The sequence below is a fragment of the Symphalangus syndactylus genome, chromosome 14, assembly GCF_028878055.3.
Source record: "Symphalangus syndactylus isolate Jambi chromosome 14, NHGRI_mSymSyn1-v2.1_pri, whole genome shotgun sequence".
Taxonomy (NCBI): Eukaryota; Metazoa; Chordata; class Mammalia; order Primates; family Hylobatidae; genus Symphalangus; species Symphalangus syndactylus.
This window is the reverse complement of record NC_072436.2, coordinates 102,832,517-102,976,695: the sequence shown is the minus strand read 5'-3', so window position 1 is coordinate 102,976,695 and position 144,179 is coordinate 102,832,517. Positions and strand designations below refer to the sequence as shown.

General features: G+C 41.3%; 1 long non-coding RNA gene, 1 other non-coding gene and 1 pseudogene across 2 annotated transcripts; 2 read left to right on the top strand and 1 right to left on the bottom strand.

The window, feature by feature from the left end:
* Positions 1-33,809: 33,809 nt before the first annotated feature.
* LOC129462088 (uncharacterized) lies at positions 33,810-103,261 on the bottom strand. The gene is made up of 3 exons (XR_010115771.1): positions 102,805-103,261; positions 50,235-50,482; positions 33,810-34,576 (listed from the first exon to the last, which is right to left on the bottom strand). It is a non-coding gene; the product is annotated as an uncharacterized lncRNA (long non-coding RNA).
* On the top strand, positions 34,485-142,567 carry LOC129463040 (large ribosomal subunit protein uL30-like; annotated as a pseudogene).
* Positions 57,437-57,543, top strand: LOC129463260 (U6 spliceosomal RNA). The gene has a single exon (XR_008651067.1). It is a non-coding gene; the product is annotated as a U6 spliceosomal RNA (small nuclear RNA).
* Positions 142,568-144,179: the final 1,612 nt, after the last annotated feature.

Here is a 144,179-nt window from a genome sequence, read left to right as displayed (position 1 = left end):
GTGCCTCTGCTGCTTAATATTTGTGGGGTGAAGCTCCCACCAACTTGGCACAGTGATGATTCCATACGAAGGGAAGGCATGCCAGAGTCTGTGGTTGCTTTTGCACGTTTGTTCTCTGAGCTTCTACTACCACCTATTCTAGTTCCTGAAATAGACTTTTCTCTCCTCTTTTTCCTTCTCCTCCTCCTTCTTTTTTTTTTTTTTTTTTTTTTTTCAGAATCTTGCTCTGTTGCCCAGGCTGGAGTGCAGTGGCACCATCTCGACTCACTGTAGCCTCCACCTCCCATGTTCAAGCAATTCTCCTGCCTCAGCCTCCTGAGTAGCTGGGACTATGGGGGTGCACCACCATGCCTGGCTAATTTTTGTATTTTTAGTAAAGACAGGGTTTCACCATGTTGGCCAGGCTGGTCTCAAACTCCTGACATCAGGTGATCAGCCTGCCTCGGCCTCCCAAAGTGCTGGGATTACAGCCATGAGCCACCGCGCCTAGGCTGAAATCAACTTTTCTAACAGTGAAACAGGGAGCTTACTGTCCACAACTTTGGTCAATAGGGAAACACTTTACTTCCCTAATTCTTTGACTAACCATAGAAAACCTTTAGGCAGATGAAGGATACTAGTTTTGCTTTTTCTTTTCATTTTCTAAAAATAAATATCTACCAGGTTTCCAAGAAAATACATAAAGCAACAAGTAAAACACCCCACCACCAAAAGAGTGTACATTTGGGCTCAGCTAAGATCACAACATCTAACCATGGACACGTTGACTCGTACAGCCTCCAGGTTTTTGGATGGTTAGCATCCAGATTCTAGTCTTTCTTTCTCTTTCTCTCTCTCTCTCTCTCTGTCTCTCTCTCCATTCACCTCTTAGTTTTTAGCATTAGATCTTCATTCCCTCACAGGTGTTTTTCTCTTTCCACAAATGGACCAAAATTCCAGTTGAAAACTCTGGGTGTATCCAGGGTTTGAGAAAATAATTGATAGTTAAATAACTTAAGTGGTTAGTCCTCCCCTGCGTGATCCCAACGGAGAACACAAAGGCTGGATAATTATACGTCAGCTTTTTTGACCATTGACTCCCAACAGGATTTTTCCCTTCTACTATTGAAGTGATCATTTCTCAACTGTTGTCTGTTCTATTGTTGGACTGCTTTGGTTAGAAAGCTCTAGATGCTAGGAGGTTCTTCCCAATATTAAGAAAAATTCTGGAGTGAACTTTCTTGCCTTCTGGTAAATCTAGAGCTATTCTTTGGAGTGACATAAAGCAAGACTCATTCTCCTTTCCTGTCACATATTTGAAGATGGAATTGTGCTGCTTCTGAGCCATCCTTCCACCAATTAAAAATGCCCCAGTTCCTTATCTCTGCCTTCTGGACAATGTACTTTTTCAGTTTGTACATCTCAGTATGGGCCTGAAACTGAACATAGTATCCCAAATATGACATTCTGTCTAGCCCAGAGAGGGGGTGGTTACTTCCCATTAGACATAGTGTTACTTTCAATGCAAACAAAGTTTTTGCCCTGTTTTAATATATCTGCATCCCACTGTTAAAACATGTGTATTCTACTAAGATTGTGATAAACAAAAATCTTCATCCTTTAATATAGGACTTGGTAGCTGGCTGAGTCTTCAGTTGCACTTGTATTATTGATTTTTCAAAAAAATACTACATGTGAGATTTTACATTTATTTCTATTAAACGCATCTTGTGGCTTTAGGGTGGTGGTCTGGCCTACAGAGGCCATGTTGATACTCCCAGGAGCAGAGACTAGAACAGGACAGGAAGACTATCCAGGGAAAGCATGGCCCAGTCTGGACTACTTCTAGGCAAAAATCTTTGGACTGTGGTTTATGTTATATAGTCACATCATTATACATCCAGAATACTTTGCATATTAAATTCTCTATTTTGGCCAGATATTTGTTCTTAAAACACACACGTGTAGTAACATAAATAGATTCTTGTTGCAAGAGAGTCAATCAGTATATAAAAATATGCAGAAAAATGAGAAAAAAATGAGAAAACTCATACTCCCACCCGTTCCCAGAGTAACCATGGGTACCATGTGCCTTCTATTTATGTACATGCATACAGTTGTACAGATAGATAGATAGATCCACTTTATGATTTTAAACTGCTGCATAGTATGACCGTGACACTATTATTATCATTACTATTATTATTGAGACAGGGTCTTGCTCTGTCGCCCAGGCTGGAATGCAATGGTGTGATCTTGGCTCACTACAAACTCCACCTCCCAGGCTCAAGCAATCCTTCTGCCTCAGCCTTCCAAGTAGCTGAGACCACAGGCTCATGGCAGCATGCCTGGCTAATTTTTGAGTATTTTTTAGAGATGAGGTTTTGCCATGTTGTGCAGGCTGGTCTTGAACTCCTGGACTCAAGCCGTCTTCCCACCTCAGCCTCCCAAGTGCTGGGATTATAGGCGTGAGCCACTGTGCCTGGCCAGCATTATTTATTCCACCATCAACAGTGACTTAGATGGTCATTTGTGTTGTTCTCAACTCTATTAGAGACTCCACTGCAGTGATTTCACTTTTCTATGCAATTCTGAATCCATTTGCAAATGTTCCCCCAGTATTGATTCTTAATAGAAATGCTTGAGCCATAGGGATATATGCATATATGCTATATCCTCACTGTCTTCTAAAAAGGTTTGACAATTCCCATCCCTATGAACCTTGGCTTTGTACCAAGTAGAATGTACCTAAATACTTTTCCTTCTATAAAGGATGCTTACTTTGACTTAGCTTTGCCAACATGGAACAAAACAAACAAAACGAAAATTTTACTTGTCGTTCAGACCTATTTTTTCTCTTAAAGAATACATATACCTGTGTTCAGATTATCTCCTCTTCCTGACAAATGAGGGAAATCCCCAGATGAAAGCTAGTAAAATGCTAGAAGGGGGAAATTCCAGATCTCCACATCCCTATGGAACACATCACAGAAGCCAGGATTGGAGAGCCAACTCCACACACCTCCATATCCCCTCTTAGATGAATGGCAATTCTTTACAGGCCCTGGGCACAGGCCCAAATGCCTTCTGGGCTTGTCTAATCCTCCAGAGGAGATTAAAGGCAACACGGCCAGCATACCCCATCATTAGGAGTTTGGCTTCTGGGGCCAGGCACTCTTGGGTGTGAGCACCAGCTCTCTTATTTATAAGCTGTAACCTTGGCCATGTTATTTAACCCTTCTGAGCCTGACTTTCCTCACTCGTACAAGACAGGTAATATACCAACCACAGAGGGTGGTTTTGAGGATTAAATGAGATATTGACTGTAAGGAAACAAATAGCGTAGTTGATGGCAGAGTGAGCACCCAGTAACAGTTAGCCATTATCATTATTACTACTACTTACTAAGTCCTTATTTCTGTCCAGTAAAATCCAAGACATGGCAAGGACTTGAACCTCGCAGGAATAAAAATATGGCCCACTTGGTTCAGCGTGACAGCTCCCAGGGTGGCGTGCCGTTACCCACCTGCAAATTCCTGACAGCCCAAGGTGGCACCAGTCACTTCCTCTTTGCCTTTCTCAGGCAGCACATTAAGTGGCTGCTAGCATCACTCCAGAGCCAGACTGAATCTCAATCTGGCTCTCCTACTTACACCGGAGTGACTTCCATGCTAGAAATTGCTTCTCTGGGTCCAGCTTACACTTAAGTGAATGGAGATGTAAAATGGAGATGATACCAGTACCGATTATGCAGAGTTGTGGTGAGGATTGAATGAACTAATACATGTAAAGGTTTTAGAAGGGTGCCTGGCATGTGGTGGGTGCTCAGGCATCATTAGCTGTTATCATTATTCTGTGGGAGGCCATTTGCCGCTGCCTTAAGAAGGCTGATCTCACAGAACCATCTGCTGTTGGCAGAAGAGCTCAGCACCAATAGCCAATTCGTGTTTCCCTCCAACTCCCAGATGGCAGCTCTGCAGTACTTTCTCCTCATCTAATTTCTCCTCACCCCGACGTACTCCACATCAGGATCCTTAGGTAGTGCAGAGACAGTTCTTTGGGCAGGGTGATGCCATGTTCCCAAAAGAACATGCTAGGCCTCTTCCGCCAAGCTAGGCTTTCGGCCAGTCCCTCTGTGACTTTTATGGATGCTTTATAGCCCTGTGGCAATGAGGCTCCAGGACAACACTCATGCAATTCCCTGCCGAGGAGAGTTCAGAAAACTCCATGCTGTGCAGTGCAGTTGGGAGGAAACTCAAGGGAGTGCTGTCGTGGGACCTCCTGGTGGTGATTTGTACAAATGAAGCAATGCTATCCAGCTTCCCAGAAAACACCGCCTTTTTTTCTTACATTACAGCTCTGAGTCAGAGTGTACTGTGGCCTCAGACCTGGGGCATACAGCCCATTTGACAGCCACAATGAGGGAAACAGCCTACTTCTGGAGCCTGTACCAGAAGGCAGAGCGGGAGACTCCCAGCTCTCCCTTATTAAAGGCCAGGGAGGAAATTGTCTCGAATGCTCTCCAGTCCAAAATGGAAAGTTAGATTCAATGGTCTGTACTCTTGGGCTGACTAACCTCCGTTTTTCCTTTTCCCATTGTGCTGAGTCAGCCACGGGTGGGTTGTGCATTTTAAGGGTTTGAATGCAGAAGGAAGGAAGGCTTCCCAGTTTCTGAGCCTTGAGAAGATGGCACTGTGGTCTCCAACCAGCAGCCATGCCCCCAAGGACCTCGTTCTCCTACACTATTTCAGGGACTTCTTGGTGCAATAAGGATGTGGCTGAGCCCTGAGCCCCTGGGTTACCAGCCACACCCCAGTGGAATCCCTGGAGCTATGGGGTAAAATGGAATCCTCTTCCACAGCAAGGGCACAGAAAGGACTCAGGGCTGGTGGGACCCTCCATTTCTGCCCTCATTTACTCTGGACTCTGAACCTAATACCTGAGGCTTCCTGCAGCAAATCAGAGAGGTGAAGAGCAACTTACACGTATCTTTTTTTTTTTTTTTTTTTTTTTTTTTTTGAGACAGGGTCTCTCTATGTTGCCCAGGCTGGTCTTGAACTCCTGGGTTCAAGGGATCCTCCTGCCTCAGCCTCCTGAGTAACACATATCATTCAACAAGGAATAAACACCCCAACAATTTTGAGTACCACAGTTAGAGCACTGTGCCCTGCTAAATGTGAGGAGCATTCTCCTCTCTGATGTTATAATCCTAAGGCCAAGGCCTGTCGCTTAAGCTCCTCCATTCCCTTAGAGTCTCCCACATCACACAACAAGTTTGGAGACAGAGAAAGTAGCTAATATTTCCCCCTAAGTGCCAGGCACTGTTTTCTATTCTTTGCATTGATAGTTTCATTTATTTCTCCTAATCATCCTAATAATATTGGTATATTTAGCCTGCTTTATATACAAAGTGATTAAGGCTCAGAGACAGTAAACTATTTGCCAAATGTCACAGAGGTTGCAAGTGAGAGGGGTCAGGATTTGAATTCAGGTCTGCAGGCACCAAAGCCCCATCTATACCACACCAGTGCGCATTTGCTGACTTACTGCATATCATCCTAAGTCTTACAGAAGCCCCGCCCTTCTAACTACACTAACTGTAGAGGTCTCTAGTACTGTTATGCCTATTAAGGACCTGGGCTACCCCAGTGCCTTCTCCTGCCCTGTGAGCTGACTCCCTCCAGGAGCCCAAGACCACAACAAGCAAAACCATCTTGTTGCCAGAGCCTGATGCAACTCACACCCTCTTCCTTCCCTCCCCGTGCAGAATATCCTTGGTATCTGCCCAGCAATTTAATCTCCACAATTTACAATCAAATCTTGAGATGGCTTAGAAAATCTTCCTTTAACACAGTGGCTGGAACATGCAGAGAGTTGGCATGCAGCCCCCACATGGGTTTCATGACTAGATCTGCTACACTCAAACCCATTATATTGAAATTACCATAAAATTCACACTATTCCAATCCTCAGAAATGATGATTTTATTTAGAAGTAAGTGAGCAAAAGCAATGATTTCATAGGCCCCAGTGCCAAAATCTTAGCTCAATGTTTCTCAAATGTTTTGTTTTCAGAACCTTTTCAAACTCTTAAAAAATATTGTAGAGTCCAAAGAACTATTGTTTAGCTAAGTATCTATCAATATTTATAATTCTAGAAATTAAAGCTGAAAAAATTATAAAATATTTGTTAGTTCATTAAAAATAATAAACCTAATACATGTTAACATAAATAACATGTTATGGAAAATAACTAGTTTCCAAAATCACAAATATTTTGTCAGAGTGGGCAGTTTCAAAAAATATTGTTACAAATCTCTTTAATTTATGACTTAACAAAAGACAGCAGGTGACTCACATGTTTCTGCAGAAAGACCCCCCAGTAAATTTGTAAGAGAATGAGAGTTAGAAATGCAAATAATGTTTTATTCCCACAGCTGTAACCTTGTGGGTTTCCTGAAAATGGTCTCAGGGGCCATCCCGACGAGGTGCCTTTGAGAACCATTGTCTAAACTTAAGAGTGTGATTTTTGGGCCAGGAGCCATGGCTCACGCCTGTAATCCCAGTACTTTGGGAGGCCGAGGCGGGCGGATCACGAGGTCAGGAGATCGAGACCATCTTGGCTAACACGGTGAAATCCCGTCTCTACTAAAAATACAAAAAATTAGCTGGGCGCTGTGGCGGGCGCCTGTAGTCCCAGCTACTCAGGAGGCTGAGGCAGGAGAGTGACGTGAACCCGGGAGGCGGAGCTTGCAGTGAGCCGAGACAGCGCCACTGCAGTCCGGCCTGGGCAAAAGAGCGAGACTCTGTCTCAGATAAAAAAGTGTGTTTTTTGCTTTTTTTTTTTTTTTGTGAATGTCTCTTCATCCAAGAAAAATCTAAATGGGCCATTGTCGTGGCATAGGAAGTAGGTGAGGGTGCGGTGGATTTCAGAAAAAATAATGTTCCAGTTACCGATTTCAAGAGAATAGCCCTGAGACAAGCGTGGGCACATTGAAACACCACTGCAACCCTCTAAACTATTGCAGAGCTGCCACCACCAGGTGTCTGGCTAGAAAGATGTCATCTTCCCAAGACAGCCACCTGCCCAGATGATGTACCTTAGCCTCAGGAAGGAGGAGGAAGAAGAGGCAGACAGAATGATGCCCAAAGCCCTGCGGCCGGGAGACGAGGTGGTGCCTGAGTCAGGAAGCTGGGAGAGCCCAGCTCAGTGGAAGAGGCATGTGGATCCTGCTCAGGTGTGAAACCAGGAGGGCTTCTGAGCCACAGCCTGAAGTCGAAGCCCAGGATCGAGCCACAGTCTGAAATTTTTGGATGGCAGCTCTGCCAATTAAACTAATGGTAACAATAATAATGTACTGTCATATATGTAAGAACTGCCATATATGGAGCATTTTAAGCCAGGCAATGTGCCAAGCACTTGACAGAAACCATTTCATTAATCCCACACAGCCAACCCTTTGAGATAACCATTACCCTCATCCCCTTTTTATAGACAAATAAAGCAAGGCAGGAAGAGTTGGAGTTATCAATCAAGGTCACACACACTATGTTGGTTGAGCTGAAATTTGAATTCAGTTCCGCCAGGCTGCAAAAACTCTCTGCTGCTTCCCAGCTGCACCAGCTAGGCAAACTCCTGCCAGAGGTAATCTCACAGTTGGAGTGCAGTAGGCATAGATTTCTCCTACTTAACTCGGGGGAGGCTGTAGTCACAGCGAAGGGAATACTATTGTGTCCCATGGGAAGAAACATGAAGACGGAGTGGACACTTCATTCCTACTCCAATCAGCCATCTGGAGGGTTCAGGGCTGAATTGTAATGGGGGCATCACAAAACTTTAGGGAGGTGAGGAGCCTCCCTTAGGGAGGTGACAGCCTCAGTACATGGCCCCCAAGCTTTCAGATCCCTTCCTGCACCCCTCCCCAGCTAGCTCTGCACTTGGCATTGTTGCTACTAGCCAGGAAGTTTGAGATCCGCGCAAACCCCGCCCCTCCCCGCCGCCCCCGTAAGCACTACCTTCCCTTCAAAGTTCAGACGTGGGGTCCTTTGGAGCCCTGCTCCCTAGAGGATCGCCTGGCACATGGCCACCTCCACATCCCGCACCTTCTGAGCTCAGCCTCCCAGAGGTGTGAACTTCTTACAAACACACACTATCACCCAATTCCCTGGAAAAACAAACAGGACAATTGTGTGAAAATTCCATTCTAAGGCATCCTCCCTTCTCTGTAACCAGAGGCTCCAAGGAGTTCAGCCTAGCACGAGCTTTTAATTTGCGTGCAGACAAGCACAAAAGGCACAACCGGATATACCTGTTATTTCCCAATGACCTGAGAGCCCGAAGTTTATGTTAAGCCTTGGGCTATGGCACAGCTTGCACGCAAGGCCCTGCAGCTCCTGCGGGCAATTGAGAGGTGGTGGTGTACAGGACAGAGGAACAACTCTAAAGTGACAGCACATAATTTAATTCCCCCTAAGCTTTCCAAGCATGCAGACTGTTCCTTTTTTGTCAGCGTATAACCTAAGTGATTTGTTCTACTCAGGCAAGAAATGTCTAATTTAAACCACATTGCAGCTAAGCCCTTAGTGAAGAAAGAGAACTCCTTGAGGCTTAGCTGTGCGTGGTTAGGCTGGTGGCAGCTGAGGCAAAGCAGACCCCTTTCAGCCCCTGTATTTCTTACTCAGGTCATGACTGGAGATACGTGGGTTGGGGGACTCTAATCACCACACTCACTCTTCTGTCTCCCGTTTCATCCCTCATGAATGGGTTTAGTTTTAGTAAGAATGTTTACAGGAGAGTGTTGGCTACATGTCCCCAGCGTCCCAGGTTTGAGTCCCATCTGAGCTACCAGGAGTTGGGTGACTTCAGGCAAACCTCTTAAACTCTAACCATTGTTTTTTCTTCTGTGAGAAACAGGACAAGTCGGTGGTGGGGGTGCACAGATTGACACATTTTCGTGGCAAGTGATCTGGCTTAGGAAGCAAGAGATCTGTGCTCCAGCCCAGCTTTGTTCCTAACTAGCAGTGGATTTGCAGCAAGGAACTTTTCTCTGGGCCTCAATTTCCTCATCTGTAAAATAAGTAGGCTGGATGAAATGGTCTTTAAAGTTCCTTCAGCTATAAAATACTATGTATGTCTTAAATCACTTGGAGTTTGACAAAATAATAGTTATAATAATTATAATTATTACTGTGATTTCTTCCTACAATCCCAAAGATTTCACTAGCCATGGAAATCTTTTAAAATTCTTCTTTAAAAGTACTTTTCTTGGCCTTACTGACATGAAACAAAGAAGGATTCTAGGCCCCCAGATGGTAGGATTTGGGGTAGAGATTCTGTGTCTGTCTCATTCCCCATGGAATTATCAAATTTCCCCCACTAGCCACGCCAGACTGCTAAATGGTCTCTAAGTACAGCCTACATTTCAAGGCTGTTTCCTCAGCCAAAAATGCCCCTTCTCCTTGTCTGCTGTGAAACTCTCTTCCTTTTACCCTCCTCTTTCCATTACGGGACTGTTTTCTCTTCTGGGCTCCCTTGAGCACTTCTCACTATTATTCCATTGACTTCATGCTGTTATTTTTGGTTTTGTATTCAATGTATCTTTGCTCAACTAGACCCTCAGGAACTCTGTACCACCCAGCCTCTCCTTCCCAGCCTTCCCCAGCACCTGCTACACATTCATGGAAGAATTAACTTTTGAACCCTGTGGATTTCATCACAATAGGATAAGAATGCTGCATGGGTTTAGGATAGACGTTCACAATCTGAGATGAGCAGCGCTAGCCCCGGTCCCCAAAGGAAACCTAGTTAGGGTGGTGATTAGAGACATTTTGAACAATTACTTCAGGAAAGGACCAAATTCATTGAAAAGCTGCTTATCTTAGTGAACATGTTGTAACTATGGAAAGACATAAAAGACAAAATGTTAATAACTGTATCCTTGGAAGTGCCTTTTTTTAAGAATAGGAATCACCTCACCAAAGTATTTGAAGAAGAATGTGTGTGGTTGTTTGCATGTAGCTGCCTATAGTTAAGAATGTTACATATTTCATTTCTCCCAGGATCACTCAGCCTAAGAGAAGAATTCGAGGTTGCTTTTAGCGGGGAAAGGACATTTACACTGGGAATTCAATCGATGGTAGTTAAGTGTCCTTTTTCTTTAATAATTGGGACAAGTATGACACATACAACTTTACACAGCATGCTCGGGGAGTGAGGAGAGAAGCTAGAGAAGACAGATGAGTGAAATACAGGCTTGATTGAGAAACTAAGCAGAATTTCTACTACCAGTGAGGACTGAGGGAGCAGCGTTCCTGTAATGGAGGGAAATGGGTAAAACCCTGACTCCCAGCTCGACGGGGACCTTTCTTCTCCTAGCCGGCTGGAATGTAAGCTTTTAAAAAAAGGAAGCGTGGGGAGGGCTATTGTTTTTAATAAGACATCTCAGAAATGATCATGAACACGGTAAAGCTGGTTTTCAAAAAAGGAAAGTGAGAAAAGTAGTGACAGCTTGAAGCTGGTAGTTGAGGAAGAAAGAGAACTTCTGAACCCATGAAGAGAGTATACCCGGTGTGGGTGGGCAGGACTCCAAAGCCTTTAGGATCGATGGACCAGAACACAGAAATGAAAATGCAACAAGAACAGCTGTGGAGAAAAGGCAGAAGGGGGGTAGGAAGCGAAGAGGGTGTATACTTTTCCTTTCTGATCTCAGAAAGGGAAATTTTGTGCTGGGAAGAGTTATGCGGGAGGAGGAAGGAAAGGCGCCAGGAATGCCTGGAAGGTATGTGATGTCTGACCTTATGATCTCCTGCAACAATTTCTCCACTGATTGTGTCCCTTCATCTCTGCCCTAAAAATGTCATTAGGTAAATATCTGTTTTATTAACATTGTGAGAAATTAGCCTTGTTTACAGAATTCCACAAAACAACTTGCAGTAATGAGAGGCTGCTAGGATGTAGGTGATACTAGGAGAAGCAATGCCTTATCTGAATTCCCAGGGCTCTGGAGGCACCGCTTTGCGTTTAAAATCTTTCCTTAGTGACCTTGAACATAATGAAATAGGAGAGAACGTTGATCTCAGAGTAGTAATAGCACCAACCACAGCCTTAATGCCCAGCAGGCTTAGTTCGCTGGAATAATTAGCCTAGGAAATGCATGACTTAAGATGTCCACACAGTGGCCCCGACAAAGTCTGAAGGGGAAACAGAGAAAGCCAGAGAGCCTTTCATAGAAGGGAACCAACTGCGTTTACATGCAAAAGATCCATCTCTTGTGGCTACCTAAGAGCAATGACTCTCTGGGGGTGGAATAATTTATACATGTGTAAAAACATTTATTTTTATACATATTTACTTCAAGTGTGTGTTAAAATATCTGCAAACAACTCCAGACCCCCTCCCCATCTTATTTTTATCCTAAAGGCAGTGTTACATGGATATCCAAATGTTCTGAGAGGACAATCTTAAATATACAAAAGATTTCCTAATTTATCACCATTTGCATGCTGGAAACCGACAGTGCTAACTTGGGTAATATCCTTTTAACTCTGATTGAATTATATGTTAATTCCTTGTGGTGGTCTTAGATTTCAGACACTATTAGCAAATTATGGAGGAAAAGCAAGATGGTATGATTCATGAACTATCACAGCAGCAACAGTTTCTAATTTCCACCCATCCTCTGTGTCATGTGATATGTTTCAGAAACTCACTTAAAATTGAGAAAATAAGCCATTCCTAATTGTACTTAAGTAAGGAAATAGCTCATTTATGAATCTAAGAAGATTAAAGAATATGGCTTTAGTGTGTTTGTTTAGAATCTATGCCAAAATTTTTTTCAGAAGTATAAATCTGGTGTTTTTTCTTTTCCTTAAAAAAACTTTAATAAAGCCAAATAAGAAAGAAAAAGAAAGAAAGAAGAAAGAAAGAGGGCTCCACATGCAGTTTCAGCACTAAGGGATCCTGACAAGTAATTCACCTCTGCTTTGAATGTGGGATTTTTACACTCTATGATATATACCTTTGGAGTGGTTTTGTTTTCTTTGTTTTTGTTTTTGGTTTTTTTTGAGACAAAGTGGATTTTTTTTTAATCCATCATTGCATTATTGGAGTTTTATGTGATTTAATGTATAAAAAGTGAGGCTATTCTCCAACTAGTTGTTTGGGTTTCTGTAAAGTTCAATTTCCACAGGTTACCTCAAGAGGTCTTTTAAAAATGAAATTTCGAGCATGTTGCTTGATATTCTTTAACGTGTTCTCAATTAATTTGCAATAAAGTCCAGCCCCCTTCCTATTGCACACTGTTGTACCCTTCCTGCCTTTTTCATGCACTGCTCTCCACCCACCCTGGCTTCCCAGCTTTGCCTCCAACGTCAGAGTGATTTCTGGGCTTGCTTCTTTTTTTTTTTTTTTTTTTTTTTTTTGCCTGGAAAGTTCTTCCCTGAAGAACTCTCAAATGGCTGCCTTCTTCATGTATCTCCTCTCGGAGCATCATTCCCTGACCTTCCTTTCTAGGGCTCTGAATCCACCCCATTGCTGTCTATCCAGTCAGTCTCTCTTTTCTAGCTGGCATCCATCACAAGCAATCTGCTTATCTTGTTTTTGGTGAGTTTATATCTGTTTCTACCACTAGATTATAAATTCTTTCAGGATAGAGATCTAGTTTATCTCATTCACCATTCTCTTCCCTTAGTGCCTCGTATGTAGTAGGTGTTCAATAAATGTGTACTGAAAGAATGGATGAGTGATATGATATTGATCTGTACCTATTTTTTCTTTTTAGTCTATCTTTGTTGAGTTTTGGTATTGATTTTATGTGTCAGTACCTGAGAAGGCGAGAAGTCCTTGAGTTGTTGCGTAAATGTGGCTCAAGTGAGATGCTGAACAGTGCCAGCCATGTGGACTCTGCCACAGTGAAGGAGGAAGGTAGAGAAAATGGGTTCCAGTGTGTGTGGTATGTGGGGGTGGGAGGGGTGTGTTGATTTAGGGGTGTACAGAAAATGGTGGTGTGCTTCATGCCTTTTTTTTTTTTTTTTTTTTTTTAAGAATGAAACCAGGACATCAACTGAGCATATAAGAGGGGAAAGTGGTGCAGTAGGGTTAAGGCATAATGAAAAGATTTAGAATTATCTTAAAAGAGTAGGAAAGCAAACCATGTATTGATGTATAATAGGATTCCAGTGTTGAGTTTCCATTTTATCATCATGAATTTGAAGTGAGACAGGTGGAATTTGGGATTTCCCTAACACTTGAGGTGGGAAGGTAAATTGTTAATCACTTTTATGGAGCCAGTGTCCTTTGACCAAGCAATCCTAGTCTAGGAATTTATCCTAAAGACAATTGGACAAGTTTGAGAAAATATATATACAAAGTCGTTTAACAAAATATTTTATTATAATTGACAACAAATAAATGGAAAGTACCTAAATATTCAGCAATATGGGATTGGATAAATTCTGAAACATACAATGGGATATTTTGCAGCTATTAAAGACTGTCTGTCTATTATTCATTGATGTGATGAATAGGCATGATGAGTTATTGAGTGAAAAAAAAAAATGCAGTTTTCAAACCAGCACATAGTGTAAAACCCTTTTTTAAAAGTCATTTACGCTCATGTATTTTAGCATAAAGAAAGACATGGAAGGATGTTCACCAAAATGTCAAATCTTCTCACCCTCTTCTATGTATCTTTTTGAATTGGGTGAAATATTCTATAATGAGTATTTGAAAACAGAATAAACAGAAAAAAAAAAGATTTAATTAGATCCCATTTGCCAGTTTTTGCTTTTGTTATTGTTGTTTTTGGTGTCTTTGTCATGAAATCTTTGCCAGTTCCTATGTACAGAATGGTATTGCCTCGGTTGTCTTCCAAGGTTTTTATAATTTTGGGTTTTACATTTAAGTCTTTAATTCATCTTGAGTTGATTTTTGTATATGGTGTATATACAATCTTCTACATATGGCTAGCAAGTTATCCCAGCACCATTTATTGAATAAGGAGTCCTTTCCCCATTGCTTGTTTTTGTCAGTTTTGTTGAAGATCAGATGGTTATAGGTGTGCACGCTTATTTCTGGGCTCTCTATTCTGTTTCATTGGTCTGTGTGTCTCTTTTTGTACCAGTACCATGAGGTTGTGGTTACTGTAGCCCTGTAGTATAGTTTGACGTGATGCCTCCGGTTTTGTCCTTTTTGCATACAATTGCCTTGGCTATGTAGGCTCTTTTTTGATTCCATATATATTTTAAAATAGTTTTTCTTTCTAGTTCTGTGAAGAATATCATTGATCATTTGAAAGGAATAGCGCTGACTCTGTAAATTGCTTTGGACAGTATGGTCATTTTAATGATATTGATTCTTCCTATCCATGAGCATGGAATGTTTTTCCATTTGTTTGTGTCATCTCTGATTCCTTTGAGCAGTGTTTTGTAATTCTCATTGTAGAGATCTTTCACCTCCCTGTTTAGCTGTATTCCTAGGTGTTTTATTCTTTTGTGGCAATTGTGAATGAAACTGCATTCCTGATTTGGCTCTCAGCTTGGCTGTTGTTGATGTATAGAAGTGCCAGTGATTTTTGTACATTGATTTTGTATCATGAAACTTTGCTGAAGTTTTTTATCAGCTGGGATCTAATGAAACTTAGGAGCTTTTGCACAGCAAAAGAAACTACCAACAGAGTAAACAACAATGATCTACAGAAAGGGAGAAAATATTTGCAAACTATACATCTGACAAAGGTCTAATATCCAGCATCTATAAGGAACTTAAATTTACAAGAAAAAAGAAACCCCATTAAAAAGTGGGCAAAGGACATGAACAGACACTTTTCAAAAGAAGACATACATGTGGCCAACAAGTGTATAAAAAAAGCTCAATATCGCTGATCATTAGAGAAATGAAAATCAAAACCACAATGAGATACTATCTCACACCAGTCAAAATAGCTACTATTAAAAAGTCAAAAAATAGGCCTGGCGCGGTGGCTTACGCTTGTAATCCCGGCACTTTGGGAGGCCGAGGCAGGCAGATCATGAGGTCAGGAGATCGAGACCACGGTGAAACCCCGTCTCTACTAAAAATACAAAAAATTAGCCGGACGTGTGGCGGGCGCCTGTAGTCCAAGCTACTCGGAGAGGCTGAGGCAGGAGAATGGTGTGAACCCGGGAGGCGGAGCTTGCAGTGAGCTGAGATTGCGCCACTGCACTCCAGCCTGGGCGACAGAGCGAGACTCGGTATCAAAGAAAAAAAAAAAAAGTCAAAAAATAACAGATGCTGGTGTGGTTGTGGAGAAAAGGGAACGCTTATACACTGTTAGTGGGAGTGTAAATTAGTTCAACCATTGTGGAAAGCAGTATGGGCAATTCTTTAAAGAGCTAAAAGCAAAACTACCGTTCGACCCAGCAATCTCATTACTGGGCATATACCCAAAGGAATATAAATTCTTCTACTATAAAGACACATACACACATAGGTTTATTGCAGCACTATTCATAATAGCAAAGACATGGAATCAACCTAAATGCCCATCAGTGGCAGATCAGATAAAGAAAATGTGATACATATATACCATGGAATACTATGCTGCCTTAAAAAAAACCAGATCATGTGCTTTGCAGAAATATGAATGGAGCTGGAGGCCACTATCCTTAGTAAATTCACGCAGGAACAGAAAACCAAATACCTCATGTTCTCACTTATAAGTGGGAGCTAAATGATAACACATGGACACAAAGAGGGGAGCAACAGACATTGGGGCCTATTTGAGGGTAGAGAATGGCAGGAAGGCAAGGATCAGAAGAAATAACTTTTGGGTACTAGGCTTAGTACTTGGGTGATGAAATAATCTGTACAGCAAACCCCCATGACACAAGTTTACCTATGTAACAAACTTACACATATACTCCTGAACCAAAAATAACAGTTAAAAAAAAAGAAAAAAGAAAGACCCATCTGTGTAGTGCTCTCTCTCTCTCTCTCTCTCTCTGTCTCTCTCTCTTTTCCTCTTATTTGGTTTATTCTCTTCCTTATCCGTTGCATGCATTAACCCTTTAGAACTTCCGGTGTTCTGGGGACCCTGAAAGATAAGCCAGCAGGATTATTGCAGGGCTCAGTGCAGTGATGCAGAGGCCTCCTCCAGCAATCCTGAAGTTGAAAGAGAATATCCACCTCCCTTATGCATAAGGGATAGATTTGCGGGTGGCATTGAAGGTCTTTCTCCCATTTTGCTGGCAGCGCTAGCAATGCATTGATTAGCAGGAGAGGTTTTCTCTCTAATGAGCCAGAAACTAACACTTGTGGAGTTCCTGCTATACACCAGCACTGTGCAGGGTGCTTTACATTTAAAAAATGAATCTGTTTAATCTTCACAATAATTCTACAATGAAAAAATTGTTATCTCCATTTTATAGCTGAGAAAAAAATGAGGCACAATGAAATAAAAGCACTTGCATAGCACACAATATAGGAAGGAGTAGAGTGAGAATCTAAAGTCAAGTTTACAGCATGCTGTTTTCAAGGCAAAACTACTTTCTATTTAAAATCAGATTCTTTTCTCTCCCCAATCTCCTCCAGCTAGCTTTTCATCCATGTGGATTTGTCAGTAGACAACGAAAATCACATTTCCAGCAATGCGTATCTAGTGTTTAACAATCACATCATTACACATGAAAAAGTTTTGAAGCTTGTCAGATCACCATTATATGAAATATTTCCCACTTGGGACCATACAGCTCTGTGTTTTTCTGATCAGTTACAATTTTTAGGATCTAGTCTTTATCCCAGAGACCCAGATCTGTGTATTCTGTATTCTTTTGTACCCTGTGTTATTGCTTCATGAAGAGTATACTCCAGGTGATTTTTTTGTGTGTCCTTAATTTTGTCATTTTGTGGTCATTAATAACATCAGTTAACAATAATATTATTAAACTGTCCACTACAATGTGCGTTTGTGAGCACTGGCAACAATTTAGCAGAACAGAATGAGTTAGATTCCCAATTGTGGTAGATCACGTGGAGTAGCGAACAGAGCACAGAAACTCTGGATCCTAATTCTTGATTTCCTGGCGGTGATACCTGCCCATTCCATTACATAAGGTATAAGTGGCAGAAGATCAGGGAGAACCATAGGGCTGTAAGATATTTTATAAGTTGTTAAATAAGGGGACACTGCTTTATTTGGGGCATGTCACTCAATCTCTTCAACATTGTGTTAGGTAGGTATCATGGACTAAATTGTGGCCACCCAAAACTCATACATCGAACCCCGGGTACCTCAGAACATAAATGGAGTCTTTAAAGAGGTAATTAAGTTAAAATGAGGTTGTTAGAGAGGGCTCTAATCTAATGCCTGCTATCCTTATAAGAAGATTGAAGAACACAGACATGCACAGAGCAAAGACCACACGAAGACACAAAGAAAACAGCCATCTGCAACCCAAGAAGAGAGTCCCAGAGGACATTGTGATCTCTGACTTCTGGCCTCCAGAATTGTGAGAAAATGAATTTATATCGTTTAAGCCACCAGTCTGTTGTACTTTGTTATGGCAGCCTGAACGGGCCAATACAGTGAGGTTCCCTGGAAGACTTTCAGATGGGGACTTGCATGCAAGAAGTTTAACAGGGAGAGCTCTCAAGAGCAACCCCCGGAGGGAGCAAGGGAGGAAAGGAGAATTGGGCAGAGAGAGAAGCTGACCTCTGATGCAGTTGCTACAGGGTTCTCAGCTGATCCTACAGGGTGTTCTGGAGCTGGGATGGCCCCATAGAGTTGCCTGGAATCAAGGCAGGGCCCAGGGAGGGAGATAACCTTGGCTAAGGCAGCTTCTGTCAGCTGGGGGGAATTCCCAGTGAGGGACTCAATTGTGGCTGTTTGCAGTGGGTACTGGACAGCTGGGGAGTGAGTTTCTCTGCCCTGACGAGGGGTCTGGGTGACACCTCAGCATCCATCGCAGACCTGGAGCTCCTAGTCTGCAGACCAGGATAAGCATAATGCCTGTGGTGCATTTCCCCGCAGGCGGCTGTGAGGAGCTAATGAGATAATGGATATGAAAATGCTCTGGGCCGGGTGCGGTGGCTCACGCCTGTAATCCTAGCATTTTGGGAGGCCGAGGTTGGTGGATCACGAGGTCAGGAGATCGAAACCATCCTGGCTAACATGGTGAAACTCTGTCTCTACTAAAAAAAAATACAAAAAATAAGCCTGGCGTTGTGGCGGGCGCCTGTAGTCCCAGCTACTCAGGAGGCTGAGGCAGGAGAATGGCGTGAACCCAGGAGGCGGAGCTTGCAGTGAGCCGAGATCTCACCCCTGCACTCCAGCCTGGGTGACACAGCGAGACTCCATCTCAAAAAAAAAAAAAAAAAAAGAAAATGCTCTGCAAGCAACTGTAAAGACTATCAATATGTTGTTATGCATCATTATCTATTATTTGTTGCTATCCTGTCCTTTCACCTTCCCCAGGCCGGAATTATCACATTTTCTCTTTCCCTAGCTTTATTCCTGGGTCACTAGCACGGGAAAAAATAAGAAGAAAAATCAGAGTGGAATTCTAAAAAAACAAAGCTCCTGTGCTTTTCTGCCTAAAATATGTACAATCCTCAGCTGGCACTGTCAGGAATGGGGACCGCCCTCATGGAGAAGTGGCACTTCCTCTCCTAGCCAGCCTCTGTGTGAGCTGGACTCTAAGGTCAGGAGAATGAGGAGGCCGTGAAGGTCTTGGCCGTCTCTTTTTCCCCTCATCTCTACTGAGACATAGATCGAGACAGGGACCCATAAATCACCTTGGAGTTAAATCAGGGGAAAAAAGAAAAGCCCTCTCAGGCAACAGCATTTCACAGCAGCAACAGGAAGTTGTAGGGAAAAGAGAAAAGTCAAAACTCAAGTGAAAATCTGAGTCATGGTTCACAGAGGCCACAAATACCTTTCTTATGGAGAGTCAGAAGAGAGAACACAGAGAAAACTGAGAGGTTTTTTTTTTTTTTTGAACTTTTTAAAGGAGAATTTGTTTTTAATCCTGTGAAGCTAGTAGACATCTCTTTAAAGAATGTGTGTGGTCACACAAGTTGAAGGGCTAGAAAATTACCTCCTCACAGCCCAGATGGTTTTAAGTGGGAACAGATAGGAAGGAGGGTGAGTTCAAGCTCCCACCCACACTACAGGACCTTGCTGTTCCAGTCGCTTTCGTCTCCACTAGCTCAGGAAGAGCGAGGGCTGCCTCTCAGACACAGGGAGTTCCTGCAGGCTGACTTCAGGCACTCCAGAATGAGGTGCCCGTATTTTCCTAAGTGCTGAGGGTCACCTTACCTCCTCCTCTTTATTAAGATTCTCTGAACCACTCAGGAATTGATACATAAGTTAAAAATAAATTACTTAGGCAGATAGTGAGGGTACAGAAGTCCTCGGTAAGGTTTTCCTTTTAATGAAAAGCAGCCCCAAATACTTTTCCTTTCTAACAAAGAGCAGCCTGTGAAATCAAGCTACAGACATAGATGCCAGCAGAGGAATACTACCTGGGACTAGGCATGTTCAAAATGGCGGTTCCATCTTCTCTTCTTTATTTTTTGTTTGTTTTTGTTGTTGTTGCTATTGTTTGAGACGGAGTCTCGCTCTGTCACCCAGGCTGGAGTGCAATGGCGCGATCTAGGCTCATTGCAACCTCCACCTCCCGGGTTCAAGCGATTCTCCTGCCTGAGCCTCCCAAGTAGCTGGGATTGCAGGAATGCACCACCATGCCCAGTTGATTTTGTATTTTTAGTAGAGACGGGACTTCACCATGTTGGTCAGGCTGGTCTCGAACTTCTGGACCTCGTGACCCACCCGCCTCGGCCTCCCAAAGTGCTGAGATTAACAGGCGTGAGCCACCGCGCCCAGCCCTTCTTCCCTTTCTCTGTGCCAGCCACGTGTACACTAAGGAACAGACAACGTGGCGCCAGTGAAGTGGAAAGCTCTTTTGCATAATAAGATGAGGGTGAGGTAGCCAGCCTTCCTCCTGCTATGTAAATATTACACCTGATCGAACCAATCTGTGGGCCCTATGTAAATCAGACACCGCCTCCTCAAACCTGCCTAAAAATTTGGAGAACTCTGCCCCAGCAAGTCTTTCCCTTTCAGAAGCCCCGCTCTCTCGCTAGAGAAAGAGCTGTTCTCCTTTCTCTTTCTTCTGCCTATTAAACCTGCGCTCCTAAACGCCTCGTTTGTGTCCCTGTCCTAAATTTTCTTGGCGCCAGGTAACAAACCCTGGGTATTTACCCCAGACAACGAAGCCGCTTCAGAATGACAAAACAACAGACATGGGGATTTCTGGCAAACCATAAACCACAAATGAACAGAGAGAGATTAGAAAACAAATCTAACCACAGCAGAGGAGGAGAGGAGAAAATGGCCTCTCTTCCCAGAAACACAGGAGAGACAGAACGCAGGCTGCCCTGTTCTGCGCCTGTGCCATTCTCCAGTAAAATACCGTCCTGATGTGGTGAGACTTTTCGCATTACAGGGCCCAACTAGAGATCCAGTCATTTTTACTTATGCTGTGAGCCAAGATTCTGAGTAAATGGGTTTATCTTGATTGTAGTTAAAGTGTCTGGTTGGGCACATCCTAACATGGAATATTATACCAACAATAAAAATCGTGGAAACGTGGGGAAATGTCCACGATATCTTCATAACTTAAAATAGGTTAGCAGTGCATTGTCAACATAAATAAAACCGTATATTGTGATTCCAATATCGAAAAACAAAATAAAGAGCACTAAATCTGCCAAGTTCAAAGACCAGAGTGCCAGATGCAAAAATGTTAAATGTTTCTTTCTGTGATGGGATTATTTTTTTCTTTATATTTTTCTGTATTTCCTGATTTTTTTCTATAATAATCATGTTTCTACTGTAATCTGAGAAACAAAATATGAGAAAATTTGGTCAGATGAGTTGTTCCATGATTGTGATTATTTCTCCACAAACAGATGCTCCTCAATTGATAATGGGATTTTGTTCCTATCAGCCCCATCATAAGTTGAAAATATCGTATGTCAAAAATGCACTTCATACACCTGACCTACTGAACATCATAGCTTAGCCTCGCCTACCTTAAACATGCTCAGAACACTTACATTAGACTACAGTTGAGCAAAATCATCTTATGTAATTTATTGACTACCATACCGAAAGTGAAAATCGAATGGTTGTGTTGTTCCTTGGAGTATGGTTTCTACAAATACATATTGCCTTTGTGCCATCATAAAGTCAAGAAATTGTTAAGTCAAATCGTGAGTGAGGGATCATCTGTACATTCATACACATGGTATGAATACATGGAGGGGGGGTCTGTGCGTGCATGTGTCTATGCATGTAAATGTGTGTTTCAAAGCTCTGGGGTACTTCTTCCTTCCCAGCTAGGAGCCTCTTTTCCTCTGCTGAGCTCTCGAATCTTGCGTAATCGCACACCACATTTCTGGAAAGAATCTCTTGGTACAGCACCCCCAGCCTTCTACCAAGGGATTCCAGCAGATGTTCACTCCCAGCTCAGCTTGGATAGGGCCACCAAGGAGCCTGCCTTTGGTCTCCACAGTCACTTCCTGAGGTAAGATTGAAGAGGGTTAGGAGCACCATGGTTTGTTGACCTCCAGCTCTGCTTGTATCTCCTTTGGCAGAAGGGGTCCCACGAGGTGCCTACATTCTAGATTTTAGAGAGGACACTACCTCCAGAGAGCTGAACCCAAAAAGTGATGAGCTCCAAAGACGTGAAAAAGGACAGACCCTGCCAGACGAGCACCCTTAGACTATTGGCACCGAACTGAGGGAGGAAACTGGGACTACCCGCCTGATGTTGCAGCTTTTTTATTCTCCCCTAGTCACTGTGAGAGGTCTGGACTTCTTCTGACATAAACAGCCTCCTCTCATCAAAGGATCGTGCCATCCTTTCTATTTTCTAAGCATTAAAAGGCAGTTTAAACAGAACAGTGAGTTAGGCAAACGTTTATATTCTCCCTTGCCCTTTTCTTTTTGCGTCCGGTAGAATTTCTCCTGTTCTATTGTTGATCTCTTTGTAAAAGCCTGTACATTCTTAGCTGCCACGGCATGTCTTTGGAAGCATTACCACATACCTGTGAATGATTAATAAGCTGTGTTTGATTAATAAGCAACATTCAGCTCTCATATTAATCACAGATTTTTAAAGTTAGACACAGCTGGTGACAATTTAGTGACACCGGGTCAGCTTAGCTTTTTTTGAGCATTAGCTCTGAGGGGAGGCTGAATGCTGCCAGATGTCACCAACCAAAAAAAAAAAAAAACCTAACTGGGTCCTCAGAGAGGACCTGGGGGATGCAAGCGCACACACACACAAGAGCAAGAGATCCCTGTTCTTTTCAAGGACTCCTTTTCTGGAGGACTGTCACCTCCAGAGACCCCATGCTTCCGCCTCATGGTTATGACTTTCCCCAACTCTTCAAGTGTCTAGAAAAAGCACATTTTCTGAACCAAAAATCAGGGTTCATTGACTGGCCATGAGTCCCAAATTAAGAATGCCCTGGAAAAATTGGAGAAAATATTGAGGCATTAGCGGCATTCTGCATAGGCTATATTTGTTCAGCCACATTGAATAACTTACTCTATGCTTAGTACCTTCAGAGACTGGGGTTACAAAGAAGAATACCCCCTGTCCTAGTGGGCCTTCACTGGTGTGCGAGGCTCCTCTAGGCAGGAACTCCATTCTGACTTGTGCAGGTTGCAGGTGGAGGGTTGGCTGTGCTCAGCTGGGCTGATGGCTTCCCCTATTTGAGCCCTTCCTGGCACAGTGTGTCTCCTCTGAGTTCTCGTTCCCAGAGCCTTTCTTCAAGTAGGAATTGCAATTCTTACTCTCAGTTCCTTCAGCTAGAGAAGGGAGGTCCTTTCACTGGCCCTCTTCAGATCCTGTTCTTGAGCTCAGTCCAACAGGACGCCTGGCTTCTCTGTTCACATAGGACCTTCTTTGGGCCAGGCCAAACTTTCCTCTTCCGTCTCTCAAATTGGCCCTTCCGTCTCTCAAGGACTGGCTACTTCTCACAGCCCTCTTCTTCGTCTCTTCATTACTCCCAGTCTGACAGTGGCTTTGCAAACATCTTTCACATTTCTCCTCACCATGGTCTCTCTATTGTAAATGAAGATCCAGAAATGTCTTAATTTATCTTTAATGGATAATATAGAGGGTGATTCCTGTCTTCAATCAAAGAGAAAGATGTATAAGGACAATACACCCAGGCCATTTCACCTACAAATGCTGACCTTACAAAAGACAAGTGGGTGGGGACAGGTGGGTGAAGGTCCTAACTCATGGCCTCTGTGTGCTGGGAAGTCACAGTTTTTCTTTTCTTTTCTGTCTTTTCTTTTACTTTAAGTTCTGAGATACATGTGCAGAAAGTGCAGGTTTGTTACATAGGTATACATGTGCCATGGTGGTTTGCTGCACCTATCTATCCATCATCTAGGTTTTAAGCCCCGCATGCATTAGGTATTTTTCCTAATGCTCTCCCTTCCCTTGGCCCCCACTTCCCGACTGGCCCCAGTGTGTGATGTTCCCCTCCCTGTGTCCGTGTGTTCTCATTGTTCAACTTATGAGTGAGAACATGAAGTGTTTGGTTTTCTGTTCCTGTGTTAGTTTGCTAAGAATGATGATTTCCAGTTTCATCCATGTCACTTGCAAAGAACATGAATTCATTCTTTTTTATGGCTGCATAGTATTCCATGATGTATATGTGGCACATTTTCTTTATGCAGTCTATCATTGATGGGCATTTGGGTTGGTTCCAAGTCTTTGCTATTGTAAATAGTGCTGCAACAAACATACATGTCCATGTGTCATTATAGTAGAATGATTTATATTCCTTTGGGTATATACCCATTAATGGGATTGCTGGGTCAAATGGTATTTCTGGTTCTAGATCCTTGAGGAATTGCCACACTGTCTTCCACAATGGTTGAACTAATTTACACTCCCACCAACAGAGTAAAAGCGTTCCTATTTCTCCGCAGCCTCACCAGCATCTGTTGTTTCCTGACTTTTTAATAATCGCCGTTCTAACTGATGTGAGATGGTATCTCATTGTGGTTTTGATTTGCATTTCTCTAATGACCAGTGATGATGAGCTATTTTTCGTATGTTTGTTGGCTGCATAAATGTCTTCTTTTGAGAAGTGTCTGTTCATATCCTTTGCCCACTTTTTGATGGGGTTGTTTTTTTCTTGTAAATTTGTTTAAGTTCCTTGTAGATTCTGGATATTAGCTCTTTGTCAGATGGATAGATTGCAAAAATTTTCTCCCATTCTGTAGGTTGCCTGTTCATTCTGATGATAGTTTCTTTTGCTGTGCAGAAGCTCTTTAGTTTGATTAGATCCCATTTGTCAATTTTGGCTTTTGTTGCCATTGCTTTTGGTGTTTTAGTCATGAAGTCTTTGCCCATGCCTATGTCCTGAGTGGTATTGCCTTGGTTTTCCTCTAGGGCTTTTATGGTTTTGGGTTTTACATTTAAGACTTTAATGCATCTTGAGTTAATTTTTATATAAGGCATAAGGAAGGGGTCCAGTTTCTGTTTTCCGCATATGGCTAGCCAGTTTTCCCAGCACCATTTATTAAATAGGGAGTCCTTTCCCCATTGCTTTTGTCAGGTTTGTTGAATATCAGATGGTTGTAGATTTGTAGTGTTATTTCTGAGGTCTCTGTTCTGTTCCATTGGTCTATATCTCTGTTTTGGTATCAGCACCATGCTGTTTTGGTTACTGTAGCCTTGTAGTATAGTTTGAAGTCAGGTAGCATGATGCCTCCATCTTTAACCTTTTTGCTTAGAATTGTCTTGGCTATACAGGCTCCTTTTTGGTTCCATATGAAATTTAAAGTAGTTTTTTCTAATTCTGTGAAGAAAGTCACTGGTAGCTTGATAAGAATAGCGTTGAATCTATAAATTACTTTGGCCATTTTCACAATATTGATTCTTCCTATCCATGAGCATGGAATGTTTTTCCATTTGTTTGTGTCTTCTCTTATTCCCTTGAGCAGTGGTTTGTAGTTCTCCTTGAAGAGGTTCTTCACATCCCTTGTAAGTTATATTCCTAGGTAGTTTATTATCTTTGTAGCAATTGTGAATGAGATTTACTCATGATTTGGCTCTCTGCTTGTCTATTGTTGGTGTAAAGGAATGCTTGGGATTTTTGCACATTGATTTTGTATCCTGAGGAAGTCATAGTTTTTCTATGTGCAGTTCCAAAGCCCCTGAAGAATGATTAAAGAGCAAATTACTTTCTCTTTTGAAGATTAAAAAGAGACTCCTTTTTAGCAAGATCAGAGTTAACGAATTACTGGCCCCATGCCCTTTTCTACTCATGTGGAGTCCTCGCCTTGCATCAAAAAGGGCAGCTAACCTGCAACAAGGGAGCAGCCACTGCCAGGAAACAATGCCTTCGTGCCTTCCCCCTTCTTGCCCTGCTGCCTTCTTCCTAAGTCAGCACTCCTCTCTTCCCTTTCCACATGCTTCCTCTTCCCCCTCTTAGGAAAAAAATATAATATTGGATCGGCTGTGTGTCAGGTATCTGAGGTTCTAACCATAGCTCCATTATTACCAGTCTGCTTACCTTCTTTGAGACCCAGTTTCTTCATTATAAGATAAAGGGCTTGCTAGGTGAGCTCTGTGACTTCTTTCTACTTAAACATTTTGTGATGCTGCGTTCTTAAGACTTTGTAATAATTCTCTCTTTAGGTATTTGTATGTTAAGTTTTACATGTCATTGTGGAATGAACAGATTTATCTCCAGCTACAGTATCCCAAACTTCAGCAGAAGGTGTAGGGAGAGCCAAAGAGGTGAGGGATAAAGAAAGGGGCTCCCCCAAGCCATATCTCTCATCTTGTTCTTGAATTACCAGCCCTCTGGCAGTCAACTTTCTTAACTGGCTTCCTTCTGGAGCCCAGATTTGTTTTCCCTCGCTCTCTTAATCTCTGTTTACTATTTTCTATAGAAATTACTTTAGAGAGAAACCCTCTTCCAATTGTATTTAAATCCACCCCCCAAATATAATTTATTCTCTTATGAAGTTTTGAAATGGAAACTTTTCCCCAGAAGTAGCCAGGCATTGTGCAAAGTTGCATCCATTTTGAATACCAAAGCAGCTGTGACAAATAAGAGATGACAAATGCCATTGTGTAATTTAGTTCTTCATATCAGTTTGTCATTCTGACTCCTTTCTATTTAACTAGATGCTTTGTCAGACTTTGTAATCTAACCATGTGAAGGGCAGTGAATAAAGGATCAACAAAACCCTTTCCAGTTTTGCATGAGCATTTGATTTTTGGCTAACTTCCTAGCTCTGTTCCCATGGAAACCTGATAAAGGAAAGTACAAATGGGCCCTGATTGGTAAATCGTATCTGGATTGGGACAACTATAAATACCAGAGAAGAAGCCATATTTTTGAGTTTTCCTAAGTGCAGTGACCCCTGATAACTGACATGACCTTGAGAAGACCATGAAAGTTATGGCCATGGAGTTCCTCCAAAAGATATTAGCTGCTGTGAAATACAGGGCTTCTGATATAGTGTGGCCTCCATACCCCACTGATGTCTCATTTCTTCACAACTCAGTCCTCGCGGGGGCCAAAGAGAAGAGCTTCTGCCCACTGTGTGGATGGCTTTGTGGTCTGCTGCGAGGTCCTGCAGAAGAGGAAGTCTGGATGTGCCCTACTGACATGCCCTGCCTCCTGGCCTATGAATCTTCTGGGTCAACTGCTGTCCAGAGTGGGCCTTGGCAGTCTTGTGAGTTTGCATGTTTAATAGAGCCTTATGAGACCGCCTGGTGGGTCTTGTGGATGGAGGTTTTCACTTTTACTGGTTTGAATGAATGCATTTGCCTGTGAAGCTGTGAGCATGAGACAATGTCCAGTCATATGGTTTTTATTAATTGCCAGTTTTTCTTTACAAATTAAAAAGTAATTTTGTAATGAAAAATTGGCAGGTCCCAGTTGACAGTGTTATACTAAGTGAAATAAGCCAGTGACAAAAAGACAAATACTTTTTTCCACTTCTCTGAGGCACTCAAATTCATAGAGATGGAAAGTAGAATACTGTTTGCCAGGGGCCGGGAGAGGAGGGAATGGAAAGTTGCTGTTTAATGGATGCAGACTTCCACCTTTGCAAGATGGAAAGAGTTCTGGAGATTGGTTGCACAACAACGTGAATGCACTTAACACTACCGATTGTGCACTTGGTTTAAAAACTGCACATTTGTAAAATGGCTAACGTGGCAAACTTTGTTATATGTATTTTACCATAATTTTAAAAAATTCTTTAATTGACAGGTTCCTCTAAATATCACACTTAAATCATGTTTTCAATACACAGACTAATTCTAAGTGTTTCCAAATTTCCTTCTAAGTAATATAGGAAGATTTTGTGTTACTTTTCCAATTTCATCTTGCAACCATGGTTAAAAACCACTTCTATTCACTTCTTACCATTTGATCGGTTGACAGTTTCAGCCATCAGTCACTGCAGGCTCCCACTTTATTTAGCTACCATGCCCCTCACTAACACAAGATCGCCGTCTAGGGGCCAATCGTAGAACTACAGGCTACACAGAGGAGAAGGGAGCCAGGCCACCTTTCCCATGCATCCCACTCCTTGAATAGAAAGAGCAACTGAAAAGCAACTAAAACTAAGCACCATCTTTTTTTCACCAGTACAGTTTCCATGATCTTGCTTTTATGAAAATAAAGATCTCCTAATATTTATAGTACTTGAGGTTAGAATAGTCTTCTAGGTAGAGTACTAACATCTTGCTGATAAAGCTTTTGATGCTGAATCCTTGGTTATTCTCTTAATATAATATCTTCTGTGAGAATAAGGCTAAAATTCTTGCATACACTCTTGTACTCACTTAGGAATGTAATAGAGCAGTTTGGGAGAGTGACTGAATGCTTCTGCTTTTGGCAAATTTGCCACAAAATCATATTATGCAATCACAGGGTCACAGAACATTAGAACTTAAAGAGCTTTAAAGGCCTGTGGTCTCTAGCAGACCCCTTTGAGAGTCTGATAAAAATTAGAGGTTTGCGTACCATAAAATGCTACTTTGCAGAAAGCTTTGAATACCATTTTAAAATTTCATCATAGATGAAGAATTCCAGCTTGAATCCCACCCCATAATTTGGAAGTGAAGTTTCTGAGAAGCATCCTATGTGAAGAAGCAGCTAAACAGAGGGGACTGGGAGTCAGAGCTGGATGTTGGAAAGAGATGTGATCCCACAGACAACGTGATGCTGGGTTGGAACCAGCCCTGGTCAAACCCATTCCCCCAAGTGCACATGTGTTCCAGGGAGAAGCTTGCTGGGGAACAGAGCAGCAATTTGCCCACCAGCGGCCCAGATCTCCTGGGAGAATCAGCTGCCATGGAACAAGAGTTTTTCTTCATGCTAGAGAGGGAAAAGAACATGAGTAGGTGGCAATCCAGGGACAGCCAGAAGGAACCGGGACAATGGCTCACCGGCTGAGCAGAGACGGAGTTGCAGCGGCGGTGGGGGCGGGGCGGGGGGGAGGCGGTTGACAGCAGCCTGGATTGTGAGCAAAGAGTACGAAGAAATAATAACTGAAGTAACAGAAGGTAGAAAGGGGTGTAGACCAAGAGCACAGGCACCGCAGAGAAGTCTGGATTATTTGTGAGGACTTTCCCTAGGGACTTCTAGAAAGAAATCACTAGTGAGGTCTAAAAGAAGACTGGACTTCCAATGTGGTGATAGGAACATTGCTCTTTGAGTTCTTGCTAGAAATGGGGAACTTTGATTTGCCAGGAAACAAAGGGTTCAAAGAACCAATTGTGATATATTTTGGCTTAAATCCCCCCCACTGAAATATGACAGGAGTCAAACTGGGGTACCAGATAAGTCTTGTGAAGGGGCTGCCTGGGGAGTACCCAGCTGTTCGACACTTTCATACTATCTTTCTGAACCTCAGTTTCCTCATCTACAAAATGGGATTAGGACTTGTTGAGCATCAAGGTTCCTTCCGACTTGAAAAATCTCTTTTTTTTTTTTTTTTGAGACGGAGTCTTGCTCTGTCCCCCAGGCTGGAGTGCAGTGGCGTGATCTCGGCTCACTGCAAGCTCCGCCTCCCAGGTTCACGCCATTCTCCTGCCTCAGCCTCCTGAGTAGCTGGGACTACAGGCGCCCGCCAACACGCTCGGCTAATTTCTTGTATTTTTAGTAGAGATGGGGTTTCACCATGTTAGCCAGGATGGTCTCGATCTCCTGACCTCGTGATCCGCCCGCCTCGGCCTCCCAAAGTGCTGGGATTACAGGCTTGAGCCACCGCGCCCGGCCCCAAATCTCCTGATTCTATGACCAAATTGGAAGGCCTGGGTTGGGCTCTCTTAGTTCTGATTTAAATGAGTCATTTCTGAACTGCTGGCATAAGGCCTATCCTTTTCACTCAAATATTCCCTTGAGACATCATTTTTTTTTTTCAAAATTAGGAAAGAGAAGGATACGAGAAGTTGGAAGGAAAGCCTATGAGAGAAAAAAACATTTACTATAATTAAGAAAGAAAATTAAACAGATGATGCTCAGAACTGGGGTTATAAATTAAAGTTAACTGATTCCAAGAGTGTACGCCATCAGAATTCGGTCTCATAACTGGAAATTTAGAGGCCGGGCAAGCTTCAAGTTTGCCTAATTCAGCAGTTCCAATCCCATTTCCTTAGGATTCTCAGCTCTGCCTCATCTGTGTTGTTTAATTCTCAGGCTGGGGATAACATGGCTATTGCAATAATAGGGCCAAGCTTGACAACATCCAGAGGGAGAAACTCTTTTCCTATGGCTCTGTCTTAAAGGCGAAGAATTTTCCAGAAGCCCCAGCAAACTTCCCCATAAATTTTATTAAACCTAATTGGTCCATATGCCCATTCCTGAACCTCTCACTGGCAGGGGGATGAGATTATACTTAGACAATTCAGGCCTAACCTGGAAGTGCAAAGACTGCAATGGGGAAGGGGTGAATATCTGAAAAAAATCAGGGTTTGTTGGAATGAAGTGAAGAATGGCTGCTGGGCAGATAGTCAGTGGTATCTTGTCAGAATCAGCTGTTGAAATGCAATGGGGCGTATGACCATGCTCCCCATTTAACAGATGGAGTAGTTAGGCCCAAGGTCACATAGTTGGGTTAGAGCTAGGGACAAAGACCTTTCTACTCAAAACCCGAGGCTTCTCTATGTACATTTCAAAAGGCGTAAATTTTGGCTTATCTTTTTACCTAGAAAGTCTACTTCTGGGAATTATTATAAGGAAATAATGAATGGGAATAAAGAATTAGAAACAATAATTTTTACCCCAGTATATTTTTGTGAAAAAAAATGGGAACAACGTGAAAGTCTAATATGCAATTAGTGAAATCAATGATGGTACATACGTACAATGGAATTCTATGCAGCCATTACAATTATACCATAGAAGAAAAGGCAATGGCCTGGAAAAATGTCCATAATATATTGTTGCATAAAAAGTAGGCTATAAAACTGTTGTTAAACAAAAACAGATCTAGAAAGATTAAGAGATGTACATACAGCAACATTTTACCTGTAGTTTTCTCTGCATGATCGAATTGTAGCTGATTTTAATCTCTTAGTTTGTGCTTTTGTCTTTTTTCCAGATTTCTTTGGTTGAGGATATATAAAAAAGAATATCTTTGGTGAGAACATTGCAATCAGAAAAAATGTCTGTGTAACCATTTTTTTAAATTAATTCTATTTTCACTAAGAACACTGATTTTCAGACATAGCTATAGGTATCACGGGGTTCCATATGGAATTTCTAGAAATACAGTGGGGAGTTCATGGCAACAGCCTGTCTTCCATGCCCACGAATTCCTAGGACAAGAAACAACACTTGGGAGGTTTCTAAAGTTCCTGACCTCAACTGCCCTCAAAGAGGGGTCACTGTATCCAGGGCAATGTTAGTGAGCCACAGTATGTGCATTGGGAACCATGTAGAGAACAGGAAACTACAGATTCTTTTTAAGACACTTAGGAGAATAGTTCTTTCTAAAGTTTAAAGTCCCTGGCACGTATTTGGTGCCTAATAAATATTGGCTAAATAAAGGGATGTTGGCTGGGCGCGGTGGCTCATGCCTGTAATCCCAGCACTTTGGGAGGCCAAGGCGTGCGGATCACGAGGTCAGGAGATTGAGACCATCCTGGCTAACACGGTGAAACACCGTCTCTACTAAAAACACAAAAAAATTAGCTGGGCGTGGTGGCAGGCGCCTGTAGTCCCAGCTACTCAGGAGGCTGAGGCAGGAGAATGGCATGAACCCAGGAGGTGGAGCGTGCAGTGAGCCGAGATTGTGCCACTGCACTCCAGCCTGGGGGACAGAGCGAGACTCCATCTCAAAAAAAGAAAAAAAAAAAGAAAAGATAAAATTACCAGAAAATATTAAACAGGTAAGTATTTATTTACCCGTTTAAAAGAAAAAATACTAGAAAATATTAAACAGTGAAATGACCAGTGTGTCCTCAGCACAAGGCCTTCTACAAGTTATATTAGGAGTAGAAAACAAGGCGGTGGCTCACACCTGAAATCCCAACAGTCTGGGAGGCCGAGGTGGGTGGATCACCTGAAGTCAGGAGTTCAAGATCAGCCTGGACAACATGGTGAAACCCCGTCTCTACTGAAACTACAAAAGTTAGCTGGACACGGTGGTGGGCACCTGTAATACCGGCTGCACAGAAGGGTGAGGCAGGAGAATCGCTTGAACCCAGGAGGCGGAGGTTGCAGTGAGCCGAGATCGCACCACTGCACTCCAGCCTGGGCGACAAGAGCAAAACTCTGTTTCAAAAAAAAAAAGAGTAGAAAACAGAATGACTCTCAGGCACTCTGCTTTTTCTGGAATTGTTCCTGGGTCTCCTGACCACCCAAGTCTGACTGAGTTCTCCCACATTTATCCCAGTTGTCACGGATGAGAGGCACTTTCTCTTTTGCTGACCTTCTGGCTCCTGGTGATGCTGTCTCCTGCACAGACGGAAAGTACCCAGGAAACAGCATAACAACAACAACAACAAAAACTCACATTTTTCAGCTTCAAAGCAAACACCAAAAAGCCCAACGCCTGAAGGAATTTAAGGACCAAAGTTGTTTAGGTCAGAAGCTAAAAGGAGGTGGCCTACCCCCTACCCACGGACCCCAGGCTTCAAATAGGTGAAGATCGGAGGCTGCCAGGCCCTGGGCAAGCATCATCAAAGAAGAGCACATCCAAGAGTACCCCAGTGCTCATTCTGCTTTGAAGACAAACAGCCCTCCTAATTAGAAACAGGTTCATTCACATGCCAGATGTCCATGCTTCCCTTCCAATTATTTTCAGAAACATCATAAAGAACCATTAGTGGCAGTGTAAAATATCCTGGGTTGTTTTTTAAAAGAATTTGTCCATTCTTATGAGTTCGGTTTGATATGAAGATTGCAATCCGCTTATTTCCTAAGAGGTTTTTGGAGCGGGAGAGGGACTCAAGATAAGGATGTGTAAGGATTTGATCACCAGAAATACTACCACATATTTGGTTTAAGCATAAAGAACAAGCATCTTACAAAAATGTTAGCCAAATGTCTTTTTACATCACACACACACACACACACACACACACACACACACACACACACACACACACACACCATTAGTACACCCTGAGCATTTATCTAAGGATAACATGAACAATCAAAAGTTTTGGGAAGCAGAGGATCTAGATCATGAGTTATAGTTCTGAACTCTGTGTTGTTCAGACTACTTTGAAATATATTGTCCACTTCAGGAAACCACATCTGGAAAGGGACATTGACCAATTCAAGAAACCCCAGAGAGTGGGAAGAGCACAACCACTGTGGACCATAGACTTCTTTAGGGCAGCGTCTGTGCCATGCCTTTGCTCACCCCCACTGCCTTGGCACAGTGCTTTATACATAGACCATGCCATAAAATATTTGTTGAATAAATGAGTAAAAAATTCGTATGTTATGCATAATTGTTGAAGGTAGTACAGTTGGTTAACTCAGAGAATAAAAGGTATAGAGGACATGACAGCTCATGTCACATACCTAAAGGGGTACCACAGAGAAGAGGGAAAAGATGTCTTCTCTCTTGGTCTTTGGATCAGAATGAGGGCTGTTTAGTGAAAGCTACAGGAAAGCAGATTTGACCCAGGATTATTATTATTTTGTGTATCCACCATAAATAACTGTGTGAGGCTCGGGTAAATTCTCACACTCTAATTTGAACATTAGAGGGATATAGAAAGAAATTTGGGCTTGTGGCCAGATTAATAACTTGTTCAAGAAATCTTGACTGAGATAGTGCCAGAGGATGCTGAGAAGCCGGGTGAATAAGTAACCAAAAAGGCAAGGCTTATTCCTTTTTGAAGCTTCCAGTCTATTCAGGAATGCAGACAAGTCAGCAGGTAACACAGGTGAGATGGACTGTGATAAGGGAAGTTCGGGCGCCTCCTGCAGTGGGTGCTCCAGCATCCCAGGGGACTTAGGTGAAGCGAAAATGGGGGATGTGATAGGGGTGGAGGATGATCCAGCATACCTATGAGCTCTAAAGCAGGACAAAGTGGCACTTTGGAGAACCCTCCACAGTCCTTAAACCAGCCCCACTTCCTACTTCCAGTTCTACCCACTCTTGGCTTAGGAAATTTTCTCCTCTTTTTGCCCTGCAAATTAGCCTTGGTGGCTGAGTTTTGCTTTTCAGGTTCTCATTGCTAATGCTTATTTTGAGGCTTAGTGACCATCTCATTCCTACTGCTGGCCCACAGTAGGGAATCAGACCTTTAGTAGACACGGAGCTCTTCAAATACAGAGTGAACTTGGGGCATCTGATCATGTGGGTCAAGAAGAACAATACACGAGCAATAGCACAGAATATACCTGAACTGAGAGCCACATGTGAGTGAAGCTGTACTCGAGCTGACAATACTGACATTCAAAAAGCAACAGGATGATGAGAATGTTCTGGAATTAGAGGGTAGTGATGGTTACACAACCTTGTGAATATACTACTGCACATGGTGAATTTTATGGCACGTAAATTACATGTCAATAACATTAAAAAAAAAAAAGCAGCAGCAGATGGCTGCTGGAGGAGGCTGAACTTAAATACCCCTGGTTACACTTTCTCCTTTCCTTGTATTTACTGGAAGGAGATGGATTTGTCCTGAGACAAATAGTTTTTTCATCTTCAGAAATTCCTGACAAGCTATTACCCTGTCAAGGCATGAAAAATTTGATTAGTGCTTACTTGGTACACAGTCTATTAATTAGTACCTAAATAATTGCATGTTGCCTCTGTGTCATGATTTATAATTGTATGCATGCTTTGATCTTTCTCATCACAGGCAGCACTGAGGAGTGAAGGAATATTTGGGAGGATCAGAAGCTTGGTCCTGATTTTGCCATCAACCAGGACCTTGATGACTTCAAGGGAGTCCCCAAATCCTGGGTTTCTGTTTTCTCAACTCTAACATGAGGGGCTAGACGCATCTGGTTTAGTTCGTCTCCATGATGAATTAGTTCGTCTCCATGATCCTGTGAATTTCAGATGTTGAAAATCTTCAGAACAGCCCTGAAAGATGAACAGGTAGGAGTTATTGTCTATATTTTACCCGTGAGGAAACTAAGGACCTGGGAATTTAGAGGGCTCATTAGCTTTTGAACCAGTACCAGAAATGAGTTCATCTGAATTCTAGTCCCAAACTCCTAGCATGAGAGAAATGTGGACCTTTCGTTCCAGGAGTTTAGCATGTAGGAGGTATTCAGCTGATGAGGGATTAAGGCAAGATTACAGGTTCTTGAGAAACATAAGCAACAGAGACAAGAACATCAGAAAGGGCCGCTGTGACTCAGGTCATGGCTGCTGATGGAGCTGGTAAGTCAGGAGAGGTTGTTTGCTCAGAAGTTCACATTCCCTAGAGCCCAAGTGGGTGTTGCCAGGAAACCCTGAGTTTTCGAACTTGGCAATCAGTGCACAACTGAGTTTTTGTAGGAAATTGCCCAGCTCTTTGGAAATTTTATGTGGTATAAATATGGTTTTGAAATTCTATATATTAGCTTAGCAAAAAGCGGAAACATTTTGAAACCCATGGATTTGGGAGATCTGCTGGCATTGCTATTATAATTACTTTCAGCAGAATTGTACACTATGACATTATATTGCTCAAAATGATTCAATTTTCTAATCTTTGAGACTTCTTAAAAAGAAATGAACCCCAAGTAGAGTGAAGGTGGACTGCAAAAAACAGCTTATTCTGAATGAAAAAAATTCATTCTTGGCTCTGCATCTAACAAACTGGCTGTGTGTCCTCAGACAATTCACTTAATGTCTCAGATCCTCAACTTCTTCAACTGCAAATAAAGGGGTTAGAGGAGATCATCTTTAAAGCCCAACTCAGCTCTAACATACAGTGATTGGGTACCATATACTTGTCCACATTCTTTTCTCTAGCACTTGGGGATTTCTGCTCTTCCAGCCTTTACAAATGGAACCTTTCATTGTCACACACAATAGAACCTTTCATTGTCACTTTTAGAAACACACGAGTGTGTTTCTAAAAACAGAAAGCCCAGGCATAGTCTGATGCCACTTCTGAGGGCTATAGCAGGTGGCACCTGGTGTCTCTATAATAACTATCTATACTCCTAGGGAAAATTGGCTCACAGAAGCATAGAGAGCCTGACCTTGTCTATAAAGACAGTAAGGTATAATGATTAAAAGAATAGGTTCTAAAGTCATGCAGACCTGGGTAAATCTGCCACCTACTAGAGAGCTTGGGCAAGCAAGTTCACCATGCCTGGTACCTAGTGAGTGCTGTGGGCCTCTATTCTGGAGGGACAGCAGGGCCTTACGAAACCAGCATGAGATCGTAAATGCCTTGCAGGCTGGATTTTCAAGAGGAAATGCTACCCCCTTTTTCTCCAACATCTCTGGCAAAATTGCTAACCCAAAGGTACTAGGCCCAGCTAGTTATGAAGGGGATGGAAGTGATCTCTATCCAAGGGAAGAACATTTGAATTGATGTTTAAAGGAGTTGCTTAGATTCTTATGAAGGAATAGAGGAAGAGTAGAGGCAAAGACAGAGAAGGGGATGGATGAGAATAAAGAACAAGAAAAGAAGCAGTAGAAGACAAATGAGAAGGTTAAAGCTGATAATTTTTACTTTATGATAAAAGGAATTTCTAAGCAAATTCTAACCATTTTATCAAGAAGAAACAAATTCACTAACTTATATTTCTGCTTAAAGAAATGCATGGGCATTTTCTTTGCATGTGGAGTTTGTTTAAAAATTAGGCATTGAATGCTTTTTAAAAAATATCTAGATCTATTCTGGACGTGCACATTCCAATTGATAGATAGATCAAACAGTCTGATTTTCTTACTGGTAACTTGGCACCAGTTGCCAGTGGCTTCATATGAACCTATCAGCTGCTGTGGGATGGCAGAGCAGTGAAGAGTCCAAGACTAACACCATTTTTTCCTTTTACCAGCAAGATTGTTAGTTTCAAATTAGCTGAGTTTGTGTTTGAAAAAAACTAAAAAGAGTCCAAGACTAGTCCACGCAGGCCTGCAGCTCCCACATTCTGATGCATCAAAGCCACAGCAAGTTTCTAAAACATGGGCTCTGGATCCAGATGCTTTTGGTTCAAATTTTCACTTCATTATTTCTTAGATGTGTGACTTATGGCAATTACTTACTTCCCTAAGGCTCAGTTTCCACATCTGTAAAATAGGGCTAATGATAGTATTTGCTTCATAAGATTGAGGATCGAATGAGATAATGCACTTAGCTCAATACTCACCCATAAACTTTTTTTTTTTTTTTTGAGACAGAGTCTTGCTCTGTTGCCCAGGCTGGAGTGCAGTGGTGCGATCTCGGCTTACTGAAATCTCCACCTCCCAGGTTCAAGCAATTCTCCTGCTTCAGCCTCCCATGTAGCTAGGATTACAGGCACACGCCAACACCCCCAGCTAATTTTTTTGAATTTTTAGTAGAGACAGGGTTTTACCATGTTAGTCAGGCTGGTCTCAAACTCCTGGCCTCAAGTAATCCACCCACCTCGGCCTCCCAAAGGGCTGGGATTACAGGCATGAGCCACCACGCCCAGCCAACAATATTCAATTACATACTCAATTACTATGTTCTTTTTCTGGGAACTCTAGAATGTAGGATCTTATGATTGGCCCCAAGTTCAAAGATATGGGCAAGTAAGTATAATATAAGAGTGTAGATACAGATTTTGTAGGATATATGCTATGGCCTCTGTCCCATATCAATTTAATACCTATTTTGCAATGTAATGCCTTGAAATCCCAGAAGAGAAAAAAAGAATTTTTTTCTAACAATTAGAAACATGATAAAAAACTATCAAAGGTATACTCATTCAGCCATGCACATTGTAAAACCATAGCAATCATTCTATTTGTTTGGTCACAGTTTAAAAAAGGAAATTTGCTATAAGAAAAATAAATACAAACAAACAAACACAAAAAGAGTTGAATTCCACCTGCAGAAGAAGCACCAATCCAACTATTTTACCCTGCCCACCTTCACCATGTTTCTCACAGTTGCCTATGAAAAGTGTCACCATTTATTGTACCAGGCAGTGAGCTAAGTGCTTTATGGACCCTGTCTCCTTTAACTGTCCCCAGAGTCCTATGAGTAGGTATGTTAGTGCCATGCCCATATCATGGATAGGGAGATATGCCAGGTCAGAGAGGCGAGTTGGGATTCACACGCAGCAGACTTGCTCCAGGGCCTGTGTTCTCAACACTATGGTGCTGCTTCTGATCTGGATTGTTAAATCTCAGCACTCAGCACTCCTATCTTGGGTAGAAGGGAATGGGCCCAGAGGTGCTGAGAATGGATCTCATGTACACCTAGGGTCGAAGTTGGAACAGAGAGTATGTGGAGAGCCTGCGCTAAGACTGAAGCCGCCATCATGAAAACCAAACTCAAGCAGTCTTGTTTTTTAAAACCAATAGGAGGAGTAAAGTATAAATGTAAATCTCAGTTATCTTATCATGCCACCCCATAGGTGTTTCCAGTAGTAACTTTAGAGCTATCAAAGATATATCTGAAATAACGGTACTCTGTATATGCTTGAGTCCTCTTCCCCAGCTTGACACTCCAAGGAGGCAGGTGTTCTCTGGGCCACATCATTTCCCCACAAACATTGCAATATGCCTGGCCTTCTCATTATATAAAGTCTCCATTATATGGGGGACCTTATATAATTTCATCATATGGATGAAAAATGGCATTATTTTATCATTTGACTCTTCTCTCTAGGATTCAAAGTGCTTTTATTTATAGACTGCCATGATTTAACCAATTCACCTGAGAAGTAGGAAGAGGGCAGCTTTATTATTTTCAAATTGTGGACTGAGAAATTGAGATTTGCAGAAAGAAATAAAACTGCTCTGCAATTTGGAAAACCATCTGTGATGCTATAAAAATGTCTCACTGTACTCTTGACCACATAAATCACTATTTTTATTGCCTTCTCTCTGGATGAGATGTGGCTTAATTTGAGAGAGCTGTTTATCATTTGGCAAGCTAAAAGAACCTAATTTCAAGTCTCCATTCTAGTGGGTGGTAAGAATAAAGGGAATTTTCTTTTTTATTATTATTATTATTGTACTTTAACTTTTAGGGTACATGTGCACAATGTGCAGGTTTGTTACATATGTATACATGTGCCATGTTGGTGTGCTGCACCCATTAACTTGTCATTTAGCATTAGGTGTATCTCCTAATGCTATCCCTCCCCCCTCCCCCCACCCAACAACAGTCCCTGGAGTGTGATGTTCCCCTTCCTGTGTCCATGTGTTCTCATTGTTCAATTCCCACCTATGAGTGAGAACATGCAGTGTTTGGTTTTTTGTCCTTGTGATAGTTTACTGAGAATGATGATTTCCAGTTTCACCATGTCCCTACAAAGGACATGAACTCATCATTTTTTATGGCTGCATGGTATTCCATGGTGTATATGTGCCACATTTTCTTAATCCAGTCTATCGTTGTTGGACATTTGGGTTGGTTCCAAGTCTTTGCTATTGTGAATAGTGCCGCAATAAACATACGTGTGCATGTGTCTTTATAGCAGCATGATTTATAGTCCTTTGGGTATATACCCAGTAATGGGATGGCTGGGTCAAATGGTATTTCCAGTTCTAGATCCCTGAGGAATCGCCACACTGACTTCCACAATGGTTGAACTAGTTTGCAGTCCCGCCAACAGTGTAAAAGTGTTCCTATTTCTCCACATCCTCTCCAGCACCTGTTGTTTCCTGACTTTTTAATGATGGCCATTCTAACTGGTGTGAGATGGTATCTCATTGTGGTTTTGATTTGCATTTCTCTGACAGCCAGTGATGATGAGCATTTTTGCATGTGTTTTTTGGCTGCATAAATGTCTCCTTTTGAGAAGTGTCTGTTCATGTCCTTCACCCACTTTTTGATGGGGTTTTTTTTTTTCTTGTAAATATGTTTGAGTTCATTGTAGATTCTGGATATTAGCCCTTTGTCAGATGAGTAGGTTGTGAAAATTTTCTCCCATTCTGTAGGTTGCCTGTTCACTCTGATGGTAGTTTCTTTTGCTGTGAAGAAGCTCTTTAGTTTAATTAGATCCCATTTGTCAATTTTGGCCTTTGTTGCCATTGCTTTTGGTGTTTTAGACATGAAGTCCTTGCCCATGCCTATGTCCTGAATGGTAATGCCTAGGTTTTCTTCTAGGGTTTTTATGGTTTTAGGTCTAACATGTAAGTCTTTAATCCATCGTGAATTAATTTTTGTATAAGGTGTAAGGAAGGGATCCAGTTTCAGCTTTCTACATATGGCTAGCCAGTTTTCCAAGCACCATTTGTTAATTAGAGAATCCTTTCCCCATTACTTGTTTTTGTCAGGTTTGTCAAAGATCAGATAGTTGTAGATATGCTTCATTATTTCTGAGGGCTCTGTTCTGTTCCATTGATCTATATCTCTGTTTTGGTATCAGTACCATGCTGTTTTGGTTACTGTAGACTCGTAGTATCGTTTGAAGTCAGGTAGCGTGATGCCTCCAGCTTTGTTCTTTTGGCTTAGGATTGACTTGGTGATGCAGGCTCTTTTTTGGTTCCATATGAACTTTAAAGTAGTTTTTTCCAATTCTGTGAAGAAAGTCATTGGTAGCTTGATGGGGATGGCATTGAATCTATAAATTACCTTGGGCAGTATGGCCATTTTCACGATATTGATTCTTCCAACCCATGAGCATGGAATGTCCTTCCATTTGTTTGTATCCTCTTTTATTTCATTGAGCAGTGGTTTGGTTTGTAGTTCTTCTTGAAGAGGTCCTTCACATCCCTTGTAAGTTGGATTCCTAGGTATTTTATTTTCTTTGAAGCAATTGTGAATGGTAGTTCACTCATGATTTGGCTCTCTGTTTGTCTGTTACTGGTGTATAAGAATGCTTGTGATTTTTGTACATTGATTTTGTATCCTGAGACTTTGCTGAAGTTGCTTATCAGCTTAAGGAGACTTTGGGCTGAGACAATGGGTTTTCTAGATATACAATCATGTCATCTGCAAACAGGGACAATTTGACTTCCTCTTTTCCTAATTGAATACCCAATAAAGGGAATTTTCTTTAAGGGAAGAGGAAATGATAAGAATGGGAAGGAAACGGTTAGACCTAAAAAAATCAATTTTGAAACCCTTTGGATCATCATGGATTTAATTTGCCAAGCATAGGTGTGGAGTCACATGGAATGGGTTTGAATTCTAAGCCACCATTGTGACCACTCACTTAATGTTTCTTCCTACCACTCCCATTCTACAGTGAGCCCATGACTAAGATAACAACAGCTTAAATGAGTTAGTGCATGGTATGGTTTGGCTCTGTGTCCCCACCCAAATCTCGTGTTAAATTGTAATCTTGAGTGTTGGACATGGGGCTTGGTGAGAGGTGATTTGATCATGAGGATGATTTCTAATTGTTTAGCGCCATCCCCATAGTGCTGCCTCATGATAGAGTTCTCAGCTGATCTGGTTGTTTGAAAGCATGTAGCACTTCCCCTGCCCTTCTCCTGCTGGCCATGTGAAGGTGTGCCTGTTTCTCCTTTACCTTCTGCCATGATTGTAAGTTTCCTGAGGCCTCTCCAAAAGCAGAAGCCTTTACAGCCCACAGAACTTTGAGCTGATTAAACATCTTTCTTTCTTTATAAATTACCCAGTCTCAGGTAGTTCTTTATAGCAATGCAAGAACAGACTAATGAAGAAAATTAGTATCAGAGAAGTGAGGCATTGCTACAAAGATACCTGAAAATGTGGAAACAGCTTTGGAACTGGATAATGGGCAGAGGGTGGAACAGTTTGCAAAGCTCAGAAGACAGGAAGATGAGGAAATGTTTGGAATTTCCTAGAGACTTGTTTAATGGTTTTGACCAAAATGCTCATAGTGATATGGGTAGAGATGGCCAGGCTGATGAGGTCTCAGATGGAGATGAGGAACTTATTGGGAACTGGAGTAAAGGTAACTCTTGCTGTGCTTTAGCAAAGAGACTGGTGGCATTGTGCTTCTGCTCTAGGGATCTGTTGAACTTTGACCTTGAGAGAAATGATTTTGGGTATCTGGCAGAAGAAATTTCTAAGCATCAAAGTGTCCAAGATGTGGCCTGGCTGCTTCCAAAAGCCTAATTCATCTGCATAAACAAAGAAATGACCTGAAACTGGAACTTATATTGAAAAGGGAGGCAGAGCATAAAAGATAGGAAAATTTGCAGCCTGGCCATGGGGTAGAAAAGAAAAACCCATTTTCTGGGGAGAAATTCAAGCCCAATACAGAAATTTGCATAAGTAAAGAGGAGCCAAATATTAGCAGTCAAGACAATGGGGAAAATGCCTATGAGGCATTTCAGAGACCTTTGGGGCAGCCCCTCCCATCACAGGCCTGGAGGCCTAGGAAGGAAAAATGGTTTCATGGGGCCAGGCCCAGGGCCCTGCTGCTTTGTGCAGCCTTGGGACACGTCACCCTGCATCCCACCTGCTCCAGCTCCAGCTGTGGCTAAAAGGGCCCCAGATACTTCTCAAACTGCTGCTCCAGATGGTGCAAGCCACAAGCCTTGGTGGCTTCCATGTGGTGTGAAACCTGCAAGTACAAAGAGGGTAAGAGTTGAGGCTTGGGAACCTCCACCTAGATTTCAAAGGATGTATGGAAAGGCCTGGATGTCCAGGCAGGAGTCTCCTGCAGGGGCAGAGCCTTCATGGAGAATATCTAACAGGGCAGTGCAAAGGGGAAATGTGGGCTTGGAGCCCCCACACCAAGTCCCCACTGGGGCACTGCCTAGTGGAGCTGTGAAAAGAAGGTCATCATCATCCTCCAGACCCCAGCTTGTACCATGTACCCAGAAAAGCCACAGGCACTCAACATCAGTCCATGAAAGCAGCCACAGGGGATGTACCCTGCAGAGCCACAGAACCAGAGCTGCCCAAGGCCTTGGAAGCCCACCCCCTCCATCAGTGTGGCCTGGATGTGAGACATGGAGTCAAGATTATTTTGGAGCTTTAAGATTTAATGACTGCCCTGCTGGGTTTCAGACTGCATGGGGCCTGTAGCCCCTTTGTTGCGGCTGAGTTCTCCTTTCTGGAAAAGGAGTATTTACCCAATGCCTGTACTCCCATTTTATCTTGGAAGTAGCTAACTTGTTTTTGATTTTACAGGCTCATAGGTGGAAGGGACTTGCCTTGTCTCCGATGAGACTTTGGACTTGGACTTTTAATTCTGGAATGAGTTAAGCCTTTGGGGGACTGTTGAGAGGGGATGGTTATATTTTACAATGTGAGAGGATATGAGATTTGGGAGGGGCCAAGAGTGGAATGGTATGGTTGGGCTTTGTGTCCCTACCCAAATCTCATATTGAACTGTGATCCCGAGTGCTGGAGGGAGGGTTTGGTGGGAGGTGATTGGATCACAGGGGTGGTTTATTTTATTTTATTATTATTATACTTTAAGTTTTAGGGTACATGTGCACAATGTGCAGGTTTGTTACATATGTATCCATGTGCCATGTTGGTGTGCTGCACCCATTAACTCGTCATTTAGCACTAGGTATATCTCCTAATGCTATCCCTCCCCCCACCCAACAACAGTCCCTGGAGTGTGATGTTCCCCTTCCTGTGTCCATGTGTTCTCATTGTTCAATTCCCACCTATGAGTGAGAACATGCAGTGTTTGGTTTTTTGTCCTTGTGATAGTTTACTGAGAATGATGGTTTCCAGTTTCATCCATGTCCCTACAAAGGACATGAACTTATCATTTTTTATGGCTGCATAGTATTCCATGGTGTATATGTGCCACATTTTCTTAATCCAGTCTATCATTTTTGGACACTTGGGTTGGTTCCAAGTCTTTGCTATTGTGAATAGTGCTGCAATAAACATACGTGTGCATGTGTCTTTATAGCAGCATGATTTATAGTCCTTTGGGTATATACCCAGTAATGGGATGGCTGGGTCAAATGGTATTTCTAGTTCTAGATCCCTGAGGAATCGCCACACTGACTTCCACAATGGTTGAACTAGTTTGCAGTCCCACCAACAGTGTAAAAGTGTTCCTATTTCTCCACATCCTCTCCAGCACCTGTTGTTTCCTGACTTTTTAATGATGGCCATTCTAACTGGTGTGAGATGGTATCTCATTGTGGTTTTGATTTGCATTTCTCTGATGGCCAGTGATGATGAGCATTTTTGCATGTGTTTTTTGGCTGCATAAATGTCTTCTTTTGAGAAGTGTCTGTTCATGTCCTCTGCCCACTTTTTGATGGGGTTGTTTGTTTTTTTCTTGTAAATTTGTTTGAGTTCATTGTAGATTCTGGATATTAGCCCTCTGTCAGATGAGTAGGTTGCAAAAATTTTCTCCCATTCTGTAGGTTGCCTGTTCACTCTGATGGTAGTTTCTTTTGCTGTGCAGAAGCTCTTTAGTTTACTTAGGACCCATTTGTCAATTTTGGCTTTTCTTGCCATTGCTTTTGGTGTTTTAGACATGAAGTCCTTGCCCATGCCTATGTCCTGAATGGTATTGCCTAGGTTTTCTTCTAGGGTTTTTATGGTTTTAGGTCTAACATGTAAGTCTTTAATCCATCTTGAATTAATTTTTGTATAAGGTGTAAGGAAGGGATCCAGTTTCAGCTTTCTACATATGGCTAGCCAGTTTTCCCAGCACCATTTATTAATTAGGGAATCCCTTCCCCATTGCTTTTGTCAGATTTGTCAAAGATCAGATGGTTGTAGATATGCAGCATTATTTCTGAGGGCTCCGTCCTGTTCCATTGATCTATATCTCTGTTTTGGTACCAGTACTATGGTTTTGGTACCAGTACTATGCTGTTTTGGTTACTGTAGCCTTGTAGTATCGTTTGAAGTCAGGTAGCGTGATGCCTCCAGCTTTGTTCTTTTGGCTTAGGATTGACTTGGTGATGCAGGCTCTTTTTTGGTTCCATATGAACTTTAAAGTAGTTTTTTCCAATTCTGTGAAGAAAGTCATTGGTAGCTTGATGGGGATGGCATTGAATCTATAAATTACCTTGGGCAGTATGGCCATTTTCACGATATTGATTCTTCCAACCCATGAGCATGGAATGTTCTTCCATTTGTTTGTATCCTCTTTTATTTCATTGAGCAGTGGTTTGTAGTTCTCACAGGGGTGGTTTCTGATGGTTTAGTGCCATTTCCCCAATTTCTCAGGAAATCTGTTTGTTTGAAAGTGTGTAGCATCTCCTTTGTCCCTCTCCTGCTGCTCATGGCCTGTTTCCCCTTCACCTTCTGCCATGATTGTAAGTTTCCTGAGGCCTCCCCAAGAAGCAGAAGCCTGTACAGTCCACAGGAACCATGAGCTGACTAAACATCTTTTCTTTATAAATTACCCAGTCTCAGGTAGTTCTTTATGGCAAGGTAAGAATGGACTAATAGAGCATATCACTAGGGTAGCACAAAGGAGAAGGCCCAGAAGCAGAGGAGAGATAAACAGCTCATTTTTTTGTCTTTCTCAATGTTTCTTGCTCACTCTCTGTTGTTCTCATCCATTTTTCATTTCATCCCATTTCCTCTTTTTTCCCTTTCATTTCCTCATTTTGGGACAGCAAGAGGTCATGTTCTTGCTGCCAACAGTTACGACATTTTCAGTAGTCATGACAGCCACAAAGCCAGGGCCGGACTTGTCCAGAAGTCTGATCTGCAGCAGGAGGGAGTCTGTAGTGTGCAGGGGGTCTCCAGCTGTCACTTAGATCCCAAGCTGCCCCTTCACTTTTAATTTTGCTGACGGTGGCTTTTGTCAAAGGCAATTTAAAATTTAGGGCTAGGTAGTCTAATCTGTCAATCTTTACTTTATGGTTTCCAGGTTTGTGTCTTACTTAGGAGGGCCTTCCCAATGCTAAAATTATATATGTAAACAGATACACCACAATTGCCTAAACAGAAATTTGGGCAAGCTGGCACATTTGAAACAGGGCTGCCTCCTAAAATTTGGAATGTGTGGATAGCGTGCATATGTTTGGACTCTAGGATTTACTTTCTCTGGAAAAATCCTTCTAGCTTCCTAATTCACTGCCTCTGCCTCCGAGCTCCACCCTAGCCATTTCATCTTATGGTGGGAGAGCATTCAGTTGCTAGGGCCAGAAACCCACTCAGAATAACTTAAGTAAATGGGGGTTACTTGCACAGTGATAAGGGAATACTATGAAACCCAGTTTGAAGAATTGCACCTGGATCACTGAAGGGCTGGAGTCTGGAGCTGCTCTTCCTCCTCTCTTTCTCTCAGTTATCTTTGTCTCTGCTCCATTCTCTCCCCTCTGTCAAGCATACTGTGTTAGCACATGACCTTAAATGACTGTCTAACTCAGTCCTTGAGCCCACAGAATCTTGTGAGTCCACAGAATCTTGTGACTCTAGTACTCACAGATAAAAAATGCCCTCAGGCTTTCTGCGTCCCAACTCCAAGTTCTAGATAAAGATGTCTGATTGGTTAAAGTGGGTCATGTCTAAAGTGGGTCTACTCCCAATTCAGTTATTGGTGGCCAGGGCCACGAGCCACATGGTTGCCCCTTGGGGTAGTGGGCAAGATAAAGTTCACAAAGAAGATGTGGTGGGGAGGAAATAACCACTGTAACTCTGGTCCAGTTCCCACACCCATATTGTGATTTTTGCTCCCCTTCAAGTTTGCCCTTGATGTTGTCTCTAACTGAATTCTGTTTTCTCCCATGGTTAGATTTATACCAGATCCAGGACCTTTTAGGGAGGGCTGTGGTCCTGTCCCCTGGGGGAAGCTCTGATCTAAGACTGCTCCCTCATGGAAATTAAGGAGAAGGGGAAAGCCTAGGCTACAGATGGAGAAGGATGAGTCATTCCAGCAGCCATGGCCAAGGGAACTCCTGGAGATGTAGGGACTGTTTATGTGGCCACTCACCATCATGCAGGCCCCCAGTGGGGGCAAGGCAAGGAAGGACATAGAAAGGCTGCTCAAGTGTATTTCTGGTTTTGCTTCCTACTGCAAACGACTCTTGTCATATGACTGGGGGAGTGCGGTGGTGGCAATAAGCAGAAAAAGTTGAGTCTAAGAGTTGCTTTCTCAATTCTCTTATTAGGGTCAATGTAGTCTAAAGAAGTTGACTTTTGAGAAAATAAATATTTTCTGTTTTCTGCAGCCAGACTAAGGATTTAGTGGTGAATGGTAGGTGGGAACATAGTGGGACTCTGACTGGTTATACGGCCTCTGTGAGGCTCAATTCTTTTATCTCTAAAAGAGAGAACTGTCTACCTGGTGAGAGAAGATGTTTTGGGAGCCCACTAAACTCTAACATAATGTTATTATACAGTAAGTTCTCACTTAATGTCATCAATAGATTCTTGGAAACTATAGTTTTGAGCAAAATGACATATAACAAAAGCATTTTTTTCTCATCAATGTTATAACAAAACGTTAAAGGAAGTGACATTATTTATGAACCTGCTGTATGTTGTTCTGCTTAAAGTTACAGATTCCAAGAACCTATCAATGACGTTAAGTGAAGACTTACTGTACTAGTATCATTTATAACTTATAAAGATGACTTAATTAATATACAAAATATGCAGATTTCATGTTACAGACCAGATAAATATGAATATTTTGTTAAAATGTCTCTCTTCTCTACTTTACCAGTCTTCACCAACCTCCTCCCTCCAGAATATTCCTTCAGAATATAAAATGCCTCATCAACATGAGACAACAGCAGGAAGCACCCATTTGTAGTAATCCTCTGTATGGAGGAGGCTGTTACATAACCACAAAGGCACAAAGCTGTGGTTTTGAGAACATCTTCCCACGCCAGTTCTAAGCATTGACCTCAACTCTGGTTGCTAACACAAGAATCGGCACTGGTGACTTTTGAGCCATCAATCATCCTTTCCTAACACATGATTCTTTTGGAAAAGTATGTGAGATTGGAGATTACCTGTGATGGTTGGAGTTAGATTTTGCCTCAAGGTTTAGGCAATGGTAAATAGGCAGGAATTTAATAGGAATTAAGGTTATTTGATAATTCCTGGGCCACTGCAAATAGAAAGGGTTGGCAATTTTGTCAGTTGGGCTGCCTCTGATTGAATGCACAGGCCTGTTTCATGAAGTTCTGAAACATGAACTGGCTGTATCTGCGTCAAAGTCAGTGGTAACCAGGTTAATAGTATTGATAACCATGTTCATTTTACAGGAAACACAAACACGAATCACTTGTTCTTACTTTTCTTTTACAGTGGTCCCAAATAGTCGAGACCCCCTGCTGGGAGAAGCTTCTATCCTGCTCTGTGGAAGAAATGGGCATGCCAGATGCCCGGAAGATCAGAGGCTCACATTCCAGGTAGACCACCCTGGTTCTTCTCATCAGAATCAACTAGAGAGATGGGCTCCCTCTCCACCCCTACCCAGAGGCATTGGTCAAGCTGAAAGCAAAGACAATCCATTGCCCCCGGGAGAACTGGTCTTACTCTAAATCAGGGGCCCGCAAACTATTTCTGTGAAGGTCGGGATAGTACATTTTTTGCCTGCGTGGGCCTTCCAGTCTGTCTCAGTTACTCAACTCTGTGATTTTCAAGCAACCATTAGACAGTATGTAAATGAATGAGCATGGCCCCATCTGGCCCTCCACCCACAGGCCATAGTTTGCTGACTCCTGCAAGAGTAAAACCCTTTATGAACTAGAGAGTTCCAGGCTTGAACATGGGTCCAGAAAATATGGGAAGGCAAACCTCACACATTTGTGGTTGTGTGCCTCCTAAGTGCTTTGTATCACTTTTGGCTTCCATTTCCTAGGAAGGGCCTTGGGCACTAACCATATGTTGACCCAGGGAGAAAAGGGCTTTTGAGAGTGAGAGTCAGAGAATGGGTACCTTGTACCCTTCAGAGCCCTCAGCTTTCAGATTGACACAGCAACAGATCATAGTCTCCTAAATTCTCTAGCTTAAAGCATGGAGCCACACTTATCCTGCCAGGCTGGGGCCCCGGTTCTTGGGTGGGGCTAGCAGCAGCCATGAGGAATGGGCATGTGGCTAGTACAGGAGAAGGAATGCTAGGTGGCACTTGGTCAGCAACTTTCCAATATCATGTTTCTTAATTGTATCACCAAATGTGTATTATCGTCCTGTCTTAAAGAGAGGAAATATGAGTCTCTCCTGCCAGACAGAAAGTTCCAGGCAGCAGAAGCATGACCTTGGCATTATGGCAGACAGAGAGGTGTCCTTTTCTTGTGCCTTTCCTTCAACCTGCCTGACCCATGCTCTCTTGACCACTTGTCTCCAGCAGACCTGTGATTTGTCCACCTTGCTCCATCCTGGGCTGGTGGAACTACCCCCTCTTTGGGGCTTCTCCTCCAGGGGTTCACCCAAGTTTAGAAAAGCAATAAAATAGCCAGCATGCAGACCAGCCTATCCTTTTAACAAATGTCTTTGAAGCTACCATGTTCTAAAACATTTTCAGCGTGTTTTGAAGCTTTTTATTATTACTACAGGGAACACTCTGAAACTAATGCTATGGTTATAAGGAGCTCGGAGCCATCCCCAATATTATTCCATTTCCCAACAAGTTCAAGAAACAGAATCCAGGCACGTAGTAAATGAACAAGCCAAAAGATGCAACCAATACAGCAAAACTTCATGGTGTTAGAGACATGAAGGAGGTTGGAAATTACCCTCTAAGTTTGTTCTTTCAGCTCATTATTTACTTTTAAAGTACTGCTTGTGCAGAACCCAAGGACAGCTGCACATTTATTGCACATTTATATTCACTGCTTCCTGATGACATTAAATGTAAATGCCTGCAGCAGGGTATTGGTAAACTGTCCAGGGGAAGTACAAATTAGAAAAAATATAAAATAGGCTTCCCTGAGCCCATGAATTTACCATATCAGGAATATGTACGATACATTAATTAGTTCATTAGTAGGCTCCAAGACATTGCAGATGGTGGGTAGGTTGGCAGGCACCACTGACTCAAAAGTTATTGTGCGTGGGACACTTTGCCAAACTCTGGGGCCTGTGTGGGTTGAGGCACATATATTGGGGCCTCCATCAGGGCTGGGTGCAGGCCAGGGCAGGACACAGTGGTCTGGAGCTGAGGAGTACAACGCACAACTCCACAGGAGCCTCAGAGTTTAGCATGTGTGCAGGGCAATGTGTGTTTGGGCAATGTGTGTCTGTCTGAGCGTCTTCTACAGTGAGAGCCTGGGGTCCCCAAGGAAGTAGGGTGATGCCAGCAGGGAAGAGCCAAAAATGCTAATCGGCCTTCAAAATTCAGCATACACTGGGGATAGCTCAATTCCAAGCATAGAAGCTAAAAGAAGTGCAGTTCACCAAGGCATGGAGTTCAGGTGCCTTGTCCCAGGCCCTATGTAGCATTGAGACTTCCCTGAGGTCCTTTAAATGATGCAATTATCAAGCCTCTTTTGAAGATCTTTTTTAAATGCTTTTTCTTGTTGCATTGTATTTTTGTTTTCAAGGAAATATAGGTTCTTTGGTGAACTGTTTTATAACTACAGCATTTGCTGTAAGGAGGTGTACATATTCTCTTAGTGTAGTAACATCAAGAAGCTGAAAGAAGTCAGAGATCTCTGGGAGGGAAATGGCTTCAGAATATGCCCCTTAGGCTGCCATAGATCTGACACCCCAGAAACATTGGGAAGACAGACTAGAGTTAGATTCCATAACTCAGGCTATGTGGCCTACCTGCTGGGGCTCCTATGGCCTTCTCTACCTCCACTCCCCAAGTTGTGGCAGAAGAGCCGCTTCCAAATTGTCCTGGGTCTGATTAACCTCAGCATATTACAAGGCAGGGGGTTGTCAAAGGCCAGGATGTTCTTTGCTGTCTCTCCTTGTGCTGCAGTTGTTGAAACCTGGAGTACCAACCGGGATTTCAGACAGCTTGGAGAATGTCCTTTCTGGTTCTCCAACGGGGTCTCTTATTTGATGGGTAGCTGAGAAAGAGAGAGGCAAGGGGGCTTTAGATCTGGAAATCTTGATTATTCAGAGTTGATTGACTCATCTCTTCCCTGGAGTCAGCGACAGGCAAATTCACAATTTCACTCAGTGCTTGCAAATCCCAACAGAGGTGAATAGCTCAAAAATGGCCAGTATTCTGGGCTAGAACCTGATGACAGAGAGAGATACAGAAGGAAAACAGTGTCCTACCACAAAGTAGCAAAGACACATTGCCTTGGTGTCAACACACTTATGCTGAAAGTTTGGTTCTGCCACTTATAATGAAGTGACCTACTGCTAATTTGTTAACTTCTCGGAGTATCAATTTGCTCATCCATAAAAACAATGCCTCAGTGTTGCAGTGAAGGGTTACTATAAAGTGACCAGCAGGCAGCTAGACATAGTAAGTGGTTGGTGCAAAGTAGCTGCTGTTGGGATGCTTTTCATTCTGTTTAAGCACTCATCTAGAACTGATGTGCTATTAGATCTATTTGACTGTCCTGTGAACAAAAGATAAATTGTTTCCTAGGAGTATTTTATTTTTCTAAGCTAAACACTTGGTGCATAGGAGCTTACCACTTGCATTTATTTTTCTTGTTTTGTATAAAATAAACTGAAAAACTAGTTCTTTTTTGGCAGAATTTAATCATCAAACCTATTTTTAAAATGTTCTTTGTGTACTTTCTTTCCTTTTTGGAAAATTCCTTTTGGTATTTAGGAAAATGTTTAATTTTGTTCTAATGGTTACCTTTGTAGTACTCTTTATTACCTTTTTAAAAATTTTTTAATCTTTTACCCTCCGGTCTGTCAGTTTTAAATGGTATCTTTCGGCTCCCTATTACTTACGGTGTAAACTCAATGATCTTATTCTACTTTCTTCTTTCTTACCCACTTCTCCCTTTTTAAAAATTGTACCATTTCTATTCTGTTAGAAAATGCAGTGTTTAACTACCATTCTTATACCCATATCTCCAACCTTATATTAGTCCTAGATCTATATATGAAATGCCCACCTTCAATCCTCCTGCTGAAGTGTCCACAGTCAGCTCTTAGTTGAATAAAGTACACTTAATTCTGCAGTGGATTCGTCAGGAAGGACACGTGACCACAGTATTCTTGTGTTCTTGCATCTTCAAAACTGTTTTTCTATATTGTTAATATTTGAAGAACAGCTCGGCTAGATATAAAGTTCTTGACTTGCATTTTCTCAAGCTTCTCAAAGTGCTGCTTCACTCACGTCTCTATTTGTCTGTTGTTGTTGAGAAATCCAATGTCAGTCAAATCCTCTTCTCCTTTCAAGCTATTTTATGTTTCCTCCAAAAGGCCATATGGATTCTTTTCTTTGTCTTTAAAGCTTAGCAGTTCTACTAGGATATGGCTCTGATATAATAATGCCAGGTCAACTTTTTCAAGTGAACCCTTTCACTTGTAGATTCAATTCCTGATTTATTTCCAGGAAGTTTTCTTGGGTTATAATTTTAAATAATAGTTATATTCCATTGTTTTGCTCTCCTTGTTCAAGAACTCCAGTTGGACATCCTTGGCCGGTCTTCCACTTTGATCACTTTCCTCTGACCTTTTTTATTTCTTTCTTTACCTCCCTTTTGCTCTCGTTTTTTCCTGCTTTTCTTCCATGCCTTTTATTAAATTTCCATTTAAATTTATTCTCCCTTGGGCCTCATAATTTTGTCTACATTTCTGGTATGGTTTTGCCATTTTCTTTGATATTCTTCCTATGTTCAATGACTATCATTTCATTTCTTCCTTTTCTTCTTTCTTGATCTGTGTTGCTGAGTTTTATATTTCTGAATCAGTTTTATATTTCTGATTCTTTTTATGTATCTCCAAATTCTATTTTGAGGAAAATTAATTTTTGTGGGAGTAGTATGTTACAATTTTCCTCAGCTCATTGTTCCCCCCACCACACCCTACCCCTGAGGTGAGGGAGTATTTTCTTCAGCTGAATTACCTTGGTTCACTTTTTACAACAATTTTATTTGGATATGATTGCTATTTTTCTGTACCTCTTCATTCTGTGCAGAGAGTTCCTCATGTGACAGCAGCATCTCCTTTGAGTTGTGCCCTTTTCTGTGAAGCTTCTTTTATGGAAGATGTTGATGGTGAAGTTAGGAAGAAAAAGAAAGGGACTACTGTGTCTTTTTTCCTAGAAACATTAATTTTATCTTTTCTTTTTTCTTTCCTTTCACTGCTATTTCACCGAGGAATACCACCACTTCTCTGTATCTCATTCTCCCTAAGAAGCAGTGCTTCTCCAGGGCTGCCACTTCTGGGCCTCACTCATTTCAAATCTTTTCCCTGCAGCTGGTGGTGTGAACTGCCAAGTTCCAAATTGTGTAGAGCCTTTCTTAACTTTGTTGGGCTTTCTTTTGAGAGTGTGCATACCTTATGTTCCAAATTGTGTAGAGCCTTTCTTAACTTTGTTGGGCTTTCTTTCTTTTGAGAGTGTGCATACCTTATGTAAGTCCTTAATGCCCTCTACTATTTTTGATACCATTCTTTAATACTTCTCTACTTCACTTTCCATACCCACAGGCTTGAAGCAGTAGGCAAAAGGTAACTGTTAGAATATGGTGCATTTTTCTACTTGCTGATAATTTACAGCTTGTAGTATTCTCCAATTCTTAGTAATGCTAAAGCCATAATGTTATTTTCTATTTTCACTCTTTTTAAGGGTTTTGTAAGTTGTATGGGGAGATTTGAAGTCAAGCAGCTGCCATCATTTGCCATTTCTGTTTGGTGTTCATTGAACTTCTTGGATTTGCATGTTGATATTTTTCATCAAATTTGGAAAAAATTTTGACTGCATATTTTTCAAAACTTTTTTATCTCCAATCTCTCTTTTTTTATCTCCAATCTCTCTTTTTTTTATCTCAAATCTCTCTCTCCTCTTTTTCTGGGGACTTTAATTACATTAATATTTGAACCCTTAATACCATTTCACAGATAACAGAGACTACCTCTCTAGCCTTTCTTCTCTTAGCTTTAGTTTGGATAGTTTCTACTATTCTGCCTTCAAGTTCACTGATCTTTTCTTTTTCAGTGTCCACTCCGCTGCTAAGCCCATCCAGTGAACTTTTTATTTGAGATATTTTATTATTATTATCATTTTCATTTCTCTACTGAGAGTATCCATTTGTTTACTCATTATGTTTATCTTTTTTTTAAACCTGTAAACATATGCATAATGGCTATTTTAATGTCTTAGTCTATTAATTCCAACATCTCTGGGTCTGTTCCTATTTTTTGTTAATTTTTTTCCTTGATATAGGTAACATTTTGCTGCTACTTCAGATATCTAGTAATTTCTGATTGTACGCTGGTTATTGTAAATTCTTGAAACTCCCTTCTCTTGGCTCCTGTGACACAATGATCTCTGGGTTTTCCTACTACTTCTTTGGGATTCTGTCCACCTTATTTAACACTCATTATCTTCTACTTGATTTTTAAATGTCATAGATCCTCATGGCTCAATCTTCTATTTTATATTTTCTCACATTATATTTTCTCTTTAGGCAGTCTCATCTACACCCTATGCTTCAATCACCACCTATACACTGATGATTCAAAACCATATAAATACAGTTGAGACCTCCTCTCTGACTAACTTCAGACTAATTGCTACTTGTTTCAATAACACATCTATCTCACTATGTCCAGAACCAATGTTGTGATTTCTCTGGCCTGCCTACATGTGCAAACACACACACACACACACACAATATGAAATAGGAAACTTCTTCTAGTGATATAAATTTCAGTGAATTACACCACCATCACTTCAATTATGCATGTTTGAAATATAGACACCTTGACACCTCTCTCTTCCTCATTCCCCATATACATTCCATCTTGCAATTTTGTTGATTTTATACTTCCGCTTCTCTCCATTGCCATCTCTCTCTGCCTCTATCCAGTTTTTAGCTCCCACCACCTCTCACTTGCATTATGAAATAGCTCCAAATTTATTGTGCACATCTAATCTTGCCCTGCTACAATCCATTCTCCAAATCATTGCCAGCATTACATTTTAGAAATGCAAATCTAATAATGCAAATCTAATTCATTCTCTCTCTGTATTTGTCTCTCTCTCTCTACATGCACACACACACACAAACAAACACACAGTTTTAAAGAAGGCTAAATTGTTGTCCATTGCTTTTTGGATGAAAACAAAAATCATTAACATGGGCTGGTCCCTACCTGACTCATGTTACCATGCTTTCCTTGCTCTCTCCTATCCCTCTCTGTTGTCTTGGTCCTATCTGTTCTGGATTTCCTGGAGTGTATCTGCCTCTGGTCTTTGCCTGTGCTATTCCATCTGTATTAAATGGTCTTTTCTCTCCTCATCACCTCCTCCAAACCAATTGTCCTTTTCTGGGGGAGGCCGTCCCTGAATTCTTTGGCCAGTCAATCTCACACTTATAACTCACATTGACACAATGCACCTCTCATTTGTAGTCCCTATAACATTTGTAATTTCACATCTATTTCCGTGATTCCTTCATTCAGGTATGACACCCATACTGAATTATAACTGTCATGAAATCAAGAATTGTGTCTGTTTTGGCACACATATTTCCAGTATCAATCATACTGTAGATGTTCAATAGATATTTACTGAATCAGTGAATAATGAATAAAAAGTACTCTTCCATGATTCTTTTTTATACTCATGCTTAGCTCTCACTCTACCTTTCTAACAAATGGCCTAAGCAGAGAAGGATGCTAAAGGGGCTGCTAAGGCAGCAAGAAAATCAAGTAAGAGAAACAGAGTCAGTTGGTTCTTTGCACTTAGGATTCTCAGAAGAATTTTTTGCTTCTGCCTTCAAAATTAAACTGGAATATTAAAACTGATCTTTTGGTCCCTGGAAGATGAAGTACAAACCATCATCAAAAAGTATCTACTGTTGGGACTGGTGGCTCACTTTGTCCTTCCCTCCTGTAAGCCATGAGAAGGAATCAAAATGATTCTGTCATCAAGAGCGTCACAAATCCTGGATCTTCACCTGATTTTTAATGCTTCACGTCTAGCACAAGCACTTTCATTTTCAAGGGATTCCATACTATATTGTCTAGCCCGTGGCTGGGTTGGGATATAGTCATCTTGGTGGAATAGGATCAGCATGTGTAAGAGCGGGATATTGTTGGGCACTGTATTGAAAAGAGTAACCCTGGGAAGGTGAGGGTGATTATTAAGACCAACTCTGAAGCAATGACTGGTGACCAGAAATGAGTTGATGTCAGAAATTTCTACAGAGATGGTGATAGCTTATAAAGGTGAAAATCCAGTAAATAGTCTGGGGTTTAAAAACTCAAGTAAGGGAAGAAACAAGGGATGATGCAGAAATTATGTGTAGTAGAAAAGACAGATGTCGGGGTAGAAATACATCACCAGGCAAGTAAGGCCAAGTACGTGCCCATCTGGAACACAAGGCAGAATCTCTTTGGTAAGTTGGCTTTATTGGTTTTAGTCGTTTTTATCTATTCCTGATGCTCATGTGATATTTTCTCTGTTTCTTGGGTGAATTTTGGTATCTCAAACACATACAAGGAGAAAGACAGAACAGAAGTTCTTAGGTAGCTTTTTAGTAAGAGAAGTTCTTAGATTTTGTTTTCAGTAAGGAAGAAAAGTACTGGGAGAGACTGATCATTCCTTATACAAAGGCCTTCATTCCTCACGAAAATAGAACTTTCAGTCAAGAATTTGGTCCTTTAAAAAAGAAACAGGAAGAAAAGAAAGCATGAGCTCTATCCCTCTTTTGACTAAATACTGCCACTGACTTTCCTGTTTGGAACTAAAGGCTGTCTCTTGTTCCACAGGTCAAATGCATACTTTTTAAAATGCCACTTGGCCCCTTGGGTTTCCCATTCTCAGTAGAAAAACAAAATGCTCAATAATTCATTTTGACACGCAAACTTAGCTGAACATTTTTTGGTCATTCGGCCCCACAGATGTAAAGTGAAAGAATTCCAGAAAAGCAAGTGAGAGCCATGAGATTACCACAAGTCTGTGAGCACATTTTTTTCAAGGCTTACAGAATCCCAAAGCTTGCCCTTGCTTCAGGAAAAAGAACTAGTTGACACCTGAGAGGCTTCAAGCCACAAGACGCTGAGGCCCGTTGTGAGGAGGGCAGGGGCAGTGGGGCCAGGCCACATACCACGATTCACCCACCTCCTGCCTCACCGCCCCCGTTGAGATGTCTGTGGGGTGGGAGGAGGCTCATTGCCAGAGAACAGTCTGGTGTTTTCTGTTCCTGCGGCAGGAAGTCCCCCTTCTCCTGCCACCCCCGCAGCGCTTCAGCCTGGAACAACTTTTAGAGAGGAGAAAGGAAGCAAAGCTTTCAAAAGCAGATACCTGTGGGGTCTGAAGGGAAGGGCCCCTTGTTCAAGTATTTCTCCCCCAAAATTCAAAGGACACTTCAGATTCATTCTAGTTTTGATGTATCTTCAGTAATTAGGATGCCACTAAGAAAATTGACCCTGGGAACACAAATTCCTGAAGCTGAGTCAGATACAGCCAGCTCTTACCATACCATCTGACCCTCAGTTCCCTCTGACCTCATCTCTTCCCACCTCCTCTCTGTCTGACTCAGCAGTAGCCACACAGGCCTCCCTGCTGATTCGAGAATGGCTCCCACCTGAGGCCTTGGGCCCCCCTTGTTTTCGCCCCCACATACCCATCTGGCTTTCCCCTCACTGCTTCCGAGGCTCTGCTCAGAGAGCATCCTGTCAGACCAGCCTTTCCTGGCCATGCTGAGTATACCCTTCCCCTATTTCATTTTCCTTCGTGGTACCTTTTACCACCTGATACGTTCAATGGGTCTATGTTTGTTTGTAGTAAGTCTCGCCTGACTAGAACGTAAGATCCATACGAGAAGACACTTTCCGCTCTACCCTTGGCACATAGTGGGTGCTCAAAAAATATTCAAGTGCTCGCTTCGGCAGCACATGTACTAAAATTGGAATGATACAGACAACATTAGCATGGCCCCTTCACAAGGATGACACACAAATTTATGCATCATTCCATAATTTCGAGAAATGCAAATCAAAACCACAATGAGATAATATCTCACACCAGTCAGAATGGCTATTATTAAAAAGACAGAAAATAATAGATGCTGATGAGGCTGCAGAGAAAAGGGAAAGCTTATACGCTATTAGTGGAAACACAAACTAATTCAGCCACTGTGGAAAACAGTTTGGAGATTTCTCAAGGAACTCAAAATAAAACAACCATTTGACCCAGCAATCCCACTACCAAAGGAAAATAATTCATCCTATCTTAAAGACACACGTGCTCATATGTCCACTGCAGCACCGTTCACAGTAGCAAGGACATGGGATCAACCTAAGAGCCCATCAACAGTGGGTTGGATAGAGAAAATGAGGTACGAATACACCGTGGAATACTACGCAGCCAGAAAAAAGAATGAAATCATGTCCTTTCAGCAACATGGATGGAGCTGGAGGGCATTATGACCTCCATAAATGACCTAATGTAAGAACCTAAAACAAAATATTGCATGTTATCACTTGTAAGTAAGTGGGGGCTAAACATTGAAGACACATGATCATGAAGATGGGAACAATAGGCACTGGGGATCACTAGACGGGGAAGGAAGGGAGCAGGGGGCATGGGCTGAAGTGCCACCTGTTGGGGCCTATACTTATGCCCTGGGTGATGGGATCATTGGGATCCCAAGCCTCCGGGTCATGCAATTTACCCATGTAATAAACCTGCATGTGTACCCTTTAATCTATGATAAAAGTTGAAATTAAAACATAAACAAAATCATGAGTACTGTTTCAAAAAATATATTTGAGGAAAGAAGGAAGGAGAGAGGGATGGAGAGATGGAGGAAGACTAAAGGAAGGGTCATGGCCCTGAGAGAATACAGCACAAGCAAGGGGTGAGATACAGAGTGAGATGGGAGCTGAATGGGGTCTCTGAAACTAGACATGGAAGACACCAAAAGAAACATTCCTACTTCACCTTTCCCTGTGCCTGGGATAATTTACTCCTGGATAGTAAAGATATGTCTTGGTTTCATCTGTGTTAAATTAACCTGGACGATGTTACAAGCTGGCATTGCTTCATAAGCTTGACCTTAGCTTTCAAATAGGACCTTGTTCATTGCTCAATGACCAAGTCAAGTCACAAAGTTGCATAACGATATTGGCCCACAGCCATGTTATTGCAAACATGGCAATGACTGGCCAAAACCAGGTGTGCTCCTTACATTTCTGCCCAGGTGATACTCTTAGATCCTCGCCATGAGAACTAAGTCACTCTCCCAGTGCCAGGAGCCAGGAGAATTATGGGGCTTTACCTATTGTGTGTTCTTGCTGCTAACCAGCTCCCAGGCCTAGGCTTCTGAGAAAGAGTGTAGGCACACAAGCTGCAGATCTCTCCTCCCTTTATCCTCTCTCCCCTTCCCCAAATCCACAATAGCCTCTGCCATAGTGTTTGTTTATTCTTTTGACCCATTCTGATCTGCTAGCCTAACTATTCCCCAGCAGCTTTAGGAAGATAGGTCTTCCCTGACCCTCAGTCTGAGGTCCAGAGGCCCTTCTGCTTTGCCTCACAGGCATCTTCCCTCCTCCCCAGTCCCCTAGACCAGCCCAGCAGCAGCCCGAGCTGCCTCTGAAGCCGTCTCCCAGTGCTAGCTGATGGGAACCCCATGGACTCCTGTCTGCTATACAAATGGAACAGACTTTCTTCAGAGCCAATCCCAGCTGCCCCACTGAAGCTGGTTGCCACAGTGATTTTCAGTCTCATACCAGATTCTGATCTCTTCTCTTGCCCAGCTTTGGTGCCACAGAGTGGATCATCTTGTCTTATACTCAAGTCATCAATCAATCATTAAAATTTATAGAAAAAGAGAGAATTAAAAAAAAAAACTAAAAAATCGCCTTGCACGCATATACCTCAGAAGGCCTTTGGCCTAATGATAATGTGTGACATTAAGGCAAATAACCAAAAAAATATAATTTTTCCATTTATTTCTTTGAGTGGGCTCAGTTGCAGATATATGAATCTGACCAGGGTCCTGATCACTTCCTGCTCCCAAAGACCACCCCTTGAGCCTGTAAGATCCAAAGTCAACTCAATGGATTACTATGCAAGTCTAGCCTGAGCTAGTAAGACATGGTTCCCTCTGAGATGCCAGGAAAAGACCTAGGGCTTCCCTGGGCTCGTGCCCTTGGGTAAGCCATGGCCTGGCCTGGCCTTTTAGAGGTTGTGCAAGACCAGCCTCTGTGATCTGCGAAGGCTCTGAGTCCCAGACATCGTCTCCAACACTGACCTAGATCCAGTGCCAGCATGACAAGAAAGTCCCCTCTGCTTTAACCTTTACATGAAAAGAAACTTTGAAATGACCAATCCACGTTTTTTTGGTTTTTTTTTCTGCTTTCCACAGCCCTTTCCGGACTGTAAAACCAACCATCTCTTCTTGGCTCATGAGAACACTCATTCTATTTTATAGAATAAAGTGCTGCCCAATTATAGAATCAAAAATAAAGCAAATTAATGTTTTTTCATATATATTTTAAAGTTTTTACTGATACATAACAATTATACATATTTATGGGGTATGTGTGATATCTTGATACAGCCACAGAATGTGTAATGATCAAATCAGGGTATTTAGGATATCCATCGCCTTGAACATGTATCATTTCTTTGATCTAGGAACATTTCAAATTTTCTCTTCTAGCTATTTTGAAATATACAATATGTTTTTGTTAACTATAGTCACCCTACTGTGAGGCTGAATACTAGCACTTATTCCGTCTAACTATATGTCTGTACCTATTAACCAACCTCTCTTCATCCCACACACCCTTCATAGCCTCTAGTAGCTACCATTCTTTTCTCTACCTCCATGAGATCCATCTTTTTAGCTCCCACATATGAGTAAGAATATGCAATATTTGTCTTTCGGTGCCTGGCTGATTTTACTTAACAAAATGCCCTTCAGTCCATACATGTTCCTGCAAATGACAAAATTTCATTCTTTTTTATGGTTTAATAGTATTCCATTTTGTGTGTGTGTGTGTGTGTGTGTGTGTATCACATTTGCTTTATCCATTCATCTGCTGATGGACACTTAGATTGATACCATATCTTGGCTATTGTGAATAGTGCTGCAATAAACATGGGAGTGCAGGTCTTCCTTTGATATATTCATTTTTTTTTCCTTTGGCTAAATACCCAGTAGTGGGATTTCTGGATCATATGGTAGTTCTATTTTTAATTTTTTGAGAAACTTCCATAGTGTTTTCTATAATGGCTGTACTGATAAATGAATTTAATAAGGTTGCAGAATACAAAATCAACATACATAAATCAATAGCATTTCTATATACCAATACTTAACTTGCTGAAGAAGAAATCAATAAAGTAATCCCATTTAAAATAGCTATAAAAAATTGTCTAGGAATAAATTTAATCAAATTTAATAAATTCTTCCTGATGAAAGAAATTGAAGAAGACACAAACAAATAGAAAGACATTCCATGCTCATGAATTGGAAGAATTAATATTGTTAAAATGACCATACTACCCAAAGTAATCTACAGATTCAATCTCTATCAAAATACCAACAACATTCTTCACAGAAATAGAAAAATAATCCTAAAGTTTATATGGAACTACAAAACACCCCAAATAGCCAAGCAATACTGAGTAGAAAGAACAAAGTGGTAGGCATTACACAATCTGACTTCAAAATATACTACATTTGGTTACATATAGTAACCAAAATGGCATGGTATTTAGTATAAAAAAATATATAGACCGGTGAAACAGAATAGAGAACCCAGAAATAAATCCACGTATTTATAGCAAACTATTTTCAACAAAGGTGCCAAGAACATACACTGGGGAAAAAATGCTCTCTTCAATATATGGTGTTGGAAAAACTGGATATCCGTATCCAGAAGAATGAAATTGGATCCCTATCTCTCACCATATACAAAAATCAACACAATGGATTAAAGACATAAATGTAAGATCTGAAACTATAACACCACTAGAGGAAAACACAGGAGAAATGCTTCAGGACATTGGTCTAGGCAAAGATTTTATGGCTAAGACCTCAAAAGCACAGGCAACAATTAAGATCTTTAAACCAAATTTGTTGTAATTTTGTCTTATGACGCTAGCAACACAAGTGAATTTAGACCCATTTGTCTGGTCACTTACCGTAGAATTAACTACCTTCAAAATGTGTAATGACTTTAACCACTTAATCCCTTACCATTTTGTTATGGTCAGGGATACTGTGGGTCAGGTATTCAATAAGGACACAGTAGAAATGGCTTGTCTCTGTTCCACAATGTCTCAGACCCTAGCTGGAAAGAAGCAAAGGCCAACGGTTACTTGATGGCTGGGAGCAAATATCATCTCAAGCCTCCCTCCCTCACAGGTCTGGTTTCTGTGCTAATAGGACTCAAAGACTAGGACAGGTGACTCATTACCTACCCACAGCCTCTATACATGGGTTGGTGTGTTCACAACATGGTGGCCCCAGATAGTCAGACTCAAGGCTTCAAGAACTAGTGTTCTAGAAAACTAAGAGGAAGCTGCGTCTCTTTTTATGATTTAGCCTCAGAAGTCAAGCAGTATCACTTTCCCTACTCTACTGTTTGAACAATTACAAGCCCACTCAAATTCAAGTAGACTCCACGTCTTGATGAGGGGGAACTAAGGTCACATTGTAGAAGAGCACAGATGATAGGAGACATTGGCCATCTTTGGAAAATACAATTTGCCACTCAACATGTGTTAATGCACAAATGAGGAAGTGCTATCTGCTCTTCTCCTCTCAGCTCACCCTGCCTTCTGTGTTTCCAGTCCTGATTATTTATAACACATGTTCAATATAACAAGGATGTTTTGAAGCCCAAAGGAGTGAATCTTTTCCTAGCCTTTTAAACCAAGAAAAGGAAAAAGTGGAAGAAGACATTAAGACATGCAGCTCTAAGGAACTATCCAAATTACACTAGGTAGAGGCCCTACAGATGTTTAACTTCAAGATTTCCAGAGGCCACGTGTGTGTTAGTTTCAGAGAATCAAGTTTATATTCTCAATAAGTAGATGTTGAGAATATACAGCTGATCCCCACTATTTGAAGATTTTTGTATTTGTAAATTTGCCTACTGACTAAAAGTTATTTGTAACCCCCAAATCAGTATTCACAGAGCTTTTGCAGGCATTTGTAGGCATGCACCAAGTGGCAAAATATTGAGTTACCTTCTGTGCACGTTAACAGAGGAAGTTGAACAAGGCAATGCTCTGCCCTCTTGTTTCCATTCTCATACTGTAAATAAGTGATCTTCTATGGTCAACCTAGTGCCTTATTTTTCAAACTTTTGTGGTTTTGTTAGTAATTTCACTCTCTAAAAATGACTCTCAAGTCTAGTATTTCTAAAAACAATAAGGCTGTGATGTGCCTTACAGAGAAAATACATGTGTTAGATAGACCTTGCTCAGGCATGAGTTAAAGTGCTGTTGGCTGTGAGCTCAATGCTGATGAATCAACAATATATATTAAGTAAGGCATCTTTAATCAGAAACACACATAAAGTAAGGTTATCTATTGATCAGTTGACAAAAATGTAACTAGAGGCTCACAGGAACCTAAACCTGCATTTCCTTTAGGAGCAGTGGTTCAATATGTGCTAATTCATTGTTTGCAGTGAGTTTATAGAGCATAACTTATATCACAAATAATGAGAATCAACTGTACTGTAGATCAGGACTTTTATAAGCCCTGGAGATACAACAGTGACCAAGCAGACCAAAATCCCTGCTCTCATAGAGTTTATATTCCAGAGGAGAGGGGAAAACATAAATGAAATAAATAAATAAATGATATATATGTTAGAAGGTGATAAGTGCTATGGAAAAAAAAAAAACAGGGGATGGGAGGTGGGAGTGGGTATTCAGGGTGGCCTTTTTTGTTGTTTTTACTACTGTTTTCTGTTTCTTTACCAAAAAAAATGGTCAAGGTGGACCTCAGTAAGAATCAGATAACAGTTGAGACAGTTGATGAAAGAGAGGAGGAAGCACACTAAGCGATTTCCTGGAGGAGAGCAGAAGGAAAAGCCAGTACACAGGCTGAGGATGGAAACAAACCCACCATGTTGTGGAAACCAAGAGGAGGCTCATGTGCCCGAAATGGAGTCAGTAGGAGATAAGGTCAGAGAAGTAAGAAGGGGTCAACTCAATAGGGCCTGGCAGCCCATTGTAATGACTGGGACTTTCAGTCTGAGTGAAAGATGGTAAGCATCCAAGGGAGAAACAGGAGAGCAATTAAAAGAGTGTTGCAAAAATCTAGACTTGGAGAGTACCGCCAATTATAAGAAGTGGTCAGGTTCCAGATGTCTTCAAAGGCAGAGCCAACAGGATTTGCCGGTGGATTGCACGTGTAGTTGTGAAAGAAATAATGATGTCAAACATGACTCCAAAGTTTTTGGCCTGAGAAGCTGGAAGTTGCCATTCTAAGATGGAAAAGACTGTAGATCAAGCAGGTTCTGGAAGGAATTTCAATTCTACTCATTTTAAGGTGAGATGTCTACTTAACATCCAAGTGGAAAAATAAGGTAGGCAACTGGATATACAGGGCTAGAATTCAAAGGAGTCCAAACTGGTAACATACATTTTGAGTCCTCAGCATAAAGATGGAATTTAGAGACATGTAACTGAATGAGACCACTAAGGAATCAGTGTAGGAAGAGAAGAGGTTGAAGAATGGAATCCTGAGGCATTCCAGTGTCAAAAGAAGAAATGAGAAAAGCAGATTGAGAAACATGGCCTCCTGGAAGCTGAATGAAGAGAGTGTTCCCAGAAGAATGAATGATTGCTATGTCAGCATGCCCAGAAGTGGGGTAGGATGAGGACTGGGAAGAGAGAGAGCCCTGATTTGTAGAGCTTGCCAATTTCCATGGTGAAAATACTCCCACCAGAGTTGATTTCAAGCTGTTAATGTGATGTCATTGAATGCAGAGTTTAGAAGAGATGCACACAATCGGATCTCAGCAGACATTGCAAGCTGATCTCAGCAGACATTGCAAGCTGATCTCAGCACACCCCTGACAGCTAATGATATCCATTGCCTCACCAGGCTTCGGCGTCCAAGAGGGAATTGCCTAAGCAAGTGTGAACCTGGCATGGCTGAATCTCTGTCATCTGGACAGGGCTAAGCAACATTTATCTTCAATATGGTAGGCTGGCAACTTTCTCAGAGGGCAGCCCAAGCTGGGCTGGGCAAGAGGGATTCAGAGAAGGATGTCACGGTCCTTGCAGCCAGACTTATGCTAACTTTTAGCAGAGTGCATTTCAGTAATGAACAGCCTGAGGAATGGTCCCTCAGCCAACACAGAGTGCAGACCTCTCTGCGGGCTTCCCAGATCTTCCTGAGCACACCTTTGGTGTCTGATTCAAGAATGAGAGGGTCTGACTAGAGAAATTTCATTCTCAGATGGACTTACCAAGCAAGTACACTAATCTGGACACTAACAAATAAAGGCATAAGACTCTCTCTCAAAGAGTTGTTAAAATCTGATGAGAAACCTTCTTGGAAAATAAGTCTCCATGCTTATGGGAACCTTGTTTCCAAATCGTTCTGTTAGTATTCCTGCCCACATCCTGAGAATTCTCTTATGTTCTCTCAGACTCCAGACCCTACTTCATACTTTTCCTCCTGCCTAGACTTTATCTTGACTGGCCTGATTACTGATACCATTTGGTTCCAGCCACTTAATTCCCAGCAGCCTGAAATGGCCACACCCCTAAAGCAAAATACCATCGGACTAGGAGGAACATCAACCTGCTTAAATTGTGGGCTCTGCCTTTCATTTATACACAGGAATAATTTTCCAAAGAGGTTTTCTTTCCCTTCCCTCTCTGGAAGTCTTTAAATGTGAGATTTTCATTTTTCATAAAATAATAATTAACAAACATACATCGATTACCTACTGAATGCAACGCACCATACAGGATTCTATAAAACATACAAAGAATAATTAGATGTCTACTTATAATGTGGTTGGGAAATTTGGCATTTTCTTAGATAAAATTCTGACCAATGTGAGTGCCCAGTGAATGTCTCAGATACCAGGTACTGGAGGACAGTGAGACACAAGAAGCCCACAAAGCTGCAGTCTACAGGATGGATAAGATCAAAGGAAAGGAAAAGGAATCTCCTATTTGCTTGCCACTTCTCTGTGCTAGAACTGTTTTAGACACTACATCTGTTTAATTACATCTCAATACTTCCTATTGCTATAAAAAAGGATTTTCATACTTCTGTGAAAAGACTGTCATTCCTTTTTACAAATGAATCACAGAGTGGTAAAGCACTTAACCAAAATCCACAGAGCCAGTCAGTGGCAGAAGTGGGACCCCAACCGAGGAAAAGATCTCCAAAGTCCTATGTTTTACTACCACTTCATATTGCTTCCCTTAGACTGAGGAGTCACTTGTATTGTGCCACCCCTCTCCCCAAAGATACGTCCAAGTCCTAAATCCCTGTACCTGTAATGGGATCTTATCTGGAAATAGTATTTACAGATGTAATTAAGTTAAGTGTCTTGAAGTAAGATTATCCTGGAGGTGGGGGCTGGACTGAGGAGCCAAATCCAATGACTGGCATCTTTAGAAGAGGAGGGAAAACAGACCCAGAGACCCAGAGGGAGGGCCATGTGAAGATGAAGGCAGACATTGGAGTTCTGCACCCCCAAGCCAAAAACACCAAGGACTGCCAGCACCCCGCAGAAGTCTGGAAAAGGGCATGGAATGAATTCTCCTTCAAGCCTTCAGAATGAACCAACCCTGCCAACACCTTGATTTTTAGACTTTTGACCTTCTCAACTGTGAGAGAATAAATTTCTGTTGCTTTGAGCCACCAAGTTGTTGTGATTTATTATGGCTGCGCTAGGAAACTAATACAGACGGTCAGGATGAGGTCAGTCTGCACAGAGACATGGGGGGAGAAAGAGAAGAAAAGATCACGATGTGTGACTTCTAAAGCTGAGCCAAAATAGGGTTCCTGGGAAGAGGGAGCTATGTTCTTTTTGCTGCCAGTGGCAAGTCCTGAACTCCCATGTCTTGGTTTGATTCCAACTGGCGTGTCATAAACTATTCTGTTTGACTCTGAATGCTAACATCTAATCAGTTTCCTCAGCTTGCTGGTTTCGCTGGTTTCTATTGTTTGGGCAAGTTTGAGCTACACAGACACAGCTCCTGGTATACTTGTCCTCAAATATCAGAGAACATCGAATCATTCAGATGCATCTTTGTGAGCACACTGAAGAGATAAGCTTCTGAGAAATAAAACTGATATCATTGGCAATGCCTACCATTGGTCAAAAGTAACTTCCTCAATAGCTCTTGGTGGTGCCTAGTTCTGTTTTCACATGGAGGCATCAGATAAAATGCAATGATTCCAATAGAATTCAGCTATCATCACCCATTAACATGTCAGTTCTGAAGGAAGCAGCTCTCTGGGGATTTATTGTGGAATGAGAGAGGAGAGAAAACTTTATAGCCAAAGCAAAATGCAAAGAGATAGATCTATTTGAGAATCCTGGGCATTCAGGAATTTTAGCAAGGAATTGAGGAACAGACTGAAATGAAGATGACAAGGAATGAGAATAATCATGGTTATGTCCAATTTTTTGTGTGTTGGTGTTCAAGAACCAAAAGTAGCCACTTACTTACTGAATTCTGGTTAGAGCTTACTAAGGACTTCATAAGGACAATGTACCCCATTAGGTGGGTGTACTAGAGCTGTAAGGATGAATGAGTTCATCTGCTCATAAGAAGGCAAACTCTGGCGGTTGGGGGACGTATATGTTGTGAGTCAGAGTAGAGGAAAGAAAAATGATGCCATATCCCTCAGCTTCTGGGAGGTGATCCCATCAAGAGTGCAGTGGAATTTTTACTGTTGAGAACTCCATGAAGTTCTATAACCAAGTACCCCCCATTTTTCTAAGAGATAGACAATGAATTATTTTTTATTTTCTCTTTCCCCCTTTTCTCCTGTTCCCCACTTCCTATTTAGCTCTTTAGAAATGCAATGATAATATTTTACCTTCCCTCCACCAGACATCCCTACAGGGCAAGCTTATCTGACTATGTGCTTACTTAAAAGCTCCAGGACAGAACTCTGTCCTACCAGGAGATATCCTCAAAAGACAACAGTCAATATGCAACCTAAAGTGCACCCACTATGAAACCCTCTCCCACCTGGAGAGTATCTCGAGACAAGACCACTTTACAACCTAGTTCTGCCCGGGATGGTGCCAGCTCAACCACCTGGTAGATAAGGACCACCTGGTAGATAAGACACAAATCGAGTCATGCAGACCCCCACCTGCTCACGCCCTCCCTTGCATGCCATTCATGCCAAGTCCCCTTTTAAAAGTGTTTCTGCTTTCTGCTCCAAAAGCAAAGTGGTACCCATAAGGCAGGCAGCCTGTACTTCCCTAAGCTAGCTTTGGAATACAAAATCACATTCCTTATACCAGACTCCGCTCTTGCTCATTGGACTATGCAGGTGGCAAGTGACTAAACCTGTATTTTGGTTACATTTCTACTGAGAGGAATCCAGGGACACTAATAACAGCCTAAGAGTTGTCTGGCTGCTCAGAGCTCTACACAAAGGTTGGGTATTTGCCAGAGGCGGAAAAGTGTGGCATCTTTATATAGACCAGGGCTCACCGGCATATACTTTGCCATTTCCTGGGAAAGGAAGCTTCTGGCTCCTGGAGAAATGGCAGAAACTTGAGCAGAGGATTGGTGAAGTCTTTTGGTTTATGTGGCCAGTTGGTACAAGATTCTTATCAGGAAGAAAAGCACACAGTGTCTTTCTTCACTCCTTTGGGTTTGGGAAACAACAAAAAATACACCAAAGGCAGCAAGGCCACCATAAAACCCAGAGTGGAGGCAGAGGACAGGATGCCGGGGAATTCAGGGGAAGGGCTCTTCTGCGGTCTGAGTTTCCCTGTATCTGTGCATTTATCCCAACTGAACTTTTCCACGGGGGTGCTTCTGGCCTCCTCTCAGCCTAACCTCCCCACCTCTTCACATCCTGAGCAAAGGTTCCCTGTGAATGAGCCCAGATGGAAAAACATTGGAGGAGTTTTTCTTCGTCACTACAGGCAGGAAGAAAATGGCAAATGGAGACAATTATTTGCTGAATTTGGTCTCCGTAGACTCATACTTTTTGCTCAGTTTTATTTGAGGATAAAAATTGCTTTTAGGCCTAAGAGACTCAGCTAACTGGACAATTTTTCAGCTCATTTTTGAGAAGTAGGCCTGTCCTTGGGAGAACATTTTTTACCCTCTCAGCACTCTCATTCCATCTCAGATAAAAATATATTAAGAAAATGAAGCCAACTGAAGCAGAGGTCAGGAGTGAAAGAAAAGTTGATATAAGAGCTTCAGCAACAGCAGCTGGCCCCAGGCACTAGCGGCTGATAAAGGAAACTCCGGGCAGAAGAGCCTGAGATAATGGGATATTAGTGAGAGGAGCTGAGACGGTCACATAGCCAAGTTTTGCAGAAGGAAAAAAGAAAGAATGGGAAATTAATTATAATAAATTCCTCCTAAAACCCTGAGAATTGGAGACAACACATAGACTGTTCAGAGGGCAATTTCTCCTAATTCTGCAAGGTCTTAGAGTGCTTCTTACACACAAAGGAAGGTACAAGAACCTCTGCCAAGCATATGGAATTACCAACTTCAAGTCAGGAGAACTTACTTGTGAGCCTCCTGGAGATGGTTATGTGGACACAGATGATGGGTTTGCTTTCTGTTTAGTAAGGAGTAAACCTATGTTTGTTTGGTTCTCATACGCGTCTCTACTCCCTGCTGATATTTCCCTTGGCAGAAAATGAGTGCACTGACCAAACCAAATGCAAGCAATAAATCCAGTGGTACTTGATATTGTATTAACTCCAGCGAGGAGTTAGAAGGCCTCAAGACAAACATGCCTATCATGATATTGGAGGTTTGCTGTTTGGAGGGCAGACCAAAACCTGGAGGGGTCTAGATATGAGGATCAGAGGCTGAGAAAGGGTACTGGGGTAGGGAGTGACTCCAACTTTGCTTTCAGCCACCCTTCTCAGAGGACGGTGGGCAGACCAGCAAAACCATTCTGGACGGGAAGCCAAAAAAATTAAGGTTCCAGGAAGGCTGAAAATGAAGAAGGCCTTTTCTAATAAAGTGAACAGGATCAAGAGGCTGCCAAATGCTGCTCACTCCAACCCCTTTTATTGGCAGTGAAGCAAGTCAAATACTTGCTAGGAACACTAGCCCTTTCTTAGAAGCAACTCTTGTTGAAAAAAACATCCTGTGCTTTGCTAAGTGATTTGTCCCTGAAGAACTCTATGAGTAAGAGACTCTAGCTGTGACTTTGGCCAAGTCAGGTGGTCTTGCTACTGATGAGGGGGCTGAATCCTGAGCATTCTCTTTGATACGGGAAATAAAATGGACTAGGGGAGAAGGTATAGAATGTAATGCACTGGGGTTTTTTTGTAGGGGGGATGATCTCTGGGCAGGTCCCTACTCTTGAAACCTAGCCTGGAATAGGCTTTCACCTCTGTGCTGTTTATACTAAAACTGAATTGGCCTTAGGGATGGGATGGAAGGTAATTAGGATTCCCTATTACCTGATGATTTTGAACCCAAACTATTCCCTTGTGGACACAAATGGGTATGGTGGAGTCAAATGCATTCGGTGAATTCTTCTCCTATTGTTTTAATCAAAGCACCGATTTTAGCACAGACTCATGTGCCAGACAAACTTGAAAAACTACTGTGATACACATTTAATGAGATGATCTACAGGGTTTCTGGGAGCTTGTCGTGGGACTGCTGAGGTGGTCTCCAGGGATGCTTAGAGGAAGGATATGGGAAGTGAGACATGGGGGTTGAATTGCCCCACTCCTAATAAGGATGATAAATTGAAAAACCAAGGCATAGAAGTGACCTTTTAAGTTCTGGGGCAACTTTTCATCTGTGCTTAACGAGAGAAATGAAAATCGGATGGATTCCCACCGAAAATTTCATGTCATGATTTCATATGAATGATCTAATATCCAGCTTTCCCCAGGAGCCAGTGAATTATATATCCAGCTGTGGAAACTGAAAACGCCGTGAGGCTGCTCGTGTTAGGCACCTGCTGTAGAGAAAGACCTTTCGCATTTGGGAGGAGGGGCAGAAGACTTGTTTGTGAAACAGCCTGGTGTGATGCTCTTTTCTGAGCATTTTTCTCTTGCTCTCTCTGCCTTGCCTGAGTTGTCTCTTCTCAGTGACTTTAGGAGACATACCTTTGGGCTATCTTCATAAATCTTTTGCTATGAATCAGGATTTAAGTCATTAGGGTTTTCACTCATGCCATTTAGGATACTGAGAACAAGGGTGTACTTTTCAGACATTCTGTCTTACACCTGTAGGTCAAAAGTCTTCCATGCCTATGGTATTTTGTTACAATCTATATGGTTTACTGTTACGTCTCTCAATCCATTGAAGTCTATTCCCTAAAAACTTCTAGGCATGGAGTAAATGTCAATTACAAATGACAAGAATTTAACAACAAAAACTTCTAGACAGGAATGTTACAGCCCACCTTCAGTTCTGGAGGAAAGCTGGGATAGTTCATAAAATAATTCTGTCTGATTTGTTTCTATGAGAATTTGTGTTTAGGGTGTATAGGGAGAGAGGAATACACTTACTTGCTCTAAGGCTACACATCTTAAACCGAGATACGTCTACTCTGGGAGGTTTGCAGCTGGAGTTTTCAGCTGAACTTTTAAAAACTTTGTTTAAAATGAGTTGCTTTACATTGGAACTTAATATCCTCAGTGGATTGAGATCAACATTCCGGGAATTGAAATTGTGTCTGGAGAAGAGAAAGGAGGAACTTTGCATTTTGCAGTAGACGCAGATGGGCTAGGCAGGGATGGGGGAGGTCTTCTGAAAGGAAAGCAGTGAACAGCTGGGGAGGGGTTCAGAAATGGAGCTAGGGGACCAACAAGAGACAGGGTGGCCTACATTGGGATTTTTCTAGCTGCAAGATAAATCTAGTACATCTTTTTATATTGAAACTAAATACAGATATGAAATAGAGCTTCATCTGGCAATGGCCTCATGAGTGTTGGGCAAAGCTGCCTTGTTCTGAGGCTGTTTCCTTCAGGCATGAGCTTGGGCTCCTCTTCTCATTCCCTCAAGCCCCCCTCTCTCTCAACTCAGATGCCTTTGTCAGCTTGACATAAGATCCTTTAATAAACCTAATAGCAAATATCAACGGGAAGCAAAAAATCCAGATCTCAACTGTGGCATGAATAGTTGCAAAAGGTCTAACTAAAGCCACCCAGCCACAGTGTGGCTTCCTTTCTGCACAAGTATTCTTGCTTCCTAAAAAAGGACCAACCTGACCAGGAACGCTGGCTCACGCCTGTAATCCCAGCACTTTGGGAGCCTGAGGTGGGTGAATCACGAGGTCAGGAGTTCAAGACCAGCCTGGTCAAGATGGTGAAACCCCATCTCTACCAAAACTACAAAAATTAGCCAGGTATGGTGGCAGGCACCCATCATCTCAGCTACTCAGGAGGCTGAGGCAGGGAATTGCTTGAACCCAGGAGGCGGAGGTTGCAGTGAGCCGAGATCGCGCTAATATACACCAGCCTGGATGACAGAGCATTAAAAAAAAAAAAAAAAAAAAAAAAAAGGACCCTCCTATACCCCATTCTCAGCGCCAGTCATTCAGGTACTGGACAGACCTTAATCTTAGAACCAGCATGCCTGGAGTGGGCTCTTACCCTCTATGGGCCTCAGCTTTAAAAAAAAAAAAAAAGAGAGAAAAAGCATTAAACTAGGGGCTCACTAAGGGCCCTTCCAGCTCTAGCTCTCTTCAATTCTAGATACAGCATTAAGGAATTTCAGGAAATATCTCCCTGGCTTGTTGTTAGTCTCTTTTTACTTTCTCCAACTTTCCCTAAAGCAGGGGCAAGAATAGCAAAGAAACTTGGTGCTGATCTGCAGAGAGAGCCTCTCCTCAATTAGAGATTCTGAGCCAAGGGGTTTGTGTGACTTTTGGAACTCAACCACAAAGCCCTGGAAGAATTGGTTACCACCAGGACCCTAGAGAACAACCCCAATATAAGCCACACTTTCTCTTGTTCTCCTATCTCCATTATTGAACCTCTCCCCAACCTTCTACTGCCTTGCCATCTAAGTCTACTGTAAAAATGCAACATTTCTCCTTTCTCCTCTCTGTCCCAGGCAAAATTTCTATTCCTAGGATGTTGATCTCAATCTGCTAACAATATTATGTTCTAATGTAAGGCAACTCTTTTTAAACACAGAGCTCAACTCAAAACAATCTTCAATGATCTACCAAAAAGGAAGATATTTTGAATAAGAGACTTCCTTCAGATGAAATCAGTATAATTAATTCAAATCCCATCCATCCTCTCTTTACATAATCAAACTTCACAGCAGGACAGAGATAATACGGGTTAGCCAAGCAGAGAAAAGTTTTCAGTCCTAGAAGAAAGAAGGTCTCTGCTACCACCTCATAATAGCTCTGGAGCTACTCCCTCCAAGATCATAGAGCTTGTCAGCATAAATCATAGAGGCGCTGTTTGCATGCGGTAGAGGGACCCAGAGTGCCATCTGGCCTGGTCCAACCTAAGAACCTAGGTGAGAAGCATGGGAAGCCAGGGGTTGCCTAGAGAATAAAGGTAAAGAGACACAATTTGTCTAATTCTTGGGTTTGCTTGGGGTCAGCTCTGCATGTCCAAAATACCCCCTTCCACCAATTTTCTAGGCTTGGCTCGTCTCCACTTGCACTCCCATAGATTTCAGCTATCATCCCTGCTTCCCTCTTGGGAGTTTTTCTTTCCTCTTGGGAGCATTATTTAGGCTGGGGAGAACTTAATGCAATCATCATGTTGATTCATTTTCACAAATACTTATTAAACGTCTGCTTTTGCACAGCTCTGTGGAAGGGCCAGAGTGGTACATAATGCATGATCTCTGACTTACTGGAACTTGAAAGTAACCTGTGCCCTAACTTTGTTACCAACAGGGAATGATTTTGGAGGTTCTGGGAGAAACAATCTATTAGGTTGGTGCAAATGTAATTGCTGTTTTTGTCATTAAAAGTAATGGCAAAAACTGCAATTACATTTGTACCAACCTAACACTCCTGACACCTGGGAGCCAATTGCCAATCATTCCAGGATACACTGTGTACACTTTGCTTTCTCGCAGCAATCTTCTTTAAGCATTCATCTATCTCTCAATTTCCATCTAACTGAAACTGTGGCAGCAGCATTAGCAGCTGGTGGTGGTGGAAGACCTCCTGATTCCAGAAATTTCCCAGGGTGGCCCCCTACAGTTTGGATCTGCTGAGGAGCATATAGAAATTCAAAGGCATGCTCTCTTATGGAGAACAGTTTGTTGGCAAAACATTACCCATTTGCTGCAAATCTGTAAACTGAAGTAGGCCTGTCTTTCTCGACACATTAAAAACTGGTCAAAAGCTTCACTGGCTAATTAGGTTAGTGATATGGTTTAGCTGTGTCCCCACCCAAATTTCATCTTGAATTGTAGCTCCCATAATCCCCACATGTCATGGGAGGGACCCAGTTGGAGGTAACTGAATCATAGTGGCAGGTTTTTCCCGTGCTGTTGCCATGATAGTGAATAAGTCTCACCAGATCTGATGGTTTTATAAAGGGCAGTTCCTCTGCATATGCCCTCTTGCCTACCGCCATGTAAGACATGCCTTTGCTCCTCCTTTGCCTTCTGCCATGATTATGAGGCCTCCCCAGCCATGTTGAACTGTGAATCTATTAAACTTCTTTTTCTTTATAAATCACCCAGTCTCAGGTATTTCTTCACAGCAGTATGAAAATGGACTAATACAATTAGTTGCAAAATTAGGTTAATCACCTTCTCATTGAATGTACCTTCATCACATATATATAAATGGTATATAGTGTACTTCATATAAAAATGATTTGTTTTATATATATATATATATATATATATATATATATATATATATATATATATATATATAATGGTTTGTGTACCTTCCCTGAGAATATGGGCAACTGGAGAACTCTGGCCATGGGTGCAAAAGGGCCTCCCTTGCTGTTCCATGATGGTGCTCCCTCAGGCCCCTCTTCATCTCTCCTCTCCAGCCCCTCACCCTCTGCCTGGGCTCAGGCCCTCATCTTCTTTTTCTTGGATTACTTATTCCAACAGCCTCCAAGCCTGTCTGCTGCAAATCCAGTCTGTTTACAATTTACATCTGACCATGTTTCTCCCCTGCCTCAGACCTCCCTGAGACTCCCCATTCCCCAGAAGAGAACATCTGAGAAGCCTTACAAAGTGCTGTCTGCCTCTTCAATATCACTTCTGCCAACCTGCTGCCTTGCAGATGGGCAAGAAGTCCCTCATATACCCCAAGCTGTTGCTCACCTTTGTGGCTTTGCAACTGCCGTCACCTTTTGCCCTCTGCCTATGCTTCATTTGGCTAACCCTACTCATCCACGAAGTCTCGGCCAGGGGACTTCCCTGGCTGATTGCTCCCAAAATATGCTGTGATGGATAGCACCATCAGTGCACTTCCATGAGGTATCGTAACTAACTGTGCAATGGCTCTCTCCTCACCAAGGACTGTGAGCTCCTAGAGAACAGGGAATGGGTATTAGTCATCACATCCCCAACATTAAGGACAGTGATTTTGCCCTCCAGAGGATATTTGGCCATGTCTGGAGACCTTTTGGTTGTCATAACTAGATAGGGGTACTACTAATACCAAGTAAGTAGAGGCCAAGGATGCTGTTAAACAGCCTCCAATGCACAGGACAGCCTTCGTAACCAAAAGTTATCTGGCCCCAAACTGTCAATAGAAATCTTAATCTAGGACAAAGACCACAAACTTAATGCTGCTTAATGAATGATACAGTGAATATATTTTACTGAACAAAACTCTGCCCTTAAGTAAGGTCCACGTGACAATTGTTGGATCCTGAGAAATAATTCAAGTAAATGTACTCCTTCTTTAGAACAAGTAATGGCGTAAGCCTGGTCTTTTATTGTGGATTTAAGTTTGGCTCCAGTTAACAAGGTATTTCACGTATCAACTGAGCAACTAGGAATAATATACCAGAGGCTATTCTCTACACAGAGTAAGAATTTCTAGACTGAAATAAAATCAGAATGTCAGAAATAAAATAGGTGTTAAAAATCATCCAACTTGAGCTACTGATTTTATAAATGAAGACTCCAGGTCCTGCATGATAAAGTGACTCCCCAAGGTCACCTAGCTAGGAATGACAGGGCCTGGGGCCAGTGAAAAGACAGCTTGTGTTATGACTTCACCAGAAATGAATATGAGACTACTGGGTCCATCTCTGGGATCCTAACAGAGATTAGGTCAGGGCTGGGGGTTTGGGAGAGGAGAAGAGAGAAATAGAGATAGCTGGGAGGTAGGCTTTGTTACATGTCTTGGTTTCTTTCCTGAACAGTCGGACCTTTCCTCACATCTCATGGCTACGGAGTTTGAGGACTGCCTAGCGCCAAAGTCTGTACCTTGATACTTTAGATCACACACAGTTCAAACCTTTCCACCTTCTGCTGTCTCTCACTGGAAACACTATTAAAATTTTGAACAAGACAATTCTTGTTTGCAGGACTGCCTCTTTGGAATACCTGGCCTTTGTTCACTAAATATCTGTTGCATCTCCGGGCATGATTATTAGAAAACAAGCGAGGGTATTTTCAAATGCCACCTAGGAGGGTGGTACTGCCTCATTTTCTTGTCCCTTCAATTGAGGATCACCAAAGACCAGTTGGCAGGGTTGCATTTGTGTTGAACAAACTGCATCTTGGTCAGCACAAGAAAGTAATCAGAATGATGGACGAGAATGGTCTTAATGACCACCTTCACCAAAATGACCTGTGTTGTCTGTTAAAAATAAAATTCTCAGGCCCCACTCTCAGGAAATAGGATGCAAGAATATACATTTTTAATAGTCTCACCAGGTGATTATCATGCACACTAAAAGTTTAGAACCTTTGCCTCAGTGGTAGCACTCAACCCTGGCTCATATGAGAATTAATGTTTAAAAATGCCATTGTTCAAGCCCTACTGTCAGAGATCCTCAGTTTCAACTACAGTGAAGCCCTAGCACTGCATGTTTTAAAACCCGCCTAGGTAATTCTAATATTCATCTAAAGCTAAGAAACACTACCATTATGAAATCTTGCTAGTTAAGAGGAAATCACAAATTACTCCCCTCACTTTCGGGTTAAATGCAAGAAACTTAAAACAATGGTTTTCAACCTTGGCTGCACCCTTAGTGATATTTCTAAAATTGTAGTGCCACACCCCATGCCATTGATATCAGAATCTTCTGAACTAGGACCCAGGCTTCAGTGTTTTTTAAAGCTCCCAGTTTACTCTAATGTGCAGCCAAGTTTGAGAACAATGGATTCAGAATATTTTCCTGAATTCTCCCATAAACGTCTGCTCTTGGCTTTTATCTTTCCTCCCATCCCCTAGTTCAAAAGTTTGAGGTTGCGGGGGTCAGGGCAAGAATAATAAAGGGAGAAAGGACAAGATTCAATCGAATCCAGTTCTTTTCTCCACTTAATCCCTGGCTACCACTGACTCGGCACTCTGGGAGTAAAGTGCAGTGGAGAAAGCTCTAGACCTTGTATATTTCCAAGAGGAAGATCCTTGGACCAGCATCAAGTTTGCTTTTTATCTTGATTCTTCCCTGAGGTTTCTAAATATTGTTCCAGCATAGGAATTTCAGCTTTTATTCTTTTCCAACTTTTCATTTATATGGCATGCATGGGTCACAGAAGCAATGGAAAGTTGGAAACCATTGCCTTCTAATTAGCAGATGTCTCAGTGGCTAACATTATTTGCCAGTAGCAGTGCCAGTGCAGCACTGGGAAAGTTAATTGCTGTCAACAGTCCTCGAGCCTGTTTTCATAACTGATAATGACTGTTAATATGTCACCACTGAAGTTAGAGACTCAGAAAAGTCTTTTGTCCTAGGACTATTAAACGTCATGGAAGAATGACCCCCAAATTTGCCTTTGGATAGATAAAGTTCAATGTGACTGGCTGGGCACGGTGGCTCACACCTGTAATCTCAGCACTTTGGGAGGCCAAGGTGGGTGGATCACGAGGTCAGGAGTTCAAGACCAGTCTGACCAACATGGTGAAACCCCATCTCTACTAAAAATACAAAAAAATTAGCTGGGCACAGGGGCACATGTCTGTAATCCCACCTACTTGGGAGGCTGAGGCAGGAGAATCGCTTGAACCCAGGAGGCAGAAGTTGCAGTGAGCCAAGATCATGCCATTGCACTCCAGCCTGAGCAACAGAACAAGACTCCAACTCAACAACAACAACAAAAAAGTTCAATGTGACCTTTTTAAAAGAAATGTTAAATCTGACCCCAGTTGCTAAAGGCAGAAGAATAACACGAGATTTGAGACCAAGCCAGTTCCTCTTTGACTATTTCGACCCCATTTATAGTCATGTCAAATGTCCCCCATTTCTGCTGGCTCCAGCCCCATCTTGTTGCTGCTTCCTTGAGATGTGAGGAATGATCATTCTTTCTTCTGTTCTAGGCCAGGTCCCAGATGCTGACAATAAAACTGTCTAAGTCTGGAGTGTTATGGCTCCTAGTGTTAGGTTCTTTCAACACCCACCACACACACACGTTTTCTGTAAGGCGCATCATTTGCAATGGGCTGGTGGACCCTGATATCAAGTTGGGGGTCACCAGTACATGATCGCCTTCCCCAATGGTCAGTAGTCCTGCCCTGCCACATGGCCTTAGTTAAGGCCAGATTTGACCATCAGATAGTTAAATAAATCAGAACTGCAAATCCATCAAGATCCTTTCTCCTTATGTGAGCTTATGTCTGCAAATAGATATGTGGTGAGGGTGGGGGGAAGAACACAGCCTGACAACATACAACCATAGCATCCATGCCTCAAATCAAAAATGCCCTCCAGTGGGTGGATACTTGCCTGAAAACTGCAAGCCCCAAAGGAACCACTCAAGTAGTTCTACCCAGATTTCCAGACATTTCCCACCTGAAACAGCCTCTTAGAACTTAAAATGGGAACGTCAAAGACATTAATATCTCATTCCTACCACCTACCGCTTAATCAGTGTGTTGCTAAACCCCTTACATATGAAATCTTACTCAGTCTTCACACAACCCACAGAGGGGGACAAGGTATCACCATCCCTACTTAACAGAGGAAGAAATGCGCTCAAGTTTACACAATTAGGACATGTGAGGATATGATTCAGGGTGTGTCTGGATTCAGAACTGCACACTGCACCTGCTGTGCTTTATTGCATTAGCTGCTGCTGCTGCTCTGACCTGGGCTGACCTTGCAGTGAGTCTGGAGAAACCCCTTGCCAGGTTTCTGTGTTTTCATCACAGTTTCTGTCACTACTTTCTTGACCTTATCACTCTTACAGTCCTGGTCCTATTCTCTCTGAGATGGGAGAGGCCTTTGCCAACCAGCCTCTCTGCTCATTAATTAGATCTCAAACGTGGTGTCTTTGTGTTCTAGTCTTTCTATGGTACCCTTGTATTATGAACGTGAAAGTTAAGCTTCCAGATCTCTCACAGGTATCCCATTTTCTCCTCCCTGCGCTTCTCTGAACTTGTTTCCCTAACCACAAACATAGAACAAGTTCTCTAGAGGTTGAGTCAGAAGAATTTTTGTGGTAAGGAGGACATTGAAAGGGGATAGGTCTACTAAATGTCTTGTGTTAGGGTTCTCCAGAGAAACAGAGAAATATATATATATATTTATATATATTTATATGCATATATATTTCTATATATATATGCATATATATTTCTATATATATGCGTATATATATTTTTATATATGTGTATATATATGTGTATATATGTGTGTGTGTGTATATGTATATGTATATGGAGATTGTTATGGGAATTGACTCATGCAATTACAGAAGCCAATAAGTCCCACAATATGCCACTGCAAGCTGGAGACCCAGGATAGGTGTCATTCAGTTAGAGTCCTAAGGTCTGAGAACTGGCATAGGAAGACTTTAGATTCAGCCATGACTCAAGTGTACCAGTGGACTTTTCGTTACATGAGAAAATGCATTGTCTTTCTGTTTTAGCAGTTGGGTTCATTTTCTGTCACTTGGAGGTGAAGGTTCCTAAAGACTACAGCATTCTTCCCATGGATCATTGGATGGCCTCATGCAAAAGTGTTGCCTGGACACTGTGGGGGACAGATGAACTCAAAAGCATTTCTTCCCTAATATGCACCCCAACACCCAGAATCTCGTCTACGCATGAGAAACAGCTTTGTAAATAGTAAACTAGGTGTCAACATAAAGTCACATTCCTATAACTCAGTGTGAATTGACCTTCTTGATATGAGAGCTGAGTGAAGACAGAGAATGTATGAGGCTTTGGGTACAGGTTCCTGAGGCGTGCTCAAATGTGTGTTAACAGAAAAGACTGGACTAGGGAAGGAGAGAAGGAATTGATGGATGTTAAAACGAACATATTAATTTTGCCTATGGCCATGTTTCCATTAATTGGCTTTTGGATCTGAACCAAGAATAGCAGAACTGAAAACCTAATAAAAACAAAACCCATGAAGAGAAGAAAAATTTTCATAATAGCCCAAGTGAGAGTAATGACGTGAGCTAATCCAATTTGAAGTATAAACAAAGAAATTGCTTCACACAATGAGACTGACTTATTTTGTTTCAGAACTGAATACCATGAAGTGGAGGGTAGGTGAGGGAATCTGGCCTAAATACATGGGGGGTCAGGGAGATGGAGGTTAGTCATTCCATTGGAGGACAGAAGAAAAAGGAACAAGAAGTTCTTTTATAGTGACTGACCATAAAGTTTTGAAAAAAGAGGTATTCAAATAGCACTTTAATCCACAAGGCATGTTATGAGAGGCTGTGGGGAGATGCACAATTTTAAAGCTCACTAAAAAATGGCAAATTAAATTTTATTTTCTACTTATGGTTGATAGACATGACTTTTCAAGGTCAGGCATATTAATTGGCTTTCAGATATTAAGCACTGTAGAAAGAGAGAATATTTTTAAACTTTCCTTTAAAATCGTGGTTTCCATCATTTTTCATGTTATTATACACAAAGAAAGGGACAATTTTATGGCACTACGGTAAATGGACTAGGTCATTTGAGGCAGAGATTGCTGGCCTGGGCCACCCCAGGTCCACCTAGGCTCCCCAGAGACTGAGGAATACCTATTTTGCATACAAGTGAGCTGGATCCACTAGTTAAGCCAAATCAAAGACTGTCTATGAGGCAAAACCTATACTGCAGCCATTTGGAGGAAAGAACAAAGCACTGAACTAGACGGCAAAGACCAACATTTTGGTTCTAGCTCTGCCAAGTGTAGGACATTGGACTAGGCACTTAACTTCAGTAAGCCTCAGTCTGCTTATGTACAAAACAGAGTAAAAGATTTCTTGCATTTCCTACTTTACAAGGTCAACATGAGAATCAAGAATACCATGTTCATAAACATCACGTACAACCATAGAGTCCTATAGAAATGTGTGGCCTGATGATGATAATGAGTATGACATTTTTTTCCCCAGCCCTACCTCCATTTAGACCACCCTTCCTTTCAAGAGTCCCCTGCAATGGACAGGAGCTGACACCAAGGAGAACAATACAGCTGCTAAATCTCAAGTGGCTAGGAGCACAGAGTGTGGGAAGTTTTTCTGCAGCTGTGTTTTAGAGTTGGGCCAAAGAGCTAGTGGGGTTTTGGTTTCCCAAGTACCTCTGTTGAAACTCCCTGGGGAATTTTGCTTTATGAAATTTCCAGCAATGTTGGTGAATAGAAGCCTAAAGGTCTCCCTGTTGGATGAAAAAATGTGTTTGAAGTCTGCTGGGAAGAGCTGTAGGAGGGAGCTGAGGGTTCTTCCATGACTCCTACTGTGCATTGACAGAAGCTGTCCCTACCACTGTTGATTGCCAATTATTTTTGTCTCCAGAGCCAAAGAAAATATATTTGAATTTGACCCATCTTTCACTAGGATCTACAGATGGTGAAATATTAATGAACAGGTGGGTTGCACAATATTCCAAGATTGCATTAGAATTGATTTTTATAGGCTAAATTATTAACACCAGAGTTGCTGACATATATTCTCATACGATTAGCAAACCCAGAAGCCTTAATATCAACACAGAATACATTCAGAACTATCAAACACAACATCTACTTTGCTCGGAATAGAATACTAGGTAAAGGAATTGAGATCTCACATAACACTCCTCTGAAAATAGGGACAGCTAATTTTGTAATGGATTGCTAGCAAAAGCTGTGACAATGCCTACTCTGGAAGTCTCTAAATTTCTTTTCAACCTGAGAAGAGTGTTCCATGGTATTTACTGGAGTAAGAAGTGATGGAGGAGGTAGAATAGATCTGGAAGTCACGTCTCTAAATAGAACAAATCTTGGGATCCTCCAAGTTTCAGTCTATGCATGGAATTACGTTTAAAGAGGCAGTATCTAGTGGCTAAACAATAGCTAAAATTGTTCCAGTCATGACTTGCACCTCTCAAAGATCATTATTCAAGTAATGCTTCCATCCTTTCCTCCAGCTCAGTGTTTCCTGAACGTCCCCTGCGCTGATGCTCTTGCTTACCTAAGCCTCTTCTTCAGCCCTTCTCCATCCCTGGACAATTCAATACACTGCATGGACCTTGCTTAGATTCTGATTTGAGCAAACCAACTTCTCTTCTTCTTCTCCTTCTCCTTCCTCCTTCCTCCTTCCTTCTTCTTTCAGATAGCGTCTCTCTCTGTTGCCCAGGCTGAGTGGAGTGGCGCAATCACAGCTCACTGCAGCCTCAACCTCCTGGGCTCAAGTGATTCTCCCACCTCAACCTCCCCCAGTAGCTTGTACTACAGGCACTCAACACCGTGCCTGGCTAATTTTTGTATTTTTTGTAGAGACGGAGTTTCACCATGTTGCCTGGGCTGGTCTCAAACTTCTGAGCTCAAAAGTGATCTGCCTGCCTCGGCCTCCCAAAGTGCTGGGATTATAGGCATGAGCCACCACACCTGGCCTCAAACCATCTTCAATGCAACACTTTGAAGACAATGAGGGAAATCTGAATTTGGATAGTGTATTAGATGATACCAATAACATATTATTAGTTTTGATAGGTGTGATTAATGGTATTGTGATTATGTAAGCAAACACCACTATTTTTAGTAATCAACACTTAGATACAGAAAGGTAAAATGACACAATTCTGGGATTCGCTTATCATACATCAGCCAAAATAAAGGGAGAAGGAAGGAAAAATGTACAGAAGTAAAAGTAGGAAAATACTGATAATTCTGGAATTTAAGTGATTGATGTTTGAAGTCCAATACTGTATTCTCTATTTTTGGGTATGGTTGAAATTTTTCCTATTTTCTAGTCAAATTTTTCTTGAAAAAATTTTTAAAAACTTCTAAAAATTCTTTTCAAAAGAGAGAAAGAAGGACTGGGGTGGTAGATCATTCCTGTAATCCCAACACTTTGGGAGGCCAAGGCAGGCAGATCACTTGAGGCCAGGAGTTTGAGACCAGCCTGGCCAACATGGTGAAACCCCATCTCTATTAAAAATGCAAAAATTATCCAGGCATGTTTCCACACACCTGAAGTCCCAGGGAATCTCTTGAACCCAGGAGCCGGAGGTTGCAGTGAACCAAGATGGCGCCACTGCACTCCAGCCTGGGTGACAGAGCGAGACCTTGTCTCGGAAAAAAAAAAAAAAAAAGAGAGAGAGAGAGAAAGAGAAAAGCAAATGCAAATATCTTCAGAACATCATAAGGCAAAAGTAAATCAGATAAATATATTTTAAAACAATAATAAAAGAGGCATTTTGTTGACAGATAAATTCAGGAAACAAGACCGATTTTTTTGAATGCCATTCATAGAACTGTCAGGTCAGCTGTATAGTGTGAGGTATATTTCAATGCAAAATATTGAAATTATAAAAACAGGATTATGCACACAAACATTTCAAGCCTTTATAATTTTTTTAAGTCTGAATGGCATAGGTCCATTTATAAAATATTTTCTGAATTTATATTATGATTTAAACTAGCAATATCCTATTAACTTATTTAAAATTCATAAGGAGACAGGTTATTTTTTAAAAAACACTCTTGAACTGAGTAAAAAAATAGCACGAAGTGAGGTTCAGCTCTGGGGAGAAGGGAAGTTGTGCTAAAACTTTTCAAAATGGAATTTAACCTCAGACTTTTAAAGCATCACTTTCTGTAAGGATTCACAGCTTTCCTCCCACACTCTCTGGTCTGGGGCCAGTGTCTGGAGTAAAGTATTGCTACTTCTAAAGGAGATTTTAGAAAGTAGCATAGTTTCTGAAAGGAGCAGCCATTGGAAACCAAAAACTTTCTCAGGGTACTCAGTTTGAAGAGAACTGATATTTGAAAAAGGAAATCCTTCCATTTGTGACATGGACAAACCTGGAGAACATTATGCTAAGTGAGATAAACCAGCCACAGCAAGACAAATACTGCCTGATCTTGTGTATATGTGGAATCTAAAATAGTTAATCTCATAGAAGCAGAGAGTAGAATGGTGGTTGTCCGGGCTGAGGTATACAGGAAATGAGGAGATGTTGGACAAAGGGTACAAAGCTTCAGCCATGCAAGAGGAGTTAGTTCTGGAGACCTAATAAACAGCATGGTAACAACAGTTAACAATACCATGTTGTAGACTTGAAATTTGCTACAAGGGTAGATCTTCAGTGTTCTCACCACAAAAGAAAAGAGGCAGCTATGTGAGGTGATGGATAAGTCAACTAGTTTGATTGTGGTGATCATTTTCCAGTGTATACATATATCAAAACATCAAGTCATATACCTTAAATACATGCAATTTCTATTTGTCAGTTATGCCCCAATAAAGCTGAAAATTTTTTTTTAAATGAGAACTGATGTTTGCATCCAGTTGCTGCTAAAGGCACAAATTTTCTTTAAAAACTATTCAATGATTTTCCAGCTCTTACAGACATACTGGGAAGAAAAAAGTTAAAATAAAAACTATTTGAGAAATTTGGATTGAACTACCTCATCCTGTATGAGGTAAGGCCAATGTGCAATCTGGCATTGCTAATCACTCAAGCAGAGTGTTCAGAAGCTGGGAAACAGGCTGGGGTTAAGAACATTGCTTAAGGAAGAATAATTAGATCCTTTCCGTGTCTCATAGCCACAATTTTTTTCCAGCTTTGGCTGTTGTTTGAGCAAGATCTTGTGTATCAAACATTGATCTAGCCAAGTGGCTTAGTGGAGAATTTGCTGAAATTGGTTTTTTAGTATCTTTTTGGCAGAAGGGGAAATGACTGCTTGAATGTTTCAGCCTTAATGCTGACATGTGGTGACTTGAAGCCAGGGGAATGAAGCTTCCTCCAGCTAGAGAGGTAAGATGAACATGCAGGACCAGGAAGAAAGCAGGTCATCGTGTTAGACAGGTGCAATTATGTGCAGAGACTTTAAAAGAAGAGAAAAAGACATTTAGTCATCAGAGAGCAGCCGTTCAAGTTAGACCTTGAAGGACAGGGAGGGTGAATCAAACAGAAGATATAATGTAAGCAAATGCACACAGGCTATACTATGGAGAGGATGTGGGGAAGAGGGAAGAGGTGCATTTGACTGGAACAGAGGGTAAATTTAAGGCAGTAGGAGGGCATAAGACTTATGGAAAATTTGGAATGCCAGAATGGGACTGTTATGTGTTAGGTTGATACTGGGTGGGGGCACTGAGGATTTTTAAAACATGATCAGAGCTGCCTTGTTGAAGGTAAACCTAGCGGTGGTAAGTCAAATGAAATGGAGTAATGAGAGAACAGGTGGTACTAATCACTACCAGCACTGAGTACTTTGCAGGTGCCACTTCATATACATAATCTGATTTAATTCTCATAGCAAGAAACATTATTAGCCCACTTTACAGATGATAAAATTGAGGCTTAGGGTGATTAAACAACTTGCTCAAATTCACACAGCTAAAGCAGAAGAGGCAGTGTTTTAATCTAGACACAGGTACCTGCCCTTAATCACTATGCTTGACAGCTTCTTAAGGAAGCTAGAATGGGTGGTAGGTGACTAGGGTCTGAATTAGGAAGTTGGAGATAGTAACGGGAAAGAGGGATCAAATTCTTAGAGGTAGGATTGGCAAGACTTCACCAACAAGAGCCTATGGAGGTCTGTGCTTTGGCGTCTGGGTGAAAAGAAGAATGACACTGTTACTAACCTAAATAAAGAAACCAGAAGAAAGACTTGGCATCGATTAAAAGATTATTAATATGGTTTTAGTTATATTGAGTTTGAAATGCCATTAGTAGAACCCGGTGAAAATGTCTATCCAGCCATTGGAAATGTAGTTTGGTTGCTAAAGGGGAGATGGAGCTCGAAAGAGAAACTGAGGCATCATGTGCAAGCAATAGAGGGGCAAATACGCAAGGGAGGGTGACCGAAGAAAATCAGCCCAGGTGTTTCTTTTCTTCTTACTCAGCTCGGAATAGAGATGACTCTTGAGTTTTTATCTACTCCCTTTCAGGAATGAAATGGAGAAATGTAGGTCAAAATTTTACAAAATGGTCATGTAGAATAATTCTTTGACTTCCCATCTCTGGGAGGAAGAGGCAGCTTTAGTAGAAGTGTGAAGATTCTAAGCAAAATTTAAGTAAAATTATTAATTTTTTTAGAGATGGAGTCTTGCTATGTTCCCCGGGCTGAATTCAAACTCTGGGCTCACGAGATCCTCTCACCTCAGCCAAGTATCGGCAACTGCAGGTGTGCCTCACCACTCCTGGCTGTCTAACTAAAATTATGAAGGGCAACCCATTCTCTCTTTACTTTCTCTTGCCCCAGAATAAGACAAGAATGCCAAGGCCTGGTCAGTATCCCAGGGTACCACCGCCAGTGCTGGTCAGAGCAGTCTCTGAGAGGCTAACACAGGCCACAGAGCCTACGGCCTTGTTTTGGAGGGTGAGGTGAGGCTTAAAGCTGGTAAGATAGGCGCCCTCTGAGATTCTCCATCTGAGAAGTCAGTCAGTTCTTTATTAAACCATTCTAAACAACAGAAAGTGCAGTGGGAGGGCAAGATTCCACTGCTGAATTCTTCAGCAGGCCCTGCAAATGAATGACATAGTGTCAATGGGAGGGAAAGTGAAGCAATAAACACAGATGGTGTTTGTGCAATCTCATCTGGGTCAAAGAAATCACCTCATCACTCTTCTTTGATGGACAGATTCCTATCTGTTAGTTTACCGTTTTCCTTACTACTTCCCTCAGCTCCATCCAATGTGCATTCTTGTGTCAAATTGCATGTTCATGAGTATATTACATGTTCCTGTTGTGAGTATGCAGGGGTTACCATGGGATGACCCCTGTGCTATGAACTTGGAACCTCAAGAAATTAGATTGCCTTTTAAGAATGAATCAGAGAAGAAATACAGGAAACCACTTTAAATAACAAATGTGTTCCTAGGATAGCAAGATTTGACTGGACCCTGACTGATGAGACTACTATATCTAAAGAAAGAACACATTCGTGAGAAGGAGAATTCTGCTCAGTTATGAACAAAGCAACTGCATTCAATAAATATTTGTTGAGTACCTACTGTGTTCCAGCACTGAGCTCACATTCTAGCTGGGGAGACAGAAAACAAATAAATACATTTATAATTGGATGTCTGGTTGCGATATGTGTGTATCCCAGGCAGAGGGTCCACAGAGCAAACAACAGCATCTAGTGTGGCTCAGAGATGTGCTTATTCAAGTTCTATGCCAGATTTGAGAAGCCTGCTTGAATCTAACGTCCCAAATCTGCATTTCCAGCACTTGGGTGACATTTTGACCTACCTAATAGCTCTCGGGTTGATTTCTCCTGTATGATTTTCATGAAGACATAGATAGAGGAAAAAAAGCACATATCAAAAGTACTCAGGTCAATGAATTTTCCAAAGTGAACACACCTATGTAGCCAGCACCCCAAATCCCTCCTCATATCCCCTTTTACCACCCCTACCACCGAAATGTAACCACTATCCTGAGACCAGCACCATAGGTTTTGCCTTTTTCTGAACTTTATATAGATGGAAATATACAGTTCATACTCAATACATGCTGCATAGATTCTTTGACTCAATATTACATCTGTAGGATATATTCATGTTGTTGTTTGTATTGGTGTTTTGTTTTTCATTGTCATATTTCATGGTGTCACTACATCACAGTGTATTTTATTTAAATGGACATCAGGGTTATTTCCACTATTCCACTATTCTTTTAACAAATTATTTTTCTGCAGAAATCTGTTAGAAGTGGCTTCTGATGTTTGCAACTAAGAATCCTGCCTGGTCCACATTTGTTTTAATTCTAAATTTGTATTGGGTTACCTAGGGTTTTTATTGATTAAGAAATCAAGTGAAAATTTCGGGGGTTTTGTAGAAATTCTTCTTTTTAGATTACGTTTTTGAAGACATAGACATTTTTTTCATGAGCTATTTGGCAACGAAGATCTACTTACTCTGTTTCAACAGTGAAGCCTAATGATAAAAAATAACATCCCATGTAGATAAAAGCTGTGACTTCTCAGCTTAAATACAGCACTTTCTGGAACTACAGCTATAACTTGTGTTCTCTTAGGTTGCTAAACAAGTTGGTTAGGAGCTTTTCTCCTCAGGGTTCAACCACATGACTGCTTCTGGGCAGTTCGAGTGGTTTTCATCCTGATTGCACAATAGCAGAGGTTTTGAGGTTGTGGTTTTCTCCACATTGCCCATTTCCCTGGCGGCCATTCTCAGGAGCTCTGAAGAGTTCAATTTAAAGACAGTCATATCAGTTATTCATCAATTACTGGGATCTTTTCATTTTTTAAGCATATCATATCAACACCCCTTTTGTAGGAGTATAGCCTGTCTGAGCGGGGCTGTAGGAGAGAAGGGTATAGTTCTTTGTCATTTCATCATTTTCTTCTTTGTCCAGGCCATGTCAATTGCCAGTGCCTCATTCAAGGCCTGACTTTTGAGCAATGAGATGGACCAGCCAGCAGTCATTCCTCTCAGTGATTCAAGGAGACTGACATTTGTAATAACAGGAGTTACTGAGCACTTAGTATGTATGCCAAGATTCTTAGTATGGACACCAGGGATCTGCAGAGCAAGCATGTCCATTTCATTAAAACCAATCTCTCCACTCATGCTCTGGATACCATCCCCTTGTCCTTCCCAAAGACTTTCCTCCTGCAATAAACCCCTCTCTCCCCAACATGATCAATTTCTCTCCCCCTCCTAGATCATTTCCATGAGAAGTCAGATGTGTTCTGGTGCCTACTTTCCAAAAAAAAAACATCCTCTCACATCATTGCTCCCTCCAGACACAATCCTATTTCTCAACTCTTTCACAGCATGCCTTCCTGCAAAGAATTGTCTGTAGTCACTGCTCCACTTCCTCACCTCCTTTTCTTAGCTCACCCAACTCTGGTCAACTTCCTTCTCTCCATGCCCCTGAATCTGTTCATTCCAAGGTCATGAATAACCTCTTTTGCCAAATGCAGTGGCCACCACTGTGTCTTCATCTTATTCAACTTTCGAAAATATTTGACATAGTTGATCACTTCCTCATTCTTAAGCTGTCTCCTCTCCCAGTTTCCATGACACCACTTTCTCCCCTTTTCCTCTGACCTCACTGGCTGCATTGTCTCAGGCCTTTTTGCTCATTTCTTTCTCCGTCTGATCTCTCCTGGAATGACTCCAGGCTCTGTCCCAGATCTTCTTGTACTGCCCATCTATAAGCTCTTTGTGAGTTCACTCAGTCTCATGTCTCTAAATACCATCTACATACTGATGGCTCTCAAAATTAAAATTTCTGGTCTTGATTTATCTGACCTATCCCCTAAGGTCAAGTTCTTATATCCTACTGACTTCTCTATATCACTACATGGGTGTCTCAGAAGTTTCTCAAATGTAGTATAGACAAAGGTCTTGGTTTCCCAATGTCCATCTTAGCCTCTCTCTGTTCTCCCTCATCTTAGTAAACAGCAGCAATTTTCACCCATTGGTGAAGGCAAACATTTAGAAGTCATCCTTAAGTTCTCTCTCCCTCACTTTCCCAAATGAATCATCAGCAAGTCCCGTTGGCAACAGTTTCATGTCAAGAGTTAATTTTAAGAATCTTTTATTCAATTTAAACTGACAATTTTTAAAAGTTTAGAAAGTGGGAGAGAAAACACCGTTTTCTCATAATCTTCATAATTTTAATAGCACACTCTATCTCATTGAGTAGACACATCCTAATTTACTTTACAGTCCCCCTAATGTATCTTTGGAGTCTTCTCACATTTTATTTCTATAAAAAATTTTCAATGAATGTCTGCATGCCTATATAGATGTTTTATTTTTGTTTTTAAAGTAGAGAAGCTGATTTTTGCTGTTGTTATTGTTGCTGTATAAAAGATCACTGAGTGATTGCCTTAGATATGCAACAATAGAGAAATAAGTGTCTATTATTCTGGTGTTCAGGTAAAGTAGAATTCTATCAAAATTGTCACAAAATTGTCTTTGATGAGAGCCATCATAGTGCAAAGTTGATGACTAAAAGGAGATGGTTAAATTGTCTAAGGAGCAAGGCCATAGGAGAGAAGAAACTAATATTCAAGGCTTCCTCCCACAGTTCAAAGTTAGAGAAACCTGAGAGGGGTGTACTGGTATGACTACCCAAGATCCCATCGCTGAGAAAGATAATGGCCCTGGAGACAAAGACTGATGAAGAAAGAGGGTATCCTTTCTTCATCTATGATGCAGATGAAACATGGGGCATGGTTGCACTCACTATGCAGCCAAGGCTGGAAGCCACTCTGGATCCAGCCACTCTGGCACAGCGTTCTTGCTCTAGGAAGGACAACTGAACATGGCCACACAGGCCTCACAGCTGGCATATGGAGGCTGTTAATAAGCTGAGCTCTGAGGCTTCAAAGGACTCTTGTAGCCTGTGCAGGATCTAGCAGTGACCAGTATGCCAGTGGCCATGGATGCCCAGGCCCATGTTCAATAGTGAAGCAGGTGCTAGCAGCAGAAGCAATAGAAATGGAAACTGGGAGATCTGCTGTGGATGAATCTCATTATCTTCTTTCTCTGACCCTCTTTGGACTAAATAAACTCCCAGTATTCTTGACCAACAGAGGTAGGGTTGGAACAGAGCCTCAAAAGTCATCATTAGACTTCCTACTAATAGCGCATTGGAAGTTCAAGCGACTAACTAGGAAACAGGTATTTGTACCCCTACACTGTGGAACAGATTACATGCCATTTGCTCTATTTGGCATCCTTTCCTTAGGCTAGATTCCCAGAAGAAAGATTACTGATTCAAAGGGCATGAACATTTTTATGACTCTTGGCCTAAATTACTAGGCCAAGGTTTTTTAAAAGGGATGCACTAATTTTCACTATTTCCCCACACCCTTTCAGGTGATAAATAATTGACTTGATTTGTTTACATTGACGCCAAGAATTCTTGGGAAGAAGGATCAAGATGAAAAGTGGTAGCCCATGGTGGGGAAGCCACACTCAGTGCAGTTGTGAAGTCAGCAGCATTTTTAAGCCCATTCATTGCCTGTAGCCCTGACATGAGCATTCCCAAGCTGCTTCCCAGGTCCCTCCTCCACTCTCTCAGGGACATCCATTCTGTACTAGCCCCCTCAGATACTCATGCCCTTGCCCTCCCTTCTCCATGCTCATTAAAACCAGCTTAAGAGCAGATATGACATCAGTCACTTACCTTTTCATGTGGCTCTAAATCAAAGTGTCACCTCTCCCAAGCACATGCTTGCATCTTAGCTCTGATTGAGGAATGAAAAGCTTTGTTCTCTGTTAAAAGAACTTTGAGCTTAGATGCCCCAGACTGAGAAATCCACCAAAAGCTGGACCTTTGACTTGAGGGGCAAAGGACCCCCATAGTCAGGCTGTGATTTGAGGAGCATCAAGAGGCCAGAGTTTCCAAGTTGGGACCCAGAAGGTGGGGTTGGCAGGGGGAGAGTAGGAGCAGCGGAGACTCTGCTCTACCAGGGGAATACGGAGTTAGGGACCAAATCCAGGGTAAGGAATGAAAGTAGGAGCCCCAGAAGCTGAAAACATACTTCAGCGATGTCAGCATTTTACCCAGAGCCATTACAAGGTGACCATAACTCACTTAAAAGCCTGAAAGCTGTTTTATGCCAACAAATAAAGTGCAGTTTAATTAAAAAATTGTCAATCATTTTTATATAAAATGTATTTGGGGCATGAATGGTTTTGATCTTTTAAAAAGTCAGAAGCTTTTAGTGCTGCTCATGGTTATAATCACTGTATGAGCCTGGGCAAGCCTCACAACCTTGCTGGCCTTGACTTTCTTATTTATGAGCTATAGACAATTGCACCCAGCCTGTCTGCCTGGAGGGCTGGTGAGAGTGGTGAATTGAGTGTTCAAGTTGAAAGTAAGAGGTGGTCTTCAATGGTTGACTCCAAGCATTACTTATGATCAAGGTCTAATTTCTAAGGGTCCAAAATTAAATAACAGGTAGAATTGAATGACTTGAGCTTGTCTAGTGATATGGAAGTGTACCTAATAGCCTACAGCCTAACTGTGTGAGATACTAATTGGAATATAATACAAACCCCATGGAGAGTAAAGGATAAAGACAAATTAAAATAAGAGGCAGGAAATAATAAAATGATATTTAATTTGGACATGTGCCCCCAACGCATCTGTAGAAAAATCAACAAAGCATAAATATCAATGGGAAAACCTAGCCATAATTACTCTAAAAGATATAGAGACAGGAAATTGGATAGGAGTTTGCAGTGTTCTTTTGGGCTGCAGGGATGGCCCTGTGTGCCTGCAAAGGGAAATGAGAGTCTATCTCTGAATAATCAGATGGAATTGTACATCAAATAAGGCTAAAATTGGTCATAGTCATCTCACGATTGCAGTGGTTTCTTTGTTCACCAGGTCAGTCCACCATCATTGAGGAGACGTGGGTGCAGAGAAAGGGGTCAGGTATGTGGTCAGACATCTTTGTGGGATCTCTGCTGCTAACTAGCTATGCCACATTAAGTATGTTTTAACTTGTCTGACCCCCCAGTTTAGCTCAACAAAATAGAAGAAAATCTCCCTTTCAAGGCTGTTGGAAGGACTACAGATGAGAAGTATTATATGAAGTTCCCAGCAGATGGGAAATATCAAATAAATGTCAGCTAGTAGCAGCAGCAGCAGGAGCAAAGCTGAAGGCCGACTCCTGAGTTTTCAGACTCCACAGATCCCAGAATCCTTCTCTGCTCTGAGTTCTGAGTCCCACGGTTCTGTTGCATCCACCTGTGTACCTCACCGGCAACCAGTGGGAGCCTGGGAATTGTTAACTAAGAGGGGCTTGAGAAGGCAATGAGAGAGGAGCATGAGGAGGTAACCAGCCACTCCGTTGAAGCTGTGTTTATGTGGTGGATATGATCTGCCAGCGGCCCCTCAGCCAAAACCACCAATACAAATCCATGTAGACAGTTTCTTAAACTCAGTAAAATCAAATCTAGAATATCTCCCCCTTTCAAACAATGCATTTTCCCAGTGCCAAAATACAGCACTTTCTTAGCATTTTCCTTCTACAAATGATGGTGCGATGCAGTTTAAACACATACTTTGCCAATTCTTTTTAAAATGTAGACTTATATGATAATTTTAATCACATGCTTTCCCAATTATTACATGTGTATGTTTATATGGTAATGTTAACCACATGCTTTGCTACATGCTTACTGTGAGTGATGTTTTAATTCTTATTTTATTTTTAGAGACAGGGTCTCAATCTGTCACCCAGGCTGGAGTGCAATGGTGATCATAGCTCATTGCAGCCTCGAACTCCTGGGCTCAAGTGACCCTCCCACCTCAGCCTCCCAAGTAGCTGGGGCTCCAGGTATGCACAACCACACGTTGCTGGTTTTTAAATTTTTTGTAGGGATGGGGGTCTCACTATGTTCCCCAGGCTGGTCTTGAACTCCTGGCCTCAAACGGTCCTCCCAACTTGACCTCCCAAAGCACTGGGATTATAGGCCCAAGAACCACACACAGCCTGCTGTGAGTGATTTTAAGAGAAGCTGTCAGAGATTGGGGCCCTAGCATCTCATTAAATCACTGGTTGACACCACCACAGCCTCCCAGCTCTCAAGCAATTCCTAGGAAAACAGGAATTCATCGGGAAAATATTCTTGATCCTGATACCAAAATTAACAAAGGGGCTGCTTCTTGTGTTGTATTCTCAACAGCAGAAATGACAGTTTTGCCCATCAAAACCCCCAGAGACCCTGACCAGCAGGGAAGAGCAGTAGCGAGGAGATAGGAGAGAGGGGTGGTATAAAGAGTTTACCTTCTTTATTTTCTCTATCCACAGTTCCTTTACACTGAAAGCTATTTACAACAGCCACAGTCTCTGTTTGGTCTGGCATGACACTGACTTTCTATGGATAAGTCGGGATCTCACGTCCTCATCTAAAAATGGTACCATACTGAACGACGCTTTACCTTCATTTCTCTCATTTCACTGGTTTTGGATGAGCATAGGGGCACCTTTGGGTCAGAGTACTTTTCAGAGAGGGACAGTCAATAAAAAGCCTTCGTGTATGAACTAGTCCATTTTCATGCTGCCGATAAAGACATACCTGAAACTGGGTAATTTATAAAGAAAAAGAGGTTTAATGGACTCACAGTTCCACGTGGCAGGGGAGGTCTCACAATCATGGTGGAAGGTGAATGGCATGTCTTACGTGGCAGCAGACAAGAGAGAATAAGAGCCAAGTGAAAGGGGTTTTGCCTTATAAAACCATCAGATCTCATGAGACTTATTCACTACCATGAGAACAGTAGGGGAAAACTGTCCCCATGATTCACTTATCTCCCACCAGGTCCCTCCCACAACACATGGAAATTATGGGAGCTACAATTCAAGATGAGATTTGGGTGGGGACACAGCCAAACCATATCAGTGTGCCCAGAGAGAGAGTGGGTAAGAGGAATAGACCAAAACTTGAACTATGAGAAAGAGAAGTAAGAAGGTAGGGAAGACTGTAGTTCAGAATCTGTAAGTTATAACTGACTTCTCACAGCCTGGCAAAAAAATTGGAAGCTGGAGTATAGGACATAAATTCATGAGCAGCAGCAATTTTAGCTAAGTTGAAAGAAAAGCATTGAACTTCAAATGAAAATAATGCTCAAAGAGGTGAACATGAAGTTCATTCAAGATGTGGAGGGAATTATGAGCAGGGAGATGCATGCCAAGAGAAACTAGATGGTATTTGAAAAAAGTGAGATTCAAATTGAGGCTCACACACAGAGAGAGAGAAAGAGGGATAAAACAGAACTATTTTAATGGTTTCCTTTTCCTGTGGTCTGCTTTAGAATTCACCCAAAAGCCAATTGTTTCTGTGGTTATTCAAATTTTGTTTCTCTTCTCACTCCCTCCTCTTGTCTATCCTCTGATCCCCAGCATTTGGACAGAATGAGAGAGAGGAAGTAAAACTCAAATCATTTTACTTTACTTTTTCTTGGCCATTTGGCTAAGAGATGTGTGGGGTGAAGAGGTGCTTGTGGCCAAAGTGTGATTTGTAAAATGTGTGGGTATTTTTTGTTTGGTTGGTTTTGCTTTTAGCTGCTATACTTATGTTACCCCAGTTTACCACATCCAGTCCTGTTTGGGCACAAAGGGAAAGACTCAACAAACATTTGTTGAGTGGCTTGACTCAGCTTTGCTCCTTCTCCTAAATATTCCTCGGTGGAGTTTTAGCAACTTCCCATAGGAAATCCAGGCTAAGGTCTGATTCATCCAGTCCTGAATAATGTGTTAATCATGAATTGGATACAAATCATGAATTGGATACTACTCAAGAGGATAAGCTGTTTTCAAACATCTTAGCAGTAAATATTTGCAAACCAACAAGAAATACACTAAATACAAATGGCGTTTCTCAATTCATTAGAGCAAGCCGGCAAGAACCTTGACCTGGGAGTAGTGAGGCCACTTGCTCAGCCACTAGTTCATACCATTATATATACATACCAGTTTTAACAATATATTATTTTTATAATTTTCAATGTTTGAGATTATTCATGAACCTGAACTGCCCTTCAACCTTTAAATCTGAATAAGTAAGGTTTTACTATGATTTACAAAACTATAAAACAAGGCAGAAAGAGGTCTGTTCATCTAATGTTGGCTGTTTGTTTCTCCTTTCCTTTTTGGAGAGGAGGGAAAAAAAGAGCAAATGTCTATCAAGCAAGATGACGTAGGGCTAGATAAGAAGATAAATGCCTATGAGGTGTGTAGGAATATAACAAATGTGATTTGGAAGAAAGACAAGATCTGAGGGGGTGGGAAGTTCAGTGTAGAAAGTCTCTTCTATCAGGACATGGATTCTAGTTCTCTCCTACCACACTGGGCATAACCATCAGGGAATTTAAAGTCCCTTCCATGCCAGGCATGCCCCATCACCTAGGAAGAAACTCAACCCATCAGCAGGCATCCAAAAAGGCATCAGCCAGGTAGGGTCCCAAAAAGCCCCACATCTTGGGTTATTTGGGAAAATCCCAAGTTATTTAGAAGAGAGTGTACCTCTTGCCTCTACCCTTGGTGGTAAACATTGCTTCAGAGTCACACACACACAAAAAGATAAGCTTTTTTCTCAATTGAAAACTGGAAAGTTGAAAGAGGAAGTAAAGAGAAAAAGAAAGACATAGTATATTCCAGGAGTCCCACATTTTCAGAAACCCTTCACCTGTGAATCTACATTTTACCGAGCTCACATCTGCCTTCTGAAGGGCAACCACTCTTTACCCCCCAAATTCAACTCATTACTTGTTCAACTTTGACCAAGAGTATTTTTTTTTTTTTTTTTTTTTTTTTTTGAGACAGAGTCTCGCTCTGTTGCCCAGGCTGGAGTGCAGTGGCCTGATCTCAGCTCACTACAAGCTCCACCTCCTGGGTTCACGCCATTCTCCTGCCTCAGTCTCCCGAGTAGCTGGGACTACAGGCGCCCACCACCACACCCAGCTAATTTTTTTGTATTTTTAGTAGAGACAGGGTTTCCCATGTTAGCCGGGATGGTCTCGATCTCCTGACTTCATGATCCGCCTGCGTCGGCCTCCCAAAGTGCTGGGATTACAGGCATGAGCCACCGCGCCCGGCCGACCAAGAGATATTTTTAAGAAAAGTCTCATAAAAGCATAAAATTTTATATATGGCAAAGGCAATCAACATCTATATAGATATAGAAAACTGATAAACACATATGACTCAGAGGAAGAAATTTCCCTCTATGTATTATTTACTATTAAACTTAATATGGCTTATAAGGCCTTGCTCATTGAAACACTTGTTTCGATTTATCCATTCTCTTCCTCTCCTCTTCAGCCTTCTTGAGATTGTGGGTCATCTCCAGGGATACTTCTCCACAGTTCTACTATCAATGTCTAAGGGATTCATCTGCCTGGGGTACTCATTGACATTCTGGGCTAAATATTCCCCCAGAGAGAAGAAGAAGAGAGTACTCAGTGGGTACTGATGTCTGGTTTGTGACATGACAACGCCGTGAAGATTAAGTTCTATCTTTACCCATTCACCATTTATCTCCCAGTCTCTCTTCCCAAGTCATTCTTATCTTCTTCTCATCTCTTACCTGTTTTTTCCTGACCCCAATTCCTCAAAGAAGCTTAATTCACTTCTAGATCCCCTCCTTCCCCCATGAATATAAAGAAAATAACTATATCTAGTTCTTTTAGATGTTCAAATTGACTTGATTGCTAGCTGAAATCAAAATTGACCAGCTGAAGTGGTTTTCAAGAATGTTAATTCTTATTCTGACCACTGGATTAGCACAATGGGCCATTGTACACATAAGTACACCCACAAGGCGGTCAGTAAAATAGACAATGCCTAAAGCTGTAGATACACTGTATACATGGCATGAATCTTTTATTCATTTGTTTAGTCTACAGCAGGAAGCCAACTGCCTCACTTCAGGCCAGAGGGAGAATGCTGAGATATTGTACAAATACATGCAATTTTCCAAGCTTCAGGAAATGTGAACTGAAACATTGACAGGAAAGAGCCCATAGTACACTTGCATGTGGAGCTGTTGCTCTTTTTCCCATGTAATGAGCTCATATCCAAAATGTTGACTCAACATGCATGAGGACTTGGCAAGTCCTGTGGGGAGGAGCGCCCTGTCACGGGAAACAGGAGAAAAACAAGGCCGGCTCAGCACATTCTCTCAGAGCACACAGGCCTTCATGGGCCAGGGTTTCTGTTATTAAAAATAAGAAAAGAAAAAAAACAGAGAAAGTCTCCTCTTAATCCAGCAATAACTCCAAGAAGATATTAAGTCAACAGTCACTTTTTTCATGGCTGCCTACTACAGAGCGTCCCAGTAAAATATATACTTGATGCATTAATATATGCTTTAAAAAGAAGAGCAGTTAGGCATTAACCAATATCTGTTTTGGTTATGTTAAAGTCATAAATGTTTAAAATGCCCATCATTTCAGAGTCAACCACATATAAGATATATCTTGCTTTAATAAGTGTATTTAACACCTAAAATTGCCACACACTTTCCAGGGCACACTCATCTGAGGGAGTTTGTAGAGGACGCAGTGCTCATGGGGCCCTAGGTTGTTAGCTCTGAGGCTGCCATGCTTCATTCACCAACATGTATTCCCCTACAACTTGGGCCCAGCAACAACAGATTTACTATACGAGCCTCCAATACTTCCTGAAAAAGTCCTTTCCAAATACCCTCAAAAACAAACAAACAAACAAACAAAAACAGTCCTCTTTCTGTGTTTCAATCAAGGCTATAAGTAACCCATGTTAAAAAGCCAGGATGGCTGCAATGAATGGAGCACACAGGAGGCCTCCTGAGCAGTATAGACTTTATTTTTCCATCATGGGGCTCCTGTAATTTTTAAAAGTCTGTTTGAGGATATTAATTTGGCAAGAATGAGGAAGATGGATTCAAGGGATTAGGAACTGTAGGGAGATGTAGTAAGTGGATGAAGGCCTGGACATGAATAGTGTTCATAAGAATGCGAAGGAGGGAAAAGATTAAAAGGGATGTTTAGAAAGAAGAACTGACAAGCCTTGGTAACGGAGCAGATATAGGAGATAATGAGGAGAGAGGAGTTGGAGTTGGTGAGGAGAGATGGAATTGGAGTTGGATACAGTGACAACTTCAAAGTTTCTATCCAGAGGCTGGGAGTGTGATGGGCCATTGACAGAAACGGCAAACCGAGAGCTAGTTTGCAATGGATCAAGATGAGGGTTGAACTCAGAGATTCTTAAATCTAAAACAGATTTTAGAAGGCACCAAGCCTAATTTTATACTTCTTTTCTGTATATTAGAGACTGATGCCCATAGAGGAGAGGATAAGGACCCATTGAAGGTCTCAGTTAGTTGACATGGAGCAGACACTAGTACCCAGTCTTTGGTCTCTTGTTTCTATGCCTATGATCATTATTCAATTGTCCTGTGCATAAGCTAGAAACCTTTTGATTGCAAGTGATGGAGAACCCAACCCAATTTGACTTGAATAAGTAAAGGAATTTATTGGCTCTTATAACTGTAAAGTCCAGAGGTTTCAGTTGAGGCATGGTCCAACAGCTCAACAGTTCCACTGAGCACCTAGTTTCCTTTTGTCTAATCTCTGCCCAATATTGTTCATAGTTCCAAGATGTTCACCAAGAGGTCCCTGAGCTGTGTGCTTTCTCATTTACATCCAGCAGGAAAGAAAGAAGGTTTTTGTTCTAGAATTCCAAGCAAAAGTCCTGGGATTCACTCTAATTGGATTTGCTTGGTCATATGTCCACCCAGGGCCAACCACATGACTGGGGAGCCAAATGTGCTGGTCTGGGTCACATGTTCTACCCCTGGAGCCCCAGGTGGAATCAGACTCCTTAGAGCCAAACGGATTCCCAAACTCCAATGAGGGCTGCTAGGAAGAAAATAACAGAAGCTACAGCATCAACCAACAAATGTCTATTACACATTGTTTGGCTAAATCTCCTTCTCTTTTTTCCATAGCAAGTTTATGACTTTTATTTTTATTTTATTTTATTATTATTATGTTTTTGAGATGGAGTCTCGCTCTGTCACCCAGGCTGGAGTGTAGTGGCGCAATCTTGGCTCACTGCAAGCTCCACCTCCTGGGTTCACGCCATTCTCCTGCCTCAGCCTCCCGAGTAGTTGGGACTACAGGTGCCAGCCACCACACCCGGCCAATTTTTTGTATTTTTAGTAGAGACGGGGTTTCACTGTGTTAGCCAGGATGGTCTCGATCTCCTGACCTCGTGATCCGCCCACCTCGGCCTCCCAAAGTGCTGGGATTACAGGCGTGAGCCACCGCACCCGGCCTATGACTTTTATTGTTAGATACAATGATTAAGTGGTTTGTCCACAAGTTTTAAAAATATACAGAAATCAGAATTGCCATAATCACCATGGAAAAAAGGGAGCACAGCCTTAACAAGAACATTTTAAAGAGAAAGAAAAGTAATTAGTGTGAATAAATTCAAATTTTAGGCAAAGTCGGGCATAGTGACATGTGCCTGTAGTCCCAGCCAGCTACTTGGGAGGCCAAGGTGAGAGGATCCCTGGAGCCTAAGAGTTTGAGTCCAGCCTGGGCAACATGGGAAGACCTTGTCGCTTAAAAAAAAAAAAAATTGGTAAATGCAGCCAAGCCTTTGTCACTAAAATATATTCTAGGCAACATTCTTCAAAGCCAAGCAAAGTCTGTGGCTGCTGTGTGCTGGGGCCATTTCTTCTCAATTCAATCATGGGTTGGGTTGATGGTTAATAACCCTGAAATATAAAGTCTTTTGTCAGTCTGGCATCAATGATGAGTGGTGTGACAAGGCTTGGTGTATCACTGATAATTGCTTAGAAATGACTCCACACTACCCAGTTTTTTGGTGTATTTTTCAACACTATTGCATAAGAAAGTCTTTAGCAATCACTGGTACATTCTTCTGAGAAGCATTTGAGCACAGAATATCTTAGATTCAAAACACATTTCTTTGTGGGAAGAAAGGCACCACCCAGCACACACACCCATCCTAATTTTGAATGGACTTAATTTCTGAATTCTAGACACTGCCTCACAATGATATAAAAACAACGAGAGCATCATTAAAACTCCAGAGGCTGAGCCCACAAACAGGAATTCATAGAGTCTCTAAGAGAAAGATATCTGGGCAACATTTCTAAATTTTGAGCTGTCTGGCTGAGACAGATGATCTGATGGCAAGAATGATTTGCAAAACCTTCAACACTGACCAGTCAGAGCAGACAGTCTAAATAAACACTGATTCTTACAAGGCTACCTTCCTTACCAGTTAAATATCAGTCCTGCCTCAGAGAAAGAGAAGATCTAAAGAGGAAAATCTACACAAGATTGTGTGTGGGCCAGAAAGGCCGCTGTGAATGGTGAGAAGGTGAGTCAATCCATCCGTCCTAAGTCAAAGAATCCAACCAGTTCCATGGAGGAGGCACAGACGAAAAGAGGAAGGAACAAAGTGGAAGAAGAAGTAGTGAATGAAGAGGTGGGAAGAGATGGGCAAGGATGGGAGAGCAGAAGCCAATCAAGAGAAGAAGGAAAAGCAAACAGAAGAAAGTAGAAAGGAACGGGGGCCAGAAACAAGCAAGAATCATGAAGAGTGGGGAAAGGAGAGACTTTGGAAATTCAAACAAGTAGAGGAGTGAAAAAAATAGTGACGAAAGGTAAGAAAGGTAAAGTAGGAGATGTGTGAAATTGCAATAAGAAAAATGGCAGTGTTTATGAGTGATCATTGAGTCTTACTTGCATTACACTTACACTGTGTAATGCAGGGCTCAGAAAACTTTTTCTCTAACTAGTCAGATGATAAATAGTTTAAGTTTTGTGGGTGGTGCAGTCTTTGCTCAGCTACTCAGCTCTGGTGGTGTAGCATGAAGACAGCCATAGACAATAAGTAAACAAGTGGGTGTGGCTGTGTTCCAGGAAGACTACGAATACCAGTCATGGGCCAGACTTGGCCCGTGGGTCATAGTTTGCTGAATCCTGGTATAATATAAATCTTCTGCAGACAAAAGTGCTTCTTACATTTTGGGCACCCACAACACCTAGGTACACAATGCCAGGAATGTTACAACCGCATGGAAAAACCATTTTATAGGCCAAATGGCAACAATTTTCAATGGCTTTTTTTTTTTTTTTTTTTTAATAACTTTTGACCTACAAAATGTCAGTTTCCTATGACGCCACCTACCTGCTGCTAGACTGGCCATCTGATCCCCACTGGAGAAGCCACAATCATAGGGAAGGAATATTCCATTTGGGGACAGATAAAGTCAATGAAAAGATAGATGTTCTCAGTACAGCCAAGGCCAGCATGGGTAAAGGTGGATGGATACTTAATGTCTAGTTAGCTTGGGCTGCCATGACAAAATACCACAGACTGGGGACTTAAACAACAGAAACTGATTTTTTCATAGTTCTGGAGGCTGGACACAAGATGAGGGTGCCAGCATGGTCAGGTTCTGGTGAAGGCTCTCCTCCTGGCTTCAGACAGCTGCCTTCTCATTAAGTCCCATATGGACTTTTCCTTTCTCTCTTCCTCTTCTTATAAAGTCATTCATCCCATCATGAGGACCCTACTTTCATGGCCTAATCTAACCCTAATTACCTCCCAATAAACTTCATCTCCAAATACCCTCACATTGGGGGTTAGGGCTTCAGCATATAAGTTTGGGGAGGGGGAGATACAAATATTCAGTCCATAACCCTTAAGAAAGGCATTTCATTAATTTTCATTTTAAACATAAATATTCTTACCTTTTTTTCTGGAAAGGAAGAATCAGCCTGTATGACACTCCTTGGGCTCCACCTCTCACCTGGATATATTACAACACTGTGCATAGGAGAGATTCACCAGATAGCTGATAGAGAACTTTACATTCAGTACTTAAAGCTTTCATACTGTGAGAGAGAACTCCATCCAGCATAGGAAATAGCTCCACAGAGTTTTGATCTGAGCTACATACTGCCTCAGAGATCAGAACCCAAGCAAATACTCTGCCTCTTTAATTCATACCCTTCCTCATTTCCTCACCTTCGGCTCCTCAAATGCCCCCAGCTTGACTGTGGAGCTGGCTTCCTCTCCAACCATCATTAATTTCCCAGAGGGGCTTGTGGTGCTTGGGAATAGCTTCGGTGATGAGAAGCAACAAGATCTAGCCAAGCACAGCTCTCCAGGTCTTGAAACATCCTTAAGGCCCAAGCCTAGTATCATAGACACAGGGGCTCGTTCTAACCCGAGACTCAGACCTCTAACAATGACCTCACTTCCTCTTGCTTCTTTTGTGATTTAGAAGAGCGCCTTGCAGCCTCTGAAATGGGCAGTTCTTGCTTGGTGAAGGGTTCCTGTTCTAGGAAGTCAGCACTACTGTTTCATTGCCTCTAAGGCACAATGCAGGGCATTTGAGGTTGATTTTGTGGTCAGTTTGTTCCCTTTATTTTCATTTGGTACCTAGCACCATGCCCATCTTTCCAAGTTTGTCTTGGCTCCCGATTTCAATCATTCTTTGGGCACCAATGGCTTTCCCAAGTCATTTACCAGGGTAGCGCAAGATGCCTTATAAATTACCAGAGTAAAGAAATGGCCCCAACAGGTATGCTTTTGAGGCCACGTGAGGAGATATACAGCTGCAGGATTCCCTATCAGCAAAGACTGAATGATGTCAAACGTTCAGAAAAGGAGAAACTAGGTGGGTGTAGCACAATCAATCACTTTGCATTTCAAGGTGAACTTGCAGCTCTTATGGGAAGGGAATTCTCTGTGTCATTTTCCACATAAATAAAGTAATGAGACCCCTTTGTTGTAGCAAAGAAATTCAGTTTGTTTCTAGAAGCAGATATGTGTGCATGGGTGAGTGGGCATGTGCATTTTTGTTTTAAAACATTTTCCAATAAGTGCCGACAACAGCAACCTGAAGCCTCCAGACACCCAGTTTCTCCCCATCCTGAGATGATATTTTTGCTCCTGGAGCAGCATTGACGTGTTCCACAGGATCATCCCTGTCCTCACTGGCCTGGCATCTTCAGTGACCTGAAATCTGCATTTCGTGACCCTTCCTCCTGGGCCTCTTCTTCTCAGTTTCTCTACTCTTGTCACACAAAGTTACTCAACACCCAGTAAGAGCTCATCAGAGCCATAGCACCATGTTCCAAGGGCAAAGAAGGAGAAAGAGCTCCGCATTTACATCCAAGCCTTGGATTTAAGCCTAGAGATCTTCCCTCCTCTACCCTCCCACCCCCATTCACTTCCCCTTCCAGCAGCACCCATCATTGCTCCCCCTGGTTGAACCTCGTCCTTGCAGGGGCCAAGTGAAAATTTCCCCTTTGCCCTCTGAAGGTTTACTGAAAATCACAGACAAGAGGTAGATTAATAGGAGAAAAGGCATACAATTTATTGTTAATGTGCACACGAGAGCCTTCAGAATGAAGACCCAAAGATGCAAGGGAAATTGTCCATGTTCAACAAAGTATGATAGCTTAGGTTCAATAAAATATGGACAGCCATGTAGAAATATGATTCGACAAAAAGGCTATAATCTAACGCTAATAGACTGAGTGGGGATCCAGCAAGGCCTGTCTGCCTAGGTTCCTCTTGGCCTCTGTTCAGCATTCCTTCCTTCTGGTTATGAGCAGGACCCTCACTGGAATGGGGGTCTTATGACCTACAGTCAAACAAAGTAGGCCAGATAATTTCTTTGTGGCCAGTTTTTACGCAGAAAGGCAGGGGAATGTCAGAGTAATATTTTTAGGTTTTATGGCTGGCTTTGGAGAAAAGGGGTTCTGGTTTCTATGACTCACCTCGAAGAAGAGGGATTCTAGTTTCTATGGCTAGCCTAGGTGGAGGCTGGGACTGAGACAGGAGGGCAGGATAAGGTCAGGGCAAAACTTTTGCTTCATTTGGGGCATTGCTTTCTAAGTCCATACACTCTGTTTTCTGCAGCCCACTGCTCGCTCGCCATTTTCCTTCATAAGGAGGAGAAAGTCTCAGTTTACTAAACTTTTCTAGCCTCTGTTCCTGCTTCTATAAAATGGTGATAATAGTCATGCTGTCTACTCGCCCGGGGCTATTGTGAGGAATCAGTAAGGAAATATACAAAAGAGCCCTAGCACAGAACCTGATTCATCACTGATGCTCAGTGAGTGTTCATTATACCGCCCCCCCGCCGACACCTCTACTAACCATGTTGACTGGGACTAAAGTAAATGTAGATTGGCAAGTCACACTCTGGAATAAAGCTTCTCAACCCTGATGCCTGACACAATCACCTGGGAGCTTTAGAAAGCACCACGCCTGGCCGTTACAGTCATCTCTTGCCCTGAAATATCCCGAGTGTTTGACCTCCCTTGTTCCTTGTTTTGATATTAGGCAATATTCCTAGGCCACCAGAGCAGATGTTTGGTTTTCTTTCTCTTGTCCTTCTCTTTCTTCCTTTTCCACTAAGTTTTGAGGATAATCTGTTGCACTGCAATAGATATCTAATACAGTCCTCTTTTCACCACGTGGCACTCTTATGTCCCTGACTTTCACAGAGATTTCATTTTTGCATGACTTTTCTTTCCCAGAAATAAAGTATCCATTAAATTTGCAATGTCCTGATGCATTCATGCATTATTCTTTAATTTTCATATATTGGCCTGATCTGTTAGCCTTCTTAAAAATAAACGTGGCCGGGCACGGTGGCTCATGCCTGTAATCCCTACACTTTGGGAGGCCAAGGCAGGCAGATTGCCTGAGGTCAGGAGATTGAGACAAGTCTGACCAACATGGTGAAACCCCATCTCTACTAAAAATACAAAAATTAGCTGGGCATGGTGGCAGGCGCCTGTAATCCCAGCTACTCAGGAGGCTGAGGCAGGAGAATCACTTGAACCCGGGAGGTGGAGGTTTCAGTGAGTCGAGATGGCACCACTGCACTCCAGCCTGGGTGACAGAGTGAGACTCTGTCTCAAAAAGAAAAAAAAAGAATGCTTTCTTTAGTAGTAGTTGCTTCTCATTAGTGGAGCCATGCTGAGATTTCATCTCTTAAGAAATGAAAGATGACCACCCTCCTTAGGATACTGAATAATTCATCAGGGCGGGGCACACTGTGGAGCTCCCCTGCTACTCCTGATCTCTTGAGCCCCATTCTTCCTAATTATTAAAAGGCACAATGCCGAGGAATCCCTCCTGCTCCTGAAACAGACTTCTTCAGGGGCATCATGGCTGACTCTTAGGTCCCTCAGTTTATTCTCTCCTGCTTGTGCAGAAAGAAACAAATACAAATCAGTATTTTAAAACAGACATATACTTACTATTTTTTAAAAGCCAGAATATCTATATATACTAATTTGCTTGTCTGTTATATTCACCTCTTTTTGTATGATAGCTATGTTTTTATACACTTATCTCATTAGAGTGTTATACCAAACTCATAGCCTTTCACAAAAACAACTTGCATTAATGAAGCCGTGATTATCTTTTATTTGATGTTCACATTTTCACAGTGGGGCTAGGAGAAATTCCTTTAAGCACTGCCTCTGATATTCTCGAAAACTCCTTTTTTTCAGTCCACAACAAAAAGATGTTCCAAGCCATCCTCGCTTTTTTTTTCCCCTAAGGCTGCAATTAACTAATTTCCAAGAAAATCTGATTGCTTTGAGAAAAGAATAGCATCAGAAATCACAATCCAGACTTCTCACCTGTGCATCAGCAGTGAAGAGAAGTGCTGGTCCTTTCGCCGCCACCACTTAGGGCCTATTTTGTGACAGGGCCAGAAAAGATGTTTTTCAGAGTAAGGAATTCCTACTGATTTTCCTTACAGAATGTATTATGTTGCTATATGTTGTTTTAGTCAGCCAGGGTCTCTTTCTTAAGAAAAATAGAGTGAATATTACTAGAAAATCTAAATGTGGGTTGATTTCCAGCCAAGCAGCTAGGCAGAGGCGTCCAGAGACTCCCTGTGCTCAGCATATAGCGTTGTGCAGCCTCGCAGAGGGATGCCTTGGGAGAAGGGAGCAGAAGCAGGGCTCACAGCTGGCTCCATGGCACTGCCTGTGGATCTGCATTTCCTTCTGTTAGGATTAATGCTTTGTCTCCAGTTTATTTCTTTTCTTTTTTTTGAGACAGAGTTTCGCTCTTGTTGCCCAGGCTGGAGTGCAATGGTGCAATCTCCACTCACTGCAACCTCCCGAGTAGCTGGGATTACAGGCCTGTGCCACCACACCCAGCTAATTTTGTGTTTTTAGTAGAGACGGGGTTTCTCCATGTTGGACAGGCTGGTCTCGAACCCCTGACCTCAGGTGATCCGCCCACCTTGGCCTCCCAAAGTGCTGGGAATATAGGTGTGAGCCACCGCGCCCGGCCTATCTCCAGTTTATTTCTTTACGCTCCAAATTTGTTCCTGGACTCCGAGCAGCCCTCATACACTGCTGTACGGCGCCAATCTCCCAGTTTGCTCAAGACTGAGGTGTTTTCCAGGATCCAGAACTTTCTATTTTCAAGCTGGGATTGTCCTGGACCGACTAGAATGAGATGGTCACCAGGTCACCAGTGAGCTAATAGCAGAACCACTCAAGGAGCTCATCACCTCCTGTACAGAGCAGGAAAGAGACACCCTGCTCTCTGCTCAGCAGAACACCAGAGGACAGAATAAAAATATATTTGGGACTTACTCAGAATCCATGGGAACTTAAGAGTCCTGCTGCAGTGCAGACAGATTCTTCAGTGCATGGGGCCAAGGTAATTACAGGCAAAGCTAGAAGAGGCTGCGGTAAACATATAGCTGTGAACAATTGTCTTATTAACAAAGTCCTGGTCTTGTAGCTGTAAAGCCTGGTCTTCCTTCCCTCAGAGAGCTCTGTGGAAGGTAGTTGGTGGATCTGAAAGTCCACAAGCAGATTCCCCAGGTGCAAGGAGAAGTGTAGAGGAAAGCCTTTGTAAATCCACACTCAGAAACTGGGCCTCACATTAGAGGTCAAGTTTAAGTGAAAGTGTATTCACCAGTACCCTCGTGCATATTGGTTTTACAACTATCCTACACTCAGAGCCTTGGCTACCCAAGAGCCAAATGTGTCCATGAACTCTGGGAAGATCCTGCAAAGGCCAGACAATTCCTGGGGCATTGTGTGAAGCTAGGAAGCTAGAGTTGGAAGGGTCCCATTCTGCCTCAGCCCTCACATGATCTGGTCCAACACTGCCTTACAGATGAGGAAAACCGAGGCCTAGAGAGGTAAAGAGACTTACCTAAAAGGCATGGTTGCCCACTGTTAAAGTTGGGATTTAAAACCCAAGTTTCCCAACTCTTTGCACTAAATAAATTCTGCAATGCTGCTTCCATTGCAACGAGAGTTTGAATACTGGGTGTGAGCTACTCTTCTGGGCTTCTAATTTCTGAGAACAAAGTTTAGCAGTGAAATAACTTAGTTCATTTCATGGGGCACCAATAGTATTCAAATACTTTCAACCGAGGTCATGTTCATCCACGGCACAGCCTTGACCTTAGCAAGAGCAGCAGGCAGATTGAGTGGATTCAATTCCAAGATTGTCTCCTATTTTGTCTCTTCAGGCTTAAATGCTTTAGCACCATTTCAAGGGAGAAAATTCACATCATGGAGGACAAAAAAGCTGTCATTCTTTCTAAACACTAAACTTATTGTCATCTTAAAGTCTTGACTGACTCTTGGTGTTCCTTCCGCTTATTTACAACTTCATGTGCCTTCTCCTTTGTCCTCGGTCAAGTCTCAACTCAAATATGATTCCCTCCAAAAAGCTTTTCCTTGTTGCCCCAATTATAGCAGTTTATATTCAGCTCCAGTCTTAACTCGTCTGTAGTGAATTGAATAACATCTCCCAAAAATTCACCTCCACCAAAGCCTCAGAATGTGACCTGATTTGGAAATGCCATCTTTGCAGACATAATTAAGATAAGGATTGGAATAAGATAATCCTGCATTAGGGTGGGCCCCAAATCCAATGAGAGTATCCTTAAAGTCCTCCACAGCCTAACTCCAGGCTGCCTCGCCAGTGTGGATTGTCTACACTGACTGTCTGCTCCTGGAAAACTGACCTTCCTACCAACCAAACAGCTGGCTTCAGCTTCTCCTCATGCAAGCTCCTGCCACATGCCATTTCTCTACCTAGGAAGTTCCCCTCCTTTCATCTGAATCTGTCCAAATGTTACTCTTCCTTCAAAATATGGCTCCAATGTCAAAATTTCTGCTCCCATGGGGTCTTCCTGATGCAGTGCTGCCAGGCACAATGTCAGGAGACTCCAGCACCACTGTTTACACACACCCTTGTGTGTTTGTGTGTTTGTGTGTGTGTGTATGGACTATGTGCTCCTACAGAACAAGAGCTGTATTTCGAAGTTGTTTTGTTTGTCTACTTGTTTTGGTTTTGTTGTTAGTGTTCTTTTCTGACTTATCTTTCCAGGTCTTGAATGCTGTATGGACTACGTGACAATGTGTAGAATAAAAGACAAATTGCTTGCTTACATGAACAGATAAATAGCATGTTACTTCGCTCCACTCTAAAGTAAGTCCTCTCAGCCACACCCCACTACAGTGCAGTCTACATGTGACTTCTTGGCCATAATTACCAAATGAATTCAGAGGCAGAGAAGAGGGAGAATGGCAAGTCCCTTTTCTCAGGCTGCTGAGATAATTTGCTTAGAGAACTCAAGAGGCAGCTGTTTGGGATGCCCAGAAATAATTGGGGAAATGATTGAGGGTCCCACACAATCGGGGAAGATAGTAAAAAAAAAACTCACCACTTTACTTTGGGGTCACTGTTGCTGCCATCATCACCCCAGGAGTTGTTTCCTATTCTTGGTTATCTGGAGTCATACTGAGCTCAAAACAGATGGCCCCAAAACTGCTCTATGAAGCAGCGAGCACCCACCTTCTAAACACACATATATGCGCGTGCACACACACACATACACACACTTGTATGTCACCACTGAACTAGTAACCCCAAGCAAGCTGACCAAGTGCTGTTCTCCTGAAGTTTCAGAGATTTCATTGCAGAAACACAATTTACTTTTACGAGCAGCACTTCTGTCCCAAGGCCTCAGACTAAGCTGGTAAGTACTGATTCCAGGACGAAATGTGACCCACATCCCAAAGTGTCCTACATTCCTCTTCCTGCCCCTTATAGGTTCTTTACCTGCAAACTGTCTCCCTCTTGTCCAAAACATTTTACCTGCTCTGTCACCTTTGCATGATCACAGGTCCTTCACATTCCACAATCAGTTATTTCCGTATAAGGTTTGTTTTATCACTTTGAACCTTAAAACACAGGGAACAAAATTTTACCCACTGTCAAACTGAATCTGTCCATTGTGAGATGCTATACCACTGAATTTTGCGTGCATCCGTCCAATTGGAAAAGCAATGATGTGAAAGTTTCATTTAAAACACTCCTTCATGAAACTCTCTGTGCATCAAATAATTGAAAGCCCAAACCACTGATCAGTTTGTAAAGCTGTGAAGCCCTCTCAGTTGTCAGAAGCAGTTTGAAATTGAACTGAAAAAATATCTCACGGTCTCTTAGAAACAGATGAATTGTGGTTTGCAACCCAATGTGGAAATAGTTACGGAGAAAGTGATAACCTCTTGTGAGGTGTGTGCGCTCTTCCTCCAAGTTCTTCTTTCTAAGGTCAGAGGGCTGATCACCTCACTGCTGCCCTACATAGTCCCCTCGGGGCCAGGAAATGCTCACTTACCACCAAATTTACTTCCAAACTGTAGTCTATCATAATATAATTTTATTTTCTGAAAGAAGTGCTTCAACTTTGTGTATTGGCACAAGATAACTATAAACAATACCAAAGAAAACGGTCCCCTATAATCTGGCCATTTATGGACACAGCACCAGAGGGGAAAAAAAACTTTAAACATAAATTAAGACAGTTCTCTGTAAGAGCTCTTGTTGAATTATAGCTGACAACAGTACACACAGCACGGTCACGCCACTGAATTCTTTCCAGCTCCAGCTCCATAATTCACCCTCTCCCACATGTCCTCTATTCTTGAACTTAGAAGACTTTTCTCAATAAAGGTCACTAAGGGGATCCCAATTGGGAATAGAAGAACTAAAAAGTTTAGTAACTATTCCAAGAGTCATAACATCATAGGCAATAAATGCTGCATTTAAAGACTAGACATTTAAGATTGTGAGCAGCTTCTACCAGACACTGCATTACCCTGGTAAAGTCACCTGCCTTCTTTGAGCTTCAGTTTTCTCATCTGGCAGTTATTCAGTGGGTTTAGTCATTTACAATCATTTTTATTACCTTCTAAAGTCCCCTTTAGGTACTGTGATGGAGAGGTAGACAGACAGATAGATGATAGATAGATAGATAAATAGATAGATAGATAGATAGATAGATAGATAGATAGATAGATAGATAGATAGGTGGGAAAGCCTTAAAAACTCAAAAAAGTAAGGAAGGATGATCCCAAGAAATAAGAGGAACCAGAGCTCTTCTCCCTGGGTCTGAGAGAAGCTGGCCCAAGCCATCCTTCCCCCTGAGTCCTGTCCTGCTCCTGCTTGGACTTCCCAGGACAGAATCTTCCCTGCTATGTATGAGGCAGCCGCAGGCCCTTTGTACTGCTCCAGAGGTCTGGGGAGCAGTGTTCCAATGGGAGGAAAAGCAACCAAAAAAGAAAAACCAAAGAGCCTATGCCATAAATATGTAAATGCCTTTGAACTCCACTGAGAATTCCTCTGTGCCCCAATAGATTCCTCCCCTCCATGCGGGTTATATTCTATTTTCCCAGGCATGGAGTAAGGGAGAAGAATAAAATTGGAGCTGGGTGGTGGGGGAGTAGCCTGGAAAAGGCACTTATGAATGCAAAGAGGCCATAGATTTCATTACCAGGTGCGTAGTATCATCGGCTCCCAGTCCAATGCTTACTCATAGCACAAGTTGATTAAATGTTTGTGGAGGAAGGGAGGGAAGGAAGGAAAGAAAGAAGGAGAGAAGGAAGGAAGGAAAATTGGTTCTTATGCTTTCTACTGGAGACTTTTTACCTATTCAAGGAAGAATTAATTTTTGATGTTTACTGGCTATATATTTTGAACTCTCCACCTTGCCACTACCACATATTTATACTGTGACCAACCTAGCTGAAATGAACTTATATTTTAAATGAGTTGTTTTGCAGAGCAAGTAATAAATCAGCTCTCAGGAGTAAGGAGCTCTCAGCAGGCCATACTGCTCCATTGCCAGGAGGGATTATTTTAGCAGTATCACACCATGATTTCTGAATTTATGCCCTTAATTTATGAGACATTCATTGCAGGGGCTTTCCCAAGTGTTATTTTCATAAACAGCAGATTAATATAGGGGCTTTTTCTTGCATTTCTTTGGAAAAATCTTGCCCTCATGTAGAATATTGAAGCTCTGCTACCTATAAATAAGCTAATGTCTTTCCTCTGGGCTGTTATCCCTTAGCCTTCAACCTCTTCTAGTCTGAAGCAAAAATCATGCTTAATTTTGTCTTGTTTCTAATATAGTAAGAGCTTCAGGTCAAAGAACTGAAGAGAATGTGAGAGCTGACCCTATGTTATGTTTTTAGTTATTTGTAGATTTTCCTTATGCACTTGCCCTACTGTGGAATTTTTCCTCTTCATTCCCTTATCCCTATTAGGATTCTACCAATTTATTGTTCTAACCTTGAAGAAACAGCTTTTTATTTACCTTCAGCTGTAGGTGGCCCACCAGGTTTCAACAACTGTAGAGTTCCATCAAGGGTCATGATTTTACAGTTACAAGTCGGAGGGGCCTTCACGGATCCATCAGGCTCAACCCTGCCTCCTTGGTGAGCCTGTGAGACACCCAAGATGGCTGGTCATCAGTGTCATCCTCTTCCTTTTCCAGACAACTATCTTTAAAAGAAAAAAAAAAGAGTGTCTTTGAATGTGTCTATTTTTTCCCCAAATAATCTTGTTTAATAAATTCCTTATTAGGCCAAATCCAATGTGCTGAAATATCTGCCAAGCATGTCATTCTACACAAAAGGGATTTGCAAATAGCCAGTAGTTGGTGTGAAGAAAGGACATGTGAAAGCGCTGGGTGTGGAATTTCCCATCCTCGGCCGGAGGTCTACTACAGCTCGCTGTTTGCAGGTCTGGGCTGAGCTATGCATCACATTGTTCATGAAAGAAAAAGCAACTGTTCTCCCCAGTGCCCCTTCCCCGCTCCACATGGCTGCGATCAACAGCCCCAAGACCCTAATTGCCACAGCCTATTAGAAATAATGAGACTTACATGGCAGAAGCCAAGGGTAAAAGCGACATCTCGCAACACGAAAGGTTAATATCAACATATACAGCTAGTGAGTGCAAAGGGCACATCAGTCGGTGGCTCATTATGGCGGGCTGACCCATAGGGAAAGTGTCATTCTGCAGAGAGGCTTTCTCAGGATGTGGCAGCAAAAGTTACAAAAGATAAGGACTTGCCTGTGAAACGCACTCAACTAATGAGAGCTGAAGATTGAAATATCCCAATGACCTCACAGATGGGGGATGCTGATTAAGATGGCTACAGGAGGCTCCTTTCTTGTCTGACAGCCCATTGAGAAGCTTTGGTGAGATGTGACTAACAGGCCGTGAAGGTGTCTCCATCTTTTCTGACATGGTCCATGCTTTGGGCAAAACAAACATGAAAAATAAGTCTGAACTAACACACATGTTTGAATTTAGTTTTCAGAGCCATATTTGGGGGAAGGAGCACTGGTGGGGCCGTCAGTGATGATTCCTTTATGGTAAAGGGTGTTCGTGACTACTTGCGTGACTAATCGCATGACTGCGCTGGGGGTGAGCCAACGGCAAATTGAGGTCTTGAACACTTGACAAAACAACCCCTGTTCTGTGGGTGAAATTCTATAGAGCTTCATGCGTAATTAAATGAAAGTTTCACAAGAGTCTACACCTCAATCATTTAATGCCAATATGTAGCACAAAGGAAGGATTTTTGCCACATCAAAATACATCCATGAAACAATGGAGAAATGTCCCAAGTTTTCAGAGTCAGAGATACTCACAGAAGAAACCCTGGAGTTCTCTTGACCTTCATTTAGTGCCTGGGACTCTGAAAAGAGATCACCATTATGTTCTCCTCTACCTCATACTAGAGGTGAGGATGAGAGCGCACCTCATACTGCTTATCTTAATTCCTCTCCCAGGAAAACTGGAAGGAACAGCTATCCATTTGCCATGTCGCTAAAACAAAAATCACTCGTGTCTTGCAAAAACAGTTCAGATCTTTCTATTTAAAGAGCTTATAACTATATTAAACAAGGTTATACTGGAGTTTTGTCATGAGATTTAGGAACATTTCTTTCAAGTTTAACTAGTTGTTTTAGTTATTGATTGCTGAATAACTAACTCAAAAATTAGTGACATCACAGAAAACAAAATTACATAAAGATTTTTATAATGAGATTTAAGAAAGATTTTTCAAGCTTTTCTAACTAGCTGTACTAGTTAATTAATTGCTTTATAACAAATTGCCACAAAATATGGTGGCATCAATGACAGTAAACATTTATTGTCTCATATAGTTTCTGTAGGCAGCCTAATAAGGTTGCAGTGCAGATGTTGACTAGAGCTGTGATATCATGTGAAGGTTTGTCTGGAGCTGGATGATTCCTCTCAATTTGGTTCGCTCACATGTCTGGCAAATTACTGTTAGTTTTATTCACGAGGCCTCTGTTGCCACATCAGCTTCTCTATAGAGCTGCCTGCATGTCCTCACGACATGGGAGCTAGCTTCCCCTACAGCAATAATCCAAGAGAAAAAAAAAGCCACAAATTCTTTTTTAACTTAGTGTCCAAGGTCATGCCCCACCATCTCCACAATATCCTAGTAGTCACACAGGTCAGCTCTATTCAGTGTGGGAGGGGAATACACACAGGCATGAATACCAGGAGGCAAGAATCTCTGGGAGCCATCTTGCAGGCTGGCTATCACATTTATTAAAAGTATTTCTTAAAGTATCTTCACCTGACCAAAAAATATAAAAACTATGATCGTCGATGTGGTCGGCAAACAGTCTACAAGTGAGACAAAATCAAGGAACTCTATGGTACACTTTGTAAAGAACGTATATTCCATTTGACTGAAAATATTTTCTTGTACTAACTGATACGTGTTTACATGTGGCACCTGTAAGACCAAAGTGAAGACATGAATTAAGAGATTACTCAAGAGAAATTGATTTCAGTAGATAAACAAGATTTTTTGAAACAATTTACTCCCTTTTGATCTCAAGAGCAGGATTTTTGGCCTAAAGCATCTAGAAAACTGCAGTCTTCCTTTTCAGTGCATATCCATGGAGTAGTCTACAACCATTCACCAATGTGCCAGGCATAGGGAATTCAAGAGCAACAAGGTGAAGAAAATCTTAATCAGCTGATTGAGAATCCATTTTATGGAGAGATCCACCTCTTTGGGGAAATGGACTTGATATGTAGAAACTAAAACAATACAAAAATTTTCAACAATAGAAGGACAGAGATAGGATATGAATTAAACACCAAGCCTGTAGTAAATTTGCTTTCAGTGAAAAAAATGTAGAAGAAGAAAAAAAATTAAGAAAGAGACGAAAGGAGAAAGAAGTATCAGTGGATGTAGCTGAGGAGAATTATTTCCAACTTTTGAAACCAACAGTTGAACAATTGAGACTTATGGTGGTTTAGCACTAAAATCAAAACATCTTGTCTCCCATCCCAACTTCTATGACCTAAATAAATGCAGAGAGACAGCATATTTATGGATTACAAAACTCTATATTGTTAAAATGGCAATGCTCCCCAAATTCCTCCCAAGATTCAACACAATCCCAATCAAAATTTCTATAAGCATTCTTATAAAAATTGACAAGCTGATTCTAATATTTGTGTGAAAATTCAAGGAACCTAGAATAGCCAAAGTAATTCGAACAAAGAACATAGTTGAAGGACTTACTCTATTTGACTTCAGTACTTACTATAAAGCTATAGTAATTCATTCTGTTTAATATTATGATAAAGGTAGGCATATAGATCAATGGAACAGAATAGAGTCCAGAAATAGACCACTTGATTTTTGACAAATATGCCAAGGCAACTCAATGGGGGAAAATAAAGTCTTTTTAACAAATGTCATTCAATAAACTAAGTATCCATATTTTTAAAAAAATCATTCCTACTGCCTACCATACAACTAAATATGTATTCCACATCTTAATGTGAAATGTGAAGCTATGAAACTTCTAGAAGAAAACACAGGAAAAATATTTGAGATCTTAGGGCAAGCAAAGATTTCTTAGATATGACACCGAAATCACTATCCATAAGAGAAAAAATGTTGGTAATTGAACTTTATCAAAATTTAAAATTTTAACTCTTTGGAAAGCACCAATAAGAAAACAAAAGACTCATAAAAATATTTACAACATATTTATCTGGTAAAGAACTCACATCCAAAATACATAAAGAATGCTTAAAACTCGACAAAATGTAAACAGACTTTTGACCAAAGTCAAGATATGAATGGCCAATCGACACATGAAAAGATGTTCAACATCATTTGTTATGACATATGTATACATTGCAGATTAAAACGTTAATGAGATACCACTACACGCCCATTAGATTGCCTAAGATTAAAAAGATTGAACATACTAATCTTTTTACCAAGTGTTTGTGAGTATGGGGAAGTGGAACTCATATACTAATGAGGGGAATATAAAATAGTACAATTATATGGTTTGACTGTGTCCCCACCCAAATCTCATCTTGAATTGTAGTTCCCGTAATTCCTACATGTCCTGGGAGGGACCCTGTGGGAGGTAATTGAATCATGGGGCAATTTTCCCCATGCTGTTCTCATGACAGTGAGTGAGTTCTCACAAGATCTGATGGTTTTATAAGCACCTGGCATTTCCCTTGCTGGTACTCATTCTCTCTCCTGCTGCCCTGTGAAGAGACCCCTTCTGCCATGACTGTAAGTTTCCTGAGACCTCCCAAGCCATGACAAACTATGAGTCAATTAAGCCTCTTTCCTTTATAAATTGCCCAGTCTCAGGTATTTCTTCATAGCAGCATGTGAATGGACTAACACATACAACCACCACCAAAACAATTTGGCAGCTTCTTAAAATGTTAAATATACACCTACTTGCAACTCAGTCATTTCACTTCTAAGTATTTAACCAAAAGAAACTAAAATGTATTTGCACACAAAGGTTGTACATGAGTGTTCTTAGCAGCTTTATTTATGATAGCCCAAACTGGAAACTATTTATCAACAGGTAAATAGATAAATAATGGTATCATATCCATACAATGGAATACTATTCATTAATTATAGTGATGAACTATTGACATAAGCAAAATGGCCAAATCACAAAATCATTATGAGTAATGAAAGAAAACAGACAAAAACAGGCAATACAGAGTTAACAATTCATTCCTGGGCATGAACCCAGGGAATGCATATAACCACTAAAAACATTTACACAGGAATGTTCAAAGCAGGATTATTCATATCATCCCAACATGGCAAACCAACCAAAATATCCATCAACAATAAAATGGACTTTATAAATAGTGGTATGTTCCCATAATGGAATATTACACAGCAGGGGTCCCCAAACCCCAGGCCACAGACCAGTACCAGTTTGTAGCCTATTAGGAACCAGGCTGCACAGCAGGAGGTGAGCAGTGGGTGAGCAAACATTACCACCTGAACTTCGCCTCCTGTCAGATAAGTGATGGCATTAGATTCTCACAGGAGCACGAACCCTATTGTGAACTGCACATGCAATGGATCTAGGTTGCAGGCTCCTTATGAGAATCTAATGCCTGATGATCTGAGGTGGAATAATTTCGTTCCTAAACCATCACCGCCCCCAACCCACTGTCCATGGAAAAATTGTCTTCCACGAAAGTGGCCCCTGGTGTCAAAAAGGTTGAGGACTACTGTTATACAGTAAACAAACTACCTCTACATGCAAAAACATGGAACATTACAAACATAATGTTGAATGAAAAAAGATAGTCACCAAAGAGCACAAAAGTTCAACTACATTTATATAAAGTTCAAATACAGGAAAAACTAATTCATAATGTTAAAAATTATGATAGTGCTTACTATTGGGGTGAAGTGGATAGTGACTGGAAAAAGCACAAGAGGTGTGTCTGAAGTGCTAGTGATGTTCTGTTTTTTTATCTTGGTGCTGGCTACAAGAGTGTGTTCCCTTTATGAAAATTCCTCAAATGTACACTTATTAATTGGTACATTTGTGTGCATTTATGTTATGTGTCAATAAAAAATGTACCCTGTAAAAGCATGTTTTGAGGTTAGATGATGCAGTTGAAATTGAAAATGATGGTTTTTGTGGAAATACAGATGTTCAGCCAACAGGAAGAAAAGTGACATATGCTTGCAGTTGACAGGATATTACTGGAGATAAATATGTCATTCCTTACAACGGTCATAGATAATGATAAAGGCAAAGGGAAGAGAAAGCTAAAGAAGGAAACTTGGTGAATGTTTACCTGTAGGTGTTGGAAGAAGAAAAAGAGGTGGAAAAGGACCAAGAAATGCATGCACATAGAAGCCAGGCTAAAGAACGCTTCAAAGAAGAGCGAGGGGCAGCTAAACATCAACACAAAAGCAGCACAGTGGTTAAGAGTGTGGGCTTTGGAGCCAGAGTTTCTGGATTCAAATCTTCCAATTTTCATCTATAAAATGGGGCTACTAGTTGATACTACTTCATAAAGTTAATTCATTTGAACAGCGGCTAGAATGCTCAAAAAGATGAGAAGTGTAATAAAAGGTTGCCGGATTTAGTAGTTAGAATCAGGCTACAAAGTATGGTGAGAAAGTAGATGCAAAAAGAGGATTTTAATGAGCAGCCAGTGTCCAAAAGGCCACAAATTGATTCTCCAGCTTTCTAATATGACACTAGAGTATGTCCAACCTTTCTAGTTCCAAAGTACTCACTTGTGGAGGCTACAGATTGGCTCAGGTCCCCATTAGGAAGGAACCTCAAGTCATCTGATCCAGAAAGAAACATTGGTTTTTTTCAGTTTTCTGGGAAGTTTGAATGCAGATATACTCACCTTATAGAAGTAATGCCTGGGATGAGTTTCTGTTTCTCCGGTTAAGAAGTTTCTCCAATAAAATTCATGCCAGAAAAGAGAGAGGAGGAAGAGTCCTAAGTAATTGTCCATAGAAGGCCAAGTAACAATTCTATCTAAAGTTTGTTTTCCAATGGTGCCACTGATTGGAAGGCCACTGGCTGAAATGCACGTGATGTAACTAAGTATTGCAAGTTGAGTCCTTCAGGGTTTCAATTAAGGATGAGAATGGACCACAACCACAGAGAACTAATGTAAAATCCAAAAGAGATGACATTGTGAAGAAATTACTACACTGAACACTGAGCATAAATTTCTGTATTCCTTGTAGAGAGTGCCAAACAATATATCACAAAATTCATTTCAAAATATTCTTTGACTTAAAAATAATGTATCCTAAGATAGGATACATTTATCCTAGAAATTTATCCTAAGGAAGAAGTTCAAAAGAGGCCAAATAAAAAGCTATATGTAATTTTGCCATGTTAATTCTAATAGAAAAAAGAAGCAGGAGTAATAACCAATAGAAAAAAAGTTTTTAAAAATAAGGCTGGAAACAGCATAAGTATTAGTGGCTATTAAAATAGTAATTATGAAGTCTATATAAACATATAGGGAAATGTTTATTATATCTTAAAATATAAATGAAAAAACAGGAAATAAAAAGGTACATAGATTGATTACTATTTTGTACAATATCGTATACATGTTGACAAGAAATCAAAACGAACATATAAAAACAAAAAAACTCAGGAATAGATCATGAGTGGATAGTTTTTTCTTTTCTCAAAAATGTGTCAAGACTCCTGCTTCCAAACTAACACAGGAACAGAAAACCAAACACCACGTGTTCTCACTCATAAGTGAGAGTTCAACAATGAGAACACATGGACACAGGGAGGGAAACATCACACACCGGGGCCTGTCATGGGGTGGGGGGCTGGGGAGGGATAGCATTAGGAGAAATATCTAATGTAGATGACGGGTTGATGGGTGCAGCAAACCACCGTGGCACACGTATCCCTATGTAACAAACCCGCACGTTCTGCACATGTATCCCAGAACTTAAAATATAATAAATTTTTTTTAAATGAACAATTGAAGAAAAAAAAAGACTCCTGCTTCCAGGAAGAGGAAACAGATGTGCTTTTCTCATTCCTCTCTCTAAGTACAAGTGAAAATGCTGGATTGTGTATATAAAGCAAACATAAGAACACTTTGAAAGGTGAAGAGAAGACAGTGGAACAGCTAGAGACAGTGATACCCATAGAAAAATATGGTGAGTTCCATGGGTTTTCTTTTTGCCTCATAGACTCCAGACTTGGAACTAAAGAAGTAGGTAACCTAGAAATGCCAACAAACACAGACAAAAAAACACCCCCAACAAAAGCTTACTCTCCTCAAGCCGAAGGACTAAGAAAAGAGCAGCATAGAAAGACAAAAAAAAAAACTTTTAGGTAATTTAGACAGTAGCCACTCTACCCTAGCTAAACATCACAAAAATAAACAAACAACAACAACAACAAAAACCTATGGGCCCATCCTCACCCACACAGTCAAGGGCAAGTGAGAGCCTAGATTTCCACCCTTGCAAGGCTGTATCGAGGCACTCCAAACCCCTGCCAGGGTGGTATTAGAGAAGGCCAAGAAGGGAACTAGGACTTTCATCCCAGCTGGCCAATAACAACCCACCTTCCTCCCTCCTGGCACCAGTGGACAGCTTGTAGAGAACATGAACTTCTTCCAGTCCCACCTGGCAGTAACAAGGCATTTCTCCCCATAAGGTGGTTATCAGTCAGGTAGAGAGTTGGGATTTTAATCATCACCCAGCAGTAATGAGGCTACCCTTACCACAGTGTCAGTGGAGACAACGTGGAGAGCTGGAACTCCCTCTGCCCAGCAGTAATGAGGAGCCACCCTACCAAGAATTCATAAAGACTGAGTGGGGAACCTAGACTTCTATCTCTACTTGAAATTAACAAAATAGCACTCTGCAACCTTTCCCTGACACAGTGACATCAGGGAAGGCCAGCCAATATTTTGCCAGCTAAAGCAAAATATTGGAATAAAATACAGAGTCTGATAATATAAAACGTCCAGATTTTAACTTTAAAATTTACTCATTCTACCAAGAACTGGAAATATCTCTAATTGAATTTTTAAAGATAAAAAATAAATGCCAACACCAAGATGAGAAAGCTGTTAAAATGTTTTTGACAAAGATTTAAAAGTAGTCACATTAAAAATGCTTTAACAAGCATTATAAACATACTTGAAACGAATACAAAAATATAAATTCCCAGCAAAAAAAAAAATAGTGTCAGGAAAGAAGTAAAAGAAATAGAGAAGAAGCAAATGAAAATTTTAGAACTAAGAAATGAAATAACTGAAATAAAAAGCTCAGGGGATGGGCTCAACAGCGGAATGGAGCAGACAGAGAAAAAAAATCAGTGAATTGGAACATAGAACAATAGAAATTACTCAGCAAATAGAGTAGGAGAAAATACGCGTAAGGCCTCAAAGACTAGAGGGACAGTAACAAAAGATTTAGCATGTATGTCATCAGAGTTCCAGAAGAAGACGAGAAAGAGGTTGAAAGAGACCACTTGAAGAAACCAGGGCTGCAAATTTCCTAGATTTGGCAAAAAGATATAAACCCACTTCTGAAAGCTAAAAATTAAAAAAAAAATTGGAAGCAGTTAGAGAAAAATGACACCTTACCTAGGGGGAAAACAATTAGAATGCCAGCAGATTTCTCATCAGAAAACATAGAGGCCAGAAGGAAGAGACATAATATTTTCCAGGGGCTGAAAGAAAAGAACTGTCAACTGAGAATCCTATACCTAGTGAAAATATATTTCAGGAATGGAGGGGAAACTAAGGCATTCTGAAATGAAGGGCTAAATGAAGTTTTCTGAACAAAAGAAAAATAAAAAATAAGGAACCTGGAACATCAGGAAGGAAGAAAGAATTCAATAAACAATAATGTGGGTAAATACAATAGGCTTTCCTTCTCCTTATGAATTTTCTAAATTATGTTTGATATTTGATATTTATAACCCTGGCTGACAATGTTCTAAGTGTGTGTAGAGAACATATTTAAGACAATTATAAACAGATAAAGGGAAAGGGGTATAAACGGAGGTAAGGTTTCTCTATTTCACTCAAACTGGTAAAATGACAAGAACAGTAAACTGTGATGAGTTTATATATCTAATGTAATACTTATGGCAGCCATTTAAAAGGTTAAACAAAGAAATACACTTAAAAAATTGTAGACAAATCAATATAAAATTCTTTTAAATGTTTAATTCATATGAAAGCAGGAAAATGAAAGCAGAGAAATGAAAAACAGACAGAACAAGCAGACGTAACTCTGAATCTATCAATAATTACATGAACTGTCAATGGTCTGTATATACCAATTAAAAGGCAGAGATTGGTAAAGTAGATTAAAAAGCATGACCCAACTATATTCTGTCTACAAGAAACTCACTCAAAATAATATATAGGCAAGTTGAAAGTAAATCACATGTGAGACGTCACACACACACCTATCAGCATTACTAAAATAAAAAATAGCAATGCTGCCAAATACTGGCCAGCATGTGTAGAAACTGGATCATACATTGTTGATGGAAATAGAAAATGGTACAGCTTTTCCGGAAACAGTTTAATAGTTTCTAAATAACTAAATATGCCACTATCATACAACCCAGCAATTACTCTTCTGCACTCCGGGGCATATCATTTATCCCAGAGAAATGAAGGCTCTTATTCACACAAAAACTTGTACACAAATGTTTATAGCAGTTTCACTCATAATTGCTAAAAACTGGAAACAGCCCAGATGTCCTTCAATGGAAAAACGGTTAAATAAATTGTAGTACATCCGTATTATGGAATACTACTGAGAAATGAAAAAGAGAATAATCTTCTGATACATAAAACAACCTAGATGAATCTCCAGAAAATTATGCTGAATGAAAAAAGGGAAGTCATAAAGGTTGCATACAGTATGAGTCCATTTATATAACGTTCTTGAAATGATAAAATTATTGAAATGGAGAAAAAATTAATGTTGGCCAGTGATTATGGAGGGAGTAAAGATTGGAGGAAAGTATGTATGCCTATAAAAGGAGGAATCTGGCTGGGCACAGTGGCTCATGCCTGTAATCCCAGCACTTTGGGAGGCCGAGGCAGGTGGATCACCTGAGGTCAGGAGTTCAAGACCAGCCTAACATGGTGAAACCCCATCTCTACTAAAAATACAAAAATTAGCCAGGCGTAGTAATCCCAGCTACTCGGGAGGCTGAGGCAGGAGAATTGCTTGAGACTGGGAGGCAGAGGTTGCAGTGAGCCAAGATCACACCCTTGCACTCAGCCTGGGTGACAGAGCAAGACTCTGTCTCAAACAAAAAAAAAAAAAAAAAAAAAAGGAGGAATCCTTCTCGTGATGAAAATGTTACATATCTTAACTCTATCAATGTCAATACTCTGGATGTAGGATTATATTATCATTTTTAAATTGTTACCATTGGGAGAAACTGGGTACAGGACACACAAGATTTCTCTGTATTATTTCTTACAAGTGTATATGAATCTATAATAGTTTCCAAATAAAAAGTTTTTTATGTATCACATTCCTTTTTATAGCAGACCCTTGACATTTGAGAATATGTCCAAACCTTCAAGAATCCTCAAATACTGGAAAGAGGACATGTTTGCACAGGCTTTCTCTCACATCACACTTCCTGTAGCATCATGCATTCCCTGTACACATCCTCATACCACCTCATCACATTTCAGCTTTTACTGGTGCTTCCTCCTCCATTTATGTTCATTTTCCACAACACCATCCTTATTCCTCCAGAACCACTAGATACAGAGAAAATCAAGAGCCTGGTGCTGTTGCAGGGGGCAGGTGCCAGGTCCTGGGTTTCTACAATCCATGCCTCAGTAAAATGCCAAATTACCACCAAGCATGAGCTTCCAGGAAGGCTCCTGATCAGTGAGAACCACAGTGCTAAATCTAGAGATGCCAAAGGCATGCTGTATCACTCTCTTGATGATTATTTCTCATAAAAGAAAAACCAACATTAGTGCCTTTCCACAATCAAAACCTCACCATAGCATCAGGACGAATGACATATGCTGGTGGCAACAGGAAATTTTTAAAAAAATGAATGAATCTTCCTATTGACTCAGACTGATGCGGAGTGGTGGACCTAGGCAGAGCAGGCTCAGAATGACAGCTTAGCAGACCTGGTGCAGTTGTGCATGGTGCCTGGGTGGCTGTCACTGAAGGCCCTTTGAGTACCTCCCCAGATGAAGCCCCAGCTGGATGCCTGAGCTGTTTTTTTAACCCTAACAAGATCTGTCATTAAACCTTACTGGAGCCTGACTTTGCCTCTTTCCCTCCAGGCCTTTCTAGTGGTGGTCAAAGGTCACGTCATCCTTCAACACAGGCTTCTGGGCCCCCGGCTTTTGTTCCCCAGACCGCATAGTGATGATGAGAAAACAGCCTCTTGGCCCTTGGAAGACACACATGAAATCAACGAACCATGGTCCTTAACAAATGGACCCCTTCAAGGCCAGCCAGCCAGCTACAACTGCTTATGATATTTACAGCTTTCTGTCTGCACAGATTAAACCCAGGGAATGAAAAATGGACGCCTTAGTCTGGTAAACTTATGTCATTCCTTATTAAGACAAATTGAGAACAGAACTAGATTTTGTTGAGAAACAACTTCTGCTTCTAAAAACAATCTGGGGTGAGAATAGAAACATTTCTGGGGACAAGGACTTCTTATACAATATTAGTGTTTGGTGACACTGTTTTCTGATAATTTCATAAACACACTGTGTTGTTTTCTAGCAACAGAATATATTTTGGCCAAGAGCAATATTTCTCATTTATTGTCAATTAGTGCTGTAAATAGACACCTTGTGAATGCATTCCTCGGCAAAGAATCAACATGAAAGCAGTAAGACCTTGGCAGCCCAAGATATCATCTTTTTGTTTGAAATGTGGACATTGTTTCTGAAGACACATCAGCACTTTGGATGCTGAGGCTGAGGGAAGTGTTACTTCATAGTCTTTTCAATCTGAGAATCATAGATCTAAGGGCAGTGAATTTTGGCCGTGTAACCCTTTTTCCAAAGAAAGCATATGCACGAGCTCAATGCGTTGATTTAAAACCAGAAGTGCTTTGATTCAAGTTAAGTAAGAGGCCAGAGCTTGGACTGATCAGCAACTGTACCTATCCATGCCCACCCCATCCCACAGCCCCCACCCAAGAGCCTTCCTTGAAGAGGTTCTATAGAGCATAGCTTGAAAATCAGGTCTGTCAAATATGTCTGGAACTAGTTGCCAGAAGACCAGGGTGCCAGATGAACCTTCTGCAAAACTATGGAGCTTGGGGAAGTGCCACAGTCTCATGGTGCCTGGTTTCCTTATCTAGTAAACATGACTCCCCCTTTCCACCAGCCCCAAGGAGCTATAATGAGGATCAATATGGAATAGAGAGGAAAGTGTGCTGATAAGCCCATGTGTGGGGGTTATAGCTCATAATAGTTGATATTTTAAACAACTTCATTGATGTAATTCACATACCATACAATTCACTCATTGAAAGTGTACAATTCAATGGTTTTAGTATATTAACAGAGTTGTACAAACATTGCATTCAATATTAAAATGCTTTCATCATGCCAGAAGGAAACCCCATACTCATTGGCAGTCACTCCCCATTTCTCCCCAGCCCACACACAGCCCCAGGCAACCACCAATCTACCTTTTATCTGCATAGATTTGCTTATTCTAGATATTTTGTATAAATGGAATCATATAATACATAATCCTTTGTAACAAATTTTTTAAACTTAGCATATTTTCAAGATTTATCACTATTTTATTTCTTTATTGCAAAATAATATTCCATTGCAGGGATACACCCCACTTTGTTTATCCATCTACCAGTCATGAACATTTGGGTTGTTTCCATATTTTGGCTATGATGAATAATGCTGCTATGAACCTTCACGTACAAGGGTGGTTTTTTGTGTTTGTTTTTGTTTTTGTGGACATGCGTCCTTATTTATCTTGGACATACCTGGGAGTAGAACTGCTGAGTCATACAGTAGCTCTGGGTTTAACCTTTGGAGGATTTACTAGGCTGTTTTCCAAAACAGTTGCACCATTTCACATTCTCACCAGCAATGTATGAAGGTTCTAATTTCTCCACATCTTCATCAATATTTGCTATTACCCATCTTTTTGACCTGCCTTTTTGTACTCACCATCCTACTGAGTGCAAAGTGTATCTCCTTGTGATTTTGATTTGCATTTTCCTGATGGCTAGTGATGTTCAGCATCTTTTCATGTGCTCATAATGGGTCTTTACTTTTTAAGATAATGGCAGGAAATTTAACAGAGAAAAGTATCAAGATATATAGAACTCTGCAAGCACCAATCGTTTTCTATGTGTCAAATGTACTTCTCACTTGAAGATTGGAAAATATTTTTGCTTAAATCATGCATTCCCTGTACACATCCTCATACCACCTCATCACATTTCAGCTTTTACTGGTGCTTCCTCCTCCATTTATGTTCATTTTCCACAACACCATCCTTATTCCTCCAAAACCACTAGATACAGAGAAAATCAAGAGCCTGGTGCTGTTGCAGGGGGCAGGTGCCAGGTCCTGGGCTTCTACAATCCATGCCTCAGTAAAATGCCAAATTACCACCAAGCATGAGCTTCCAGGGAGGCTCCTGATCAGTGAGAACCACAGTGCTAAATCTAGAGATGTCAAAGGCATGCTGTATCACTCTCTTGATGATTATTTCTCATAAAAGAAAAACCAACATTAATGCCTTTCCACAATCAAAACCTCACCATAGCATCAGGACGAATGACATATGCTGGTGGCAACAGGAAATTTAAAAAAAAAAATGAATGAATCTTCCTATTGACTCAGACTGATGCGGAGTGGTGGACCTCGGCAGAGCAGGCTCAGAATGACAGCTTCTGTCTCCTCCAATATCCACCCCTCCTTCCCAAATCACCTAACTCCGTTACTAGGTTTCAAATTGGGCCAAACTCTAATGCAAGAAAGACATTTTCTTCAATATTCTGAAAAACAAATGAGCTCCAAGACCTAGCCAGTAACTCACTTTCTCAATAAATGCCAACATACCATATCATCCAAATGGCACAAGACTGCCACTCCACACAACCCTGGAGGGCAGGATTCACATGGGAGTCTGTGTGCCTAGCATCCATGGGAGGCAGGCCCCCCACAACACACCTTTAATGGACTGCATCCCTGTGAGTTGTTCTTTGGTCAATCATAGGAGTGGTTTTGCGCTGGCCCAGCGGGCATCTACATGGTGGCCAGGTAGGCTGTAAGGGCAGAATTCGACTGGCTTCATGGATCCGTTCTGTTTACCTAACCATTGATTTAACAGGCTTGCCGAGAGGAGTGGCCACCCTAACATCTACAGAAAGTACTTTCTCAGTCACAGCCAGTTACTAATGACAGCTCTGTACAGTGGTTAGGAGCAAGGGCTGGCACTGACTCTTTGATCAAGGAGTCTTGATCAAGCCCTTCCCCATCTTCTGCAAGCTCCATGATCTTACAAAGATTCCTTTATGCTTCTGGATCTTAGTTTCCTCGTCTGTGAAACAGTGTGATTAATAATACATTGCTCAAAGAGTTGTTGTGAAAATTAAGGCAACAATGTGTATAAAACATTTAGCAGAGTGCTTACTACCTAGTAGGTCAACAGCTGGTGTTATTATCATTTTTATTACCAGCAGCTCACTATTCACAAGGATTTCTGGCTTCCAAGTCTTCATATTAACTGTTCCCTTTGTCCAGAGTGCTGTTTCATACACTTTTCCCAGGTAATTCCTACTAATCCTCCAATCTGGCTTATAGGGACCCCTCCAGGAACACTCCCTTCCCTCTACCCTCAAGCGTAGGTGCCCCACATATGAGCTCACAAGCTCCAGATGGTCCATATCACCCTGTCTCCAATTGCCTGTGTGCTTGTCTGCACCAGCCAGCAGACACTGGGCTCCTGAAGTTGGTGGCAACTCCGTCAATATTTGTCCTCGTTGCCTGTCCCTGAATCTGAGTAACAGCCTCTTTGCCATCCTCAATGCCTCCTTCAAAGGAAAAGAATCTAATATTTTCTAAGTGTTCACCGTGTGCCAGTAATTTCCCTTTGTTAGTTCATTAATTTGCCTAATAGAAGATTGGGTGAGGTAGGCATTTCCCTGTTTTTAGAATAAGGAATCAGTGGCTCAGGGGGTTAATTAACTGAATTAACTAACCACAGTTTGCCTAAGGTCTCACAGGCACAGGGCTGAGGCTGGCACCCAGAGTCAATGTTTTTGCACCATATCCGCAGAGTTTTGCCCTGTCTTCCTTACGATTCAGTCCTGATTAAGCTACAGGGATTCACAGGCTCACTCAACTACTTTTTCTTTCTTTCTTTCTTTCTTTCTTTCTTTTCTTTCTTTCCTTCCTTTTTTTCTTTCTTTCCTTCTTCCTTTCTTGCTTTCTCTTTTCTTTCTTTCTCTCTTTTTTTTTATTTGACTTATAAGCTTCAAAAATTTATTTCTCGTAGTGTGGAGGCTGGACGTCTCAGATCAGGGTGCCAGCAAGGTCGTGTCCTGGTGAGGGTGCTCCTCCAGGTCGCAGACTGCTGCCTTCTCCCTGTGCCCTCACAGGGTGAAGGCACCTCAGCTGCGTCTTGCTTGCTGTTATCGGCTGCCTGAAAGAATACATTTTTTCCCCTTATCCTTTATTATAAAAACACCCAATACTTTACTAAAATGTGCTCCATTTGTCTAGCTGGTTTGGGATGTTCAGGAGGAGTCAGGGCAGATCCTCCCCGGGGGCCTTTCCCAGGGAGTGCTGAGGTCTGGTAGTCAGAGACGGGTCCCCTGCGGAATCAAAGATGAGGATGACAGAGGAAAGGTGGAGGTTTGGAAGGGGACACAGACAATGGCTGTGGTTGTGCCTCTGGCTGACGATTTCCTGAGAGGCTTTGCAGTTTGAGCTGTTACACATCTGCTCTGAGTCAGTGTCCCCAGACCTTCTCTGTGCTGCCCCAGCCCTGCCAGCAGGCAGGACTATTCACAAGGAATCACATGGGATTGTAAACCCCTGGGGCTTGGAGGCACCTCTCCTCCTCATGGGGGGACTGTCATAAAGGTGGCTGCTTCCAGGGAAAGGCTGTGGCTGTACACGAGGACTCATTTTTCTGTCAAAATGAAGAACTCCAGAAGCGCACATGTATTTGGCAGCACATCTGCTATTCGCCAGCATCTGTTTTGTGCAACATGATTGTTAATGAACTGAAAAGGATCCTGCTGCCGCTGCTGTTATTCTGAGGACACAGGAAGCAAAATCAGGAATTCATTTGTTCCTTAGTTTGTTCAACAAATCTGTATTGAGCACCTCTTCTTTGCAAAGTAAAGAAGTGAAAAAATGAGATGAGGTTATGGTCTGGGTCCTCTAGACAAGTGTTGGGGGAAAGGCTGTATTTGTGAGTAACTATCGTATCTGTGCATCTCATGCACATTGAGCACTCAACAAAGGAAGGGACCCAGCTACAGCAAATCAGTCTGCATCGAGGAGGTGAAGAGTAGAATCTCCGCAGGCCAGCAAGAAACGAAAAGCATTCCAGGTGGAGGGAAAAGCATTAACAAAAGTGGAGAAGGGAAAGCAGAACATATGAGTGAAAATTGCAAGTGATTTCTTTTTGACTAGAAACAAAATTATATGAAGGAAGGAAATAATTCTGGCAATGCAATTGGAGCAGTATCCTAAGGGCCTTGAATGTCACACTAAGAAGTTTGCAAGCCACCAAATAGCTTAAGTAAGTGATAGAGTGTCCTGACTGGGACTATATTTCAGAAAGATAAATTTGGAAACAGCATACAAGATGGACAATGATCAAGCAAGGTGGGAGAGAATAAAACCAAATATAACAGAATCTGATAAGAGGCTTGCATCAATCAGCATAGACTTAATTATAGTAACAGACAACCCTCAAATCATAGCAGCTGAAACAATAAGAGTTTATTTCTTGCTCATGCTATATGTCACTTGTGAGTTGGCTAGAGGCTCTGCTCCTCATACCCTCTCTCCTAAATCCAAAGTGTCAGAGAAGCTAGGATTGCAAATACTGCCAGACGCTGTGACAGAAGTTACCTCATACCATATACAAAAATGAATTCAAAATGGATCAAAGATCTAAATATAAGAGCCTAAATTATAAAACTATTGGCAAAAAAACATAGGGGTAAATCTTCATGACCTTGGATTTAGCAATGGATTCTTAGACATGACATCAAAAGTAAAAGCAATCAAAGAAAAAATAAATAAATGTTAGACCTCAACAAAATTGAACACTTTTGTGCTTCAAAGGACACCATCCACAAAGTGAATAGACAACCCAAGGAATAGGAGAAAATACTGACAAATCATATATCTGATAAAAGACTTGTACCTAGAATATATAAAGAACTCTTACAAGTCAATAATAAGCCAAATAACCCAATTTGAAAATAAACAAAAAAATTGAATAAATATTTCTCCATAGAAGATACACAAATGGCCAATAAGCACATGAAAAGATGTCCAGCATCATTAGTCATTAGGTAAACACATGCCAAAACCATAATGATATAGCCACTTCACACCCAATAACAGGGCTGTAGTTTAAAAAAGTCAAATAATAACAAGTGTTGGTGAGGATGTGAAAGTATTGAAACCTTCATACACTGCTGGTGGAAATATAAAATGGCACCATCACTTTGGAAAACAGTCTAGCAGCTCAACAAAAATTTAATCATAGACTTTCCATTTGGTCTAGCAAATCCACTCCTAGTTATATACCCGAGAGAAATGAAAACAGGACCAGGCATGGTGGCTCGTGCGTGTAATCCAAGCATTTCAGGAGGCCAAGGCAGGCAGATCACTTGAGGTCAGGAGTTTGAGACCAGCCTGGCCAACATGGCAAAAACCCATCTCTACTAAAATACAAAAATTAACCAGGCATGGTGGCGTGTGCCTATAGTCCCAGCTACTCAGGAGACTAAGGCAAGAGAATCGCTTGAACCCAGGAGGCGGAGGTTGTGGTGAGCCAAGATTGCGCCACTGCACTCCAGCTTGGGCAGCAGAGTGAGACTCTGTCTCAAACAAAAAAAAAAGGAATAAAAACAGGTCTACACAAAAACTTGTATGTGAATGTTCACAATGGCATTATTCCTAGTAGCTAAAAACGACCCAAATGTCCAACAGCTGATGAATAAACAAAATGTGGTATATATGCACAATGGAATTTTATTTGATCATAAAAAAGAATGAAGTACTGATACATACTACAACATAGACGAACCTTGAAAACAAGTGAAAGAAGCCAGTCACAAAAAAAGCACATATTATATGATTCTATTTATATAAAATGTCCAGAATAAACAAATGCATACAGATGAAAGTAGATTAGCTTAGGGCTGAGGGGGATGGGGAGATTGGAGGGAGATAGCTAATGTGTATAGAGCTTCTTTTTGAGTTGATGAACTATTCTGAAGTTCATTGTGGTGATAGTTGTACCACTTCACGGATATATTAAAGCCACTGAATTGTACTCTTTAAGTAGGTGAATGGTATGGCATGTGAATTATATCTTAATAAAGCTATTACAAAAAATGGAAGTGAACATTGCCTTAGAGCACTTAATGTTCCTAAAAAAAAAAATGGCTTCCAATTTCATCTAGCTGAATTGTACATTAGGCATCCTTTTATCCCACAGAAGGACCAGAAGTGCATGCCTGGCCTTTCCTGGTTTCTGTACACATAAAAAGAGTAAGCAAAATGTCTGCACTACCTCTGACTTCAGCCAATACCCAGGGTCTTACTGAGGGTCCACCCATTATACTCATTGGACTCCTAAGGATGTCTGTTGTCCTGGATGAAGAATGTAACAGGGCATTTTTGGTGGCTTATCAAAAGCTGCTAGTCCCAACACCCACTGCTTGGTACAGAACTCTGGAGGAAAGAGATGAGAAATGTTAATGGGGCTCAAGATGCTTCTAAGGAGGAAATGGACCATGACCTGCAGCTTTTCCCTTAAGGAAACGAATGTTATTAGATTCTTTGTAACATACTGAGCTTTAACAGATGTTTTCAGTCGAGAAAGGACACCAATTAGAATCTCAAAAGGTGTGAAAGGAGTCTAGAACAAAAACTGGCTCAGGGGCAGGCCCTTGGCTGTGGTAGAGGGAATAGTAGAGACTATCCAGGTGTCCCTCATGGTCCCAAGACAGGAGCAAGTAGGATGGTAAAGAACACCCAGGGACTCAGGTGTCTATACGGTGGAAAGCCTCCTAAGAAGGACAACCTGGCATTCCTGCCCAGAGCAAACAATAAAGATACTGTATAAAATGGCATGACTGAGGCACAGCTTTGTTTGCTGGTTCAGGATATTTAGACCTCATGCTTAACTAAAACTCTGCCAGCAAGCAATTCTCCAATGCCAATTTTAATGAGATGTCACCTGTTAATTCTGCAAAGATAATTATCTTCAGTTGAATTTAACTGTGTGACAACATTGTGATATTACTGGAAGCAGCATGAAATGTATATCTACCTTCATTATTTCTGGAAGATAAATTGCAAATAGAAAAACTTTTTATTGCCATAATCACTGCAGTTGTTTATTGAATGACAGCAAGTCAGTACATACACAGGCAGGCTATCCACATTGTATGGGCCCCTGGATTAGTCCATTCTCGCATTGCTTTAAAAAAAAAAATACCTAAGATTGGCCGGGCGTGGTGGCTCATGCCTATAATCCCAGCACTTTGGGAGGCTGAAGTGGGTGGATCACCTGAGGTTGGGAGTTTGCGACCAGCCTGACCAACGTGGAGAAACCCCGTCTCTACTAAAAATACAAAATTAGCTGGGCCTGGTGGCGTATACCTGCAATCCCAGCTACTCAGGAGGCTGAGGCAGGAGAATTGCTTGAACCCGGGAGGCGGAGGTTGTGGTGAGCCGAGATTGCACCACTGCACTCCAGCCTGAGCAACAAGAGCGACACTCCATCTCAAAAAAAAAAAAAAACCCTAAGATTGAATAACGCATAGAGAAATGAGGTTTAATCAGCTCGAGGTTCTGCAGGCTATACAGGAAGCATAGTGGTTTCTGCTTCTGGGAAGGTCTCAGGCAACTTACAATCATGGCAGAAGACAAAGTAGGAGCAGCAGTTCACGTGGCTGGAGAAGGAGCAAGAAAGTGGCAGGGGAGGTGCTACACACTTTTAAACAACCAGATCTGCTGATAACACACTCACTCACTATCCTGGAACAGCACCAAGGAGATGGTGCTAAACCATTCATGAAGGATGCACCCCTATGATCCAATCGCCTCCCACCAGGCCCCACCTCCAACACTGGGGATTAAAATTCAACATGAGATTTGGGTGGGGACACATATATATCCAAACCCTGTCGGCCCCCAACATAAACATGGTTCTGTTCGCTTCAGGGAAGATCCTTTTGCATGTTCCATAGCTTGTTCTCAAATTGCCCATATGATAACTCAATTAGTCTCCACTTTTCCATTTTCAAACACCCAAGAAACCTAAATTTGAAATTGTATTTGACCTCATGATCGTAAACACAAGCACTAACACTGAAATCATGAGATCATAATATCTGAGGATCTTCTACAGCAAAGGTAGGAGATTTTTCTGTAAAGTGCCAGATGGTAATTATTTTAGGCTTCATGGGCTATACATTTTCTGTCACAACTACTCAACTCTGCACCATAGACATTATGTAAACACGTAGGCATGGTTGTGTTCCAGTAAAACTTGTTTTACAAATAAACAGGTGGTGAGCCAAAGTTAGTCCAAGGGCCATAGCTGGCTGAGCTCTGTCTAGAACACCCTTAAATTGTCTTAAATTTTATACAGTAGTCTACCCTTATCCACAAGGAGTATGTTCCAAGACCCCCAGTGGATGCCTGAAACCTTGGATAGTATGGAGTCCTATATATACTATACATACTGTTTTTTCTGTATGTACATATCTATGTTAAAATTTGAGGTATGACAGCAAAACCAGCACAAATTTCTTCTTCCGTCTCCACAATTTCACAGATAGAAGGTTGGTTCTCACTACAGATCCTAGCAACCTCAGCATATAATTGTTTTTCTTTCCTTATTAACTCAAGAACATTTACCTTTTCACTTAAAGGAAACACTTTACCACTTTACAACATCTCTTTGGCATATCTGAATTGCCAGCGTCACTACTCTTGTACTTTGGGGCCATTATTAAGTGAAATAAGGGTTACTTGGACACAAGCATTGTGATACCATGACAGTCAAGATGTGGCTACTGGTTAAGTGGTGAATACATTGTGAATATGCTGGACAAAGGGACAATTCACATCCTGGGCAGGACAGAGCAGGATGGCTCAAGATTTCATCACACTACTCAGAACTGCATGCAATTTCAAACTTATTGTTTATTTCTGGAATTTTCCATTTAATATTTTCAGACCATGGGTAACTAAAGCCACAGAAAGAAAAAGCACAGTTAATGGGGGACTACTGTATTATAATTAAAATACAAACATAAAATTGTAAAATTATCTTACAGAACTCTTGAACTTTTGAGAAGGTAGATCTAGGGACTTGTTCGAGAAGTGCTTGCCTGAGGAAGCCAGAATACGGATACACACCAGGAGAGGAGAACTTTGACGCAGTTTGAGAGGCAAAGTACACGCTGTGAAAATGACCTCAGTTGGCCCCTGAGGATAAAGGCTTGAATTTGCTATGCCTGTGGCCCCCGTTGGGTCTAGTGTAATGTCTTAGCAACAGAGGGTGCTCAATAAATGACAGTCAAATGGATCAAGTAAAAATCAACAGAGGACTTCCAGTCTAAGCTCTTACATGTAAAGAGCTTGGAAGTCATCACTCCTGTCTTCACAATGAGAAAAAAACTGAACAAATTAAAAATCAATGACTTTTTTTGGAACCATCAGAGAAGTGAAATTGCAGGGCAAATCGCCCATCCCAAAATCTGGAGAGACTGGTGAATACGGAAAATCACAGCTGAGATCAGTTTACCTGAAGCAGAAGCCACTAGAGCCAGTAACTGGGAACATTTTGATGGTAATTTTGAAGAATTGATGGAGGCAGAGTGTGGACTACTTGAGGTTTAAAAACCCTGGGGGCCCAGCCTTGGGGTGGCAGTAGGGGTATGCAGGCTTTCCTGGTTTTTACCTCAAGGATCTCCAGCAGGTCCTCACAGTGCAGAATGAAGGAAAAATCTCTAGTAGTGGAGGGTAAACAACAGGGGAATATGACAGGGGAAAAGTAACAGAGGGGAACTATGCCCAGGGCATCTTCATAACAAAAGCCTGTGCTCTAAGAGAAAGCACTTTACCAGAGCCCTGTCTGATCTAGGGGAAGAGAAATTAGCCAGCTCTAACCGCCTCTGGGCTTCTTGTCTCACATAAGGAAAGGGAAAGGGCTAGGAATGCTTCTGAAGGTCACTGTCCGGAAATTCAGGCCCACTTTCTTAAAAGGGGGGATTTAATCTTAAGATTATACAATGCTTCCCCATTCCCACTCTCTATCCTCATGTCAGCAGGGCTCTAGTATAACAACAGTGCAATGCAGCAGAGAGAGCTGCACAGCTCAGATTCCATTTAAAAAGGAGTTCTTGGGGAGATGTAAAGACAACAGGAAAGAAGATAAAGGAAAGTGAAGCCTCTGGCACCCACAGCTACAAAAGGCGTTAAACACAGCCCAGCTCCTAGCCTGTTACTAGAAAACTTCACTCTAAAAGTCAATTATGTCAGTTTCTTTACCCAGCACATCATGTCTAGCTTTCAACAAAGAACTAAAAGATATACTAAAAGGAAATTTTAAAAAAACACAGGCTAAAGAGACAAAACAAGCATAAGACTTGGTTATAACATAGATTTTGAGATTATCAGATAGGGAATTTAAAATAACTATGATTAATAAGTTAAAGAATCCAAAGGAAATTTAGCCAACATACCAGAACAGATGAATAATGCAAACAAAGGATGGGACATCTAAAAAGAATCAAAAGGAAATCTGAGAAATCAAAAATCTTGTCATAGAAATGCAGAATGCATTTGATGGGCTCATCATTAGACTGAACACAGTTGAGGGAAAAAAAAATCAATGAGACTGAAGAAATGTCTATAGAAACTTCCCAAAACAAAAATACAAAGAGAAAGAAGGATGAAAAAATATGAAAGAGAATACCCAAAAACTGTAGGACAATTACAAAAGGTATAACATATGTGAAATGAAACTGGTGAAAGAAGAAAAAGAAAAGGGAACAGAAGGTATATTTGACACAGTAATAGCTGAGAAATTACCAAAATTAATGACAAACACCAAATCACAGATCCAGGAAGCTCAGAGAATACTAAACACGTTAAATAGCTAAAAATGTATACCCAGGCATATTGCACTGCAGAAAACCAAAGATATGGAGAAAATTTTGAAGGAAAAAAAACTTACCTATAGAAGAAGAAAGATAAAAATTATCTTCAGAAACCATCCAAAAAAGAAGACAGTAGAGTGAAATATTTCAAGTATTGGGAAAAAAAAAAAAAAAAACACCAACCTACAATCCTGTATCCAGTGAAATATCCTTCAAAAGTAAAGGAGAAATAAGACTTTCTCAGACAAACAAAAAACTGAGGGAATTTGTTGTGAGTAGACTTGCCTGCGCAAGACTTGCCTTGCCTTCCAAGTGAAGGAAAATTATGCAGGTCGGAAACTCAGATCAACGTTTTAAAAAGGAAGAGCACCAGAGAAGGAACAAATGAAGAAGAAAGTAATATTCTTCATTTTTCTTATTCTTAACTGATCTAATAGATGACAATTTGTTCAGAGTACTAATAGTAACAATGTACTGAGAGATTATAATGTATAGATAAGTAAAGTAAACGGCAGCAATATTATAAGGGAATGAAGGGAAGAATTTTGAATACTCTGTTATAACTGCACTACCTAGGAAGCAGTATACTATTATTGGAAAGTAGAATTGATCAATTGTAAATGTACATAGCAAACTCTAGGGTAACTACTAGAGAACAGCTTTTAAGATGTGTGATTGATATGCCAAGAAAATAGAAAATTTTATAGCATTATATCCATATATTAGAAAAGAAGAAAGTTCTAAAACCAATCATCTAAGCTCCCACATTAGGAAACTTAAAAAAGAAAAGCAATATAAACCTAAAACAAGCATAAAGGACAAAATAATAAAAATTAGAACAGAAATCATGAAATTGAAAACAAATTAATAGAGAAAACAACAAAACCAAAATCTGGTTCTTTGAAAATGTCAGTAGGACTGATAAACTTCTAGCTTGGCAAACCAAGAGCAAAAAAGAGAAGGCACAGATTACTAACATCAGAAATGAAAGAGGGATCAATACTACTGATCCCATGGACATTAAAATATACTTTTAAATATGTATGAACAACTGTATGCTCACAAATTTGATAACTTGGTAGAAATGGACCAATTCTTTGAAAGACACAAACTATTAATACCAAAACTCACACATAAAGAATAGAATATCTGAACAGGCCTATATTTATTAAAGAAATCTAATCAACAATTAATAACCTTCCAGAAAAAGAATGCACCATGCCCAAATGTCACCAATAAATTTTACCATTTTTAAAGAAATAACAATTCCCTACAAGTTCTTTAAAAAATAAAAGCAGAAGGAACCTTCCTAACTTATTCTATGAGGCCAGCATTACCCTAACACCAAAACCAGATAAAGACATTGCAATAAAGAAAAACTTAGACCAATCAATATCTTTCATGAACACAGATAAAAACCTCCCAACAAAATACTAGAAAATCAAATAAAACAATATATTAAAAGAATGATACAATATGACTGAATGAAATTTAATCCAGGTATGCAAGCTTGGCTTAACATTTTAAAACCAATTAATGTAATTATAACATTAACAACCTAAAGAAGAAAAACCTTATGATCATATCAACAGATGCAGAAAAAGCATCTGAAAAAAATTCAATACCCATTCATGATAAAACTGTCAGCAAGTTAGAAATAGAGGGAAATGTTCTCAACTTGATAAAGAACAGCTACAAAAAAAACCCTACAGCTAATATTTTATGTAATAATGAAAAACTAGATGCTTTCCCCCTAAGATCATAAATAAAGCAAGGATGTCTCCTCTCACTGCTCATATTCAAAATCACACTGGAAGTCACAATTTGTGAAATAATAAATAAGGAGATAAACATTATACAGATTATCAAGGAAGAAATAAAGCTGTCTTTTGTTTGCAGATGACATGATTGTCTACATAGAAAATCCCAAAGACTCAACAAGAGCAACAACAACAACAACAAACCATCCTGGAACTAATAAGTGATTATAACAAAGTTTCAGGAAACAAGGTTAATATATAAAAGACAAATCTTTCCTATATACCGTCAATGAACAATTGGAATAAGAAATTAAAGCACAATACCATTTCCATTAGCACACACATACACAAGGAAATACCTAGGTATAAATCTAACAATGTATATACAGGATATGTGAGGAAAACTATAATACTCTGATGAAATAAATTTTAAAAGATGGAAATAAATGATAATTAATCATTTATAAATATCCAAATTTGCACATATACAAATCTGTGAAATATTTATCTGTAAATTTGGTATTTAAATATTAGAGATATTCTATGCTCATAAACAGGAGGAGTCAATATTGTTAAAACATAATTTTCAACTTAATTTATAGATTCAACGTACTCCCAGTCAAAATCCCAGCAACATATTGTGTTGCTATCAACAAACTGCTCCTAAAGTTTATATGGAAAAGCAGAAGTTTATATGGAAAGGCAAAAGACCCATTTATTATTTTATGAGTTAGCCACAGAATACAGAAGAAGAATAAGGTGAGAGGACTGACACTACCCAACTTCAAGCTCCAGTAATCAAAATGTCTTGATATTGGAGAAAGTATAGACAAATAGAACAGAACAGAATAAGAGTCCAGAAATAGACCCACACAAATATAGTTAACTAATCCTTGACAAAGGAACAAAGGCAGTTCAATCAGTGAAGAATAGTCTTTTCAACAAATGATGTTGGAAAAATTGGACATCCATAAGTAAAAGAAAGAAGGAAGAAGGAAGGAAGGAAGGAAGGAAGGAAGGAAGGAAGTAGACGGAGGGAGAAGAAGGAGGGAGGGAGAAGGAAGGGAAGGAGGGAGGGAGGAAGGGAGGGACGGACGAGCAAAGACCTGAATCAATACCCAACCAAAAAAAAACCATACAGAAGCACATGAAAAGATGCTCAGTATCATGTGTCATTAGGGAAGTTGCAAATTAAAACAACAGTGAGATACTACACACCTATTAGAAAGGCTAAAATACAAAAAATACTGACAGTACCAAATGCTGGTAAGAATACAGAAAAACAGAAATTCTTGTTTCTTGCTAATGGGAATGCAAAAATTGTACAACCACTTTGGAAGACTGTTTGGCAGTTTCTTTCAAAGCTAAACACAACCTTATCATAGGTTCCAGCAATCATGCTCCTAGGTTTTTGCCTAGTTGGTTTTAAAATTTATGTCCACACAAAAACTTACACACAAATGTTTATAGCAGTTTTTGCAATAAGTAAAATCACAATCACCAAAAACTGGATGTCCTTCAATAGGTGAATGAATTAAAAAGTAGTGGTGGTCGGGCGCGGTGGCTCACTCATCCCAGCACTTTGGGAGGCCGAGTCAGGAGGATCACTTGAGGTTGGGAATTCAAGACTTGCCTGGCCAACATGGAGAAACCCAGTCTCTACTAAAAATACAAAAATTATCCGGGTGTGGTGGTGCATGCCTGTAATCCCAGCAACTTGGGAGGCTGAGGCAGGAGAATCGCTTGAACCCAGGAGGTGGTGGTTGCGGTGACACAAGATCGCGCCATTGCACCCCAGCCTGGGCAACAAGAGCGAGACTCCATCTCAAAATAATAATAATAATTTAAAAAGTAGTGGTATAGCCATACATGGGATGATTTTCTTTTCATAAAAAGAAATGAGCTATGAAGCTATAAAAAGGTATGAAGAAACCTTAAATGCATATTGCTAAGTGAAAGAAGCCAGTCTTAAAAGGTTACATAATGTATTATTCCATCTAGATGGCATTCTGGAAAGGCAAAACTATGGAGATAGTAAAAAAAAAAAAGTCAGTGGTTGCCAGAGGTTGGGAGACAGGAGGGGAAGAGAGATGAGTTGGTGAAGCACAGGGGATTTTTAGGGCAATAAATCTCTTCTCTATGATACTGTAATGATGGATATATGACATTATACATTTGTCAAAACCAGTAGAACTGTACAACACAAAGATAAACTTCAATGTAAACTATGAACTTTAGTTACTAATACTGTATCAGCATTTTTTCATTAACTGCAGCAAATGTTCCATACTAATATACAGTGTTAATAACAGGGAAACAGTAGAACATCTGGGGAGAGGAGGTTCTATACTATGAGCTCAATTTTTCTGTAAATCTAAAACTGTTCTAAAAAATAAAATCGAATAATCCTTTAAAAATCAACCCAGGGTAAATTGCCACATGTAAGATTCACAGAGTAAGAGAATGATTTTCAAAAAAGAATGATAAAGATCAAATAGTTTCAGAGCTAGCAGAGGTGTTAGAACTGGTCATCCTCTCACCAAATCTTCACTGGGCAGTTACAGAGTGTCACTGTCTGCGTGAGGCACTGCAAGTATAGTGAAAACTAAGACAGCCCCTGTCACAATATAGTATTAAGTGAAAAAGTTCAAATGATTTCATTTTTGATGTGTGTATGTGAGAGAGAGAAAGAGAGAGAATAGAGGTAGGGAGAGAACATTGAGAGGATGCTCACCAAGACATAAACAGTAGTTATTTCTGGATGGGCTTTTATTTCCTTTTACTAGTTTCTATCATTTTATAGTGTTTCTATGATGAACATGCTTTGCTATTGTCATAAGAAAATAAAATAATAAAATGTGCCTTTATTCTAAAGATGCTACTTGAGAAAATTCTACCAGTGAAGTAAATTTGAAGCCAGGATTATGAAAGTAAATGAATTGGAACAGGTGGATGAGTAGCCAGGATGAGCCATTTCTCACAGGGAAGGTGCACAGCAAGGAGCCCCATGCTCTGCATGAAGTGTGTTTGGCAGCCACAGAGGACAGGCTCAGCGGCTCCATGGTGGATTTCACTCAGTGGCAGCAACACTTGACCACCAACAACTATGGCAAGGCAGCTTTGCCATCCTGATAGTTTTTGACACTAATTTCTACTGAGTTTCCTCAAAGAATGTTTCACAGAAAACTAGTTCTCAAAATATTAGTAGGTAGAATTCTATTAAATTAAACAAAATCAGCACAATTATTTGTAGAAGAACATACCAAAGCTTTTATTATTCTATGATACAATGAAAACAGAGAGTACAGTGTTTCCCAAATTTGAGAAAAAGTAATTCTCCCTGCTTTTCCTTTCTTTCCTTCTTCCTTTATGCTTTCTCCCTTTTTCTCTTTCTCTCTCCAGTGAGGACAAGAGAATTTCATGGAATGGGTGTCATTTGGTACATATTTGGAGAGCTGTTACTCTGCCAGATGTCACACCAGTGGTTTATGGGCTATGATTTGTTGTGTTTGTAAATATAGCTCTCAGTATTCCTACCACCAAGCACAGTAGCTAGTACATAGAAGACTCTCAATAAATACTTGTTAAATAAGTGAATGAACTCTTTTTCCAGCTGGAACCACGGAGGATGTAGAAGAGAAGAAGAAGAAGGTTCCTGCTATGCCAGAAACCCTTAAGAAAAAGGGAAGGAATTTCGCAGAGCTGAAGATCAAGTGCCTTTGAAAGAAGTTTGCCCAAAAGATGCTTTGAAAGGCAATGAGGAAGCTTATCTATGAAAAAGCAAAGCACTATCACAAGGAATATAGGCAGATGTACAGAACTGAAATATGAATGGTGAGGATGGCAAGAAAAGATGGCAACTTATATGTACCTGAAGAACCCAAATTGGCGTTTGTCATCAGGATAAGAGGTGTCAATGGTGTGAGCCCAAAGGTCCAAAAGGTGTTACAGCTTCTTCACCTTCGTCAAATCTTCAGTGGAACCTTTGTGAAACTCAACAAGGCTTCAATTAACATGCTGAGGATTGTAGAGCCATACATTGCATGGGGGTACCCAAATCTTAAGTCAGTAAATGAACTAATCTACAAGCGTGGTTATAGCAAAATCAGTAAGAAGTGAATTGCTTTGACAGATAACACTTCGATTGCTCAATCTCTTGGTAAATATGGCATCGTCTGCATGGAGGATCTGATTCATGAGAGCTATACTGTTGGAAAATGCTTCAAAGAAGCAAATAACTTCCTGTGGCCCTTCAAATTATCTTCTCCACGAGGCGGAATGAAGAAAAAGCCACCCACTTTGTAGAAATGCTGGCAACAGGGAGGACCAGATCAACAGGCTTATTAAAAGAATGAACTAAGGTGTCTACCATGATTATTTTTCTAAGCTGGTCAATTAATAAACAGTACCTGCTCTCAAATTGAAAAAATAAATAAATAAATAACTAAATAAATAAATAAATATAAATAAGTGAATGATTGAATTTCATTAAGAAAAAATGAATTACTACAAAACTCTATACTTTCTTATCTCACCTAGATTTGACTTGCACTTTCCTACAGAGGAAAGAAGTCACCCAGGTTCACAATGAGCAGCCCAACTTGGACAGTTTACCAAATCATAGAAGAATTCAAAATCTAGATCTTCTCACCAGGACTCTCTCCAGTGGCTCTCCTGCTTGCAAATGTAATCATCTTCCCAGAGGAGAGTCAGGGACAAACCAGGGAGTGAGTTTGTTGTTCATCTTGCAACACCTCTTTCAATGACTCTAACTTGCTTCACACGAGTCCATCGGGAATGGCCCCCCAAAAAAACAGTGGCTTGGATTATTTAAGTGAACACATGACAGTCAATACAATAAGGCCTTGCCCTCCCCACTTCCCCATCAAAAGTTTAGCAAGGACATGGTTTTCCCAAGGGAGAAAAGGAGCATAGTCTTGTAACAGCTGTTCCAGAGAATAGACTGTACATGGATTACAACTAACTCAAGTCAAGAAGAAATTATGTACAGTCTTATAAAAGAGAGATGCGTCTTGAGCTGAGAAAGTGCAAGTTCCCTCAAATATTTTCCTGCCCTCAAATGCTTAGCACCTTCAGTACTTGGTGTCCCTACCTTCTGCCAGCTTCTGACCCTGAGGAACGATCAAACCTCATTTTTCTAGGAGCTGAAGGAGCTCTTTAGCCCCTCAAAATATAGCAGAGAAGACTCAATGCAGCCAAAATTCAAGCCTAAATTTTGAAATACAAATATTTGAACTGATCATGATGTCCATGTCCTACACAAATACAACTTTCTTTTAGAAAAGAAAAGAGCTTCTGCACAGCAAAAGAAACTACCATCAGAGTGAACAGGCAACCTACAGAATGGGAGAAAAATTTTGCAACCTACTCATCTGACAAAGCGCTAATATCCACAATCTACAATGAACTCAAACAAATTTACAAGAAAAAAACAAACAACCCCATCAAAAAGTGGGCGAAGGACATGAACAGACACTTCTCAAAAGAAGACATTTATGCAGCCAAAAAACACATGAAAAAATGCTCATCATCACTGGCCATCAGAGAAATGCAAATCAAAACCACAGTGAGATACCATCTCACACCAGTTAGAATGGCCATCATTAAAAAGTCAGGAAACAACAGGTGCTGGAGAGGATGTGGAGAAATAGGAACACTTTTACACTGTTGGTGGGACTGTAAATTAGTTCAACCATTGTGGAAGTCAGTGTGGCGATTCCTCAGGGATCTAGAACTGGAAATACCATTTGATCCAGGCATCCCATTACTGGGTATATACCCAAAGGACTATAAATCATGCTGCTGTAAAGACACATGCACACGTATGTTTATTGCAGCACTATTCACAATAGCAAAGAGTTGGAACCAACCCAAATGTCCAACAACGATAGACTGGATTAAGAAAATGTGGCACATATACACCATGGAATACTATGCAGCCATAAAAAATGATGAGTTCATGTCCTTTGTAGGGGCATGGATGAAACTGGAAAACATC